The following is a 144,179-nucleotide window of genomic DNA, read 5'->3' on the forward strand; positions in this document are numbered from 1 at the left end:
TGTTATGTTATAAATAGGGTGTCTATTAGATCAAGTCTAGATAAAACAGTTTAAGAACTATGGAAAGGTAGAAGACCCAACATAGCTTACTTCCATGTATTTGGATGTAAATGCTTTGTTCTCAACAATAAAGATGATCTAGGTAAATTTGATGCAAAATCAGATGAAGGCATTTTCTTAGGATATTCAAAAAATAGTAAAGCCTATAGGGTTTATAATAAAAGAACACTTAATATCATTGAATCCATGCATATAACTTTTGATGAATCAAATCACTGTCAAGAAAATTAAGAATGATGAAAGAAAGGATATCTCACAAAAAGAAGAAAATCTTGAAATAAAAGAAGAAAACAATGATAAAACTTCAAATGAAAACCCTAAAGAACTAAATTAGTTTGAAAGAAGTCAAGTATGACAACTAGTACCTAAGCCCAAAGAACATTCAATCATAGGAACTAAATGGGTCTTTAGAAATAAGAAGGATGAAAATGGGGTAGTTGTTAGAAACAAAGTTAGGCTAATAGCACAAGGTTATAATCAAGAAGAAGGTATCGACTATGAAGAAACCTTTGCACCCCTAGCAAGAATGGAAGCAACAAGGATGCTCCTAGCCTATGTAGCTCATAAGGATTTTAAACTATATCAAATGGAGGTAAAAAGTGCATTCTTAAATGGATATATAAATGAAGAAGTTTATGTTAAACAACCTCTAGGTTTTGAAGACACGAAAAATCTCAATCATATATTCAAGTTAACAAAAGTTTTGTATGGACTGAAACAAGCTCCTAGAGCATGGTATGAAAGATGAAGCAAATTTTTACTCAAAGATAATTTTTTAAAAGGAAAAATAGATAGCACTCAATTCATAAAAACTAAAAAAAAAAAAAAAGATATGTTAATAGTGCAAATCTATGTTGACGATATCATATTCGGTGCAACACATGAAGAATTATGTAAAGAATTTGCAACATGTATGCAAAGGGAATTTGAAATGAGTATGATGGGAGAGTTAAATTACATACTAGGGTTACAAATTAAACAAGTTAAGAATGGAACATTCATAAATCAAACTAAATATATTAAAAATATGTTGAAAAAGTTTGATATGGAAGAAAGCAAACCCATAGGAACTCCCATGAGCACCTCAACAAGCCTTGACAAAGATGAAAAAGGAAAAAAAGTAGACACTAAACATTACCGAGGATTGATAGGAAGCCTATTACATCTAACAGTGAGTAGACCCGACATCATGTTTAGTGTATGCATGTGTGCTAGGTTTCAATCAACACTTAAGGAATCACATCAGATAGGAGTTAAACGAATTCTTAGGTACTTGCTAAGGACACTTGATCTGGGCTTATGGTATCCAAAGGGAACTGATTTTGAAATGATTAGCTATTCAAATGCGGATTATGTTGGGTGTAAAATAGATCGAAAGGGCACTAGTGGGACTTTTCACTTTCTAGGATACTCACTAGTCTCCTGGTTTTCAAAGAAACAAAATTTCGTGGCATTATCCACAGCTGAAGCAGAATACATTGCAGTTGGGAGTTGTTATGCCCAAATGTTATATATGAAACAACAATTAAGAGATTTCAAAATTCAACATCAAACAATTCCAATAAAGTGTGACAACACATGTGTCATAAATATTTCAAAAAAATCTAGTATCTCACTCAAGAACAAAACAAATTGACGTAAGACATCACTTCTTGAGAGATCACGTACAAAACGAGGAAATAACTCTAGAATTCATCAATACAAATGATCAATTAGCGGACATATTCACAAAACCACTCTCTGAGGATCAATTTACATTCATTAGAAGAAAATTAGGAATGATGCATGTTCTAGATGTTGTGTGAAGAAGTTTTTATTAAAAAATGTGCTTGGCAGGCGATTACCACCTGGGTGACAAGCGACTGCCATGTTACTAACTTGGTGCCTTTTAAGTTGACAAGCACCTGCCTCCTCGTGGCAGGCGACTGCCTCACGGCGGGTAAGGGTTTAAAACCCTATTATGTTTCATTTTAACCGCCCTCAAGTGCCTGCCACTTCTCTTCTCACTTTAAATCCTCTCATTCCTACTCTTATTCAAGCATATTTTTCCTCCAAATCCGTTCAAAAATCTGGATCCAAACCCAAAACCTACATCATTCCCACCAAATTCCTAGGGTTTCTCAAATTCAAATCTCAAAGCAAACATGCCATGAAAAAAATCGATTGCTAACAAGGGTGCCACCTCCTCCACGTGCATCAACAACAATGAAGTAGAAAAGGGGTTAGTAACTCCACAAGCCAAAAATCTCTATAGAAATCAAATCGCTTCATCGGAACCAATTCTAGGAGAAGTACTCGATGTTGCATTTTTCAATTCTAATTTTCCTAAAATTTGAGAGATTTTTAAAGAAATTGGATAGGAAAGATTTATCACATATCAAGTCAAAGGGTATTATCCAAACTTGGTAAGGATCTTTTATACTAACATGGAGAAACAAGACGATGGGTTAAAAACGAATCTTATAGGGCAGAGTATCCACCTCACTCCCATATCTTTAGGAAAAATCGTTCATGTTAAACTGAGAGATTTCGAAGTTCAAATTGTTGAAAAACAAGGGATAATGGCCCAAGAATTCACCCGAGAGGCATTATTACCTCTTGTAATGACTGATACACCCACTTATTTTGGAAATCCACCCATCAATAAACAGCTAAATCTCCAAACTATAATTTTGCATAAACTCATATGTATAATATCCTACCACGATCTGGTTCACATGATCATGTTTCCTATCTAGATTATTTCATCATGTGGTGTATTTTAAAAGGGAAAAAGTTGGATCTTCCTAGTCTTCTCATCAAATGGATTAATATGAAAGTTGACGCTTCTCGTATTGTTCTACAATATGTTGGGATATTGAATATGGTGTTTTCAAATTTTAACATCCTCACACCATCTTTCAAATTTATTCGAAAAACCCACTACGACATATTTTTTGACACAATTCTTAAGCACATGGGTTATAAGAAAACCACTCAAGGATGGTTTCACAAGGGTCATCAACACCCCACATCTACACCTCCACCTCAAACTTCTATGCCAGCTACTTTAGCACAGCCAGAACCAAATACACCCTCTTGGTTTCTACCATTTTACACTTACTATATGAACTTCAGCGATGAGATGCAATCTGGTCTTGGTACACTTCAGGAGAAGGTATCCACTGTGGAAACTCACTTCTCCACTCTTTCTTAGCAGGTTGATAAAACTGAAAAGCATTTAGCTAGCTCTTCTAAAGGTACAACACCGATGGACATCAGTTCAGTTCCATCTAGTGATGATGAATCTGCTAAAAATTCTGAGGAAGAAGAAGAAGAAGAAGATGGGAGTGGATCCAAGGAAAATTATGAATGATGTGCTTGATCATTATGATGTTTTTATTGCTTTATCTTATATATTAGTCCTTAATATTTCAATGTATTTCATCAAACAACATTTATGTTTGTATCATATTCTGGATGGCCTTAAGTACTTTGTAGTTCAAACTTAAATATGCTTTATGATTAATCACCCTCTTTTCTTTTTTGATTGATGACCAAAGGGGGAGAGTGTTTGAGGAAGAGCAAAACGAAATATGTTTGATGCTTGATACTTGATGATACTTGATGCATATGTTTGATGCTTAATACTTGATGATACTTGATGCATATGTTTGATGCTTGATACTTATAGAATATGATTGTACTTCATGCTTGAAAACATTTGTCATTCATGCTTATTGAAAAGGGGAGCCATGACTATTGTACAAAGGGAGTACTTTAAGGAGTATTTTCTCATTTTTTTTCTGTAGATTTGTCATTGACAAAAAGGGGGATATTGTTGGCATAACAAGGCTTATAATTCTTATTTTGATGATAACAAATCAAGATAAGTTTGATATGGTTTTCAAGTTAAACTGTTTCTGGAGGCAGACAAAGCTCAAGCATTTCATAGCCAACATAAAGCCTATGATGGACATACTTTGAAGAATGAAAGTTGATTGAAAGCTCAAAGATGATATATGATCATGAAAAAGCAAGGATTTACATGAAGATCAAAAGATTAGAGTTTTAAGAATGTCTCTATGTAAGTACTTCATGTAAGCCTCTATATAAATTGAATTGAAGCTCTTGCCAATAAAAAGAAATTAAGAAACACATTTTTTAAAGACCTTAAAATATGTTTTTAAATCAAAATGATAAAGGTCTCAAAGGAAGAAAGTTTTTAAAATAAAAAAGGGAGTTTCTGAGAGCTAGGCGACTGCCCAATATAGGCAATAGACTGCCAAAAATTAAAGAATTTAAACTTGGGAGGCAAAAGGGTCGTAGGCGACTGCCTGAACCCTGTCAGGCCTGTTAGCTTTACCATGATGCCAAGAGGAAGGTGAATCGGTATTTTTAAAATTTAAGCCCTAGGTTAATCTCCTAATATCAGTATAATCACAACCCTATGGACAATCTAATGCAAGTAATGTAAATGTTTACCACAAAGTAAATAAAACAATTTAATCAATCACACATGCACTAGAAGGCAGTAAAGTAAGAGTGACACATAGGAATGTTATCAAGGTTTGGCCAATTGCCTACGTCCCCGCCTTGGCTAACAAGCACAAGGATTACCACTATAACTTGCTCACTTAAATAGGTGAAGCGGCACCTATACAAACCAGGTCAATTAGCACAAGGCTGACCTCAACCTTTACAAAAATCCTTATCGGGCTGGATTATCGCTCCCTCAGGCCACGCCTAGAATCACTCAAATTTACAATCAAATGGTACAGATAAAAGTGCTTTCAAGTAAAGCAGATATGTACCCAAATGCGTTCAATCACATATACCACAAATGATTTAATATGTAAGCTCAGTGTGGTCTAATAGTTCAACTCTCAAATGTATTTTCTATCTATGTAATGAGTGCGTGAGAGTGTCAACAATCAATCTTTGTATTTCACAATATTCTCAATCAAGGTGCTCAAACAAAGATATCACTCAAGTTTCAAATATTCTGAAAAGTAGAATATATTAATCACGCAAATAGTGTATATGGTTGGTTTGCAAAGGATATGCAATCTTTGTATTCAGCAAATGATGTGTACTTGAATAAATATTGCAACAAATATTAATATCACAAACACAAATATCTTTTCACAAATATATCAATGTAAATCCCACAAGATACTTAAGTAAGTTTGAAAACGATTTTGCAACCCAAAAACAAATATAAGCTTCCTAAGATATTGCAATACGAATGCGATACTTAGAAGCTTAGACAAGTCTTCCTAGGATAGGCTTATGAGCAAATCCCCCTAAGAACACTTAAGTTTAGCTTTCAATGAAAATCAATTAAATCACAAGCAATAAGAGAGCAAACCTAATTACAAAAACACTCAAGACACTTACAAAAGATTTAGGAGCTTGAGAAGGTAAGTTTGAGAGATTTTGAGAAAGAGTATGAGTGGTAGAGAATATTTTGCTTGAGAGAAAATTTTGGATTTTGTTACCTAATCAAGTTACTAATTTTCCTAAATGAAGGGGTATTTATAGACACCCCAAGAATTATAACCGTTGGGGACAAGGTTGGGATTATTAGAAAAGATTAATGATGTTTTTATTATTTTAACCATGTTTTAAAGAATTAACCACAGTAAAAAATTTAGGGCAACACGAGAGACCCAGTCGACCAGAAACCTTTCAGTCGACCAAAGTTCATATGGCTCGATCAACCGGCCTATTTTTGAACTTGGGACTCGGTCGACCAGACATACATGTTCGAGATGATTTTTCAATTTTACCAAGGTTCGGTCGACCAGGCTTATTTGAACTGGATGATTCGGTCGACCAGACCATTGGGATTTCTCCCAAGGACCCTCGGTCGACCAGACAGTTGGTAATCTATACCTTCTTCTTTATTACAGCCTTGTGCTACTAACCTAGCTTTATTTCTTACAACTACCCCAGTTTCATCCTTTTTATTTCTAAACACCCATTTAGTTCCTATGATTGATTTATCTTTGGGTTTAGGTATGAGTTCCCATACTTGACTCCTTTTAAATTGATTTAGTTCCTCCTGCATAGCTATGATCCAAGAATCATCTTTTAAGACTTCTTCTATATTCTTCAGTTCATCTTGAGACAAGAAAGCATAATGATTACAAATATTTTTTAATGAGGTTCTAGTGGTTATTCCTTTTGATGGTTCACCAAGAATATGAACTTTTGGGTGACTCTTAGCATATCTCCATTCTTTAGCTAGTTCTAGATTTTCAATGGTGTTTTCATTTGAAGCTTCATTATTATTTTCTTCTTTTATTTCAATATCTTCTACTTTATGTGACATATCTTCTTTTTCATCTTTCTTAACTTTATTATCATAATTATTTGATTCATCAAACATTATATGTATTGATTCATAATAGTAAGAGTCCTTTTGTTGCAAACCCTATAAGCTTTACTATTTGTAGAGTAACCTAAGAAGATACCCTCATCAGATTTTGCATCGAACTTTCCTAAATTATCTTTAATATTAAGAATAAAGCATTTACACTCAAATACATGAAAGTAGGAAATGTTGGGTTTTCTATCTTTCCATAATTCATACGGTGTTTTGTCTATACTTGATCTTATGGATACTCTATTTATAATGTAACAAGCTGTATTTACAACTTCTACCCAAAAGTATTTAGGTAGATTATTTTCGTTTAATATGGTTCTTTCCATTTCTTGTAGGGTTCTATTTTTTATTTCTACAACTCCATTTTATTGTGGAGTCCTAGGTGCTGAAAAATTATAGTTTATTCCATGTTCATTACAGAATTTATCAACATCTTTGTTTTTAAATTCCCTACCTTGATCACTTCTAAAATTAGTTATATTATAGCCCTTTTCGTTTTGAAATTTCTTACATAAGGTGATTAGCATGTCACAAGCTTCATCTTCGTTTGTTAAGAATAATACCCAAGTAAATATTGAATAGTCATCTACTATTACAAATGCATACTGTTTACCTCTTAGGCTTAAGGTTCTAGTTGGACGGAATAAGTCTAGGTGCAAGAGTTCGAGGGGTCTTTTAGTAGATATGTATTTTTTTCTTTTTGAAGCTTGTTTTAACTTGCTTTCCTTTTTGGCATGCATCACACACCTTGTCTTTTATGAATTTAGTATTTGGTAATCCTTTTACAAGATTTTTCTTAGATAATTTGGATAAAAGATCCATTCTAGCATGGCCTAGTTTCCTATGCCACAACCAACTTATTTCATTCATTGCTGCCAAACAAGTTTCGTTTTGATTTACCAAGTTCTCAAGGTTTATACAATAAACATTATTTATTCTATGAGTTATAAACAAGGTTTCATTGTTCTTAGGATTTTGAATAATGCATTTTTCATTCTTAAAAGTTATTTCAAACCCTTTGTCACTTAATTGGCTTATGCTTAAAAGATTGTGTTTTAATCCTTCTACTAATAGCACATTATCAATGGTAAGGGAAGGTTCCTTACCTATTTTCCCAATGCCAATAATTTTACCTTTGGTATTGTCACCGAAGGTGACGTATCCCCCATCCTTTTGTTTCAATGTAGTGAACTTGGTCCTATCATCGGTCATGTGCCTTGAACATCTGCTGTCCAAGTACCACTTTTCCATTAACAAAGTAGTCCTAAAGCATACCTACAATGAGGGATTCATTGTGTTAGTCTTTGGAACCCGAATTCTTTAAACTTTCTTTGTATTGTTTTTAGTTCCATTATTGACTTTCCATTCTCCTTGAACTTTAACATACTTTCTTTCAAGTGGGCAATTATACATTACAAGACCCTTAGTCTTGCACAAGTAGCAAGTGGTGTGTTCATGTTTATTATTTGAAGAGGTGCTAGCATAGTGTTCGGCTTCTTTGACAAAATATCTCATGTATAATTTTTTATTCCTTTTGTTTGTTTTTCCATTATAACCTATCCCTTCTTTGTTTTAATTTAGTCTTTGTTGATCAATCATGTTTTCAAAGTTTTCTTTTCCTTTGGTAAAGTTATATATAATTTTATCCTTATCCTCTACTGATTTTTTAAGTTCATTTATCTCTGAATTCTTTTTATTCAAATCATCTTCATGAGTTTTGCCTAACTCTTGAGTTATTTCATTTACTTCATCTTCTAATTTTTTAATACAAGAGTCTTTTTTCTTTTTCAATGTTTTTGAAGGATTCAAGTTGCTTCAATAATTCTTTATTTTGATCTTTCAGAGTTATATTTCTCTTAGAGATTTTTATGAATTTTTTATGTAAATAAAACAACTTAGCTTGCAATTCCTTATAGGAAGGCATGTTGTCACAAGACTCATCACAAGACTCATTATAAGATTCTGTTGAAGAGTAGTATGAACTTACCCCTTCGCCATTCGCTATAAAGCATATATTTATCATCTCTTGTCTACTTGTTTCATTTTCTGTCTCGCTGGAGCTTGAATCATCCCATGTGGCCTTCATAACTTCCTTCTTTTTCTTATTGTCTTTCTTGAGCAACGGGCAGTCCGGCTTGATATGCCCTGGTTTCTTGCAGTGATAGCATATAGGAGTTTCATTCTTATCTTTATTTTCTTTTCTACTTATCTTTCCTTTTTTCATATTTCTTTTTGTTAAATTTTATAGGAAACCTCTTATTTTTCCTATAGAACTTGCCTAATCTCTTAGTGATGAATGCTAATTCATCTCGATCTAAGTCACTTGATTCACTTTCCTCTTCACTTGAGCTGTTACTAGAGGCTTTTAATGCAATGGATCTTTTATGTTTTCGTTCAGGATTCCTTTCCTTTAGATCCATCTCATAAGTGAGTAGTGAACCAATGAGTTCATCTAGAGAGGTGTTCTTAAGGTTTCTACCTTCTGTGATAGCTGTAGCCTTTGGTTCCCATATGGAGAGTAGGACTCTTAAAATTTTTCTAATCATTTCATAGGTAGTATAAGTTTTTCATAAGGCACTTAAGGAATTGATTATGTGGGTAAACTTAATGTACATGCTTGATATTGTTTCATCTGAATTCATCTTGAATGCTTCATATTCGTATGTCAACATATCTATCCTATTGTCCTTAACATCTATAGTTCCTTCATATGCCACTTCTAATTTGTCCCATATTTCTTTAGTCATCTTGCAAGACATGACCCTACTAAATTCATCAGCATCTAAAGCATAGTATAAAGCATTTATAGCGCTTGAATTGATTTGAAGCATTTTATAATCTGAATTGGTCATATCTTTTTTCTCTTTTGGAATCTGTTTTCCATCTACTATCTTAGTGGGAATAAGGTCTCCATCCATAACTACGTCCCATGCTTTCCAATCCATGTGTTGGAGATAGATTTGCATTCTCTTTTTACAAAACGTATAATTGTGTCAACAAAAGATTGGTGGATGGGTTGAGGATTGGCCTTCACCGAAGGGTGCTACTCCTATATTTTCCATTTGATCTTTTTATAGTTTCATGTTAGGAATTACTATAACTAGACTCTGATACCAATTGAAATTGGAATAGCTTCCCAAGAGGGGGGTGAATTGGGATTTAAAAATTTTATTCCCTTTTGTCTTAGTTTTTTTGAGTTATAAAAATAATCAAAACTTAAACACAATCACAAAGTTTATCAAAATCAAAACTATATATTCAATCACTCAATCCTTGTAACAAAAACCCTATATTAATATGAAAATTTGCTGAACTTGCTATAAGCCCTGCATCACAATTATTCTTCTTCCTAATGTTCAGCTTTTAAATAAACTTTCAGAATAATAAGTCAAGGATGATCAACCAACGTAGTCCCTTTCAATTTTCGCAATTAATGCTGATCAACCCAAAACAAATTACCTTCCAGTCTATTTAACAACCGAACATTTAAAATTGAATTTTAAAGCAACCACACAAATTATATCTTTCACTAAAAAATAAAGAGTAGGGAAGAAAAAGAAGAACACGGGGGTTTATGAGGTTCAGCTTCAACACAGCCTACGTCCTCGCCCTTGGCAAAACCACCAAAGGATTCACTATCACCATTCCTTTACCAGGTAGAACAATACCAGTTACAACACTCCTTGGGTAAGGCTAGAGCCTACCTTCTCCAAATAATAACCTTTCGTTTGGTCCAACGATTCAACACTCGAACCATCAATTAATCTGTAACAAAGATATAAAACAAGGCGTACAAGAACTTGCTCCTCAAAGAGCTGATTAGTACAAATTGAAACACTATGTACTTTAGTAAATTCATAATATGAATTTTAGAATGAAGCTCTAGAAATTTATCACCGTAAGTATCTTTCAATGAATGAAAGAATCAACAATCGATGCAAAAACTCAATGAGAAACTCAGAAAAACTTTAGAGATTTTCGTGAGTGATGAGAGCAATAGAGAGCTTTCAAAATTTCAGTAAGCTTTGAGAGAGCATGAGAGCGGAATTGATTTCTTGGTGTCAAAAACAATGATCCTTGAGGGTATTTATAGAGGTTGAAAGACTTCTTGATTGTTCCCCAAGTTTACTTGGAGTAGGGTCCAAGTTTTAAATTTATTTAAGCTTCAAATAACTTAAATTTTAAAAATATGGCCGTTGGAAATTTTGAAAAATGCCGCAAATCAGACGACTCTAAAGTCCTAGCAATCGTCTGTCCATGTATAACGTTCATATTTTTCCAGATAGAAAGGTGGCAGTCGGCTGTCCTCATGTTGGCAGTCGTTTGTCACTAGAATAATTCAATTTTAAAACAACTCAATAGGGTGGCAGTCGCCTGTCCTCAACTAGGCAGTCGTCTGTCACCAAAACAACTTAGGTTTAAACCAAACTCAGAAGGGTGGCAGTCATCTGGCATAACACACACAGATAACACAACTATTACTAGAAGTCATCTGTCCATTGCTTGAAAGTCGTCTGTCAGACTTCTACTTGTGTTTAAAATTCTTTGAAAACATGCCAGTCGTCTGTCTATTTACAGACAGTCATCTGTCAGCTGGTTGTAAGTCATTTTTTATTTCTCTCTCTTTTGTTTAATTAGCCTTGGAATTTTAACTTGTTTTAACTTTTGAAAAACTTGTTCCAAGACTTAAACTAAAGTCTCTAAGTCTGTCTTTGCCTAATGAGCTTCAATATGAAAATTCATATTTGAATAAACTTAGAAGTACTTACAAAGCTTGTTATATAAACACATTTGACACATATTTGCTTTGAGTCCTCTCAATGCTGCCTTCAATCTTTCAGACTTCTATGAGCTTTCATTATGGATCTCTGGTATTCATATGTGACTTTCTATGTTCCTTGATCCTTGTAAGCTATCATGTCAGGGTGTGTGAAATTTGAGCAAATTCATCTTTACCTGAAATAATATCATTTGAGAATTCATTAAATAACTTTACTTTATTATCATCAAAACCAAGAGTTTGTAAGCCTAACTAGGCCAACGGCTTCTAATGTGCTTGCAAAGCTTATGTCTTATACTAGTGCTAAGGAAGTGTTGGGAACCTCAAGAGGTATGAAGAAATTGAGTGAGAGGAGAACGTCACTCCAAGGATTTCGTCCTCAAATGACTAAGAAGAAGTAAATTGAAATGGTATATGTATTCCTCCTTCTACTTTATTGGTCGAAGTGATTTATATGATATATATTGTGTTGAGTTAAATCTTTTTTGGTGAATCATATAAATCTGATAATTATAACATGTTATCTTGTAAGGAGATTCAAAAAAATTTTATTAATACTCATAAGATGTTAGGATTTATTATGTGAAGGAAAGTGATGATAAAAGGCTTCAATAGTGTTCTATAATTAAAAGGTTAAATTTTAGTATTCACTATTGTTATTCTGAGAACCATAGTAAAATCAAGCCAATATGTGGGTTTTAGTAATCATATCCAATCTAAGCTTAATATATATACATATAAGTATGATTGGTTAATGTATGATAATATTGGCTAAAGCATGCTTATGTTAAAATTATCAATTCTTAAATAAAATCTGAGAAGCATGTTTAAATAAAACCCCTCTAAAATTAGGATAGCTTCCCAAGAAGGGGCTGAATTGGGAATTTAAAAAATTTCTTTTTAAATCCTTTTAAGAATACTTAACTTCTTTTATTATTTAACCAATTCTTTTACTTGTTTTTTTAATTTTTCAAACACACAATAACTTAGTTTCTTTTATACAATCAACAACACAAGCACTTAAACAACTAAATCACCAAACAACCTTTCAATCAACCACACTATCCAAACTAATCAAACACAATTTGAAAGCAAACAACCAAACCAAAATTAAGATATACAGTAGTAAGAAATTAGGACGGTTGTTTGTTTATGTATGCCTTATAAATACGAATCAAGCCCTGTAGTTGAATGATATGCTTGTTAAAATAAATTTGCTTCTTTTATATGATTTACAGCCACACATCCACACACTTCCCAAAATTCATTGGGTGTTTTAACCAAGTAACATACTCCCGTATGGTTTCCGCAAAGTATGGTTTAACCAATGTACTTCCTTTCGGTTTCCACAACCCAAATCAAAAATAAACTTTAAGTTTGTTTGATTTCCAAATATACGTAGTGTATATGATTTCAAATTTAAACCATCCACACAATATAAATATGCTGAAAATAAAAAGTAAGGGAAAGAGAGAGTGAGACACAGGATTTTATGAGGTTCAGCTTTAACACAGCCTACGTCCTCGCCTTTGGAAAAACCACCAAAGGATTCACTAAACCTATTCCTTTACTGGGCGGAACAATACCTTTACACACTCCTTCAGAAGGCTAGAGTTGCACCTCTCTAAGTGATAATCCCTCATTAAATTATTGAATTAACTATGAAATTCAAAATTTTTCCAAAGAACAATTTCCTCATTTAATTAAATTATTGAACTAATTTTGAAATTCAAAATTTTTCCAAAGAACAATTTCCTCATTTAATTAAATTGTTGAATTAAACTCTTCTTTGCTTAATTAATCTTGGAATATTAACTTGTTTAACCTTGAAAAATGTGTTCCAAGACTTAAACTAAAGTCTCTAAGTCTTTTTGCCTAATGAGCTTCAAAATGAAAAAAAAAAAAAAAAAAAAACATATTTTAAGCTTTTTTAACAAGGTGTTTCTTTGTTTCTTTTGACTTATGAGAGCTTCACATATCTAACTAGCATTTGACTTTGAAGTACTTACAACAGTTCTTCTAATTATGGTCTTCTTAAATTCTTCAGCCACCTTCAGCCTTTTGAGGTTCACTTTTGACTCTAGGTTTACTTGCCCTTAAACTTCTTCATTTGTCACTCATTGCCTTCAACATTCTAAGGAGCTTTCACTATATTAACATTGAGCTTCAACCTATCAACCTTGAGAGTTCTTTTACCTAAAACACATCACTTAATATCACATGTTAAAGCATCCTTCATTTTGTTATCATCAAAACAGGATTGAAAAACCTAGTTAGGTCAACACCCTCCAAATGGACAAATTTTGGTGGGGATCAACAACCATGTCCACTTTCGTTCGTCGCAATGGTAACACGTGAATGGCCTCTGGAAGTCCACCACCTTTAAATCTTAAATCTATTTTGCATGAACCTATGAGTTTATGTGCAAATTTATATATCGACCCTTCCCATATTCATATGGGTTGAACATAAAAGTTGTGGGAAATTTTGTTAGCTTTCTTTTGATACCAAGATCACTTTATTTAGAGCTCTGTAGCAAAGGTTATGGCCTAAATACTAAAGCATGTTCGCGACTGAAATTATCCATCAGCAGCTGTAGATTTTCCTAAGAATCTCGACCAAGTCGCGACCAAAACACCTTGAGGTGCGACCAAGTCGCCTGCACACTAATAAAATCCCAAGTGCTTCGACCAGGAGTGTGACCTGGAGCCTTTGGGGCGCAACCTAGCTAAAAATACCATCTTCTGAACACCAAAATACACGAGTTCGAGTCCCAAATGGTTCAATACGAATTAAGCTTCTCTTTACTTTTATTTAATATGTAATATTGCTATGTCTTTCTTTCCCCTATATATATTTTGCTACTGTAAGAGTTGAAATACAGCTAGGGTGTTGTTATTGAATGAAAAAAGGTTCTTCCTTTGTAAAGCTTTGAGCTTTGTTCCGATCCTTGAGATTGAGTGGCGAGAAGCTACAATGTTCTCCTCGAAGATCAGTTGGTGAGAGACCAACACATCTTCACCATCTCTTATCCTCCCACACCATTCATATACAACAACAATAGCAACACTTACACATGCCGCCGAAATCTTGAGAATTTCTTAGTTCGATTCAAGTTCGTTGATCATTGATAAGATATCCAACGATTCCACACGGTAATCTCTATCTTAATCCCTTCCTAACTTATTTTCAAATCCTTGTTTGAGATTCCATAAACCTCAGTTGTGTACAACTTTAAAAAATAACACCTTATGCTTCATCCCTGTCGCGAATCAGGCAGCTGACCCAACCCTGCTAGCCCAGAAAAAGGGATTAGACTTTCCCAGGTGATTGACCCTGAACCCTAGTCGACTCAAGATCCCTAAATTGAAAGTTTTCAATATTTATACACATACTTGTTTTTCAATTGTGGGAACATGATTGTGATAACATAGACTTATTTTCTTTAATGATTGAATAGCATCTTCATAGCATATCACTTGATTCTTTTATGAAAGAACCATTTGAGATTGGCTAATGAATCAAACTATCGACCTTTTCAAAATCTTTGGACTCGTGTGATAAAGCATGATTTTTTTTTATTAATGTTTGGTTGATTCAATTCTTATTCTAAAGTGTTGATCATGTGTGTGTTCATTGAGGGTTGAACACAAGTACGACTAGGTCACCCTACCCTACCCTACATCATCTAAGCATAAACAACTAGGGTGTACCATATTGTCCTGCACCATCTTGGTATCAGAGCATAAAATAGCTAGGGTGTACCATCTTGTCCCACATCATCTTGGTATCAGAGCCTAGGTTAGAGTCTAGGTTTTGTTAGGTTGAACCCTCAAACCTCATCCTCCTTTGGCTGAATTGACCTTCCCAAACTTCTATTGTGAGAGCCCTTGTGGTTATGCTTTGATGGCAACTAGAGTTGGTAACCGTTACCTAGGTCATAGGATTTGTGATGAAAGAGAACTTCCTACACCTCCTAGAGAAAGACCTCCCCTCCTTTCACAAAGGCGAGTGAATCATCAAGATGATCTTTCTAGGAGACCACTGTGTCATGAGCTTTATTTTCCTTTTTCTAAGGTATTCAGTCGTGTGCTTATCTTATTCATGGTATATCTCAGTTCATTGAAGGCTTGTTTACTCTGATTGTTGGTCGTGACGTGATTCTGTATGAATTGCTGAAACATGTTTGCCATCTATGCCATGTTGCCATCAGAAGATTTCTTTGATGGGATAAGATCTAAATTTGGTTGAAATTATGGAGGAGCATAGCTTTGAGAAATCTGTTGCGGCTAATACTGCTGTTGAGGAGCTGCAACTAGATGATATAGTGGTTGCGGAGGTGGTGTATAAGATTGAGGAACTTAATGATACTGTGAGGAAGATAAACCACACTAATCATTCCTCTATGAGAGGTTCAGGTGATTCCTCCATCCAGGATTATAAGTGTTCAAGAATGGCTGATTTTGGGATTTGTTGACCCAATTTGTTGATTGTACCCGATCAGATCTACTCTCCTACCAAACTGGTAGTAAATGACAATCCTGAATTTTGTGGTTTGAGGTCTCATAGATAAAGCAATCCTCAACTTTCACTTTTTTTGATTCCATAACCTCTAGTTTCTTAGACAAAGCAGCAACAAGAGCTTGTGGACTAGTTTCCTCTTTGACCTAGTATCTGCCTCCACCACTAATCGCTCTGAGAGGTTGTACTACCATTGGTGCCCGTTCATGATGTGTGTTCCATTGTTGGGCACTCTCAGCTAAATAATCGAAGAATGATAGAGCCTTACCCAGTTCCTAGTTGAAGAACTCTCCATTATACATAGTCTAGAAAAATTGTTTACATTCAGGGGTAAGTGCAGTATAAAAATAATTCACTAACCTCCATGATTCGAATCAGTGGTGTGGACATATATTCATTAGGTCCTTGAATCTCTCCTAGCAAGCTTGGAACATCTCGTCACCTCTCTGTATGAATTGACTGATCTGCTCCTGCAGGTACTGAGTTCACTAAAAAGGAAAGAACTTATGTAAGAACTCACACTGCATTTCAGTCGAGCTAGTAATAAAGTTAGGTCACAGAGAATTAAACCAAATTTTTGCCTTATCTTTCAAAGAAAAAGGAAATAGGTGAAGTTTGATATACTCATCGGTTCCAGCCCTATTAATGAAAATGGTACAAACCATCTCAAAATCTGTCAAATGCTGGTATGGACTCTCAGAATCCATCCCGTGAAACTAGGTTATCACAGAAAACATGCAATGCTTAATTGTGAAGTTCGGTGCACCTTGTGGTAACACAATGCAGGAAGGTGTAGAAGTGTGTGTGGGCTGTAGAAAATCCTGAAGTATACGTGGTGCAAGTACATCCATGACTTCCTCAAATAATTGTTCAAACAGATTGCTCAAATCAATTTCAGAATCACTTGTGAAAGTAATAGGAGAACAATCAGATTCTGTTCTCTATGTGTGACTACTGGTGTTAAGTGAAATTTTAGATACTCTATTCAAAAGATCTCGGACCCAAGGCATCAAACATCAATGCTAATAGTAGAAATTCACCAACACAGCAACAAACAAGCATGCTCAATTTTTTTCAATTTTTTCAATTTTTTTTCTTTTTTATTTTTTATTTTTTTATTTTTGTATATATTTTTTATTTTGAATGAAAAACTAAAAATAATTGGAAATATACAAAATTTTAAATTAAAACTGGCACTCCCCAACAACGGCGCCAAAAACTTGACTTACTCGAAAAATGAGCAGCTCGAAAGCTATCCCAAGTAAAATAATGTGTAATTTAAAGGGCACAAAAAACAGTTCAGATTCAGGTTTTCTAGTCTGTTTAAGATTTCTTTTATTAATTAAAATAACGTGTAATTTAAATTCTAAATCCTAACACACACTAAATTAACACTAAGAAATGGAAATCCTACATTAATAGTCGAACAAGAATTGAAACACACGTTTGAACTTCGAAATATAAACTAAAGACGATAACTTTCCTACATAATTAAAACACACAATTCTAAAAACTCAACCAATCACAAATTTAAATAAAAACTAATTTTAATGCAATCAAGAACTTTAACAAAAATTCAAAACTTTAAGAAATAAATAGTAAACGGAAACATGGTAAAAATTCAGACTTTAGTTAAATGAACTTAATTTAAATAGAACCCAACAAAATTTAATTTCTAAAGAAGAAAACAAAATTAAATCATAAAAAAATTTATTTTTTTATTTTTTTATTTTTTTTTTAAGAAACCAAATCAAACTTTAATCAATCAAAGAAAAAAGAAAAAAAAAATAACTCAAGTAGAAATTAACTTTTAACAATAATATTAAATAAGAAGAGAAAGCAAATAAGTTATCTTTAATAAAAATATCCCAACAAAATTCAAAAGTTAAACTTTAATTGAAATTCTATGAAAAAAAAATAACAATACTTAATCAAGTGTTTAAAAGAAAGAATAAAATGAAGGAAGGAGAGAGAGAGAGAGAGAGAGAGAGAGAGAGAGAGAGAGAGAGAGAGAGCAATTCACGACTGGCTGTGAATGAAGGAGCAGAAAAGTTGTTGTTGGCCTTGAGTGAAGAAGTAGCAAAGATACTATTGGCCATAAGTGAAGGAGCAGCAAAGCTGCTATTAGCCACAAGTAAACGAGCAGCAAAGCTACTGTTAGCCGTAAGCAGCCACATAGCAGCATCCCATCAGTAGGGAGGGGGCCTCTAGTTGGTCTTCCGGTAGCAACAAGGAGCAGTGGCAGTTGTGGGTGGCGAAAAAGTAGAAAAGAGGATAGGAACAACAGGGGCGTAGAGGAAAAGCAGCAGTGGAATAGCAGGCCGTGGAGCAGCAGCAGTAGGTGACGGCAACACATAGCATGAGGGGCTCAAGTAGTAACTAAGAGGAGCAATAGAAAGGGAGAAAGAAGAAGGAAAAGAACAAGGAAGAGAAGGGAGCTCGGGAAGAGAAGAGAAGAGAGGACCAAGAAAGAGAGGAGAGAGCAAGGGGAAGAGAGGGAAGAAAAGGAGAAGAGAGAGTTAGAGAGGGGGCTGAGGTCGGTTCTAGAGTGAGGAGAAAAGAAGAATATAAAGGGAGAGGGGGGAGCTGCCCTATGCCTAGCACCAAAGGGGAAGGACTCAGCTGTGCCTAGTCAAATCACCCAAATAATATATTTTTTCTTTTTTTTTTCTTCCTTTCTTCTTTTTGTTTCTTCTTTTTTCTTCCCAACAAATATGCCTGATTTTTACCATCATAGAGTTTATATCTTTCAAAGCTCGAAACATAAATGTCATAGATAACTTTTTCGGCTTTCCACAAAGTTTTGAATCATCTCAATTGGAGTTCGAACGAGAAAATTATGCGCATATTACAACATAGCATCAGTTTTAGCTTCCAATAGCCCTATGATAAAAAATACAAAAAATTCATAAATTACTCAATAAAATCCAAATATTATAAATAGGACAACGTGTTAAAATATTGAGAGTAATTAGATATTTAATTAAAAATATAAGCCTCAATGCATGAATTACACCACCTAATTATGCAATTTAAGCGCGTAATCAATACACTCATTCCTTTGATAAATCCTAGTATTGTGAGAGTGATTATTGTGCTATTGCTTTGTCATAGTTTGCTTAATACTCTCAATACTTTGGTTATTGATTGTTATTGATTTTTGGAGAGTTAAGCAAAGAGTTATCCCACAGATTTAATTTGATAAATCTAGTGTTTCAAAAAACTCATTAGCTTGAGGATCTTTGCATTGTTATTGCAAGATTCTTATAGCTATGTTTTTGGTGTGTAAAATATTTTACAAGCTATAATTTTTTCAAATAAATCTTGTGCTTATTTCATTGAGGAAAATATTTTAAGATTTTTTTAATATTGTTTGTAGTATCTTTGAAACCCTAATCCATTATTGAGATTTGTTATTTTGTATTTCAAAGAAATAGGTTGTTAGAACACTCTTGAGCATATTTGTGATTATACTTTGCTAAGTGTTTGCTTGCACAGAATCACATCACCAAGCTTACAATTGCTATACTGTTGATGTGTTACATATCTGCTTAATTGAGAAGCATAATCACTATACCCAGTTTGTATTAAGAAATACTGCTGTATTCCTGGCGTCGCCTAAAGGGGTGGTAATCCAACCCGGTAAGGATTGTATGTAAAAGTTGAGGTCAGCCCTTTGCTAATTGACCTGGTTGTTTAGGTGCCACTCTACCTGTTAAGTGAGCTTATAGTGTAATCATTGTGCGAGTGCGCCAAGGTGGGGATGTAGGCCGGATTGGCCGAACCCTTATATCATATTCGGTGTCAAGTTTACAATTCCTGCATTATATTCTGCTTTGTGCTTGATTTAAATTTCCTACTGAATATACTACATATCTAATTGGCACAAAATTACTTTTTGGTTGAGAAATACTAAAATTGTGGTGCATGTTCTAAAAATTGTTTAATATATCATATGTGCAATTTCACATACATTTAGAATGCCCCTAGGTTGCGTAATACTACTACTGGATTAGTTGAACCTAGGAGGAAATTTTTTAATCTCCAATTCATTCCTCCTTTTGGGATTGCACCAAAGCTAACAATTGGTATCAGAGCCTTGTTACTTAGACTTAAACGTTATTTTGTAAAAGATCATGATGGCTCGAGTTGGTGTATCCCAATCATGTGAGGGTAGATTTCCTGCAAGCCCCCCACTGTTTTCTAGTGAAAATTTTTCTGATTGGAAACTTAGAATGACTATATTTATAAAATCATTGAATTAGAGGACTTTGAGATTATTTCTCAAGGGGATATCGTGCCTATGAAAACTATCAATAATGTTGATATTCCTAAATCTAAAATTAAGATGAATGAGAATGACATGAATTTATTGCAAATAAATTTTGACGCCATGAATATTCTATTTTATGCCTTAGATACTAATATCTTTCGTGAAGTAAGGGCATGTAAAAACGTTAAAGAGATATAGGAGGAACTCGAAAAGAAATACAAAGTCACTAAGCAAGAAAAGGTGATCCCTCCTTGTGACTCAAGGAGGTAAACCGTGCTTCATAACTTTAACCAATGATAAGGTGATCTCGTCTCCTCCTACACCATTAGATAACCTTGGTAATGATTCATGTGATGATTTGAATGATGCATATGATACTGAATCATGTGATAGTTCTGATAGTGAAAGCATGCCCACTTATGAAGAGCTGCAAATTGAATATGTTAGAATTCATAAGTCACTTGTTAAAGCTAATAAAAGATATATTGACTTGAAAAACAAGTATGAGGCATCTGTGAAAGAATGTGAGTCAAAAATTCTTGTTGAAAGGGAAAATGATTTCAAAATCAAAAGGTTAGTAAACAAGAATGAAAAGTTGGAAGAAGAGTTGAATGTATTAAGGTCTCATACTTCAAGTGATAATAAGAAAGATCTTCTCATTTCAGAACTGGAACGTAAAACAAACAATATGACTAAAGAATTTATAAAACTTTAGAATGTTTATAAAGGTCTAGAGAACTTAAAAATTCAAGATCTTGAAAAGAAAATAGAAGATCAGTCTAAGATCAACCATACATTCACTAGAGGTAAACAAAACTTTGACAAACTCTTAGGTTCACAAAAGATGACCTTAAACAAAGAAGGTATAGGTTATAATGGGATTGAAAATAGGAAATGGAAGAACCTATACATGGGGTACTTTGCAAGAGAATCTAAACATTATAGTAGTACCTCCTCCAGTCCATACACTCACACCACTTGCATCTTATGCAAAAAGAATGGGCACATAAAATTCGATTGCCCATTTAAAAATAAAGGTGCGAAACCCAAACGGGTCTGGAGAGTCAAAGTACCACCCATTCCTAATCCATCAAGACTCAAAGATAGAAAAATGGTATGGGTTGGAGAGAAAGGAAACTCATTAGAACTTAAGGAGGAACGAATTCCAATTGGAGTTACATAAATGCTTTTCTTGGGTTTTAGGCCTTAAGGGAATGATGTCTATTGTCCTACGAAGTGGTTTGTCCCTAAAATGTCAAATCTTAGCATATTCATTCCACCTTTGGTAGTAACCTACAGAATTATGGTATTTAAATGATGGGAGAAGGAGAGAAAAGAATTAAAATTTGGAAATTAAATAGGGCCTCATCGACGAACACAGGGGATTCGTCGACTGTGTTCGTCGACGAGCACATATAAGGGGCTCGTCGATGGGGACATGTCTTGTTGACGAGAAAATACCGAGAGGCAATTTTTCCATCTCTGAATTTCATCGATGAGAAACAAACTGTTGACTTAATTGGACTTTTCAATCCTGTTTTGATGATAACAAAATGAAGAGCACTTTAACATATAATGTTAAGTGATGCGTTTTAGGTAAAAGAACTCTCAACGTTGATAAATTGAAGCTCAATGTTAATCTAGTGAAAGCGCCTCAGAATATTGAAGGCAATGAATAACAAATGAAGAAGCTTAAGGGCAAGCAAACTCAAAGTCAAAAGTGAACCTCAAAAGGCTGAAGGAGGCTGAAGGATTTAAGAAGACCATAATTAGAAGATCTGTTGTAAGTACTTCAAAACCAAATGTCATTTAGATATGTGAAGCTCTTATAAAAACAAAAGAAACTAAGAAACACTTTGTTTTAAAGAGCTTAAAACATGTTTTTGAAATTAAAGTAACAAAGGTCTTAAAGGAAGAAAAGTGTTCAAAATAAAAATTGAATTTCTGATAAGCAGTGCACCTGACAGATGACTGTCTGTCTATAGACAGACGACTGGCAAGTTGAAGGGTTTAATAAAAGTATTTTGGGTTTAAATTTTAACAATGACAGATGACTGCCATGTCATTGCAGACGACTGCCACGTGGAGCAAATTTTAAATCTCAAAGGGAAGCTTCTTTTAAAATTTTGAATTTCAAAATTTAATCAACAATTTAATGTTTTTTCAAAGTTTACCTAATTTGATATGGACAACATCTTTCAAAGTTTTGAATTTCAAAATTTAATCAACAATTTAATGTTTTTTCAAAGTTTTCCTAATTTGATATGGACAACATCTTTCAAAATTTTGAATTTCAAAATTTAGTCAACAATTTTAATGTTTTTTCAAAGTTTACCTAATTTGATGTGAATGTTGATCTTTCAAAATTTTGAAATTCAAAATTAAATGTTTTTTCAAAGTTTACCTAATTTGATGTGGAAGTTGATCTTTTAAATTGCCTATAAATACCTCTTTGGGTAATGAAAAAATACAATACTAGAAAACACAAGAAAAGAGAGAAATCAGACAAAATTTGAAATTCATCTTGTGCTGAAATTCTTCTGAAGCTCTTCTTTGCTCACATCTTTTGTTGGAGAGGAATTCTACAACTTTGGTAGATTGAAAAAATCAAAGTTCGGTTCCGGGTTGCAATTCCATTTCTCTTTTAAATGAACCATTGGTGACTTCTAAAAACTTTAGAGCTTCATATATTCTATTTTGCTTTGGTTTTTTGAAGTACAATTTACATTTCAATTTGTACAACCTACTCTAAATTTTGGAAGTATTTTTTGTACGCAGAATTTATATTATATTCTTGTAGATTGTGACGATTCTAGGTTTTCTGGATCGTTGGCTAGGCGAGGGATTATCGCTTAGAGAGGTGCTGCTCTATCCTTCTGAAGGAGTGTATAAAGGTATTGTTCCACCCGGTAAAGGAACAGGTTTAGTGAATCCTTTCGTGGTTTTGCCAAAGGCGAGGACGTAGGCTGTGTTAAAGCCGAACCTCATAAAATTATGTGTCTCACTCTCTCTTTCCCTTACTCTTTATTTTCAGCATATTTATATTGCGTGGATGGTTTAAATTTGAAATCATATACACTACATTTATTTGGAAATCAAACAAACTTAAAGTTTAATTTTGATTTGGGTTGCGGAAACCGAAAGGGAGTACGTTGGTTCAACCATACTTTGCAGAAACCATACGGGAGTACGTTACTTGGTTAAAACACCTAAAGAAAATTAACTAAGAGTTTGTTTGAATTTTGAATTTTGGGAAGAGTGTGAATGTGTGGTTGTAAATCATATGAAAGAAGCAAATTTATTTTAACAAGCATATCATTCAACTACAAGGCTTGATTCATATTTATAAGGCATACATAAACAAACAACCATCCTAATTTCTTACTACTGTATATCTTAATTTTGGTTTGGTTGTTTGCCTTCAAATTGTGTTTGGTTAGTTTGGATAATGTGATTAATTGAAAGGTTGATTGGTGATTTAGTTGTTTAAGTGCTTGTGTTGTTGAATGTATAAAAGAAACCAAGTTATTGTGTGTTTGACAAATTAAACAAACAAGTAAAAGAATTAGATAAATAATAAAAGAAGTTAAGTATTTTTAAAAGGGATTAAAAAGAAAGTTTTTAAATTCCCAATTCACCCCCCTCTTGGGAAGCTATCCTAATTTCACAAACGTTTGTCGATGAACTTCCATAATGACCTCATCGACGAGGTGACGTGGCTCGTCGATGAAGGTCAGTGTATGCCCTAAACGCGATTTTTAGCTAATTTTTTGCGCAGAAACCCTCTCTCTCTCTCTCTCTCTCTCTTTCTCTTTCTCTCTCTCTCTCTCTCTCTCTCTCTCTCTCTCTCCTCTTTGGTTCCCTACCCTTCTCTCTTAATTTCTGGGTCCGCTCTTCGCTAGATTGACAATCCGAAGCCACCACAACACTCTTGGAAAGGTCTCTACAAATTTGTTGGAGTGGATCATAGGTGGGGCTAGTTTAGATTTCATTCCAAATTTAGGGTAAAGGCTTTTATTCAATATTTGATTTTCTTGCAGTTATAGGAATTGTAGTAGTCAAGAAAATACTGAAGTTTTGTTCTGGGGGATATCATTTTTAGGCTGTTGAACGGGGAACCCAATAGGTGCAGGACTGATTATTTTAAGGGCTTTTTAGGAATCAGGTAAGGGGATAAACTAAACTAGTTGTTTTATGAAAATATATACATATTCTTATAGCATTTGATTTCAGAAAAAAAAAAAAATATATATATATATATATATATGCATTATGTTTGGGAAAAATACTGTTGTAACTGATTATATGTTTTAAATATACGTAATACCCATTCTGTGTGGCATGAGTAGAATTTATTATGAATTACTTTTTTTTGGGAACATGTTAAATGATACAAAGTTTCACAATGATAAACCAGCATACGGGCCGAGAGTTTTTATATGATATACCGGCGTATGAGTCGAGAGTTTTATATGATATACCAGCGTACGGGCCAAGGATAATCTCAGATGATATGCTGATGTACGGGCTGAGCTTCTTACATGATATGCCAGCATACGAGCTGAGCCATTTATATGATATGCCAGCATACAGGCCGAGCCTCTTATTTGATATGTGACACGACATAAGGGTCGTGATTGATAAAATATGAAATGTCGGCATTAGGGCCGATGATTTTCACATTATATATGAAATGTGATATGATGATATTTAATTGACAATTATTATCATGGAATAGTAATGTATCACAATTTGAAATATGTTATATGTTATCAGAACCTAGTTGGCTTGGTTTAGGCTTACACGTGCACGGTACCATAGCTATGTGTTCGTGATCATCATGATATTGTGTTATGGTTGTCATATAGGGCAGCGTGACGATGATAGTTGATGTGGTATATTGAAGTGTTGGCACCCCTAGTGTATAGACGAGGTCTGGCAGACCCATCGTACTTATAGACATTTACTTTGACTTGGCAGTGGTCGGCCAGCCATTGTCAAGTTCCGCCTTCAAGCCACACAACCAAGTCATGTGGGGGTAAGACATGACACCAGCCAACTAACCTTCTAGGGTTGTTTTTGTATTATTATTATTATTATATGAGATGAATTATTCTTATGGAAATCCAGTATGCTCTGCCATGCTATGATTATACATGTTTTCCCAGAAATGATACAGATAGTTTTACTAAATATGCTTATGTATGCTTTTATGTATAACACAGAAATACTCATGTTGCCACACACTAATATTAGTTTATTTCCCTTACTGAGAGGTGTCTCACCCCAAATTATATGAACATTTCAGGAGCCCTAGATAAGAGAACGGATAAAGCTCCACAGAGATAGTTACAACTGATCTACCCTTTCTGAAGGGTAAATATTTGCTAGGGTCGGGCAGATTTTGGGTGGAAACCCTATGACTATTTTGGATACTTTTGAGACGTGTGTATTTATATGATGATTGAAGTAAACTCTAGTATTGTGTTAAATGGTACTTTGAGATGTATATGATTTTGTGTTTCCTACTGCTTAGGCTTTCGTGTTGTGTTTCTTATGTATCTCTTGTACCCACGGGATCAAGTTGATTATGATATGCTAAATTTATTGTAGAGGTTTTATTATCACGGGTAAAAATGGTAAAATAAGCAGGTCATTATGGTTTGGTATTAGAGCCTAGGCTGCTAGGTTCTGTAGACTTTAGAGTGCAGCTAAAACGATACCAGAGTATGGGAAATTAATTTAAGGTTTTGTTTTATAGTCTAGAGGCATGACTTGTGTGGAGGTTTCTGTGTTTTTCCTAGGGTGACGATTTCAGGAAAACCATAGTAAACTATTGTCAGGTTAAGTTCTTAGAATGTAGGACTGGAGTTAGGAATGAGTTGAGGAAGTTAAGATAGGGAACTATGTTAGGTATGTAAGCTATAAGTATAGGGTACAAAAGTTAAGTTCATGGTTTTTCAGGATGGATCCAGGAGGAGGTAGTGCCCATGCGAGTGGCAGTGATGGAGTAGGGCCCTCGAGTGCAGACAGGACTGATTCTGACACAATACTATGCAGCGTGGCTCAGCAGGTTATGGCTGAGATTGCTTGGAGCTCTAGAGAGCAGGGAGGTTCGTCTGTAGGCCATGGGTGCACTATAGAGAAGTTTACTAAGATGAATCCTCCGGTGTTTTCAAGAGGGGTTGATCCTGCAGCTGTTGAAAATTGGATGCGGGAGATTGAGAAAGTTTTGGGGGTGCTACAGTGTACAGAGGAACAGAGGGTCCTCTTCGCCACCTATAAACTGATAAGAGAGGCCGAGAGGTGGTGGACTGCTATGAGACTTCTGGAGCAGCAGAGGATAGCGCCGATAGTGATGACATGGGACTAATTTAAAGAGTTATTCTTTGACAGGTATTTTCCAGCCATTGTCAAGGAGGCTAAAGTGGAGGAGTTTCTGAGTCTGAAGAAGGGACAGCTGTCGGTCCAGCAGTATGTGGCGCGGTTTATAGAGCTCTCTCACTTCACTTTGTATATTGTTCCTGATGAGGTGAAGAAGGCGAGAAAGTTTGAAAGAGGATTGATGAAAGGCATATACAAGCAAGTGGTGGTATTAAAGATTTAGGATTTCGCTGAGTCAGTCGATAGTGCAGCCTTGGCAGAGGTAGGTGAGTGAATGGATGTAGAGGAACGGGGACAAAAGAAGAGATCTACATCTTTAGGCTATCAGCAGGGTCATAGGGTGGGTCATTGGAGGAGAGGAAACTATGGCAGAGGATGGAGATAGGAAACTGGGGATCGTGAGGTTCAGATAGTGCAGAATCCTCCTATCTGTCAAACTTGTGGGAGGTGGCACTGGGGAGAGTGTCGATTAGGACAAGTTGTCTGCTATCGCTGCGGTAGATAGGGACATATGGTGCGAGACTTCCCTTTACCACCAAATATCACTCCTGCTCCTAGACCGTATCGAGGAGGCTATCAAGCGCCATATGGAGGCCAACAGAGAAATATGGCTCCAGCCAGAGTTTTTGTTTGATATCGGGTGATGCTGAGACAGCCGACGACGTGGTGATAGGTATGGTTAGCATGATTTCATTTAAAGTTATTGTATTATTTGATTCAAGAGCCACACACTCGTTTGTGTCTCTAGAGTGCACTAGACTATATGGGGCAGAAACACAGTTGTTAGACATTGAACTGTTAGTATCTACACCAACCGAGTCAGCGGCGAGGTGTAGTAGGGTGCTCCGGGGTTGTTCAGTTGATATTCAGGGGAAAATCTTGTCTGCTGATTTGATAGTACTAGATATGCATAGGTTCGATGTAATATTCGGTATGGACTAGTTGGCAGTCAATTACGCCATCATAGATTGTCATTTAAAGGAAGTGATATTCAGACCTCCAGGAAAAGTAGAATTCAAGTTTGTAGGGTCGCGAGTGCAATCCCCGCCTCAATTAGTTTCAGCTATTCAAGTAAGGAGACTACTGCTGAGTGATTGTTAGAGATTTATGGCCTTTGTGAAGGAAATGCCAGGGAATGAATTGAAACTCCTAGTACGCCAGTAGTAAAGGAGTTTACAGATGTTTTGTGATGACTTGCTTAATTTCCACATTTTTTTTAATAAAATCAATATCATAAATCCCAGCTTAGCATATCATAATCCACCTGGACTCGTGGGTACCAGGGATACATCAGAACACAAAATGAAAGCCTACGTAGCAGGAAACAAACAATCTCATTATATCATACATCACAATACCAGAGTTACTACAATCACTAAATACATATATACACAACACTCAACCCAAAAATATATCTTAGGGCCATTTCCACAAAATACATTCGACCCTATCAAAATAATTACCCTTCTGGAAGGGTAGATCTACCGTACTAGATCAGCGGGGCTTTACTCGCTCTCCTATCTGGGGCTCTTAAAAAGTTTATAAAATTTTGGGGTGAGACACCTCTCAATAAGGGAAATAAACTAATACTAGTGTGTGGCAACATGAGTATTTCGTGTTATACATATACTATACAAAATATATTCAATAACTATTATGTCAAATCTGGAAAAACATATATATCATCAAAACATAGCAGAACATACTGCATTTTCATAAATATATATCATCTCATATAATAATAATACCAAAAACATTCCTGGTGGGTTAGCTGGCTGTTGTCATGTATTACCCCCACATGACTGGGTTGTGTGGCCCGAAGGCGGGACCTGACAATGGTTGGCCGACCACTGCCAAGTCAAAAGTACAGTCTGCAAGTCTGATGGGTCTGCCAGACCTAGTCCATACACCAGGGGCGCTCACACACTTATTAAAAATAACATTGACCATCCAATCTCACACCACTCTGTACAGCGACGTTAACACAGATGTCATGATCATGAAGACCATGGACACATAGCAACGGTACCGTGCAAGTGCTAGCCTAAACCAAGCCAACCAGGTTTTGATATCATATAACATATACTGAAACTATGATACATGGATATCTCATATCATTAATTATCAAATCAATCATGTCATTTTGAATATATACATATATCATGAACATCATCGGCCCGTACGCCGGTATTACACATTTTATTATAGCTTAGCCCGTACGCTGGCAAATCATAGCACAGCCCGTACGCTAGCAAATCACATCCATAGCTCGGCCCGTATGTCCGCAAATCATATCATAGCACAACCCGTATGCTGGAAATTCACATTCATAACATGGCCTGTATGCCAGCAAAATATATCCATAGCTCAACCCGTACGCTGGCAAATCATACACATAGCACGGCCCGTACGCCAGCAAAATATATCCATAAAAATATCGGCCCATACGCCGGTTTTCCATTATAAAAATCTGTATCATAATCACATTTCCAGAAAACAGTATTTCATAAATACTCATGCCACACTAACAGATTTTTCGCATATTCAACATACGATCATTTTCAGCAGTATTTTCCCAAATATAAATCATATATAAATATATTTATTTTCCTGAAATCAAATGCGATATATATATATATATATATATATATATATATATATATATATACATACATTTTCTCAAAAAAGAACTAACTTAGTTTATACCCTTACCTGATTCCTAAAAAGCCCTTGAGAAAATCTGCCCCGCACCCGCAGGGTTCCCAACTCAACACCTTGAAAACAACATTCCCTAGAACTAAAGTTTAGTATTTCTACACGTATAACAATTCCTACAACTGTCAATTAACCAAATACTGAGTAGAAACCCTTACCTTGGATTTGAGATGGTTTCCCCTTCAGCCCCACTGACGATCTGCTCCGGCAGACCTACAGAAAACTTTCCCAGGAGTGTCGTAGTGGCTTCAGATCGTCGAACTAGCAAAAATCCAACCTGAAATGGAAGAGAGAAGGAGGAGGAACCGAAGAGTAGGAGAGAGAAAGGATCTGCACAGAAAATTTCGTCCAAAAATGAACTTTAGGCCTATTTAAACTGTGGCCTTCGTCGACGAGCCACGTCACCTCGTCGACAAGGTCAATACAAAATTCATCGATGAACTCTCTCCTTCGTCAAAAAAATTCAAAAACCCTAAAATCATCCCCTCTGTATTTCCTCATCGACGAGCCACATCACCTTGTTAACGAGAACAATCATATTTTCATCGACGAACTCCAACCCTTATCGATGAGCTCCTGTTATACCCTCGTCGACGAGTCCCCTATACTCATCGACAAGGTACTAAAAATCTCTCGGGATTTATCCTTTCCATAATGCAATGTCGTCGACTGCCTCCTTCTATTTCCCTTTCTTTTATTATTTCAATACCATTATTCTTCGGGTCGTTACATGTTTTTCCAGATGCGTTACCAGGCTTGCCACCTGATCGTGAGGTAGATTTCCCTATTGATCTGCTTCCAAGTACAGCGTCGATTTCTAAAGTTCCTTACCGAATGGCGCCAGCAAAGTTGGTAGAATTGAAGAATCAGTTGCAAGATTTGCTTGATAAGGGTTTCATACGACCTAGTGTATCTCCATGGGGAGCTCCAATGTTATTTTTGAAGAAGAAAGATAAGACTATGAGGATGTGTATAGATTATAGGGAGATTAACAAAGTGATAGTCAATAACAAGTATCCTCTACCATGTATAGATGATTTATTTGACCAGCTCTAGGGTACACGGGTGTATTCTAAGATTTATCTCAGATTAGCCTATCATCAGGTAAAAGTGAAAGCAGAGGATGTATCGAAGACAGTCTTCAGGACTAGATATAGGCATTATGAATTCCTCATTATGCCATTTAGTCTGACGAATGCTCTTGCGGTATTTATGAATCTGATGAATTGAGTATTTCACCAATATTCAAACCAGTTTGTTGTTATTTTTATTGATGATGTACTAGTCTATTCGAGGAGCTATGAGGAGCATGAGACGCATTTGAGACAGATTCTATAGACGCTTCGAAAAAAGAAGTTGTACGCTAAGTTCAGAAAATGTGAATTTTGGCTTGAGAATGTTGTGTTTTAGGGGCATATCATTTCAGGAGATGGTATTTCTGTGGATCCTAGTAATATCGATGTAGTAGTGATTTGGGCTAAACCGAAGAGATTAGGAGTTTCTTGGAGCTAGCTGGGTATTATCGTCATTTTTTTTAGGGATTCTCAGTATTATCAAGGCCTCAAACATGACTGACTAGGAAGAACATCAAGTTTGAGTGGGATGATAGTTGTGAGCAGAGTTTTTAGGAATTGAAGCAAAAACTTGTCATGGCACCAGTGTTGATCATCCCGTCAGGAGGTGAGAGTTATGTTATCTATAGTGATGCGTCCTTGAAAGGACTTGGTTGTGTAGAGGTATTAGTCAGAGTGCAGAATGGTTAGGGGGAAGAATTCTGTATTACAGATGATGGAGCTTTATGGTTCTGTTCTAAATTATGTGTTCCTGCCAATGCTGACATCAGGAAGACCATCTTAGAGAAGGCTCACAGATCTTTGAACACATTTCATCCCGAAAATACGAAGATGTATAGAGATCTACAAGATTCTTATTGGTGGAGTGGTATGAAAAGAGAAATTGCTGAGTATATAGCCCAATGTCTGACGTGTCAGCAGATAAAAGTTGAGCATCAGAGACCGACAGGCCAGTTGCAGCCACTTTTTATCCCAAAGTGGAAATGGGAACATATGTCTATGGATTTTATTTCAGGGCTGCCGTCGGCATTGCATGGTCAAAATGCAATTTGGGTGATTGTGTATCGTTTGACCAAGACCACCCATTTCCTTCCCATTGAGATAAACTATTCCATGGACAGACTAGCAGAGATATATATTTAGGAGATAGTCCGTTCTCACAACGTGCCAATGTCTAGAGTGTCAGATAGAGACCCACGTTTCACGTTACGGTTTTGGAGGAGCTTGTAGGAGGCTCTAGGGTCTCAATTATCTTTTAGCATGGCGTTCCATCCTCAGTCAGATGGGCAAACTAAAAGGACGATTCAGATATTAGAAGATATGCTTCGAGCGTGCATGCTAGATTTTGGGGGAAGTTGGACTCAATTTATGCAGCTGGTAGAATTTGCGTACAATAACAGTTATCAAGCCAACATTGGCATGGCACCGTTTGAGGTGCTTTGCGGTTGGAGATGTCGTTCTCCTTTATTTTTGGATGAAGTGGGTGAGCGGCGAGTTACGGGATCAGAGCTTGTTCAGCAAGCGCGTGATAAGGTTTGGCTTATCAAAGATAGAATCAGTGCAACCCAGAGCCGACAGAAGAGTTACGCTGATACCCACCGCAGGAAATTGGAGTTTGATGTTGGTAATCATGTATTTCTAAAAATAGCTCCGTTAAAAGGCGTTATGCGATTTGGGAAAAAAGGTAAACTTAGCCTTAGGTTTATTGGCCCATTCGAGATTCTAGAGAGAGTAAGGTTGGTTGCCTACAAGCTAACCTTGCCACCTGTGTTGTCCAGGATCCATGACGTATTCCATGTTTCCATGTTGAGGAAATACGTCCCAGACCCTTGTCACGTAATTAGTTTTGATGAATTGGAGCTCAATGATTCACTAGCTTATGAGGAGGTACTAGTACAGATTTTGGATAGGAAAGAACAAAAATTACGTAATAAGAAGATTCCTCTGGTGAAAGTCTTGTGGAGAAATCATGTAATAGAAGAGGCTACTTGGGAGATCGAGGAACAGATAAGGTAGAGATATCCACAAGATAAGGTAGAGATATCCACAATTATTCAGGAAAATGTAAGTAGTAGGCAATGTTTCTTTTGCAGGTACATGTAGTGATTTAGCTAGTGAGTAGTATTTTAGTTTTGGGAAAATTTTATTTTGTATTTGTAATCTCCCAAAGCTTGGAATGTAACCAAGGTATTCCTCCAGCATAATTGAGGGTAAGTAATAAAATAAGTAGACCATTTTTCTTAAGGGATGATGAATCATATAGATACCAAATTTCAAGCGCGAAATTTTTATAAGGAGGGGACAATGTAGTGACCTGAAGAATTATGGTATTTAAATGATGGGAGAAGGAGAGAAAAGAATTAAAATTTGGAAATTAAACAGGGCCTCTTTGACGAACGCAGGGGATTCGTCGATGAGCACATATGACGAGGACGTGTCTCGTCGACAAGAAAATACCGAGAGGCTATTTTTCCATCTATGAATTCCATCGACGAGAAACAAACGTTCGCCGATAAACTTCCTTCATGACGTCATCGACGAGGTGAGGTGGCTCGTCGATGAACGCTAGTGTATAAATAGCCCTAAACGCAATTTTCAGCTGATTTTTCGCACAGAAACCCTTTCTCTCTCTCTCTCTCTCTCTCTCTCTCTCTCTCTCTTTCTCTCTCTATCTCTCTCTCTCTTCTTCAGTTCCCTACCCTTCTCTCTTAATTTCTAGGTTCGCTCTTCATCGGATCGACAATCCAAAGCCACCACAACACTCTTAGGGAAGTTCTCTACAAATCTACTGGAATGGATCGTCGGTGGGGCTAGTTTAGATTTCATCCCAAATTTAGGGTAAGGGTTTTTATTCATTATTTGATTTTCCTGCAGTTATATAAATTGTAGTAGTCAAGAAAATACTAAAGTTTTGTTGTGGGGGATATCATTTTCAGGGTGTTGAACAAGGAACCGTACAGATGCAGGACTGATTATTTTAGAGGCTTTTCAAGAATCAGATAAGAGGATAAACTAAGTTAGTTGTTTTATGAAAATATATGTATAATCTTATAGCATTTGATTTTAGTAATATATATATATATATATATATATATATATATATATATATATAATCAATCCTGCACGTGTACGGTTCCTTGTTCAACACCCTAAAAACGATATCCCCCACAACAAAACTTCAGTATTTTCGTTTGGAAAAAATACTGTGGTAAATGATGATATGTTTTATATATAGGTAATACTCATTCTGTGTGGCATGAGTAGAATTTATTATGAATTACTGTTTTCTGGGAAAATGTTAAATGATATAGAGTTTTACAATGATAAACCGGTGTACGGGCTAAGAGTTTTTATATGATATACCAACGTACGGGTCAATAGTTTTATATGATATATAGGCTTACAGGTCGAGGATGTTCTCACATGATATGCCAGTGTAAGGGCTGAGCTTTTTACATGATATGTTGATGTACGGTTCTAGCCATTTATATGATATGCCGACATACGGGCCAAGCCTCTTATTTGATATGTGATACGGCGTACGGGTCATGATTGATAAAATATGAAATGCCGGCATAAGGGTCGATGATTTCCATGTTATATATGAAATGTGATATGATGATATTGAATTTTCAATTATTATCATAGAATAGTAATGTATCACAATTTGAAATATGTTATATGTTATCAGAACCTTATTGGCTTGGTTTAGGTTTGCACGTGCACGGTACTGTAGCTATGTGTTCATGATCATCACGATATTGTGTTATGGTTGTTGTATAGGGCAGTGTGAGGATGGATAGTCGATGTGGTTTATTGAAGTGTTGGCACCCCTGGTGTATAGACAAGGTCTGGCAGACCCATCGTACTTATAGACATTTACTTTGACTTGGAAGTGGTTGGCCAGCCATTGTTAGGTCCCGCCTTCGTGCCACACAATCCAGTCATGTGGGGGTAAGACATAACACCAGCCAGCTAACTTTCCAAGATTGTTTTTGTATTATTATTATTATATGAGATGAATTATGCTTATGGAAATCAAGTATGCTCTGTCATGCTATGATTATACATGTTTTCCCATAAATGATACAGACAGTTTTACTAAATATGCTTATATATGCTTTTATGTATAACACGGAAATACTCATGTTGCCACACACTAATATTAGTTTATTTCCCTTACTGAGAGGTGTCTCACCCCAAATTATATGAACATTTCAGGAGCCCAAAATAAGAGAGCAGATAAAGCTCCACAGAGGTAGTTACAACTGATCTACCCTTTCTGAAGGGTAAGTATTTTCTAGTGTCGGGAAGATTTTTGAGTGGAGACCCCAGGACTATTTTGGATACTTTTGAGACGTGTGAATCTATATAATGGTTGTAGTAAACTCTGGTATTGTGTTAAATGATACTTTGAGATGTATATGATTTTGTGTTTCCTGCTGCTTAGGCTTCTATGTTGTATTTCTAATGTATCCCTGGTACCCACGGGTTCAAGTTGATTATGATCTGCTAGATTTATTTGATTTATTATCATGGAAAAAAATTGTAAAATAAGCAGGTCGTTACACCTTTGGTATACTAAGATCATTTGATAATCAAGCCAATATGTGAATCCTAGAAAATAACCAATCTGAGCTTAATGCATATATTCATTGGTTAAAATATGAAATCATTGGCTATAGCTTAGTAAAAATCTACTTCCAAATGGACAAAAGTATCCCTGCTTGGTGTCAAATTTTTAATGCTTAATTCATGCTTGAATGTACAAATCTTAATTTAAGCATACATTGTCCATTACACAAGCTTGCGGTTTAGGGTATCCATCTCACACTGTATATCATGTAATCCTAAACTCATCTTGGAGCTTTAAAAGCATAATAAAATTCTTAGTCATCTCTCCAGGTTTATGCACTTTTAATCATAACTCCTTATTCATCAGGTGCTTATTAATAGACATCCTTTTAGTAATCAAAATTATAATCATTGACTAAGGGATTCATGTTTTACTTGTCTATAATATTTATATGCCCATAAATGCTCCTGGCCAAATTAGTTAGGACATAGTTAATCTTGCATAATGTCCTACTTCCTCATATACTCTTTTGAACATAGTAGAAGTTTATTCCTTAAGCGTATTCGATTTTTCCTCTAAGCTCTCAAACTTCAATCAAATCATTTAGAGCTTCACATAATCAAAATAAGTTTAAAGGCTAAAATGATTGCTATAGGTGCCGATCTAGATGATAGAACAAAATTCATAGAAACCTATGCATGAAACTTAAAATTCAAAGTCATTTGAACTTTTGCCTCTCACTCGTTAGGATTCATAAAGAAAAGAGGTAATGTATGCTTAGTTCTTTCAAAGAAATACTTATTGTGACTTTTTAGTCCTCTATGTCGAAGCATGATAAGCCAAGATTAAATCACAAAAATTCTAAAACACCTAGCTAAGTATTTAGAAAATAAGAAAAGGCATAAAATGATTAAGGGATTAACTCAGGGGGAGCATTACACTTTCATGACTACTATATTAAAATGCTCTCATAATCATAGTTTGCATGCCTTAATGAATAACAATACTGCATTGAACTCAATTCTATCCTCTGTTCTTTACAATTTATTTTTTTTTTTTTATGGATAGATTATATTTATGAATTTAAAATTGCTACTTGATTGCATGCTTAGTCTAGAATGTCTCCTATATGGCAGATGCAGGGGATGTGTATTGCGTGCTGGTAGTTGAAATAGGTTCTCGTATGCTCAAACTGAATTATTTTGAATTGATTACTTGAATCTATTATGTTTTGGTGCATGAAAATTTGAGAAATGTTCAATTTATAGACAGCTTGCTGCCAAAAATTGCAACAAAAAGTTTCCCAAACTAAAACCTTGTGTTAAAGATGATTATGATAAAATAAACGTTAAAATATTTTTGAAAGGATGAGTGAAAACTAACTGAAAATTAAATTTCATCCTTGCATAATCATCAAGTAGTTAGGGGAGCTAAGCTCCATCCTTATAGAATGAGCTTAAAGGACTTATATGCATTTTACGGATTTATTTCTTGTATATTGAGGCTCTTCTGTAACCCTAAACATAAGATTCGGCTTTTATGGCTTTATATTTAGATATGAATTGTTCTTGGTTATGTACTATATAGTACGCCTCAATATCTATTTATGATGCATTTGTTGCCTTTTGGGTTGACTATACTAATCAAGTGACAAATATATATATATATATATATATATATATATATATATATATATATATATATATATATACATACATTTAGTATAGTTGGTCCAAGCAATCTAAAAATAAATTCTTATACTGCTTAGTAAATTTATTCTTGGCTAGTATATGTAGTTCATCTCATTTTGGCCATATCTTCAAATTGTTAGGGGGAGCAACTTAACTTAAAATTCTTCGGCTTTAAAATTCCTTAACAATTCTAACACTTTCATTCATACTCTTAATGTATATATTGAGCTGTGTGCTTCATACTGATCATGAATCTTGGATGTATTTGAATCATAGCATGCACTATTTTAGCCTTTAAAGAATATCATGCATGAATTGATAATGAGCTATTCTTGTAATCATTCAAGTCTTTGATTTATTTGTGGGACTTGCTCTACTTTCAAACAGTATGTCGCCGAAATTTCAAAAAAAATTTCCCAAAATTGAATCTTATATTTAAATGTTTTGTGTTTACTTTCCTACCTTAGCCGCTTCTTGTTGATGTCAAAAAGGGGGAGAAGTGTCTAATATAAAATTGGGAAAGTTAAATGTATCTCAGTTCATATTATCACCTCATACTATTTGAGCTTTAATTGACAATTAAAACTAAATGCATAATTTGTATATGTTTGTCTTCATTTAAATGCCTGCACTTAAAATTCAAATTCTATGCATATACTTAGGGGGAGCCTGTTTGGCTTCGCCTACTTTTGCAAGTTGTTTTGTCGTCATCAAAAATGGGGAGAATGTTGACTCTATAAGTCTGATCCCATTTTGATTATGACAAAACCAATGTTTCTCACATGTGCACTAAGCTTCTTCAATAGGTTTATCCTTAGCATGCACTATTGGTAGGAACTTAAGCAAGCCATACGGACTATGAAGATCAAGCTTCATTTATAGCGTCTGAAGAATCGAAAGAATGAAGACCTATTTTTTTATTATATTTGCATTCATTTTTAATTGGTCTTTAATAGTAAATATAGGAAAAGGTCTATAATAATATTTGCATGTCATGCATGCAGGTAATTGTAAGCTCAAAACCTTAGAAAGACCTTAGGGAACCATTCGACCGATGCCAAATTTTTGGGACCATTTCAAAATGACCCTAAAAAGACCTTAGGTCCCTACACAAATGCATAAAATAGTCCCTATAATCACTTTCATTATTAGGGGAAAGAATTGAAATGAATTGAACGAAATAGGTAAATCTATAAGAGGTCGGGCGACCTAACCCATTGTGTTCAAAACACTTCGGGCGCCTGAATAGCTAAAAAGTCAGCGGGTTGACTTGGTTTCGGGCAACCAAACCAAATATTAGTGTACCATCCTCGGTCAACTGAACCAGTACTATGTACTTTTCAATCATCCTCGGGAGCCCAAACCTACAGTTCATTTTACCCTCTAGCGACTGAATACGTGAGTTTGGTAAATCGAACTTGAGACTAGGCGACCGAAATGCGGACAAGATGATTTTTGCCTTGGTTCAGCCAACCGAACATGCACTCGGGCACCTGAACGTCCAAAAGAGACTTTTCTACTAAGTTTATTCGGGCGATCGAACCATGGTTCAGTTACCCGAAAACTCTCGGGTTGTTTATTTTTTACCAGGGTTAAAACTCTTTAAATGTGGTTATTTTTTCTAATTGGCTTTTAAACAATTCTAATAATGCCCTATGAGTCCTTAGCAGTCATAATTTGGGCTACCTCTATATATAGGCCCTCATTTGTGCTAATTAGGAAAACATTAGTGAAATCAATTAGCAAAAATCCTCTCAAACTCAAAAATCTCATTTTGGCCAATCTTCTTCAAATCCTCTCATACACTCATTCCTTTGATAAATCCTACTATTGTAAGAGTAATTATTGTGCTATTGCTTTGTTATAGATTGCTTGATACTCTCAATACTTTGGTTATTGATTATTATTGATTTTTGGAGAGTTAAGCAAAGAGTTATCCCGCAGATTTAATTTGATAAATCTAGTGTTGGGAAAAACTCATTAGCTTGAGGATCTTTGCATTGTTATTGCAAGATTCCTATAGCTATATTTTTTGTGTGTAAAATATTTTACAAGCTATAACTTTTTCAAACAAATCTTGTGCTTATTTAATTGAGGAAAATATTTTGAGATTGTTTGAATATTGTTTGCAGCATCCTTGAAACCCTAATTCATTATTGAGATTTGTTAAACTATGTTTCAAAAAAGTAGCTTGTTAGAACACTCTTGAGCATATTTGTGATTATACTTTGCTGAGTATTTGCTTGCGCAGAATCACATCACTGAGCTTACAATTCATATACAATTGATGTGTGGTTGATTGGTTACATTTGGTACATATCTGCTTGATTGAGAAGTATAATCACTGTACCCAGTTTGTATTGAGAAATACTGTTGTATTCCTAGCGTGGCCTAAGGGAGTGGTAATCCAGACCGGTAAGGATTGTATGTAAAGGTTGAGGTCATCCGTGTGCTAATTAACCTGGTTGTTTAGGTGCCACTCCACTCGTTAAGTGAGCTTATAGTGTAATCCTTGTGCGGGTTTGCCAAGGCAGGGACGTAAGCAAGATTGGCCGAACCCCGATATCATATTCGGTGTCAAGTTTACATTTCCTGCATTATATTCTGCTTTGTGCTTGATTTAAATTTTCTACTGAATATACTACATATCTTATCAGAATTACTTTTTGGTTAAGAAATACTAAAATTTTGGTGCATGCTCTAAAATTTTTTTAATATATCATATGTTCAACTTCATATACATTTAGACTGCCCCTAGGTTGCGTAATACTGCTGCTGGATTAGTTGAACCTAGGAGGAAATTTTTTAATCTCCAATTCACCCCCCCCCCCCCACCCTCTTGGGATTGCACCGAAGCTAACAAGCATGCATATAAGAAACTTTTGAGGGAGTATATGATTTTGATTCCGTTACAAAATAACCAATATATAAATTTTTCTACTTCTTATTTTCTTTACCATTAAAGCAATTCCTTCCTTTTCTAAAAATTTTCTTTGAGCACCTAGGAGTTTTTGAAAATTACTTCTTCCTTCTGTAAATTTTTAAATGATTTTGGAGTCATCTTCCAGTTTTCCTTCTAAACTTGCAATTTTCAAATCCTTTTCTTTTATCAATGTGGAATGAGATTCCTTTAAGCTTTCTAAAAACTTTGATAATTATTTATTTTTATTTTTCAAACCAGTGTTCTTTTTAATTATTTTCTCAAGAACTTTATAAGCATGAAGATACTCCTTTTTCAACTCTTCATATGAAGGCATGCTATCATTTACAGAATCATCACTAGAATAATATGAGGTCAAGGAAGAACAAGATTGTACCTCATGATCGCTATGTGCCATTAGGCACAGATTTGCAACTTCATCCCCTCTTGAGTCACTGTCAAAACTACTGGAACTTGGTTTGTCCCAAGTGACCGCTTCCATTGCCTTCCTTTTCTTTTTGGAGTCCTTCTTAAACAATGGACACTCCAGCTTGATGTGGCCAACCTTTTTGCAGTTGTGGTACGTCGTAGGATCTGACTTTTTTTTCTCTCTTGTTTGATTCTCCATTTTTTTTTCTCGAGCCTTGATATTTTGTAGCAAATCTCCTATTCTTTTTAAAGAACTTTCTGAACTTTTTGGTTAGCAAGGCCATGTCTTCATCAATGTCCTGATCACTTTCCTCACTGGAGCTACTTGCAGAAGCTTTGAGAGTTGTAACCTTCATTGTTTTACTTTGCTCATTAGTCCTTTTGTTGATGGCTATTTCATAGGTGATAAGGGATCAAATGAGCTCATCTAGGGTCATTTCTTTCAAATTTCTCCCTTCAGCTATAGCTATTGTTTTTGGTTCCCAAATTGGAGGTAATCCTTTGAGTACCTTCACGATCATCTCATAAGTAGGATAAGTTTTTCTAATAGCATTTAGAGAATTTGTAATGTGTGTTAATCTAGTGTACATAGATTGTATAAATTCATTAGGAGTCATTTTAAAAGCTCCATATTCACTTGTGAGCATATCAATACAACTATCCTTAACATTCGTAGTTCCTTCATATATGATTTCTAATTTATATCAAATCTCTTTAGCATTTTTGCTTTGCATCTAAAGCACAATATAAAGCATTCATAGTACTAGCATTTACTTGCAATAACTTCATGTCATCTTCACTCAAATTATCCTCATTTTTAGGAATACATTTATTTTTAATAGTTTTCATAGATATATAGTCTCCCTTGGCAACAACTCTCCACACTCTCCAATCCATGTTTTGAAGAAAACATCTCATTCTTTGTTTCCAAAACATATAGTTAACACCACAGAAGATCAGAGGACATAAAGATGATTATCCCTCACCAAAAGGGGATACACCAAGTTGAGTCATGTGATCTTTATACAAATACGTTTAAACTTTTTGTAACAAGACTCTGATACCAATTGTTAGTTTTGGAGAAATCCCAAGAGTGAGGTGAATTGGATATTTCAAACTTAGGTCAAACAATTTAACAATTATTTAACTGATTCATAGTCTTTATCAAATTTGAATATAAAGCATGTGCAACAATCACAACAATAAAAATTATAACCATACACATGTGGAAATTTAAAGAGTGCAAGGTTAGAGAAGACAACACTGAAATTTACAAGGTTTGGCGATTCCCGCCTACGTCCTTGTGTCTCAAGACAACCTCTTGAGGATTTCCACTATCGACTTCTTCAACCAAGGTGGAGCTACCTTGTACAATACTCATTCACTCAGGTGGAAATAACCATTACAACCCTCCTTCTAGGTGGAGATACTTCTCCAAGCGATATACCCTCACTCGGCACAGTTCAAACTCGAAAGGCAAAATACCGAATGGAAATAAGGTTTGTGTATAAGGAATGCTTTTTTGCAAGGTAACAAGCACAATGAATAAACCTTTCTAATACACTCTCAAAAGATATGAATGAAGCTCAATAGAGTCGGAAATGATTTTCTCACAAATGGACTTTTACAAATAAAGAGAGTATGAGAACTTTTGAATTTGAGAGAAGAGTATAAAATATGCTCAAATGATTCAAGAGTATTCAATGATATGTCAAAAGTGTTCTCCAAGTGTTTAAGCTTGGTATGTATAAGCAAAAACAAGATATAGTCATTTTATAACCATTTGGCCTTTAAAATAATATTATATTTAAAAAATATGGTCATTTTTCTAGCATTTGTTGGCTTTACCTGAGAGTTCCGGTCGATTGAACCCAAGGTGATTTTCCATTTTAGCGTGATTCGGTCGATTGACCAATGATCCGGTCAACCAGATCATACAATGAAGAACTTTGGTCAACCGGGCTTTATATCCGATCGAATAAACCCCTTATGTGTTTTAGTCGTTTTCAATTTCAAACTTGTTTCAAACCTTTTGTATTTGTTTATCACTTTTAATAAAAATGTTTTCTTTGAAAACTTGAGATCCCTCAGTCTATGGTCATTAATGAGCTTCACATCAAATTAAAGAGTTATGCATTTACAATTGAAACCCTAAATGCATTACAATTGAGAAGTACATGTCTTCAAGCTTTTGCTCTTCAATATACCATGGAATGTGCCAAATGATGTTTACTTTGAGTGCTTCATGGCTTCTACTTTGCATCGACCATTTGTGCTTTCTAAAACATAAACCAGTTCATATATTTAACACACAAATGAGATGCTTGTGATTTATCATTATTAAAACGGTATATGACTCAAAAAGTTAACAAAAAGTATGTTGGCCTATTTAAAGAAAATTAGGTTTTGACATAACAATAAAATATGGGTCCAACTAGTTAAACATGTTTAGCCATCTCATGAGTTTATGTCTTACGTAAGGACACATGTCAAAAGATGAAGGCTTCTATAACCTAACCCCAACATATCCTATAAACAGTATTTTTTACCTTCTCCAGGGGTGCTCCCAACTATGAGCCACAACAACTTGTGCAGAATAACAACAATGTGGAGAGCAAGCACATATCAACATCTATCCTTTGCTCTTGGGAACCTTCTTCAATCAAGGGCACGGTGGTCAAAAAACATTAAATTCTCAATTGTTCTTGTTTAATCAATTCTTCACTTAGACATTAATATTTCGTGATCAAGCTCAAGCCCACAAATTGGAAATAAAACCCATATTTTGAGAAATCTTTAGGAACCACCATTGACTCATTGGAGAACGTGTTTTTTCAAGTTTTGAATTAGTAGATATCTTTAAAGAGATCAAAGATCAACACAAATCCATCTTCCCACATATTGTCAAATTTGTTATCTAGAAGATCCATCACCACCTTATTTGAGAATATGCCCTCTAAGCTCTCAATGTGATTAAAATGATTGATGATCAAACACAAATCTATCTTCCAGTAGATCATAAAATTAATTTGTCATTTGGAGCATCAATCACCAGGGAACTCGCTCTTCAAGCCTTTGAATCAGTAGATATCTTTAAAGAGATAAAAAAATCAACACAAATCCATCTTCCCTCATATTGTCAAATTTGTTATCTAGAAGATCCATCACTGCCTCATTTGTGAATAGGCTATTTGAGGTCTCAAAGCATCTAATCCTTTTAAAATGATTAAAGATCAAACGCAAATACTTTCAACTAGATCATCAAATTCGCCATTCAAAAGATCAAACACTCTTTGAACCCTCACATCGATAATTTTTTTTGAAGGAGATCCAAGGTCAAATACAAAATGCCTCATCAATAGATTATCAAATCTACATTTAAAATATACAACACTAAATTGTTCGGGAACATGCTATTTGAGCCCTTGAATCGGCAAATCTTTTGAAGGAGATCGAATCAAAGGAATCTTTAGTTTTCATTGTAACAAGTACACACAAAGATTTTACCATTCTTTTATGCAATATAAAAATTAAACATTTGTTTTAACTTTTATTGTCTTGCTTTCAAGATGGGCATGAAATTTGGGAGTTACAAATTTTTAGCACACCTGGTGAGACGAGAAAATCCATCCAATTTGAATTGCTGTGCATCAGTCCTCATTTTAATATGCATGCTCACTTTGCTATTTTTATATATAGGCATGCCTTCCACTTCCGTTTGATAAATATACACACATGCATACTTTTCATGTGCATGCCCTTATATCATGCATGCGATAAATATCTGTTTTTTTTTTATGAGAATTAAACTTGGACATTGTCTATGCAGAAATAATTTTTTGTTCAGGCCCAAGTAGTTTTGTATTAAGCTTTAACTTTACACACTCGATTCAGCATTATCATCACCAGAAATTAATCTCTCCCGGTGCTATTTTTTCATTCTGTTACTGTCCTCATGGTTGATGTGGCATATTCCATCAGCACGAAAAGATTCATTGGGAAACCAACCATCAATCAATTTGCATATAGCAGCATGAAGTCTTGAATTAGTAGATAGGGCTACGTGGCATATTTCATCTTTTCTTTTCTTTTTTTTTCTTTTTTTTTTTTAAATTACGCACCGGATATCCACGTGTCCGTTTTACGATCCACGTGATTAATCCTGCGCCCCTTGAAGTTAACCCCACAATTTCAAAGAAAGGATAAATTCAGAAATTTAGGAACGGAAACGAACTCAAAAGGGTTTGAACACATATTCCATCTTTAGTTTGTCTATTAAGGGGAGCACATCTCTCAGATTTCAAATTGTGCCTTTAAAAAGTGAAAACAGCCATCCCAATAAGTGGCAGGGTCAAACCAAGTGGCAATAATGCTAGCACTCCTACAGGATTTGCTAAGGTTTTTTTTATTTTACTGAAAAAAAAAAAAAAAGAGTCAAATAAAAACGAAGACGCCAAAATGAAATCCTAACTGTGATTTTTTAGACTGAACAGGTGCACATTACTGAATCCACGAACAGCATGGTGATAAGGTCAGTTCGTTTGTACAGAATAACATTCCGTAAAGAAGCTTTCAGATTCAAAATTAGTTTGGAATATTTAGTTGTGGAAAAGATGGAGTCTTTCATTTTCCATTTTCTGTTTTTCACCGCCTTTCTTTTGCAAATTCGTTATTTGTATATAAAAAGAGAAAATCAATAAGTTGTTTCTCCAAATGTTAAAAAGCTGAAAAATGAAATGAAATTTTTGTTTTGGAAGGAAAAAGCACTCCCATTCCCTCCTTTTTTTTGGGGTTCAAACTAAGTGCTCATTCATTGAAGCCTTGAAGGGTCCCTAGGCAAGGAAGAATTCATCTCGTGACCTGTTCTTCCTCCCAACCAACTCTTAATTGAGCAATTGTTCTGAAGACCTCAGTCATCCCCTCCCACAGCAATATTTGCAAGCCTGGAAGAATAAATAGTGGCCAAACAATTCATGAATCAATCAGAGAATTTTGAATATCTTCCAGTCACCTGAAAAGAAAATAAACAAATAAATGAGAACCAATTAAAGGGAAAAAAATCAGTATATGCAGTGAAAATAGTGTTCAGTCAATAATGTGCTTATTTGCACTCACTAGATGAGACCATGTCACTCCAATTCTTCCCATTCCAGCCCTGCCACTTGGTCCCCTGCCTCTCTAGCTTTATTTTTCTCCTCAACAGCTTGGAGCTGAAGGATATGCCTTTTACCTTCAAGGTGCAGCTTGAATGATTTTTCATCAATGCACCAGAGCCTACAGATTTCACACCAAAGCCGCTGGTTTACCCTCTCTTCACCATATTCTCTACCTAGTTGTACAGTTTCCAGTCTAGCTTTGTGCTTTTGGCCTGCTACATGTAGCTTGAATGCATTTTCATCCATGCACAGAATTCCACAGAGTTCACACCATGGTTTCTGGTTTGCTTTCTTCTCACCATCTTTCCTGCCAAGTTGTACAGCTTGCAGTCTAGCCTTGTGCTTTTGACCTGATAAATGTAGCTTAAATGCATTTTCATCCATGCCCGGAATTTCACACAATTTACACTCTCGTTGCTGGTTTCCTTTCTCTTCACCATTTTTTTTACCAGATTTCAACTTTAGTAACCTAGCACTGTGCTTTTGACCTCTTAAGTGCTGCTCAAGACAAATGTTAGAAGAGCACGGCACTTGGCAGATCTTACAGAAAAGGTTATCCATCTTTTTTACAGATGAGTGACAACTACCAATTGGTTTCTGCTGCTGAGGTGGCTGGAATTGCAGCCTGCTATCTGGTGCCTTTCGCTTTATTCCTAGCACACTCAGGCTTGGACTCACACTTGGTTCTTGTCTTGGACTCTCAATTGAAGATGGCACCTGACACAGAATTTGTAGCGCTTAAATTAGTAGTGAGGCGTAAGCAGAAAATTATGCGCCTGCAGTAAATAAATAATATATAAACCCGACCATATATGAAACTAATGCTAAAAGTTAAAAGAACACACAATTTTACAGTAATTTACATTGCATTAGAAATCCAATGTTTAAACAAAATTTTCACCCCTTTTCAGTAACCAACCGTAGTAGTAATCATGCAGACTAGTTAACTTTTCTAGCATACCATTTAGCAAGATTTAAAACCTGAAACCTAACAGAACTTAACTCCATAGGTGCTTCCTAGCTATTACCCATATGTAAGTCACCAGTTCAAATGATTTATGGTTTAAGATGAAAATGGGATTTATGCATCCTCTGATGACAAAGGGTTGAGCCCAATGAGTTCAAGCGAATACAGGTTGCTGGAAGGTGACCCAATAATGCAGACAAATTTAGTTCTTGAAGTAGTGCAGCAAAAGGTTTTGGCCCCAATTTTGACTCATTTTCAAAAGGTTCTAGATGTTGTAAATATGCATGTCACATGAGTTCATGAAGTGATCTTTTCAGTAGATTAAATTACATATTATTAATTGGAGTTTTCTTATAGAAGTTGTGGTCATTAGACTTTGTCTGAAGTCAGCCAATTAAAGATTTTTATGGGTATGTTTGTAATCACTTTGTAAGAAAACGTGCATTTTGAGTCTTTATTTTCATCGAAGTCAATTACTTTTAGAAGAAAAACGTGAAGTGCCATTTTCCTATCCTTTGAGGGTTGTTCCAACTTCCAAGTCTATAAAAGCAACTGAGGAAATGTATTAGCATATTAGAGAGTGATTTTGAATGAAAATTGGAGACTTTGGCCTTTGTGTTGTTTCTCTTTAGATCTATATCTCCTTTGTGAGTGGTGATAAAGTCTGTATCCCTAAAGTGATGAATTATTTATATCTTTAGAGTGGTCAGTTCTCTTGCTTCTGTATCTCTTTGGTGGATTCCATTGAATGGTGAACAAAGCTATCTGTTGTGTGTATTGGTCTGCTAGTTCCTCATTTATAGCAACCTAGTATTAGATGGTATCAGAACACACAATTCTCATAATTGTTCATGGTTGTTATATGCAAGAACAACATAATAAAGATATTCATGATCTTAAAATGGATGAGATGGGAAGGCAAATACAAGAACTTAAGCAACATGTTGAACGTTAGGAGAATCATGTTGGTGATGAAAATAGTTCTGAAAATAGTTCCAACAATGATGATGGTGAATTAGGAAAACAAACAAGAACAGTTTAAAAGATCAGCTTTCAGCATCATCATGTTCTTCTTCTTCTTCTTCTTCTTCTTCTTCTTCTTCTTCTGAACCATCCTATTCTTCCTCTTCAGAACCATTCTCTTCTTCCATATCGTCCTTATCTTCAGCATGACTTTCTTCCTTAGAGTCCTCATCATCACTCCCATTATTACTTGCTGGAGCAGAACTGATGTCCATGGGATCAGTAGTGGGTGAGGAGCTTGCTAAGTGTTTCTCAATACGACTTAGGCATTCATCAAGTGAAGTGTAATTTGCTTGAAGGAAAGAAAAGTTTGTTTGAAGAGATTGGAGTCCGGTTTGCATGGCGTTACTAAAGGTGGTAAATTGCTGATAGAAAGGATTAAACCACGCAGGAGATGTAACAACAGGAGATTGATGCACTTGACCTCCACTTCCTTTTAAAATCCATCCATCCTCATATTTTTCATAACCCATTAGTTTTAGAGTAGTGGAATTGAAAATATCGTAATAGGTTCGTTTCACAAAGAAATCAATAGGAGAGGATACTTGCAATTTTGCAAAGAGTTGATTCAGATCTCCTCCATAGGGAAGAATAACCCATCGTGCTTCAACACGAGATATAATCCATTTGAGCATTAAACTAGGTAGGTCTAGTTTCTTGCCCTTGAGTAAGCACCATAGTACAAAACAGTCTAAGTAGGAGATATATGCGTGTGAACCGGCTTGAGGAAGGATATTATAAGTGATGATCTTTTGAAGAATTTGTGCTTGAAGGTTCATGTGCTTGTACAAAGGTGGATTTTCAAAGGAAAAAGGCTCGGTGTCCATAATTAAGGGAAGAAATGCTTCTGGAGTAAAGTCTTGTTCCATTATCCAAGATGTGCCAAAAGGAGGGCATTCGAAATCTCCTTTGGGAATTTTGAAAATTTTGGCTATGGAATCGGGAGTAAGAGAAATGGATTTTCCCATTACTTCAGTAGAAAGCCCGGTTTCTTCCTTGACCAAATTTGCATAAAAAATTTTTAATAGTTTAGCGAAGTGTCCCTTGGCTTGCTACAAGATAAAATTCTTCCATCATAGTGCATCAAATAATGATAGGATGTGAGGGAAATTGGATGTGAAAAATAAGGTATCAAGAATTTTACCTAGTGTTGGATCCGCCGTACATAAGTGATTTCGGTAGAAACTCTTGGCATGAGGAGCAACAAGCCATTGTTCGATGGTTGAGTCCTCAATAGATTGAGAAGAGGTGGAGGGATTCTTGCGTCCAATGCTCTTAGTTCGTGGCATTTTTGGATTTTCTATGAAAACCGAAGGTGAAGAACCCTAGAGTTGCGTGAGGAATAGGAAATGGAGGATGAGATTTCATAGATTTGGAGGAGGAAGGACTGAGGGATAGAGGAGAGTGAGAGCTAGATGATGAAGAACTAGCATTCATTACTAAGAAGTTTGGAAAATTCTTTAGGAGAAATAAAAAATTTTCTAGAAAGTTTAAAGGGTTGAAAACTAAAAAAGTAGAAACAAGTAAAAAGGAAAACAAGAAAGAACCTCCCATTTGTTACAATTGCAAAAAGGTAGGAAATATTAAACCCGATTGTCCACAGCTCAAAAAGGATGCCAAAAAGAAGAAAAGGTAATGAAAGCTACTTGGGATGACGCCAGCTCAAGCGAATCGGAAAGCAAATCAAGTGAACAAGAAGCGGCCAACATATGCTTCATGGCGAATGATGATGAGGTAAACTTCTACTATTCATCAAATGAATCTAGTGATAGTTCATATAACGACTCTAGTGATAGTATGCCATCATACAAAGAAATGCAAGTTGAACTCTTTGCTTTACACAATAGATTTGTAAGAGTCACAAAAAGGAATATTGTCTTAAAAGAACAAAATGAATCATTCAAAAAACAACTTGACACACTAAAATCAGTTGAAAAAGAAAAGAACTCACATATTGATGAACTTATGAAAAAGATAAATGACTTATCTCAAGAGATAGTTGAATTACAAGTGAATGGTCAAAATAAGAAAGACTTAGAAATTAAGGATCTTAAAGACAAAATTGAAGATAAAGAGAAAATCATATACAATTTTATCAAAGGAAAAGAAAACTTTGAAAAGTTGCTTGGTAAACAAAAGATGTAATTAGACAAGGAAGGAATTGGATATAATGTAATAAAGAACAAAAGGAAAAAAGATCTTTATATGGGATATTTTTTCGAAGAGTCAAAATACTATGCAAGTACTTCCTCAAACAATATCCATCAACACACTACATGTTTCCTATGTAAGAAAAAGGGACACATTAAATTTAATTGTCCATTTAAAAAAAAAAAGTGTAAGAGTAAAGAAAGTATGGAAAATTAAAGAAAACAAAAATGAATCTAAGAAGTCTAAGACAGTTTGGAATCCTAAGAGTAACATGTTGAATCCTTCTTGTAAGTTTGCCTTAGGACAACGACATCAAAAGACAAATGGTACGTAGACAGCAGGTGTTCTAGGCACATGACTAGAAATAGATCCAAATTCACCTCACTCATGCAAAAAGATGTCACTTTTGGAGACAATGCTAAGGGTAAAATCATTGGGATTGGTAAGATAGGTAAAGAACCCTCCCTTACTATTGATGATGTGTTATTAGTAGAAGGGTTAAAACATAATCTATTAAGCATTAACCAATTAAGTGACAAAGGATTTGATGTAACCTATAAACAAGATAAATGTGTTGTTGAAAATAGAGAAAAACACAATGTTTTCTTCACTGCTCAAAGAATTGACAAAGTATATTGCATAAACTTTGAAAAGATAAACTCTCAAAATATTACATGCTTAGTATCTATGAATGAGGCTAGCTGGTTATGGCATAGAAGACTAGGACACGCTATTATGGACTTATTGTCAAGATTAGCTAAAAAGAATTAGTTAGAGGAATTCCTAGTACAAAGTTTGTTAAAGATAAAATATGTGATGCTTGTCAATTAGGAAAACAAAGTCCAGCTTTAAGAAAAAGAAACATATCTCCACTAGCAGGCCTTTAGAGCTTATTCACCTAGATTTGTTTGGACCAACCGGGACACAAAGTCTAGGAGGAAAGCAATATGCTTTCGTCATCGTTGATGACTACTCTAGGTTTACATAGGTACTCTTCTTAACCTCAAAGGATGAAGCATGCACTATGTTAGTAAACTAATGTAAAAGACTTCAAAATGAAAAGGGTTATGACATTTTGAACATTAGAAGTGATCAAGGAAGAGAATTCAATAATAAAGACGTAGAAAAATTCTGCAATGAACATAGAATTAGACATAACTTTTCAGCACCAAGAACTCCACAACAAAATGGAGTTATAGAAAGAAAGAATAGGACACTTCAAGAAATGGCTAGGACTATGTTGAATGAAAACAAATTACCTAAATACTTTTGGGCTGAAGCGATTAACACCGCATGTTATGTGATAAATAGAGTATCTATAAGATCAAGCTTAAATAAAACTCCATACGAATTATGGAAAGGAAGAAAACTCAATATACGTTACTTACATGTTTTGGATGTAAGTGCTTTGTGCTTAATGACAAAGATGACCCAGGAAAATTTGATGTTAAATCGGATAAGGACATTTTCCTAGGATATGCAGCAAATAGCAAAGCCTATAGAATCTACAATAAGACAACAATCCATGTAACTTTTGATGAAGCTAATCCTTACACTAAAACAATTGAAATTGAAAAGAAAGATGACTCCTTACAAAAACAAGAGAATTTAGATATTGAAGAAGTAAAAGAAGAAATCATTGAAGAGACTCCAAATGATAATCCTATAGAAAATTCTGAATTACCAAAGGAATGGAAATACACAAGAAATCATCCGAAAGACCAAATAATAGAAGAACCTTCTAAAGGAGTAACTACAAGATCATCTTTGAAAAACCTATGTAATCACTATGCATTCCTATCTCAAGAGGAACCTAAAAATGTTGAAGAAGCCTTAAAAGATGATTCATGGATAATTGCTATGCAAGAGGAATTAAATCAATTTGAAAGAAGTAAAGTATGACAAGTAGTACCCAAACCTAAAAATCATTCAATTATTGAAACTAAATAGGTTTTTAGAAATAAAAAGGATGAAAATGGTATAGTTGTCAGAAACAAAGCTAGACTTGTAGCTAAAGGGTATAACCAAGAAGAAGGAATAGATAATGACGAAACTTTTGCCCCCGTAGTTAGAATGGAAGCAATAAAAAATGCAATTAGCTTACGCATCCCACAAAAATTCAAATTATACCAAATGGATGTTAAAAGTACTTTCTTGAATGGATATATAAATGAAAAAGTATACGTAGAACAACCTCCAAAATTTGAAGATATAAAACAACCTAATCATGTATTTAGATTAACCAAAGCTTGTATGGACTAAAACAAACTCCTAGATCTTGGTATGAAAGATTAAGCAACCTCTTACTAGATAATGGTTTCTCAAGAGGAAACGTAGATAGTACCTTATTCATAAAATCCAAAAACAAAGACATGCTTATAATCCAAATCTATGTTGATGATATAATATTTGGTTCTACTAATGAAGAATTATGTAAAGAATTTGCAAAATGCATGCGAAATGATTTGAAATGAGTATGATGGGAGAATTAAATTACTTCCTAAGTTTACAAATAAAGCAAGCTAAGAATGGAACATTCATTAATCAATCAAAATACATAAGAGAAATGCTTAAAAAATTTGATATGGAAGGATGTAAACCAATAGGAACTCCTATGAGTACCTTAATAAGTCTTGACAAAGACGAAAAAGGAAAACCAGTAGATATAAAACACTATCAAGGTATGATAAGAAGTTTATTATACTTAACAGCTAGTAGACCGGATATAATGTTTAGTGTGTGCTTATGTCCTCGTTTTCAATCAGCTCCTAAAGAATCACATCAAGTAGCTGTAAAAAGAATTCTAAGATACTTATTAGGAACAATCGATCTAGGACTATGGAATCCAAAAGACACCGAATTTGAAATAACTAGCTATTCGGATGCAGACTATGCCAGATGCAAGATTGATAGAAAAAGCACAAGTGGCACATGTCACTTCCTAGGACGTTCCTTAGTATCGTAGTGTTCAAAGAAACAAAACTCAATAGCTTTATCAACTGCTGAAGCTGAGTATATGGCAGCCAGGAGTTGCTGTGCACAAAGTCTATATATGAAACAACAGTTAAAAGACTTTAATCTAGAATATCAAACAATTCCAATCAAGGGTAATAATACAAGTGCAATAAATATATCTAAAAATCCTATATCACACTCTAGAACAAAACATATTGATATTAGACATCATTGTTTGAGAGATCACGTTCAAAAAGAAGATATAATACTTGAATTTATCAATACAAATGATCAATGGGCTGATATTTTTACAAAACCTCTCTTGTTCTCTTCTTGTTGTACTTTGACAGTTCAAGGCTGATTTGGATCGTTGAACCAAGCGTGGGTTGATCGCTTGGAGAGATTTCTCTTCGTGAAAAAAAAGGGATTTATAAAAGGTTTGCTCCACCCAGAAATGAGCATTCATAGTGGAATCCTTTGGTGGTATTGGCCAAAGGCAAGGACGTAGGCTGGGAATAAGCCGAGCCTCATAAAAATCGTGGTGTTCTTCTTTCCCTACTCTTCTAAATTTCAGCACTTTATATATTCTTGTGTGTATGATAAGTGCAGGCTGCAGGGATCAAACACTAAAATAATAGAAGACTCTTAATAACTAAGAAAGTACGTTTCAATTAACCTTTAATAGAAGACCCTTATTACTTACAGGGCTGCTTACAAAGCAAAAGTTGAAATTCCACAAGAGCTCCAAAATTGTGGATAACTGAGTATTCTTGATTGATTATCTTGAAAGATAACTTAGTTGATTGTTAGTTTAAAGTTTTACTAACTTGTGGTGTGTTTAGTATTGGTTGTGAATTGTTTGAATCATTTAAGCTTTGCTGTGTGTATTGAACAAATAATTCAAGGAATCCTTAATGACTCTTGAATTTCTTGTTATATTAAACACACAACTTTATTAATTCAAACAATTTACAAACTACAACTAAAACACACCACAAGTTAACAAAAACTTAACCAAACAACAATTCAAAATAACCAAACACAATTTCCAATAAACCACAATATTGCATTACTTGGTGCAATTTCAACTTTTGTCAGCAACCCTGTAAATAGTATGCAAGCCTTGTTTTTGGAATGAATTTTGCAAATTAACCAACCTACTCCTTTGAGGTTTCCGCAAAAGGTTAATTGAAAAGTACTTTCTTAGTTATTAAGAGTCTTCTATTAATTTAGTGTTGATCCCTGCAGCCTGCACTTATCATACACACAAGAATATATAAAGTTCTGAAATTTGGTAGAGTAGGGAAAGAAGAACACCACGATTTTTACGTGGTTCAACTTATCCCCCATTACGAACGCACCTTTCCGAGCGGAGCAAACCTTTTACAAATCCCTCTTTTTCAGGAAGAGAAGCCTCTCCAAACGATCAACCCACGCTTGGTTCAACGATCCAAATCACTCTTGAATTGTCAAAGTACAATAAGAAAAGAACAAGAATCTGTGTACAAGAACACTCTCAAAATAGAGCAAGTTTGTACAAGTCAGAGCACTAAATATACTTCAATCGAATATTAAGATAGAAAGTATGAAGCTCAAGATTAGATATCACAGGAGGTTCTTTAGGAATTGAGAAAACTCAGTTGTAAATTAGAACTATGGGCTTATGAAACAGCAGCAATTCAGTAGAATTCTCCCAGCAAGAGTGTGAGCAAGAGTGAGCTTTGTGAGAGATTGAAAGTAGGATGCTTGATTGCTTGATTGTATGCTTGGTGATTTGATTCCTTGGGTTAAAGGAGTATTTATAGACTTTCTAGGGTGAGTTTCCTTGTTTCCCAAGTTACTTGGAGTGTCCACCAAGTTTTTATAACGTTTAGATTTGAACAACTAATTTTTAAAATTTTCCCGTTAAAGTACAAAATTTAACTTCTCGTAAGGTCTGTCAACGGAGTCACCCGACTGGGTCAGTGTTTGTATAGACCAATCGGCTGGACATGCGGCTGACACTATTCTGTCTATCCAAAAATTAATTCATTTAAATGTCAGTCGGCTGACTGAACATCGTTCAAAATAGTCAGTCAGCTGGACAGTCCCTGTGTCAGTCGGCTGACTAAACTTAGGTCAATTTTAAGATTTTGTTTGAACAAACTTAAATGTGACTTTTAAAAATCATTTTCCAGGGTTTTCAAAAACTGGTCTCTAAGTCTTTGTTGTATCCTAATGGGCCTCATATATCTATATAATATTGAATTGAAGTACTTACAAATGACTTTCTAAACATGAACTCATTTAGCACTAAGTCTTCAAGCTCTTTTCCATCTCCTGAGGTTCAGCTTCAAGTCCCAATAGGCTTTGAGCTTTCATTTGATTGGTTTTTATTGTTAAGCTTCTTCCCATGATATTCATGTGAGCACTCTAATGGTTCAAACCTGAAATATTATCACTTAACAACACATCTTAAGATATTCTTCATTCGTCATCATCAAAACAAGGTTGAAAAGTCATGTAGATCTCTCCCTTTTTTATGATGACAAACGAGGAGCAAAGATGAGAGTTCCTTTGAAAAGACTCTCCCTTATTATTAGCATTCTTTCATTATTGTAAGCATATGAAATCAAATACTATTAGCATTCTTTCAACATTTTAAGTATATGAAACCAAATACATATATCAAGCTCATGAAATTCAATTAGCATGTAGAGTGCTCCATATGCTTTAATATGTTCAATATGCTCTCAAAGTACTTTAATATTGGTGAATATGCTTCAAAAATATTCAATATATTCAAAAACAGTCATACAAGGTCAAAGTATTCAATATGCTAAAAGTATCATCTTTGCTTTCCATAATCTCTCTCCCTTTGGACATCAATCAAAACAAGGGGTAAGTTTAACAGGCCATTTAACAAGATAAGAGATCATACTAGTACAAGCAAAGCAAAGCAAACAAACTAAGTGTTTTACATACAAAATACTGAATACATTCAAAAAGTTCCAAGATTTAATTGTTGAGTACAAGAACAGTTTAAAGATCAGCTTTCAGCATCATCATGTTCTTCTTCTTCTTCTTCTTCTTCTTCTGAACCATCCTATTCTTCCTCTTCATACCCATTCTCTTCTTCCATATTGTCCTTATCTTCAACATCACTTTCTTCCTTAGAGTCCTCGTCATCACTCCCATTATTACTTGCTGGAGCAGAACTGATGTCCATGGAATCAGTAGTGCGTGAGGAGCTTGCTAAGTGTTTCTCAATACGACTTAGGCGTTCATCAAGTGAAGTGTGATTCGCTTGAAGGAAAGAAAAGTTTGTTTGAAGATATTGGAGTCCGGTTTGCATGGTGTTACTAAAGGTGGTAAACTACTAATAGAAAGGATTAAACTACGCAAGAGCAGTAACAACAGGAGGTTGATGCACTTGACCTCCACTTCCCTTTAAAATCCATCAATCCTCATATTTTTCATAACCCATTAGTTTTAGAGTAGTGGAATTGAAAATATCGTAATGGGTTCATTTCACAAAGAAATCAGTAGGTAACGAACCCTCCCTTACTATTGATGATGTGTTATTAGTAGAAGGGTTAAAACATTATCTATTAAGCATTAGCCAATTAAGTGACAAAGGATTTGATGTAACCTTTAAACAAGATAAATGGGTTGTTGAAAATAAAGAAAAACACAATGTTTGCTTCATTGCTCAAAGAATTGACAATGTATATTGCATAAACTTTGAAAAGATAAACTCTCAAAATATTACATGCTTTGTATCTATGAATGAGGCTAGTTGGTTATGGCATAGAAGACTAGGACATGCTAGTATGAACTTATTGTCAAGATTAGCCAAAAAGAATTTAGTTAGAGGACTTCCTAGTACAAAGTTTGTTAAAGATAAAATATGTGATGCTTGTCAATTAGGAAAACTAACAAAGTCCAGCTTTAAGAAAAAAAAACATATCTCCACTAGCAGGCCCTTACAGCTTATTCACCTAGATTTGTTTGGACCAACTAGGACAAGGTCTAGGAGGAAAGCAATATGCTTTCTTCATTGTTGATGACTACACTAGGTTTACATGGGTACTCTTCTTAACCTCAAAGGATGAAGCTTGCAATATGTTAATAAACATTAGAAGTGATCAAGGAAGACAATTCAATAATAAAGATGTAGAAAAATTCTGCAATGAACATGGAATTAGACACAATTTTTCAGCACCAAGAACTCCACAAGAAAATGGAGTTGTAGAAAGAAAGAATAGAACACTTCAAGAAAGGGCTAGGACTATGTTGAATGAAAACAAATTACCTAAAATACTTTTGGGCTGAAGCAGTTAACACCGCATGTTACATGATAAATAGAGTGTCTATAAGAACAAGCTTAAACAAAACTCCATATGAATTATGAAAAGGAAGAAGACCCAATATAGCCTACTTTCATGTATTTGGATGTAAGTGCTTTTTGCTTAATGACAAAGATAATTTAGGGAAATTCGATGCTAAGTCGGATGAGGGTATCTTCCTAAGATATGCAGCAAATAGCAAAGCATATAGAATCTACAATAAGACAACACTCACTATTATTGAATCAATCCATGTAACTTTTGATGAAACTAATCATTATACTAAAACAATTGAAATTGAAGAGAAAGATGACTCCTTACAAAAACTAGAGAATTTAGATATTGAAGAAGTAAAAGAAGAAATCATTGAAGAGACTCCAAATGATAATCCTATACAAAATTTTGAATTACCAAATGAATGGAAATACATAAGAAATCATCTCAAAGACCAAATAATAGGAGAACCTTCTAAAAGAATAACTACAAGATCATCTTTGAAAAACCTATGTAATCGCTATGCATTCCTATCTCAAGAGGAACCTAAAAATGTTGAAGAAGCCTTAAAAGATGATTCATGGATAATTGCTATGCAAGAGGAATTAAATCAATTTGAAAGAACTAAAGTATGACAATTAGTACCCAAAATTAAAAATCATTCAATTATACGAACTAAATGAGTTTTTAGAAATAAAAAGGATGAAAATGGTATAGTTGTCAGAAACAATGCTAGACTTGTAGCTAAAGGGTATAACCAAGAAGAAGGAATAGATTATGACGAAACTTTTGCCCCCATAGCTAGAATGGAAGCAAAAAGAATGTCATTAGCTTATGCATCTCACAAAGAATTAAAATTATACCAAATGGATGTTAAAAGTGCTTTCTTGAATGGATATATAAATGAAGAAGTATACGTAGAATAACCTCGAGGATTTGAAGATATAAAGCAACCTAATCATGTATTTAGATTAACCAAAGCTTTGTATGGACTAAAACAAGCTCCTAGAGCTTGGTATGAAAGATTAAGTAAATTCTTACTGGATAATGGTTTCTTAAGAGGAAAGGTAGATACATGGTCTTAAATTTCCACAAAATTGTCGAAATTTCCGTTGAAATTTCTGATTTTCATCACCCTCAAAATTGAAATGGCAATCAATTTCCGTATTGCATAATTTCCGTCGATATCTCAACGAATCATTCGGATGATTCGTCAAAATTTTAGCGAAACTTGTCGAAATTTTAACTATACGCTAAAATCTCGTCAAAATTCAAATGAGAAATTTAGGAGTGAATTGAAATTTCTATCTTAATTTATTTTATCAAAACAAAAAATAATTACAAGTTCTTTTAAAATTATATGAAAAAATAAACTTACAGTAACATTTTATTTAACCATTCATGCCTAAATTATCATTATTTGTATAATAAATAATATTAAAATGATTTATGAATTTCATTTGTATTAACTAAATATGTTTAATGTATATTATCTTACAAATATGTTTAATACACATACTATTTTACAACTTTTCCACCTCATACAAAACATAGATGTATTTAATTTGTCCTTAAACTTATATTATTATGTTTGTTAACCATATCTAAAGTTTCACAAAGAATTCCATGCTTTACTACTAATTTCTGTTATTTTTTCAAATCAAAATCGAAATTGACATCGAAATCGAAATTTCCATTGAAATTTCCGTACTTTTGGAGCTTCAAAATCGAAATTTAAGACCTTGGGTAGATAACACCTTATTCATAAAATCCAAAAACAAAGACATGCTTATAATCCAAATCTATGTTGATGATATAATATTTGGTTCTACAAATGAAGAATTATGTAAAGAATTTGCAAAATGCATGCAAAATGAGTTTGAAATGAGTATGATGGGAGAATTAAATTACTTCCTAGGTTTACGAATAAAGCAAGCTAAGAATGGAACATTCATTAATCAATCAAAAAACATAAAAGATATGCTTCAAAAATTTGATATGGAAGGATGTAAACCAATAGGACCTCCTATGAGTACCTCAATAAGTCTTAACAAATACGAAAAAGGAAAACCAGTAGATATAAAATACAATCGAGGTTTGATAGGAAGTTTATTATACTTTACAGCTAATAGATCGGATATAATGTTTAGTGTGCGCTTATGTGCTCGTTTTCAATCAGCTCCTAAAGAATCACATCAAGTAGCTGTAAAAAGAATTCTAAGATACTTATGAGGAACAATCGATCTAGGACTATGGTATCCAAAAGACACCAAATTTGAAATAACTAGTTATTCGGATGCCGACTATGCTAGATGCAAGATTGATAGAAAAAGCACAACTAGCACATGTCACTTCCTAGGATGTTCCTCAGTATCGTGGTTTTCAAAGAAACAAAACTCAGTAAATCAACTGCTGAAGCTGAGTATATTGTAGCCGGGAGTTGTTGTGCACAAAGTCTATATATGAAACAACAGTTAAAAGATTATAATCTAGAATATCAAACAATTCCAATCAAGTATGATCATAAGTGTGCAATAAATATATCTAAAAATCCTATATCACACTCTAGAACAAAACATATTGATATTAAACATCATTTTTTGAGAGATCACATTCAAAAACAAGATATTATACTTGAATTTATTAATACAAATGATCAAAGGGCTGATATTTTTACTAAACCTCTCTTAAAAGACAGATTCATAACCATTAGAAGAGAGCTTGGTCTATTACATAACAGAGAAATTGTGTAAAGAATCAAATTTTAAGAAAGATCAACAGTCAGCCGACTAACTGAACAAATCTGTGTAAAGAAGGCTACAGTCAGCCAGCTGAACAAAAGCCCAGCCGACTAACTAAAGGAACAAATATCTCTTAAATAGTAAATAGTCAGCCAAGTGACCACGGGGTCAACCGACTGACTGACGGAAATCTCAAAACTCGTTTATAAAAACCCTAGCCCTTCGAGTTGTTAGTCAACTGACCTAGGGTTTGTGCTTCACTCGTGCTATCACTCTCCTCTATCCCTCAGTCCTTCCTCCTCAAAATCTATTGAAATCTCATCATCCATTTCCTATTCCTCACGCAACTCTAGGGTTCTTCACCTTCAGTTTTCATAGAAAATCCAAAAATGCCGCGAACTAAGAGCATTGGACGCAAGAATCCCTCCACCTCTTCTTAATCTACTGAGGATTCAACCATCGAACAATGGCTTGTTGCTCCTCATGCCAAGAGTTTCTACCAAAATCACTTATGCACAGCAGATCCAATACTAGGTAAAATTCTTGATACCTCATTTTTCACATCTGATTTCCCTCACTTCCTATCATTATTCGATGCACAAGCATGCAAGAATTTTATCTTCTATCAAGCCAAGGGACACTTCAATATGGAGGAATTCTGAATCAACTCTTTGCAAAAATGCAAGTATCCTCTCCTACTGATTTCTTTGTGAAACGAACCCATCACGATATTTTCAATTCCCCTACTTTAAAACTAATGGGTTATGAAAAATATGAGGATGGATGGATTTTAAAGGGAAGTGGAGGTCAAGTGCATCAACCTCCTGTTGTTACTGCTCCTGCATGGTTTAATCCTTTCTATAAGCAGTTTACCACCTTTAGTAACACCATGCAAACCGGACTCCAATCTCTACAAACAAACTTTTCTTTCCTTCAAGCAAATTACACTTCACTTGATGAATGCCTAAGTCGTATTGAGAAACACTTAGCAAGCTCCTCACGCACTACTGATCCCATGGACATCAATTCTGCTCCAGCAAGTAGTAATGGGAGTGATGATGAGGACTCTGAGGAAGAAAGTGATGCGGAAGAAAGTGATGCTGAAGATAAGGATGATATGGAAGAAGAGAATGGTTCCAAAGAGGAAGAAGAGAATGGTTCTGAAGAAGAAGAGAATGGTTCTAATGATGTTGAAAGCTGATCTTTAAATTGTTCTTGTACTCAACAACTAAATCCTGGAATTTTTTTAATGTATTCAGTATTTTGTATATAAAACACTTAATTTGTTTGCTTTGCTTTGCTTGTACTAGAATGACCTCTTATCTTGTTAAATGGCCTGTTACTCTTACCCCTTGTTTTGATTGATGTCCAGAGGGGGAGAGATTATGGAAAGCAAAGACGATACTTTGAGCATTTTGAATACTTTGACCTTCTATGACTGTTTTTGAATATATTGAATTATAATGGATTATGTGTGTTCATGAGCTTGATATATGTATTTGATTTCATATACTTAAAATATTGAAAGAATGCTAATAGTAAGGGGGAGCCTTTTCAAAGGAACCCTCATCTTTGCTCCTCGTTTGTTATCATCAAAAAGGGGAAGATTGTTGGCCTACATGGCTTTTTAATCTTGTTTTGATGATAACAAATGAAGAATATCTTAACATGTGTTGTTAAGTGATAATGTTTCAGGATTGAACAATCAAAGTGCTCACATGGTTATCACGGGAGGAAGCTTAACAATAAAAACCAATCAAATGAAAGCTAAAAGCCTATTGAGACTTGAAGCTGAACCTCAGGAAATGGAAAAGAGCTTGAAGACTTGGTGCTAAATGAGTTCATGTTTAGAAAGTCATTTGTAAGTACTTCAATTCAATATTATATAGATATATGAAGCTCATTAGGATGCAACAAATACTTAGAGACCAGTTTTTGAAAACCTTGGAAAATGATTTTTAAAAGTCACATTTAAGTTTTTCAAACAAAATCTTAAAATTGACTTGAGTTCAGTCAGCCGACTGACACAAGGACTGTTCAGCCAACTGACCATTTTGAACGATGTTCAGTCATCCGACTGACATTTAAATGAACTAATTTTTAGACAGACAGAATGGTGTCAGCCGGCTGACCTATACAAAAACTAACCCAGTCGAGTGACTCGGTCGACTGACCCTACGGGAATTTAAATTTTGAACTTTAACGGGAAAAATCTAAAAATTAGTTGTTCAAATCTAAACGTTATAAAAACTTGGTGGACACTCCAAGAGTCCAAGTAACTTGGGAAACAAGGAAACTCACCCTAAAAAGTCTATAAATACTCCTTTAACCCAAGGAAACAAATCACCAAGCATACAATCAAGCAATCAAGCATCCTACTTTTAATCTCTCACAAAGCTCACTCTTGCTCACGCTCTTGCTGGGAGAATTCTACTGAATTATTGCTGATTCATAAGCCCACGGTCCTAATCTACAACTGAGTTTTCTCAATTCCTAAAGAACCTCCTATGATATCTAATCTTGAGCTTCATCTCATTTCACTTTGATATTTAAATTTTGAAGTGCATAGTGTTTGAATTTGTACTAATCTGCTTTGTGTGAAAGCATTATTGTACGCAGCTTTTGTGAGAGGTGATTACTCTAACTTATTGAAAGAGTGCTCAAGTGTGGGGTATCGCTTGGAGAGGTGAGTACTCTAGCCTATTGAAGGAGTGTATAAGGTTTTGTTCCGCCCGGAAAGGAACAGGTATAGTGGAATCCTTAGGTGTTTTCCCTAAGGTGAGGACGTAGACTGGAGATAAGCCGAACCTCGTAAAAAACGTGATGTCTCTCTTTTTCCCTTACTCTCTTTATTTTTTAGCATATATTAACTGCATGGATGAATTTTAAATTCTTCATCATATATGCTACGTAGTTTGGAAATTAAATAAACTGAAGTTTAATTTGATTTTGGGCTTGCAGAAACCCAAAGCGAGTAAGTTGGTTGATCAATAATTTGCGGAAACCATACGAGAGTACGTTGATTGGTCAACACTCCAAAACCTATTAACTGAAGGTTTATTTGAAATCTAAATTTTGAAAAGAGTGTGGATGTTATATTGATTATCAAATTAAAAGACCAATTACATTTACTACAAGGGATACATATATACACAGGGATGCATACAACCAAGCTGAGAATTGTCAAAAGAATTGCATAGCATACTTTGATTGAATATTTGGTTGATCGGTTTGATTGATTGTGTGGTTGTGGATTGAATAAAAGAACAATGAATTTTGTGTGATTGCTAAATCAATAAGAAGTCAAGAAATCTTTAAAAGAATTCATAAAAAGATTTTAAAAAAATTTTAATAACCCAATTCACCCCCCCTCTTGGGATTACACCTTTGTTTTCAATTGGTATCAGAGCAGGGTTGTAGCAAATCCTAACTAGTAGCTACATAAAGATCTAGATGGCACACATAGGAGTAACTCCCTTTGGAGAGAGTCAATCCTCAACAAGGCCTTCCATCTTTTGTGGTTTAAATTATACATTTTAAAAACAAAGGGTGAGAATCTACCTTCAAACTATGGATTGGAAAGCATGGAAGGTTGTCACACATGGTGACTTAATTCCTACCAAGTGTGTAGATGGAAAAGAAATACCCAAAGAAGAAAAAGAGATGACCGACAATGACCATAAGATGCTACAAGTAAATTTAAGTGCTATGAATGCATTATATTTTGCTCTTGACATAAACGAATTTTATAGAGTCATGGCGTGCAAATCAGCCAAAGAAATATGGGATAAATTAGAAGTCGCCTATGAAGGAACCATTGATGTTAGAGATAATAGAATAAACATGCTCACAAGCGAGTATGAAGCTTTCAAAATGAAACTTGATGAATCAATTACAAACATGTATACAAGGTTCACACATATAATAAACTCCCTTAATGCCTTAGGAAAAACATACTCAACTTATGAAATGATCCGTAAAATCCTTAGAGGACTTCCTCCAATATGGGAACCAAAAGCCACAACTATAACAGAAGGAAGAAATTTGAAAAACACCTCCTTAGATGAACTCATAGGACCCCTTCTTACATATGAAATGTCTATGAATGAAAAAAGTGGAAAACCTAAAACCCAAAATCAATTGCTTTTAAAACTTCAAACAAAAACTCTAGTGATGAAGATGAAGACGAAATGAATGAAGATGAACTAACATTCATATCCAAGAAACTTGCAAGAATACTAAGAAGGAAAAATAAATTCAAAATAAAAATTCAAAACTTAAGTTCAGATGAGGAAGAAGCTAAGAAAAACGAAACAAAGAAAGAACAACCTACATGCTATAATTGCAAGAAAGTTGGACACCTAAAATCGGATTGTCCAAAACATAAGAAAGATTCTGAAAAGAAAAAGAAAAAGACTATAAAGGCCACTACATGAGATAATCTAAGTAGTTCAAAAAGTGAATCAAGTGACCAAGAGGTTACTTATGCTTGCTATATGGCATGGGATGATGATGATGAAGAACAAAGCTCTTCATCCAAATCAGTTATGAATATAGTAGCGATTCATCTAATGAATCCAATGATGAGAGCATGCCATCTTAAGAAGAGTTACAAAATGAATTATTCAAAGTTCATAAGATCCTAGTCAAAGTAACTAAGCAGTACACTTCATTGAAAAATAAGAATGAAGGTACAATAAAGGAGTTGGAATCCCTTAAACTTGCTGAAAAAGAGAAAGGTTTGATTATCAAGAGATTAGAAAGCAAGAATGAGAGATAATGAAAGAAATAGAAGATCTAAGATTCCAAACTTCTATGGAAATTGAGAAAGCTCAGTTGCAAATTAGAACCGTAGGTTTTTGATCAACAGCAATTCAGTAGAATTCTCCGAACAAGAGTGTGAGCAAGAGTGAGCTTTGTGAGAGATTGAAAGAAGAATGCTTGATTGCTTGATTGTATCCTTGGTGATTTGATTCCTTGGGTTAAAAGAGTATTTATAGACTTTTTAGGGTGAGTTTCCTTGTGTCCCAAGTTACTTGAAGTGTCCACAAGGTTTTTATAACATTTAGATTTGAACGACTAATTTTTAGAATTTTCCCGTTAAAGTTCAAAATTTAAATTCCCGTAGGGTCTATCGACTGAGTCACTCGAATGGGTCAGTTTTTGTATAAGTCAATCGACTAGGCAGGCGCCTAACACCATTCCGTCTGTCCAAAAATTAATTCATTTAAATGTCAGTCGGCTGGCTGAACATCGTTCAAAATGGTCAGTCGACTAGACAGTCCCTGTGTCAGTCGGCCAATTGAACTCAGGTCAACTTTAAGATTTTGTTTGAAAAACTTAAATGTGACTTTTAAAAATCATTTTCCAAAGTTTTCAAAAACTGATCTCTAAGTCTTGCATCCTAATGAGCTTCATATATCTGTATAATATTGAATTGAAGTACTTACAAATGACTTTCTAAACATGAACTCATTTAGCACTAAGTCTTCAAGCTCTTTTCCATCTCCTAAGCTTCAGCTTCAAGTCCCAATAGGCTTTGAGCTTTCATTTGATTGGCTTTTATTGTCAAGCTTCCTTCCGTGATAACCATGTGAGCACTTTGATTGTTCAATCCTGAAACATTATCACTTAACAACGCATGTTAAGATATTATTCATTTGTTATCATCAAAAAAAAAATCAAAAGCCACGTAGGCCAATTCAATACACACAGCAAAGTGTGTATAACAGGTTAGTTCCTCATTTATAGCAACATAGTATTAGATGGTATCAGAATACACAATTCTCATAGTTGATCATGGTTGTTATATGCAAGAACATGATAAAGATATTCGTGGTCTTAAAATGGATGAGACGGGAAGGCAAATACAAGAACTTAAGCAACATGTTGAATGTTAGGAGAATCATATTGGCGATGAAAATAGTTTGGAAAATAGTTCCAACAATGATTATGGTTCCTTTTAATGATTCTTGAATTTCTTATTATATTGAACACCCAACTTTATAAATTCAAACAATTTACAAACTAAAACTAAAACACACCACAAGTTAACAAAAACTTAACCAAACAACAATTCAAAATAACCAATCACAATTTCCAATTAACCACAATATTGCATTACTTTGTGCAATTTCAGCTTTTGTCAACATCCCTGTAAATAGTATGCAAGCCCTGTTTTTGGAATGCATTATATTCCACTCTCTTAATTAAGATTTCCGCAAATTAACCAACGTACTCTCTTGAGGGTTTTTGCAAAAGGTTAATTGAAATGTACTTTCATAGTTATTAAGAGTCTTCTATTAATTTAGTGTTGATCCCTACAGCCTACACTTATCATACACACAAGAATATATAAAGTGCTGAAATTTAGAAGAGTAGGGAAAGAAGAACGCCACGATTTTTACGAGTTCGGCATATCCCCAGCCTACGTCCTCGCCCTTGGCCAATACAACCAAAGGATTCAACTATGAACGCTCATTTCTGGGCGGAGCAAACCTTTTACAAATCCCTTTTTTTCAGGAAGAGAAACCTCTCCAAGCAATCAACCCATGCTTGGTTTAACGATCCAAATCAGCCTTGAACCGTCAAAGTACAACAAGAAGAGAACAAGAATCTGTGTATAAGAACACTCTCAAAACAAAGCAAGTTTGTACAAGTCAGAGCACTAAATATACTTCAATCAAATATTAAGATAGAAAGTATGAAGCTCAATATTAGATATCACAGGAGGTTCTTTAGGAATTGAGAAAACTCAATTGTAGATTAGAACCGTGGGCTTATGAATCAACAGCAATTCAGTAGAATTCTCCCAGCAAGAGTGTGAGCAAGAGTGAGCTTTGTGAGAGATTGAAAGTAGGATGCTTGATTGCTTGATTGTATGCTTGGTGATTTGATTCCTTGGGTTAAAGGAGTATTTATAGACTTTTTAGGGTGAGTTTCCTTGTTTCCCAAGTTACTTGGAGTGTCCACCAAGTTTTTATAACGTTTAGATTTGAACAACTAATTTTTAGAATTTTCCTGTTAAAGTTCAAAATTTAAATTCCCGTAGGGTCAGTCGATTGAATCACTCGACTGGGTCAGTTTTTGTATAGATCAATCGGCTGGACAGACAGCTGACACCATTATGACTATCCAGAAATTAATTCATTTAAATGTTAGTCGCCTGACTGAACATCGTTCAAAATGGTCAGTCAGCTGGACAGTCCCTGTGTCAGTCGGCTGACTGAACTCGGGTCAATTTTGTTAGTTGACTAAGCAGTTTTTTTATTTTTTTTTTTTTAAACTCTTCAAAAACTTTCAATTTTAAGACTTTGTTTGAAAAACTTAAATGTGACTTTTAAAAATCATTTTCCAGTGTTTTCAAAAACTGGTCTCTAAGTCTTTGTTACATCCTAATGAGCTTCATATATCTATATAATATTGAATTGAAGTACTTACAAATGACTTTCTAAACATGAACTCATTTAGCACTAAGTCTTCAAGCTCTTTTCCATCTCCTAAGCTTCAACTTCAAGTCCCAATAGGCTTTGAGCTTTCATTTGATTGGCTTTTATTGTTAAGCTTCCTCCCGTGATAACCATGTGAGCACTTTGATTGTTCAATCCTGAAACATTATCACTTAACAACACATGTTAAAATATTCTTCATTTGTTATCATCAAAACAAGATTGAAAAGTCATGTAGGCCAACACTTTCCATCATTTTCCAAATCATGTCTCCAGTGATGACTCTTCTTCCCTTCTACACAAAAGAAACAATAGAAACTTTGCTAGAGGCACTAATGTGAAAGTTGATACTCATGAATTTGAAGGAAGAATGCAACATGATGATTTCATTGTTTGGCTTCAAACTATTGAAAGTGTCTTCAATTTCAAGAAGTACTCGGATGAATAAAAGTGAAGCTAGTTGTTGTAAAAATCAGAAAATATGCTTCTTTGTGGTGGGAAAATCTCAAGAAGTAAAGATTTCTTGAAGGAAGAAGCAAGATCAACTCAAGGGAGAAAATGAAAAGGGAGCTAAAGAGGAGATTTTTGGCAAAACACTATAAGCAAAAAAACTTTTATTTTCATGATATAAGGAAAAGTGAGCTATCTGTGGAGGAGCAAACGATGGAATTGAAATACAACATAATCAAATCAAAAGAACATACAATAACCAGCACTTTGGGTGGTTAAGGGAGATCAGTGAAAAATGGGTAATTTACATCCTTATTGGAGTAGTAATGATGCAAGGAAACTTGCCAAGAAAGTAGAAAAACAATAACCTAGAGTTCGAAGGGTGCTTTCAAATATGGAATCAAGGAGAACTCTTCGAACCAAGGGAGAGCATCCCTGAAGCTTAATACAACAACCAAACCCTCTTCTTTTAAAGCACCAAAAGGGGGTACTATTGGGGCTGTCCCTAAGCCCGCTTGCTAGCTCAAAAAAGTGCTTGAAGTCTCAGGGGTATGGATATATTGCTTTTGGTTGTCCAAATCACAAATTTTCTCTATTATAGAACAAGATGGAGATGGCTTGTCGATTTGCTCATATAAGGAAGAAGTAACTTCAATTGACCAAGGATATTTGATAGTCTTTCAAAGAAGTCTGCAGCCCACTAAGAAGATGAAGATTGGGTTTGCTGCAACATTTCCCACCCCAGATGTAGTTCTAATGCGAAGATTCGTGATTTTATTATAGGTAGTAGAGCTTGTGCTAATGTTGTGTCCCTAGAGATGGTAGGCAAGTTGTAGCTTGGCACGAGGCACATCCTCATCCTTGCAAATTTAGGTGGCTATGGCTAGATAAAGGGCATGAACTAAAGGAAAATAAAAGGTTTCTTTTTCTTCAACAGGTAAGAAGTACAATGATTAGATCGGGTGTGATGATATACCTATGGATGCATGCCATTTGTTGCTAAGTCGTCCATGGCAATATGATAAAAGAGTCTATAATGAAATAATTATTCTTTTGTAAAAGATGGTGTGAAGATTGTCTTGGGTCCTTGTAAACCAAAGATCATTTTGCAAACCTTTTAAAGCAGCAAAAATTAATTTAATTGTTCACAACTAGAAAATTTATTGGAAAATTTCAAGACAGCAAACACTTTTGTTGTTTTTGAATAAAATGCAAAATTAAGTGAGTTGCCACTTGAAGTGCTACCTTTATTTGATAAGTTCAATGATGTTGTTCCTAAAGATACACCTCCACGTCTTCCTCCAATGTGAGACATTCAAAATTGCATTGATATTATTCCTAGTTATATGCTTCCTAACAAGGCAGCCTATAGAATGAGTCCAAAAGGAGCATAAAGCATTGCAGGGGCAAGTAGATGAGCTTATGGAAAAAGGTTTGGTGAGAGAAAGTAAGAGTCCATGCGCTGTACTAGCTCTTCTTGTGCCCAAAAAGGAAGGATCATGGGAATGTGCATAGATAGCAGGGCAGTGAACAAGATTTCCATTAGATTATTGCTTTTTTAATCCTCGCCTTGGTGATTTAGTAGATCAACTACACGGTGCTACCACTTTTAGAAAGATTGATCTCAAAAGTCATTACCATCAAATCAAATTAAGACTGGGAGATGAAAGGAAGACAAAAATTTTAAAACAAGGGATGGTCTTTATGAATAGATGGTTAATGCCATTTGACCTCTCTAATGCTCCTAGTACTTTTTCATGCAATTGTGAATGACATATTAAAACCATTTATTACCACACCTTTTTTTATTTGTTTATTTTGATGACATTGGTTTGGCATTGATATTCAAATTGCTCGGCCTAATAATGCATTTGAATTTGTTCAAAATGAGCTTCAACTTTTTGCTTGGCCAAAGGGAGTATTCATCAAACACCATGTCTAGATAGAATGGAGTAGCTTGAGAGAACCATGAGAGATTTCTTGTCGTCTGGTGTAGGGAGTCAAAGGAACCATTTAGTGAGATGGGATGAGGTTTGTCGGTCAAAAAAAGAGGTCTTGGTAAGTTTATGTCGCTAAATGATTATGTTGTTTTCCCCAAAAGATTCTTACCTTCGGCATAGAGTTATAAGAAGTAAGTTTGGGTTGGATGATAATGGTTGGAATGCCAATGCTAATCTAAGATGTTCCTTGAGGAGTTTGTGGAGTTCTATTTCTCGAATTTATTCTTTATTCACTCCTCTTACTAAATTTGAAGTGGGGAGGGGTTCTCATATTCATTTTTAGAAGGACCCATGGCTTGGGAATGCTTTTTTTTTTTTCCACATTTTCCCTCATCTTCTTAGATTGAGATCAGAGCAAAATAGAGCCATTTCTTTCTTCGTTGGCAATTTGAGTAATCCTTTGGTTCTTAGGATCTCCACTTCATGAGAGCACGTAATGATAGGGAGATAGTAGAGTTGTCATCCTTATTGAACTTATTGAATAATAATAGCCTGTCCTCGGGGAAGGATGTTATCATTTATGGTCTTTGGATTAGTTGGGGGTGTTTTCTTGTAAATCATTCTTTCAATTCTTGACTGATTCCAACTCTTCATTTCCTCTCTATCTTATTATTTGGAAGACCAAAGTTCCCCCAAAAATTAGGGCTTTACATGGTTGGTTATGCTCAGTAAAATTAATACTATAAACTTGTTGCAAATTAGGAGACCATTAATAGCTCTCCCTCCACATGTTTGTGTGCTTTGTTATAGGAATTCCAAGACACAATATCATCTTCTTTTGCATTGCAAATTTGCTTGGAGGATTTGGATCAAGTTGTTTGGTATCAAGGATGAGATTCAGTTTGTCCCTTTTTTGGTCTCCTTTGCAGGTTTTTGGGAGAAGAAAGGATAGGGCAGCATTGTAGAACTGGGGCATATTTGTAGTTTTATAGGGTTTATGGTTGGACAGTAATGCACAAATCTTTTCTATGAAAAAAATAAACTGGGTGCTAGGTCAAAAATATTCAGTGTGTTGCTCCTTTGTGGGGCGTCAAGTTTCAAATTTTAAGGGGTGCTAGTTTTCTAGATTTACAAAGAGATTGGAGAAACTTGCTAGCTTAATGATTTTTTTCTCTTTGTTGTTCTCAGTTCTTTATTTCTGGTCTGTCTTAGATTTTTATCAGATGTCTTATTCTCCCTTCTATAAATTCTTTGCCTATTTATGAAATTATTTTACTATAAAAAAAAAATGGAGTAGCTAAATGAAAAAAAAATAGACATTTACTTGACATATCACGATCTTTACTCCTTCACATGCATATATCTCTACTCCTTCATATGCATATTTCTAGAACCTTTATTTGGATTGATGCTCTTCTTACATTTCCTACTCAAGGATGCCCTCAAGTGTTCTAGGGGGGATAAATTCCCTTCTCCATTGAGTATCCAAAACATCCATATTACCTATTGTACCTCGGTGTCTTTGATTGCACATGTTTTGATGTTCCACATACTAGTCAAGACAAGTAATATGTTCTTGTCAATGTCACCTTTTTTGAGAGGACTTCTTATTTCTCTAGTGTCGGGTCCTCCTTCGATGAATCTATTTTCATTCCATCGGCAATTTATGGTCCCCCCTCTTGTGTTGATTGTCGTGTTCCTACATCATCCCTTTTGAGAAATCTTCTGCTTTTATATTGGGAGATCCGTCCTAGTGTGATCTGGATTTGCCCATTTCTCACCAGAACACTCCTCAAACATGTGCACAACGGTCCCTAGTTGCTTATCCTATTTCTTATTATGTTTCAATTCTTCACCATCCTTGTCCTATGCATTCTTTTTCCCTATCTATTTCTTCAGTGTCTACCCCTAGCATACTAAAGCACATGAACCTTGGTGGAAGCATGCACTCAAAGGGCTTGGGACTTGGTGGTTCTTCCTCTAAGCAAGGGGTTGGTTAGGTGTCGTTGGGTCTACACCATCAAATATCTTCATGGCGCCTCTATCAGACGATTTAAGACTCAATTAGTTGCCAAGGGGTAGACCCAAACATACAATATTGATTATTTTCAACCTTGTCTCATGTTGCTCAACTAAATTTTGTCACGCATTGATTTTTGCTAGCAACTAATTTAGATTGGCCCTCATACCGGTTGCATATGAAGAATGCCTTTCTTGTACAATGATTTGCAGGAAGAGATAAACATGGACCAACCTCCAAGGTATGTTGCTTAGGGGAAGGATGGTAAAGTATGTATGTTGCATAAGGCCATTTATGGTCTTAAGAAGTCTCAAAGCTTGGTTTGACAAATTAAGTGATGTAGTCTCTACATTTGGCTTTACATTCGGTTTTTGTCCGCAAAAATGAGATACGTGTGGCACTTTTTGTTGTGCAAAGAGTATACACCAATGCGCAATGGAAACACAAATTGAATCGGAACGTGCAATGCAACAACCAACGATGAACAATACGTAAACAATCAATCTCAAAGAGAATAAAGGAAAACAATAAAAACACACGACACAAGAATTTACGTGGTTCGGCAATGTGCCTACGTCCACAGGAGCAAGTGGCTGCATTTTTACTATCGTCAAACAAGGGTTATAAAATAATGTTTATATGTTAACCCTATGCTTACAGAAGGCTTAGAAATTATCTAAAGTACTCCTGTAGTAATCCTCGAAGGAAAATCCTCTGAAATCCCCAATTTACTAATCTTCTTCATTCAAATCCTGTAATCAACGCCGAAAAATACCATCAACGATTTCAGCAAACCATTGACGGTTTAATGCAGAGACTGAAGTAAACAGACTGAAACCGTTGACGGTTATCACCTGAGAGCAAACCATCGACCAAACAGTCGACCCAACTGTCGACTATTTCTTCCTACAGTTCAGCTTCCTTATTCTGGCTTCACCTTGCTTTCCCTAAGGATGTTTTCCACTCAATGTAAGCCACATACTCCAACAATCTCCACCTTGGTGACTATTCACCCCTTAGGAGAAATACGAAATCATAACCCACAGCTCCACCTGGGACAGTAGATTAGGATGCCTCCCATCTAGCTCCTGGAGATGTTAATCGAGTCCAAGCAATGCTTGAACTTGTTCGTTGTAACGGGGTTTGTCAACATATCAGTTGCATTCTCAGACGCGTGGACTTTCTCAAGTAGTAGTTCTCCAGAAGCAACCAGTTCCCTGATCCTGTAAAACTGCACATCTATGTGCTTTGTCCTCATATGATACACCTGGTTCTTCGCCAAATAGATGGCACTCTGACTATTACAACGTAGTTGAACTCCACCTTGCTGAATACCCAGTTCCTTGACCAATCCTGTAAGCCACAATGCTTCCTTGACAGCCTCAGCCACTGCCATATACTCTGATTCAGTAGTAGATAAAGCAACGAGTGACTACACCATAGACCTCTAACAAATAGGTCCTCCCACAAGGGTGAATACGTACTCTGTCATAGATCTCCTGTCATTCAAGTTCCCTGCATAGTCAGCTTCCACATAACGTGCCACTGATGGATCACTCTATTGTCTGCTAAACATAATGTCATAACCTGTTGTACCCCTCAAGTATCTGAGAATCCACTTGACTGCATCCCAATGCTATCGACTCGGATTCGAAAAGAACTTGCTCACTACACTGACAGCTTGTACCATGTCTGGTCTTGTACATACTATAGTATACATCAGACACCCCACTGCACTGGCATAGGGGACCTTTGACATGTCACAAATGTCATCATTCGTCTTTGGGCACTAGGCGGTAGACAACCTAAAAATAAATTCGCTAACAGTGTATTCACCAGTTTAGCATTAGCCATGCAAAACCTCTCCAACACCTTCTCCACATAGCTGCCCTGAGATAACCACAATCTCCCTGCAGCTCTATTCTTGCGAATCTCCATCCCAAGAATCTTCTTGGCCGCACCCAAGTCTTTCATGTCAAACTCTTTACTCAACAGAGTCTTCAACTGATTTACCTCAGTCTTGATCCTTGCAGCAATCAGCACGTCATCAACATAAGCAACAAAAATATGAGTGAACCGTCCTCAAGACTCCTTACATAAACACAACAATCGTACTCACACCTCCTGTAGCCAATACGGATCATGTAAGAGTCCAACCATTCGTACCACTGCCTCGGAGACTGCTTCAACCCGTAAAGTGACTTCTTTAGTTTACAAACCAAGTGCTTCTGTCCAGGTTGGCAAAACCCTTCTGACTGTGACATGTAAATCAACTCCTCCAAATCACCATGGAAAAACGTTGTCTTTACATCCATCTGCTCCAAATGCATGTTGTAATGCACCACCAATCCCAATACTACCCTGATGGAAGTGTGTCTGACCACAAAGGAGAAGATTTTATCATAATCAACTCCTTTCCTCTGCGAGTAACCCTTTCCTACCAACCAAGCCTTGAACTTCTCTCTCTCTCTTTATGAAACCGCTTCTTTTTTCCTGGACACCCACTTGCATCTTATTGCCCTCTTCCCTGCTGGAAGCTCCACCAAATCCCACGTTTGGTTCTTATGCAGTGATTCCATATCCTCCACCATAGCGCCCATCCAACTACTTTTCTCCTGACTATGCTCTGCCTCCTGAATGGTAGTAGGATCCCCGCTACTAGTGATAAATGTATAAGACACCGGATCATCAAAACTGTACTTGGGCAGTGGTCGGATAGTGCGTCTGGGTCTATCTACGAATATACTGTGATGCTGCTACTGACCATTGTCATGTCCACCTTGAGTATCTAACTCCACCTGCACCATACGCTCATTGCTGCTGTAGTTTTCTTACACCTGTTTCTTTTCTTCTTTTAGAGTACACTGCAACATGGTTTTCTCATCGAAAATCATGTCTCTATTGATTACCACTTTGTTTGCCACTAGATCCCACAAGTTGAACTCTTTCACCCCTTTCTGATATCCCATAAAGATGCACCATCTAGACTTCGCCTCAAACTTTGATCTCTCCTCACTAGGAACGTGCATATAGCCTGGACACCCAAATACTCTCAAACCGGAGTAGTTTATCTCATTACCTGTCTATACCTCCACAACAACTTTCCCATCTTGTGATGCCCTTGGTAATCTGTTAACCAAGAAACACGCCATAGTCATCACCTCGGCCTAAAAATTCTTAACAAGCAACCTGAGACACCGAGCCCTTTCAGCTAGGGTTCGGTTCATCCTTTCCGCCGCACCATTTTGTTGTGGTGTCTTGCGTACTATAAAATGTCTCCTTATGTCATGTTGTTCGCACAACTCTCTGAAGCTCGAATTTGTGTACTTGGTGTCATTGTCTGACCTAACTCACTTAATCTTTCTCCCTATCTAGTTTTTCACCTCAGCTTTCCAAAATTTAAACTTGGCAAACGTCTCTGACTTGTGTCGCATGAAGTACACCCAGACCTTTCATGAGTAATCATCAATGAAACTCACGCAATAGATATGCCCTCCTCGTAATGCTACTCTCCTCGGCCCCAAAACATCTGAATGAATGTAATCGAGGATTCCCTCCTCCTTATGCGTGACTACCATGAACTAGACCCAATTTTGTTTCCCAAGTACAAAGTACCTACAAAAACCCAGCTTGCATGATTTGGACCCCTCAAAAGATTTCTCTTGTGAAGCTCCTTCATTCTATGCTCACCCATATGACCTAACCGCATAAGCCATAAGACAGTGTTATCCAACTTAGACTCTGCAGCTGCAGATCCACCTACAACTGTAGTACCTAGCAGTGTATAGATACTCCCTAGTACTTTCAGCTCCTTCATCACAATCAGAACACTCTTGCTCACCTTCATTACCCCACTTTCATACTTGTAACTAAATCTTACAATCTAAAGTGCCTAACAAAATTAAATTCTTCCTTAACTCTGGTATATGCCTGACATTGCATAATGTCCACACCACACCACCATACATTTTGATTTTGATGTTCCCCATTCCAACGACTTTGCATCAAGCATCGTTTCCCATCAGAACAGAACCAAAATTCACCAATCTGTAAGTGGTGAACCAGTTTTTGTTGGGCATCATGTGATAAAAGCACACCGAATCTAAGATCCAAGAATCCATGAAACTATCTGAACCATATGAAACCGAGAGCTTATCACCATCACCACTCCCAAAGTCTCCTTCCACTACATTCGCCGTGTTTGATGAACCTTCTTTATTTTCAGCATTCCCCTTCTTTCACTCTGGACAATCCGATTTTATGTGCCCCTTTTTCCCACACTCAAAACACCATATGTCCTTCCTCTTCCTGGAATTGGACCAAGCCTTACCGATACTCGGTCCACTCTGGAACTTGCTTCTCCCACGATCGTGATTACCTTTCACCACAAGCCCTTCACCTTGAGAATTCTCATCACTGGCCTTCTTCCTCTGATAGAAACTCAACAAGGCACTCGTGATATCCTCCAACTCCAGATTTTATAGAACTCAAATTTCCTGATTAGACAATCCAAATTCAGCAGGTATATGAGGGCCAAAGTGCTCCATCAAGGGACTAAGGAGGTGCTTTCTGTTATAGAATATGAACAGGGACTTACCATTCCCAGCAGTGTTTTATGTTTGAGTAAGCTGCAGATCTAGCTCTCAAAATCTTTTTTCGTGTCCAAGAACAAGCAAAGGTTGGCTTTGCAAATGGTGAATTTTTCCATTTTGAGTTTGTACGTGCACGTCCAAATTACCCAAAGGAAGCTTTTAGAAGAACATAAATGTCGTATAAACTTAATAGTTAAGGCATCTCTCCATTCAACAATAAGCTTAACTCCTTATCTCCTTTAATTTAAGGATTATAGTCATCTTGACATTTGACTTTACATGAGTGGCTATCTTAGTCACTGCCTTTCCAAAGAAAGGCTTTGAGTCTCCTTTATAGCTCCTTTATAACACAGCCAGAGGTGGAAATAATGCAATTCTCCAATACCCTTGGGTACTCAGAAGTAGAGATTTAATGAGTTTTAATCTTCAAGAATATGATATATTTAGATATTTATGGGTACATAAGTGAATCCTTGCTGAAATTTTCTTGATTAATGCTTCATAATCAACTTAGGAGATTCTTTTTGTAACCAGGGGAAGTCCCACGTAATCACATTTAGTTTGCCAATAAAGAAGCCAATGGCTTGGGAAATGGCTGTAATGGAGTCACAGGGCTACCAAGAAAAATATTTATGATTTTAGGGGATTGCATCTCAATCGTGACAATTAGAAGAATATGTGTAGAACATTCTTAATGCAGACAGAATACTATAGGCTTTGTTTTGCTAGGATTAGGAGGTCATCTACAAAACTGAGGGTGAGATTTATTTCTTACATTTTGGTTGTAATTCTTGTAGGCCTTAGAGCTACTAAGAGTTGGAGAAGCTTTGTAAGTGCCTCCACGATCATAACAAATTATGGAGAAATAGGATCCTTTGATACCCTTACCACCTTTTAAGAATCCTTCCTAGTATGCATTAACAAGGATAGAATATTGGGAGGTGGTGATGCATCTTGTTATCCATCTAATGACAGTATCAAGAGTTTCAAAGCATTCTAGCAGCTACATCAGGAATCCCCAATGAATAGGGTAAAAGGCTTTCATAAGATCCGCTTTAAGGGCAAGTTTTGCTTCTTTTTCTGGGCAAGGGGAGTTTGTACTATGTGATATCTTTGAAGAAGTTCCTGGGCCATCAGAATAGTGTCATGAATGTTTCTACCCTTGATAAAAGCAGACTGGTTTGAATTGATGAAAGAGGCCAGGCAATTCTGAAGTCTATTAGCCAATATCTTATATATGCATTTATATATCAAATTGCAACAAGAAATAGTTCTGAAATCTTTAGGGAGAGAGGGATTTTGATCTTTCGAACCAAAACTAGTAGGGTGGAGTTTATCTGCTTCAGAAGTTTGCAATCCTTGAAAAAAGAAAGTATGGCCGCTGAAACGAAACATCCTCACCAACAATACTACTTGTTTTAAAGAGCTGAGCATTGAAACCATCTAGTATGGGAATCTATCCTCATAAAAAGAAGAAATGGCTTCTTTAATTTCTTTTTGGTTAGTCTGCTTACTAGGTAGAGTTTTGTGCTCATCCAGCCAAGCAAACTTTTGCATTCTTTTCAAATGGTGGATGTTACGTGCTTGGTCTCCTCATCTGTGTTCCTGCTAGATTAGAAAAGAATCACTACAGTTCTTTTGAGATTCCCTGATGAGATTTTGGAACCTTCAATATTTTGAGGGATTTGATTTGGGATCTAATTCTTCTTCAATTTGCGTACAATGGAGAAGAATTTCTTATTCTTATCTCCCAGTGCCAGCCAGTTAACCTTGGACTTTGCCTGAATAGCACTTCTTTAGCTCTCAATAAGTCCTTCAATTTTTGCATCTGTAGATTGACCTCTACAGTGTTGTCCTTAAGGTAGATTTGCTTGGGCAAGGGAAAGCTCCTCTCTTGCTACCAGTATTCTAGAATTTATGTTTGAGAAGTAGTCTTTAGAGAAATTTTTCAAGTTTTTCTTGAGTAGCTTTTGACAAAGTGCAACCATGGGTGAGCCACTAAAATTATACTCCAATAGTGTTTAACCACCTTCAAGAACTTCTCATGTTTTTTCTAGAAATTCACAAATCTAAATGGGATGTTGAGATTCAATAGGTCAGATATTTGGCTGATCTTTGTCATAGCAAGACAGTGATCAGAAACACCAGGAATTAAGAATTCAACCTGCACAGTGTGGAAAGAAGTGTTGAAATTTAGAGAAGTTAGAACCCTGTCTGGTTTTTCTACAATGAAGGGCTTCAATTCTTTTATTTCCAATTGTCGGAGAATGGGTAGTCATCAAGCCAGTGACACTTTGGAAGTTTTTAAACTCCAGAACTCCACTCATGCTCCAAGAAGAATGGGGAAAGAAGTGTTGAAAGTTTAAGAAGTTAGAACCCTGTCTAGTTTTCTTGTAATGAAGGCTTCACTTCTTTTATTAGTCCAAGTGTATATGGCTTGAGAGTGGCTAGTGAGCCAGTGACACTTCAGAAGTTTATGAACTCTAGAACTCCAGACATGCTCCCAGAAGAAATGGAATTGCTACTTACACGTGCTTCTTTAATGACATTAAGTCTCCCAGAACGATCCAAGGCAAATCAACTATTTTCTTTGCTAAAGCTATAAGTTTGTTCCATAGCCTTTTGTCTTTCAAAAGGCTCATTTAAAGCATGTAGAGATGTAACCTAGCAAGCCTTACCCAAACGTTCACATTTGGAGTGAAATGGACTGTTTTTGCTTAATTATTTGAGAGAAATTATAGATTTGAGGGTCCTAGCCAACCCAAACTCTGCATGTACCATCAGACTTTGGATGATTATGTAGGAACATCTAGGATTACTGAATGGTTTGGTGATAGCGGCAAAATTCTTAGCTTTTACTTTTGATTCAAATAAACCCAACATACTTACCTTATTCACCTTTATGAACCTGCTGACTTTCTATATATTTTCAAGTGTCAGTTAGTCCCCTGGTGTTCTAGCTTGCTATGTGTTAGGGTTTTAGAGTTCTATGACCCTAACAAATGGTTTTGGCATATGATTATTGACTTGGAGGTATGGTCGGTTAACCTAAATGCCACTGTGTGGTTGTTACGGGGATGGTTTCGATGTCTCTGTGACGTTGTGGTTAGTTCGGATAGTTGTGATGGTGGTGTTCTCAAACTTAAGATGTATGGCCATTGCATCCTTGGTGGTGACCCATATGTGACTAAGAATACTTCAGCTGTTGGGGTAACACTAGGTGAGTGTCCTACCTCCCCTGGTATCCTAATGAGTACTAAGTGAGCAACCTTAAGGAGTGCTCAGGGGAAGAATCTAGACATCCTCAAGGGATGTCCTAGGCTTCCATGTGGGATTGGGAGCCCTACAGACAATCTATTTGGGAATGGGATTGTGTAGGTCTCTCGAATCCAAAGATTCGGGTGTACGTACTTCTTAGCCATCGGCTATCCAGTTGGGCAGTGTCATCTTGACACTAAAAACCCCAATTGTACTGTGGGGATGAGAGTTACACTCAGTATTCATGGACAGTGAGTTATTACCCTTACCATTTGAGTCCGAGTTCATCAATGATGACCTTAGTTGGATTAAGGGCTATTGAGTCATGAGACTTGACCACTACGTTGGACACTTGAGTGTTTATAAGGGTGAGTATGGATGAGTTGGACTTGGTGTAGTCTTGTGGCGCATGGGTGAGACTCCTAGATGCTTTAGGAGGATTTTCGCAAGGGTGATTCCTTTTGGCCATTGAGAACACACTCCTAACATTTGGTATCAGATTGGATCCCTCAATATTGATTGAGAATGAGATTGAAACTATTAACATTGACTCGATTTTGGGTATGCGGTTTGTGACATTGAGTGGAGGAAGGAGCAAGTTATCTTTGAGTGGGTTCCTCTCTCTCTCTCTCTCTCCCCCCTCTTGTCATGTAACCTGGTTGTGGGTAATGAAAGGAAAGTTGACGTTCAATGAATATCTTGCGAACTTCAGGTTACTTAATGGTGCCTTATACCCTTATTAAAGGATGAGGGTTGATGGAAGGGAATGAAGATGAGAAAACCTTGTGCTTGTAAGGCGGATATTGTTGCCACACTTTGAGAGTCTTCATATTGTGATTGGTATTGGAGCTTAGATGGTTCAAACGTTGAGACTTTGTGGTGTCCTTGTTCCACAGGCAAAGGTGATAGTCTTAGATATAGGGGAAGTGGACAGTTGAAGAAGTTTGTCCAACAGTGTCTTCACGGAACTTCAGAAGTCCATAACTCTATAGAGAGGTGACGTTCTTTGATCAATGAGGAAAAATGAGTAGTAAGCACCTTGAATAGATGCCCTCGAGTCACGAGTGTGGCTTTATGTTGGTTGTAGTGACATTTACCTAGTGGGGTGTGGAATTGAAGGGAACTACAAATGCTACTCACTAGACTTTGTTGGAACCCAGTTGCTCGCATGATATGTTCTGGTGGGAAGGAATGCGGTTGGTTACCGCTATTGTGGAATTGATGAAAGTGCATTTGCACAGTTTACATATGTTGCCTTATCAATGACCCATGCTAGAGGGCATTGGGATGAGTTTGTCAATGGGCATTGTGATGAGTTTTTCTAGAGGGGATTTGATCCATGTTGCTAGTGAGCACATGAGCCATCGTGGCCAAAGGGCCTCTCTTGTTTGTTGTTGTTGTGCAGATTTGTGCAACACAATTGAGCCAAAAGGCCATCTTTCAAATAAAAGTTTGAGTTAAAGGGCTTCCTTTTAGAGAAAAATTTGAGTTAATGCCAAAGGGTAGAGATATCAAAATGATAACCACGATGGGCTATGGTTGAGATGGGTATTTGACAAAGAACAAGAGATTGTGAATTGTTGAGCTTCAATTTGGGTTCTAAGATTTGGATGTCTAAGGGCTTGGAAGATTGGTCTTGACATTGAAGATTTTCAATTGTGTAGTGGCTTGAGTTTGAGACTTGAGGACTCGAGGAAGTTCTCATGTAGATCTTTTAGTTAGATTATGCCAATTAGTTAACTTCATAATTATGGTATTCTGGATAGTGTTGATTATCTCGTGAGGAATTGGAGGTTGTGTACCCTGGATATTGATATCGTTTGTGTTTTGGGAGTTTCCTTGTGGTGAACTCATCCTTGGGGTTGGTTGTGAGACTCCTTGGGTGGGAACTCGCCTTTGGATCAGTTAGTCAACTTTGAGCTCAATTGGCTTGTTGGACATGGTAACCCTATGGTTTTGAGATTGGTTGTTTGTGAAAATACTCCAAGGTAAAGATCCACCGTTGGAGTTGTGTCTCGTAAGACTCCTACGTGGAGACTCACTTTGGCATCGATTTGTTAGTTTTGAGCTTGGACATTACTTGGCTTGTTATCTACCAAGTGTTTTGATGGTCTAACTTGGAGAACCTCCAAGATGGGATCTATTCTTGGATGGTAAGGTTGGTATGGAACCTTGAGATTGTATTGATCGTCAGGGGATGGTTTAGTACAAAGTGTCAGAACTAGGTTGATTGAACCTTTGATTAGATGAGATCTTGGGTTGGTCATGCCATAGGCTGAATTAGGATGAGTTTCAGCTAGTTTCATATTGAGTTTGGCTTTTGGGAAGTGGCTTGCCTCCGTGAATTGAGGTGATGAATGCTTTTTGGAACTCCGGTAAGAGTTTAGCTTCAAGAGATAAAGTTGATCTTGAGTTTTGGGCATACGTTAATCTTCAAAACTATTGGTATGCTAGTTGGCAGTCGACTTATAGCTGAGTTGGGACCTTGGACATGAGAAGTCTTGAGTTGGATCAGAGACCTGAGTGTGGTTTAGAGGAAGTCACATGCAGTTTTTGGCTTCGAGTTTGGGTTGAAGATCTTGTGTGCAAAGATGTGTGCCATGAGCAACTTCAGATGAGAAAAGGACAAGTCTACTATGGGATTAGAGACAAGATTGGCTACTATGAAGAGTTTTAGTTTGTGATTGGTTGAAGCCTCTTGTGTTGGAGTTTAGCAAGTATTGCTGAAACTTTGTTCATATATGTTCATCAACAAAGACAATGATAGACTAAGAGGATGTTAGGGTCTTAGAGTTCAGTGACCCTAACACATGGTTTTGGCATATGATTATTGACTTGGAGGTATGGTCATTTAACCTAGATGCGATTGTGCAGTTGTCACGGGAATGGTTTCAATGTCTCTGTGACATTGTCGTTGGTTCAAATAGTTCTAATGGTGGTGTTCTCAAACTTAAGATATATGATCATTGGATCCTTGGTGATTACTTATACAACACTGAGAATATTTCAGAGACATGAATTTTGGGGGAACACCAGGTGTGCGTCCTATCTTCTTTGGTATCATAATGGGTACTAAGTGAGCAACACTGAAGAGTGTTCAAGGGTGGGCTGTTGATATCCTCAAGGAGTGTCCTGGGCTTTCGTGTGGGATTGGGAGCCTCACAAACGATCCATTTGGGAATGGGATCACGCGAGTCTCTCGAGCCCAAAGGTTTGGGTGTACCTCCTTCTTAGTCATTAGCTATACAGTTGGGCATTGTCATCTTAAACCCCAATTGTATTGTGAGGATGAGGGTTACCCTTAGAGTGGAGTGTGAGTTATTTCCCTAACCATTCGGGTTCGGGTTCATCAATGATCACCTTAGTTGGATCAAGGGTTGTTGAGCCGTGAGACTTGACCACTGGATTGGATACTTGAGTGTTTCCTTGGATAAGGATGAGTATGAATGGGCTGGACTTGGTGTAGTCATGCCTATGACTGGGCTGGACTTGGTGTAGTCTTGCCACCGCACGAGTATGACTCTTTGACACTTTAGGAGGATTTTGGCAAAGGTGATTCCTTTTGGCCATTGAGAACTCCACATCCATGACACTACGCAGATCATTTATGGGTCTAGGGCTTTTGGTTTTCCACAGGGTTAATCTGTTACCTTGTCCTTTTTCCTCCTTTTCTGCCTTTAGTCTGTACAATTTTGTTTCATTCTAGTCTTTCTTTGGGGTCAACCTATTATTAGCTTCAGGCTAATCGGGTTCTCTTAAGGATTCTTTGTTTTCAGGTCCCCAAGAGAAGATTATGGGGGATTTCCCTTGTCAAAATAAGAGGGCCCTTCCCCGTTGCTAGACATTGTGCGGGCAGAAGTTTCACTTAGCATAGTTTCATTTGCATGTGAAAGGCTATCAGTATAAGCCAAGCAGTCAGTCCTTCCCTTTCTAATCTTAGGGTTTCAGTTTCAATAGGCTACTCTTCCCCCTTTTCTTTTGCTTCATTACTCAGCACTGTGAAGGAGGTTTGTCTACTGTACTGCAGGATGAATTTCTCCCACTGTTGACTGCTGTAATACTGGTTCACTGTTCTTCACTGAGTAAGAATCTGCCAGATCAACTAAAGCCTTCTTTTCAGGTCCCTTCTCCTTAGCTTTTTCTATCCATTTCTTGTTTGCCTTGCAGGTTCTAGTAGGATGTCCAAAAGCAGAACAGTTTGAGCATTTCACTGGCTTCCAAGCATATTCAGAGTCAACAGTCAGAAGTTCCCTATTTGGCAGCCTTATATCCATGAGGTATAGTAGTTCATTATCATGTCTATTTCCATGCAGATTCTCGCAAAAGATAGGTTTCCTATTTCCTAGTAAATGAATGTAGGTAAAGAGGTCTGCCTACTGTGCTAGCAATGTGGCTCAGCCCTCCAGAGGTCCAAGAAACTGAAGGAATATTATGAAACTTAACCCAGAAGGGGATCCTATCCAGCTTAAGGTTGTTTTATTCAGTTTCAGGGTTCAGTTGCAAAGATAAGACTGCTACCTATGAAGCAGGGTCCATTATCCAGGATTTAGATCTTGTCTTCTTTCTTAGCAAACTTGAATATATAAGAACCAGAAGGAAGTGAATAAATGTCAACACCTTCTATTTCCTTTCAAATATTTCAATTATAGCTCAAATGCACAAGTGAGAAGGAGGTTTACAAAAAAATTGACCAATAAGAGCTTCTGGACACTATGCAGCACAGAGGACAAAGATATCTTATGGAGGTTCAATAACAATTTTTCCATCTTTGCATGTAGGTTCATGGTATGTTAGTTCTGCACTCTTATGTTTCTTGGATTTGATTAAATTCCTTCATGAAAGAAGAATTCTCTCTTAGGGTCTTATTGTTTGTTTGACCTTTCAGGGATTTCTCATTAGAAGCCACCAAATCCTTAAGATTGATACCAGCAGTTCCTTTTATTCCACCCAGTGAGATTTCCATTGTGAAAAACTATTCAAGATAGAGATTGACAGACAGTAAGAGCAGGAATCTTAAGATTTTTAGGGAAGAATCTGGTGGGAACTCATCTTGGCACACAAAGCTTCATACATGCTATCATGGGCTGAGAAGGAATTGCAAAAGTTTCCTCCTGCATCTCTTTTTCAGTGTAGTAAACCTTTAAAATATAAATTTTCTTACAGAGCGCTGAAATTAATATAAAATTTATTTTCTCAACTAAATATATTTTGTAGGTAGATAAAATGACCCAACATACATTAAAAATCGTACCTTAAAAAAGCATATGCTTAGTCTTTGTTAATGGTTATTTAGTCTTTTAGCATTATTATTATGTCTTAGGAGTTTTGTCAGTAATAAGTGTGAGTTAGTAAGGGTATTGTGGTCATTCCAATTGTACTTACATATATTACAAATAAAGGGAGAGACATATCACTGATTTTAGGCCTTCCATTTTACCCAATTACTCAACATGGTATCAAAGCATTATCCAGACTAAGCCCTAATCTCCTCAGCCGTCGCCGGAAAACACCATTCCCGTCGCTGTCCTTCTCAGATTCTCCTCCATCCCATATTATTTCACAAAACCAACCATACACCCAACACAACCCCCCCCCCCCCCCCCCCCCCGACGACTCACCCCACAAAACCCATCACCAGAGGAACCCCCACAGGAAGGCAAAATGCCAGCAGGGCCGACCCCACACGCCAGCGCGTGAGTGAATTTCTGGCCGTGTTTTTCTTTTTTTTCCCTCTTCCATGCTCTGATTCCTTCTCTAGACTATATTATCAAGCTGTTAGGTCAGTTTTTTGCTCAAAAATTAACCTTTTCCATCTATGCACTCACGGCATTCCGTTAATTTCTGTTCAAGTTTTGCGAAGGCTTCTTTGTGAGTTTTTTGGAGCCATGGCAGTATTCATATGTTCTGTTGTGAGGGTGGTGGCAGTGCTATATCTTTCGGTGAGTTTCTAACCTCGTCCGTGGCAGTGCAGCACCCAAGGAGTGGTTTGATGCTTCGTGAAGCTGTTTATCAATGGTTATTGAGTTTATTGGGTCTGAGACTGTGGGATTTGCTGTGTTTTTTATTCAATGTTCTAATTCCTTCCATATACCAAAATATCAAGCTGTTGGGCATGCGTTTTTTGCTCAGATATCAGGTCTTTGTTGTGACAATACACTCATGGTAATTCGTTAGTTGTTGTTAGTGTTAGTAATGGTCATTGGTGATCTTCTTGGAGCAGTGGCAGTGCTCATTAGTGTTCTTTTTGTGAGGCTGTGGCAGTGTTGCTTTCTTGGGGCTGCACCTGAGGTTCTTGGTGATTTGTTAATGGTAGTTTCAGTGGTTCACCTCTCCAATTGTTCCAGTGCAGTGTTGCTTTCTTGGGGCTGCACCTGAGATCCAGTCTTTGTTGTGACAATACACTCATTGTAATTCGTTAGTTGTTGTTAGTGTTAATAATGGTCATTGGTGATCTTCTTGGAGCAGTGGCAGTGCTCATAAGTGTTTTTTTTTTGTGAGGCTGTGGCAGTGTTGCTTTCTTGGGGCTGCATCTGAGTTTCTTGTGCTATGGCAGCCTTGTACTGATTTATCTGTGACCTGTTCATGGTGGGTCACCTCATTCGTGGTTGTTCCGATTGTTCCAGCAATAAATCTTATGATCTTTGGTCTGAGTTTGTGAATGTTGGGATGGCTTTGCAAATCCCAAAAATATGATTCCTTCGTTAGCCACTTGTTTGAGTGAACCGTGTGCTATGACTATATTAGAGGAGAAGTATTCAAGGTTTCTACAGTATCAATTATCTCAACAAGCATCTTATCATATTGCCTCTTTTGTCCAAAAAGGTAATCCTACAGTCTGCATGTCATCTGGTATCCTTCCTACTCGTCCTTGGATTATTTATTCTGCTGCCACTGACCATATAATAGGTGCAACCAACTTCTTTTCTGATCTCCAATATCCTAAAAATCTCCCTCAAGTTAACCTTGCTGATGGGTCCACTATTGCTGTTAATGGGATGGGAACAATAAATCCTACTCCTTCTCTCTACCTTCTACTTTATACATTCCTAAATCTACTTTCAATCTTATGTCAGTTAGTAAGCTTACAAAGTCACTAAATTGTTCTATCACATTCATTCCTGATTCTGTGGTCATTCGGGATCTGAAGACGAGAAAGACAATTGGCATAGGACGTGAGGCTCGTGGACTTCACTACTTTGAGATGCCTTCTCCACCCATTGCTTGCATAGTTGCTGCTACACCACTTCAAATCCATTGTCACCTTGGTCATCCGTCCTTGAACAACTTGAAACAGCTAGTTCCTACAACAAGTTCTGTGTCTAATCTTGAGTGTGTCTTGTCAATTGGGCAAGCATAATCGAGTTCCTTTTGCTCCCTAGGTCGACAAAAGGGTGGTTAGTCCTTTCATGCTCATCCATTATAATATTTGGAGTCCTAGTTGTGTCACATGACTCACATCAAAGTTGGGGTTTTGGTATTTTGTTACATTTGTTGATGACTACTCTAGGATGACTTAGTTATATTTAATGAAAGATTGTTCTGAGTTGTTTGATATCTTTTGTGCTTTCTGTTCCCAAATAAAGACTCAATTTGATATGTCAATCAGGATACTTCACGGTAATAATGCTAAGGAGTACTTCAATTCCCAATTCAGTACTTATATGACTAACTCCGGTAATGATACATCAGTCCGCTTGTGCCCACACTCCACAACAAAATAGAGTTGCAGAGTGGAAAAACAAACATATTCTTGAAGTCACTCGTACCCTATTGTATCAAATGAATGTCCCAGAAGTCTTTTGGAGTGATGTTGTGCTCATAGCTATCTCCCTCATCACTAAAATGCCATCCTCTATCCTTGGTGGTAAAAACCCATATTCAGTTGCCTTTTCTAAGGCTCCTTTGTTCTCCCTTCCTCCTAGTATATTTGGTTGTGTGCTTTGTCCATCAATTATCTCCAGGAAAGGATAAGTTGGATCCTCATGCTATCAAATGTATTTTTCTAGGCTAGTCCTTGAGTTCTGTTGACCTTGATCAGTCCCTTCCTCTGCCTTGCCTTCGAGATCGAAACTTAGTATTTGTGCCCAATCCTCCTACATCTTCATCCAGTTTGAGTCCTTCTCGTCGCTTGAATCATCCCAATTTGCAAGTATACGCACAGCGACTCAAAGGGGAAGCGCCTCCTCCAACTTCTACTACTATGCCTTTAGTTCCCTCGTCGGATGATCTTATTTCTCATGATGTTGATCCTCAAATAGTTGTTCGAAAAGGTAAATGCACTTGTACCGAACATCTAATATATAATTTTGTTTGTTATGATTTCTTGTCACCCTTTTATTAACATTTTGTTAGTACTCTATCGTCTATTGCTCTTCCAAGATCTATTTCTGAAGCCCTATCCCATTATGGGTGGAGGACAGCAATGATTGAAGAGATGCATGCACTAAATGATAATGATATTGGGGATTTGGAACCTCTTCCTCCTGATAAGTCTGTGGTTGGTTGTCGCTAGGTGTACAATGTGAAAGTCAATCCTAATGGTTCTATGGCTCATCTGAAGGCCCACCTTGTTGCTAAGGGGTATACTCAGGTGTATGGTTTGGATTGCTCATACACATTCTCCCCGATCGCTAAACTTGCCTCAGTACATTTTTTCCTTTCTTTAGCCACCTCTTGTCATTGGCCTCTACATCAATTAGATGTGAAGAATGCTTTCCTACATGGTGATCTTCATAAGGAGGTATATATGGAGCAACCCCCTGGGTTTGTGCTCAAGGGAGTCAGGCTTAGTACGTCGCCTTAAGAAATCATTGTATGGATTAACACAATCTCCAAGAGCATGGTTTGGCCGTTTTAGTGTTGTAGTACTTGAGTTTGGCCTTCATTGGTGTGTATTTGATCGTCATACTTCATCAGGCAAAATTTTGCTTCTTGTATATGTGGATGACATTGTGATCACTGGTGATGATGAACGTGGCATCCAGGACCTAAAGCTTTTTGTACAAAGTAACTTTCAGACCAAAGACTTGGGACCATTGAAGTACTTCTTGGGTATAGAAGTATCGAGATCTTAGTATCATGGCATCCAGGACCTAAAGCTTTTTGTACAAAGTAAGTTTAGACCAAAGACTTGGGACTATTTAAGTACTTCTTGGGTATAGAAGTATCGAGATCTCGTACAGAGGAAGTATATTCTTGATCTTTTAGACGAGACGGGGTTGTTGGGATCCAAACATGTTGATACACCCATGGATCCCAAGAGTAAGTTAATGTCAGATATGGGTGATTTGTTGCCTAACCCAAGTCGGTACCGGAGACTTGTTGGAAAGTTGAATTATCTTACAATCAATCAACCAGATATATCCTTTGCAACAAGTGCTGTGAGTCAATTTCTCAATTCCCCAAGAACAAATCACTAGGAAGCAGTAATTCACATTTTGAGACATCTCAAAGTTGCAATAGGGAGAGGTCTCTCATATCAGGATTGAGGTCACACTCATAGTTGGGGATATACAGACGTAGATTGGGTCAGATCACCTTCCAATCGATGATCCACAACCGAGTATTGTATCTTTGCGGTGGCAATTTTGTGTCTTCGAAAAGTAAGAAACAAACTGTGGTGGCCAGGTCGGGTGTTGAATCAAAGTATAGGGCTATGGCGCACACTACATGTGAACTTATTTGCCTCCAACCCTGTCTTCCATGAGTGGACAAAGACATTGAAGTTGATTGCCACTTATTCGAGAGAAACTTGTGTAGAAGCTCATTACGACCACTTTGGTGAAGTCTGAATTTCAACTTGCTGATTTTTTCACTAAAGACTTGTGAGGTGCTAGTGTGAAATTCATTTGTAACAAGCTAGGAGCATATGATATATATGCTCCACCTTGAGGGGGAGTGTTAATGGTTATTTAGTTTTTTTATCATTATTATTATGTATTAAGAGTTTGTTTAGTAATAAGTGTGAGTTAGTAAAAGTATTGTGGTCATTCCTATTGTACTTATATATATTATAAATAGAGGGAGGGACCCATCCTTGAGTTCAGGTCTTCCATTTTACCCAATTACTCTACAGTCTTCAATATAGGCATGGTTGTGCCTGCCTGAAAAAGAAATTCACAGCTGCTGTAGCCCCTTCCAATCATGTAACATCTGCTATTCCTGCTTACCTCTACAACAACAACCATTACGCAATGTTACTCATGACCTCTATTTAAAACCATGATTCCAAATGTCAACTATGGAATCTTATGATGCTTGTATGGATCCAATAAACCACTAGGCTCTAATGGTCTCCATGTAGAGCATCAGGTGCTATCATTTGCATGACTTCAACAACTGCCCAAATGAAATCAGCCTGGACTTGGTACTCTGGCCTTAGGATGACCTTGGCATGCTCTTTTTGCTAGTTTAGTATATTTTTTATTGATCAATTTACTAGCAGCCAGGGGATGCAGAGAACCTTTGCAAACCTCATAGAGCTTTGACATAGAGAAGGGGAGCCTATTATGAGTACCTCCATTTCAACATTGAAGCACTGGAGATAAGGAACTCAGACGGAGTAGTTGTGCTCACCCTAATATATGGTCTCCAGACATCTAGTTTTATATTCTTTGTCTTCTAGAGGTTCCGAAAAAAACTGCTTCTTGCTCTTGTAGAGAACGGAGAAGTATGCAGCATTGAGGAGATCAGCCAGCAAAGGCCTGATTTTGAACTGAGAAAGGACAAGAGGAGGAAGGAAAGAACTAGGGAGACTACCTTGCACCACTGAAAAGAGAACCCTGAAGAAGAAAAAAATAGGTGAAAAAAAACAAGAATTCATCCTGAGAGGCCATTTGAGCATTCTGTCCCACTTACACTTTTAACAGGTAGATATTGATGTAGATTCAGGAAGCACTGGTTGGTTTGAGCCCTTGTGCCTGCACTCAGAACAACAGCACTTCGACCAATATTGCCAGATCCATTAAGATTACAGTCATGACACCAGGGATCGCTGTTAACGAATGAATGTGTTAGTTCTCATTTGGGAGATTTGTTGGACATCCTGCATGGCAATAAGAGAGGAAGCTGGATTATGACAAAGTAAAACGTGATGGGGACCACCAATGTCACATCCTAAGGGCCTACGGAACAAGACAGCACATCCACCTAGAGATCCGCAACCCAGATATACAAACCAGAGAACAAATCAAGAAAATGAAAAAGGAACACCTTGTTGTACTCTTTAGGATTAGTTATCTTGTTCTCTGGTCAAGATCTTCGGGACTGTACTTCCCTCATGAAGATGCTCTAGCTGTAACTTTGCAGCAGCAAAATACATAGTCAGTGGGGTCCTTGTCGATAAAAGAAGATATAATACACCAGAATACCCTGAACAAGATGAATATTAGCTCAGACCGATTGAAGCTAGTCTGTGGCTTTGCAGGGGAGGTAGTCCAACCTTAGGGGAATGATCTGTTACTGCTGGCATTGGTCATTGTCCCAAGGAAGGGGAACATGGTGGACATTTTAGTGGTATATCCTCCTCTACATAAAATGCCATTTTAACTTGTCCACGCCTCAAGTCTTTGAGATGGTTAAATTCGCAAGAGGGCTTGGTACTGGAGAGAGGAGATCAAACGATGTCCAGGAAATGCTCTTAGCCACATCGAAGAAGATAGAGACTACACGAATCTAGAAAATTAAAAAGAAAGGCTCCCCGGTGGAAGAGCTTGAGCAAAGGCTCCCTCGTGGAAGAGCTTGAGCTAATCAAGCTCAATGAATAGGACCCTACTAGAGTTGTTCACATTGGTTCTGGTCTGCATCCATCCTTCAAGGAAGAGCTGATGGATTTCCTTAAAAAGAATGCTGATGCATTCACATGGACCTTATAGGACATGCTAATAATCTAAGAGTCATCTGCAATAACTGAATGCTGACCCACCGCAATCATCGTAAAGCAAGATGAAGTGAATGTTTGCTCAAAAGTGCAACAAGGCAATTGATGAGGAGGTTCAAAAGCTCTGAAAGGCTGGCGTTCATGTGCGAGGTAAGTTACCTAGAGTGGCTTTAATGTCGTGTTGGTTATAAAAGCAAATGGAGAATATGAATTTGCATAGATTTTGTGAATCTTAAAAAAGCTTCCTTGAAGGATGGTTCCCCCCTAGCTAAAATTGATCAATTAATAGATGCAGGGCAAGAGTTTTTGAATTTCATGGATCAATTTTCCAGTTAAGTCAAATCCTCATTCTCCACAAGGATGAGGAAACACCATTTTTCATCATAGAGAGTGGCACCTTACTGTGTTATGTCATGCGGGCTAAAAGGATAAGGGCTACTTATCAAAACCAAATCTTTAAATAATAGATGGACAAGAACATGACAAGCATATTTTGATGACATGCTGGTAAGGAGTCATCAGTCCCAAGGATACATCTTAAGCCTGGAGAAAACCTTGGAGTGCTGAAGAAGTACCAGATGGAACATAACAAGATCAAGTGTGCTTTCAAGGTTTAGTTGAGGAGTTTTTTGGGCTTTAGGGCAACTTAAAAGGGTAATCAAACTGAATCTACAAAAGTACAAGCCCTGTTAGATACATAATCACTTTGGAACATTTATTACCTCTAAAAGCTAATAAGAGAATTCCAGCTTTAAGCCAGCTCATATCCTGGGTGGCTTTTGTTTCTTCACTGTGCTCAGAGTGGTGCTACAAATCCACTGAATAAAGTCAATGTGCCATTGAGGAACTCAAAAAGATTTCTTAGATTTCTGCCTCTACTTACCAAGCCTGAGCTGGATTACAACCTTTATCTTTAAGTTTGCAGTTCCCTATTCTGCTGTTAGCTTGGTTTTAGTTAGAGAAGATAAGTGACAACACTAGCCAATGTACTATGCTTGCCACTTATTATGAGGACCATATCAGTGATATCAGTGCATGGAGAAGTTGGCCTACTTCCTCATAACTTTCGCAAGGATGCTGAGGCACTGCTTTTTGGCTCACACCATTGTAATATTGACCAGCCTTTCAAAAAAGTGCTGTAAAAGCAAGAAATGTTCAGCAAGCTGATCAGATTGTATTTGAATTGAGTGAGTTTGATGTATACTTCAAGTACAAGCCCATGCTCATTACAAAGTCTTTGGTCCTTGCTAGTGGTTTTAAATAGTGGTCACAGCTAATATCATGCAATGGTCGTGGGTGTAACAGGAAGCGGGAGTAGCAGACAAAGCAGGAAGCCGCTGCAGCAGCTGTGAATCTTTTTTTTCAAGCAAGCAGTCATGCCTATATTGAAGAATAAGCATATGATCTTTTAAAATATGAGTTTTAACAAACAATACTGAGTTGAGAAAATAAATTCTATATTAGTTTCAGAGCAGTGTTTGTAAGAAAATATATATATATATATATATATATATACATATATATATATATATTCAATTTTCACTATATATACCAACATGTCTTAAAATATAAAAATTGAAAAGTAATTAATTAGGGACATGATGCATGTAAAATAAAATATATTAAAATTTTAAATTACAAACATATTTTTTGCTTAAGTACAATAATAAAATTCAAATGTAAAAAAAAAAAAAATTAGTATATATCATGTACTACTTACAAAATATATTACTATTTTATTATTAACAGTAATAAATTATATTAGTATCATTTCTAAATGTATTATTATTTTATTATTTAAAGTACAGTACTATAGAAGTAAAGTTTCTTGAAAGTCTACAAGAGCCTCTTTTTTTTTTTCAGATAAAACTTTCTTGAAATCACAGCTGATGGCTGCATGAAGAGTCAAAGATCCACAAACTCTTCCAGCAAGCCTTCCACTTTGACACGCACACACACACATGCCTGTGCACTCTCTCCCCCCCCCCCCCCCCCCTCTCTCTCTCTCTCTCTCTCTCATGTGCAATTGGCAACAAGATTCAAGCCAAGACATAGGGATGATGTATCACTGTTTGGCTGCAGTGATGATTACGAGACTCATGACCAATCTCTATCTTCGTGCAGGCAAGGTCTTAAATTTCAATTTCGACTAAAATTTTGACGCTCCAAAAGTATGGAAATTTCAATTTCCATGTCAATTTAGGTTTCAATTTGAAAACATGATGGAAAGTAGTAGTAAAGCATGGATTTGTTTAATGAAACTATAGAAATGGTTAATAGACATAATAATGTATGTTTTTGAACTAACATATTAAAAATTAAATACATTTATGTTGTGTATGAGATACAATAGTTGTAATATAATATGTATATTAAACAAATTAGCTTGATATAAATGAAATTCATAAATCAATTAAATATGATTAATTATACAAATAAAAATAATTTAAATATGAATGATTGAATAAAATGTTGTTGAAAGTTTCATTTTTCACATAATTTCAAAATCCCTTGTAATACCTAATAATATTTTGTTTTAATAAAAATTAAACAAGATAAATCAAGAGATAAATTTCACTTTGTGTTTAAATCTCTCTCTCTGTCTCCCTCCCTCCCTCCCTCCCTCCCTCTCCCTCTATATCTCTCTCTCTCTCTCTCTCTGTGCTGTGGTCAATCTCTCCTTCTTTGAATTTTTGCAATCGAAAACAGAAGCTTGTCTTAGATAAAAAATCCTCTTGTTTGAAATTAAAATCCTCTTGTTTCAAATAAGAATTCCTCTTAAGAATTCCTCTTTTCAATTAAAAGTCACTTTACAGATAAAAAATCGTGGGGCTACTAACAAAGCGGCTTTTATGGCTCGTGATGGAACAGTGACATTTATGGCCCCTTATGGTGAAGAATTGGTTGTTATAGATGTGCTTTTACACTCACTGCTAAAGTGGTCTAAAACGGTATTGGAAGATGAATTTTCGTTATGTAAAGGCCACAATTTAAAACGATGTTTTTAATGCTAATTTCCTAGCAGGATGCACCATCCTAGATAAACATGAGGTTGGAAAAAGGCTACATGGACTCTCTACATAGATGGCTCTTCCAGATAGATAAGGGTAAAGTAGGGCTGATCCTAGTTTGAGCAGATCAATGTGTTACAAAATAAGCTTTGCACTTTTGACTTCAAGGTGGTATAATAATGAAGCTGAATAGGAAGCATTGTTGACCAGGCTTCAGTCCATGGGCATAGATTATTTAGAGGTCTAGAGTGACTCACATCTAGTTGTCAACCAGGTGCTGAGGAACCTTGAGGCTCGAGTTCCAGTGATGAAGCAATACCACAAAAAAGCAAACGTAAAACCACTTAAGTCTTAGTTCTTCAGGATCCATCATATTTTGAGGAGTGGGAACTCAGGCAATGCACTTTCTAGGTTTGAGACTTTCATAACCACAAGACACTGACAGATTGTCATTTTAATAGTAATACCACACAGAAGCATTGATAAAATGGTGATCTAAGTATGGGAACACATCATGTCCTACCTCAAAGATAGATCACTTTCTACATATCGAAACAAAGCAAGAGAATGTTATGTAGGGCAGCCTGGTACTAACTCTAGGGACAAGACATGATCATACACACTACCTCTCATGTGATGCTTATCCCCAAAAGATGCGCATTATGTTTCTCCAAAAAAAATACATGATGTATGTGCGATCATTTAGGGGGGCACATGACTTGCCTGTAAATTCCTCCAAATAATATTAGTCAACCCTTCAAAAGGATGTAATAGACGTTGCCAAAAAAATGTGACACTTCCAATCCCGCATCTCTAGGTTTCTAGCCACATTGTTAACAAATCACCATGGCCTTTTGTCCAAAATGGGGTGGATCTCCTTAGGCCCTTCAAAAAATCAGCTGGGCACTAAAAGTTCCTTCTGGCAGTAGTAGATTACTTTCAGAAAATGGATTGAAGCTGCTGAAGCCTTAGCTCACATAGTTGAGTGGTCTAGTCAGAATTTCTTTTTGGAAATTTGTAAGATGTTGATTTGGGACACTTGGAGCAATCTTGATGGACAATCGAATTCAGTTTGACAACACTAAATTCAAAGCTTTCTGCGCAGAATTGAACATCTGTACCTCCTACATTTTAGTTAACTACCCACAAAGGTATGGACTAGTAGGCGTGACGAATAAAATAATCCTCCATGCTATAAAGACTAAGGTGGAAATTAAATTATTGAAATAGGAAGGGGAGCTCTTAATGATCATGTGGGCATCATACCGAGCAACATGCAGAATAACCATCGGAAGACACCATTCAACTTAGCATTCAGAACAAAAGCATTTAGTTTGTTTGAATTAGGTCTGCCTTCTCACCTAGTCAGGCCTATAGTGCACTGAGCAATAGTGAGGACTTGGGAATTCAACTTAGATCTACTAAACCTGTGAACAAGCTACAATCTAGACGGTAGCTTATTGGCACAAAACCACCCAATTTCACAATAAGCAAGTTGAGGAAAGCTGCTATGGGATAATGACTTAGCCCCAAGGAAATTACCAGCAAGCTGACTTGAAGCTCAGAGCTAATCGGGAGGGTCCCTTTGGAATCAAGCTAGGAAACACTTTGACTAGGAACATACTCAGTGGGGTTTAGCCATACCTTGTACTTGGAATTCAGAAAATCTTTGCTATCATTATCAGTAACTAGTCTCTTTTACTTTATGGTTGTTTGTATTTGTGCGGTTCATATTTTTCCCTGTATCTTCCATGCAGTTATTCTACTTTCCTGACCTTAGCCCACAAAAATTCTAAATGTCTTATAAAATTCTCTAAGGGAATTGAGCTCTGATTGGATAAGGGGTTCAGAGTCTGGCCCAAGCCTAAATTTCTCAAGGGTAGTGAGCTTAGATAGGATAAAGGGCAGTAAGACCATCACAAATCTAAATGGCTAAAAACTTTCCTAAGGGTGTTGATCCCGGATAGGCTAAAGGGCATTGAGCCCAGCACATGGCTAAATGGTTAAAAATTTTTGCTAAAGGGACTAAACCCAGATAGGATAAGCGCATTGAGTTCAGCACAAGTCTAAGTGGTTAAGAAAATTACTTAAGGCCATTCACTCAGACAGGATAAAGGACAATGAGCCCAGCAATAAGTTTATTTGGCTAAGAAAATTTCAAAATGGCTGTGAGCCTGGATAGGATAAAGGGCATTGACCCATACCAGCCTAAATGGCCAAGAAAATTTCCCAAGGATGCTGCACCTAGATTGAATAAAGAGCATTAGCGGACACAAGCTTGAATGAATGGGAAAATTTCATAAGAGCATTGAGATAAAGGCTGGTGAGCCTCATACAAGCCTAAATTTCATAAGGGCAGTATGGGGATAGAATAAAGGGCATTTGAGCTTTGCACAAGCTGAAATGGCTTAAAATATTTTTAGGGGTATCAATCACCACATTAACCTACGATGGTTAGGAGAGATTCCTAAGGGTGCTAAGGGAAGTTTAAACCTAAATCCTCAAGAACAATGAGCCTAGTCAAAGACCAAAAGTAAACATAAGAGGAGACAAGTGAGAGGAAGCAAACGAATATTCATACTATTTTTACACAATTCAAGGGCTAAGGATCTAGACTCAATTTAAAAATAAAGGAAAACGAGGGAAAATTAAAGGAAAAAAGTGCCTCTTACAAGGCTGGTGATTTTTAGGTCAGGAAGGATTTTCCATGTCAGAAGGAGAGATGCACCCATGGTTTTAAAAGGTGGTCACAGTACGTGTTATGGTAACGGTCACACTGTATGGTTGTAGCCATTGCAGATGTTATATAATAGATAACAGACAGAGTGTCCTTCAATTTATTTTTTACGTTGGCAAACTTGTTTAAAACATATGGATTGGCATGTTTTGATCCCACATTCCTACATACTAATGTTTTAAATGATTTTTAGCGTATCTTAATCAAGTATACACAGAAGTATTGGATGACATCTTTGTTGCTTTAATTGCTATTGGCGAGAAGAAGCATGCTGCTAAGGCTTGACATACATTGTTGGCTCACAACATAACAGCATAAGCTTCTTCTTTTCTAGTCTTGTTTCACCAATTTTTTGTTTGTTTGTTAAGAATTATCTTATTCCTTGTAACGGCTGTTGTCTATCATGTGTTTATCTCTCCACATGCAATTGGGCTGCATGTTCAAGTTTGTTAAGGCTTGAAATACATGGTCGGCCCACATTTTAAAAGCTTAAGCTTTTAGGTAAAGTGGTAATTGTTTTCTTTGATTTAAAAAGTAATATATTAAGAAAGAGAATAAAAAAAGTTATAAAGGTAAGGGAGGACAAGAGATCCTCAAAATCCAAAAACTGAAAAATAAATAATACAAATAAAAACCTAGAAACATAAAATAAAAACAAATAAAAAATCCTAACTAAAAACCTTCTTAAACCCTTCCCTTCATAATTGATAGAGCTTCAAAGTTTCGCTAATCCCTCTGAATTTTATTAGATTTACTTTTAGCTCCATCCCATCAAACTTCATTCCCTCCATGATCAACCATCCACAATCCCATTCTATCCAAAAGATTTTAAACAGCAACATCCTGTTCACTGATCTTCTCCACAGCAGCAGGTAATTTCCCGTCTTTATGCTGATTACTCACAGCAACATTCTGCTCACTAATCTTCTCCACAGGAATAGGTAGTACCCCATCTGATGTAGGACGAGAAGCGAGTATTTGGATGGATCATTTCAACCCAATTTGAAGGCCTATGTCAAAAGATAGGTTCAATGATTTATTGGGTCCTAAACCCAAATGTGCTTAGTTAATTAGTTGTTTAATTATGTGTGTTTAGTTTGCATGTATTAGGATTATGTATGTTGGGGGCTTGTTTGTAATAGTTGTGTATTCTAGGGGTGTCTTTGTAACGTAATGTAATTTTAGGGATATATGTGTAATTTCATGTGAAGAGCTTTCTTATAAATAGTGTGTGAAAGCTATGTTGTAGGCAGTTGTTGAATTTGAATTTGAAGTGAACATGAGTTTACCCCTTATATCTCCTTTCTTCCCTCTTCTCCCTCCCTTCTCTCCTACATTTTTTCATGTCTGCAGATCCTTAATGCTGCCCCTGCATCATTTGGTATCAGAGCCAAACCATGATCTCATTCTTCCATTTCAATCACCCCATCTCTCTTTCACTCTTCTTCTTCTACCCCCTCTTCTTCTCTTCTTCCTTCTCACCACTTTATTGTAATTTCCCTCTCCCTCTCCGCTGCTGCTTCTTCTTCTTCCCCCTTTTCTCTCTGTTTCTCTTTTTTCATTCTCTCTCTGATTCTTCTCTGCCCTGAAATTCAGTGAAAAAAATAAAAAAAAAAAACAGAACTTTTCAAAAATTTCCATTCATATCCCATTTTTCCAAACACCTCTTCATTTTAAGTTTTTCTCATTACCTTCCACACCATCATAAATAGAACCTCCCAAAACCTCTTCCACTCAAATATCATTGCTGACTGACCACCAGAGGACCCCCCATGCACCAGCCAAAATTTCCAGCTGTCAGCCCCACTTGAATCCCTAACTTCCTGTGATGTTCTTATCACACCACCACCATCATTGCATTCATCAACCCCTGATCAATCTTTGCCTGGAGTTTTGTTGTCAGAGACTCACCGCAGGCGACTCATTTGCCTCACTACCAGCGATACTCAAGATTAAAGGTGACTTGAAGATTATTCTTAATAATTGAAATTGAAGTTTGCGCGAGTAATTGATGAGTGTGCAATTAGATAAGTTCTTTCAAGTTAATTTTTTTGTGTTTTTCTACACTTAATTTGGAGCAAAAAATTAGGTTCTATAGCAATGTATTTTTATTCTTGCTTAATGTATGAACATTCTATATTTTAAATTTTATTTTATATTTCTGATTCTTAGTTTAAACTTCACTCATCTTTTGATGAAGGCGAATGGAATACTCTCTCGAGAAACTTTCTTTGCTCTTTCACATTGTATTGCGCAATGGAATTGTTAGAAAATGACAGTAGATTTACGCAAGCATTTGATTCAGATCGAAGGAAAGACCTTCAATCTGTAGTTAGACAAAGTGAGGAAGAAGCTGTATATGTTCTTGCTCAAACACAATCAGAATCGCCACAGGAGATGCCGCGAAATGGGGTGGTTCGGGGTCTCCATCAAAAGGCTGGTGGTATAGTTGAAGATTTGCAGTGAGATCAACAATCGTGGAGTCAGGTTGTGGCAGTGATAAATAATGTCGAAAGTAAAGGACATAAAGTGCCGATTTGCCTTTGAGCAAGGGAATCATTGCAGAAAAAGGACAGATCAGCTTTCGTTGTGGAGTTGAGCTGCAATTGAAAGAATCAGCTCCAGAAGCCATTATTCCTCATTTGGAGATGGAAACTCCTAGTGCCAAAGGTGGCTACAGTTTCAGCTGGAGTGAGCAGGTTCTAGAGGCGACTAGGGTTTCTCTTGGGGATGATGAGACATTGCATACTGAGCCGGGGAGCTTTTATTGGTTGTCTTAGATTTGGGTCAACTACTTGAGAAAGGAGGAGCCACGTTATTATAGAAGATGGGCCAAGCTATTTGAGCAGGCACATTGCTTTAAAGAGACGGACATCGACAGCTTTTTGGAAAAAAAAGAGGGCTCTTATTTTTTAAGATGTGCCACTCTAATGACCAGGTCCATATTTTAAATGATGTCTTTAAATCCCAGGAGCCTGATCAGCAGTAATGAAGGTGAAGGGGTTTCTTTTAGAGGCAGTTTTAGTAAAGGAACCCAAGAAGATTTAAGGGATAAATGTAACGGTAGCGGTGCTGTTGGTTTGGGCGCGGAGAAATTTGCCAAAGATACTAAGGGGGCAATCTCTTGGGTGGAGCAAGAAATTCAATCAACTGGTGAACAGATTAAGGAGATTCTTATTAATGGTTTGGGACAAGAGGTAAGTATTTCTGGAAATTTACAGAATGCAAATGAAATGTAAGTCAGTTGTGGTTATGAAGGTTTACAAGCACCGAACAGCAAGGAAAGATTCCACCCATTTAAGGGTAGTTTAAGCAGTAAAGGATCCCAAGAAGATTTAAGGGATAAATGCGAGGACAGTGGGGTTGTTGGTTTGAGCAGGGAGAATTTTTCCTAGGGGAGAGTCTCTCAGGTGGAGCAGGAAATTCAATAAGCTGGAGAACAGATTAAGGAGATTCTTATTAATGGTTCGGGTCAAGAGGGAAGTATTTCGGGGAATTTACATCTTGAAAATGAATGTAAGTCGGGTGTGGTTACGGAGGTTTATAGGAGCCAATCAGCAAAGGAAAGAAGGGGAAGATGAGAAAAATCTGTCTGTAGACAAATCTATAAATTCAATCTTGTGGGGAGGATAATTTATAAAAATAGATGATGCTGGGAATTTTTATGTTGAGGAATCTCAAAATTGCTCCAAGGTTGTTAATGAGAAAATGTTAATCAAATTCAAAGGGAGAAAAAATGGGAAGATGTTTCGAAAAAGGATGGTGATTATGAAAGTGATTTTGCTCGTGATAGAAGTTTATTGTTGGATGAGATATTTAAAATCTGGATTATGGATCCGATTCTGCAGATGTTTGGGGGATATTTCTTATGCGCCCCCTTCTTTGCTTGAAGGTTTAGAGGATGTTTCATTTGAGGAGGGGGAGCTGGGTGAGAATTTGATTGTGACTTGTGAGTAATCAGCATAAGGATGGTGATGCAGAAGCAGCATCAAGAAACTGCAGCATGAAAGATGTAGGAGAAGAGAACGGACGAAGAAAAGGGAAGAGAGGAGAGAGGATATACAAGGGAAACTCACATTCACTTCAAATTCAAATTCAAATTCAGAAATGACTATCTACGACATGGCTTTGAGACACTATTTATACGAAAGCTGCTTCACATGAAATTACACATATCATCCCTAAAACGACATTACACTACAAACACGACCCTAGAATACACAAATATTACAAACAAACCCCCATCATACATAATCCTAATATAAACAAACTTAAACACGTAATTAAACAACTAACAAAGCACATTTGGGTTTAGGACCCAATAAACCATTGATCTTATTCTATAACACAGGCCTCCAAATAGGGTCATAATGATCCATCCAAATACCCGCTTCTCGTCCTACATCAGAAGAAATCGGCGGAGGAAAGTACCAAGGAGTCTATCACCATGAATAGAATCACCTTGTTTCATAAGAAAGGAACCGGCGATACACTTCAAATTGATGAGTGGGAGAGCTCAATGGTGAGGGAATAAGAATTCTAATATCCATCATGCCTAACCTTCCTATCAAATAACCATGGACTGCCAAAAAGGATATGACAATTTTTGTGAGGAATGATATCACATTGCACTGTCTCTACAATGGATCCAATCTTCAAGGTGAGTAAGCAACCATCATAAACCTTCAAGTTGGTTTTTATTCACCCAAGCAATTTTCTATGGTTTGGGATGAGGCTCAACTTTCAAATTTAACTTCTTCAAACTACATTTGTACAACTATCAGGATCAATAACCAAAGCACAAAGCTTCTTTCGGAAAATCGCCTGAGTTTGAAAGATGTTGGTCCACCTCCAATCCTCTATTTCTTTTACCTTGTGGGAAGAGAGCATATGTCAAAACACTAAACATATTTTCACATTGACATCATCATTGAAGTCACTTGGGATTTCTATTTCAACTTCAACTACTGAGTGCCATCATCATCATCATCATCTTTTTCCACAACAGTCATAACTTGGTTAGGTCATTGTGCAGCTCGATGTCCAAAACCTTGAGATGTAAAGCATTGAGTGACAGTTGGCTCTTAGAAGTTATTCCAAAAATCTCAGTAGTCTTCCAAGGGGTATTAGTCTGACTCCTTTACGCAATTGCTCAACTTTCTTCTCTCATACAACTCCACTAGTACTCTTCTCAAACCAAAATTTCGATGTAGCTCTAGGAGGATCATGTTGCATATCCTCCTCAATCTAAGTGGCAAACTGTATTGCATCCCAACCCTATTGAGACGACATGCAACAAGTTTGGAGGCAATAGCTGGCTTCAACCCTTTTCTGTACAAAGCTACATCACATCCTCCTTCCATTCTATATCAGCACGAGTAGCCAAATGATGGAATCTACTAGTGTACTCCATCCCTACTTTTCTTCCTGCTTTAAATCAAAGAGTTCAAGATGAACACACTGCATATAATTGGGAGGGACAAATTGCACCTGCATGCCTCACTTCATTTCATCCCACATTGTAATCTCACTAAATCTCCTCCTTCTAAAGATCTCCTGTTTCTTAATCCATTAAATTCGAGCAGTTCCCTTCAATTATGATGCAACCAAGTACAACCTTCTAGCCTCATTCATGTCATACCATTGGAAATAATACTCCAAAGAGTACCCCCAATCATCAAATTCATCAAGAGAACCATCACCACTAAAATTTGAGATTATAGTTTAATTCCCCTACTCAAATGATTATTTTGACCTTCACACAACTCAAAATTATGAGGGACGACAGCTATTCCACCATCTTGTTTGGTAGGAAATTCCATGGGCCTTTTACATAAGGTTGCAACTTCCGTTGTTAGCCTATTCAAAGCATTGGTAATAGTATCCGAGGCATTTTCCATGTTTTACTGAATGACAATTCCACCCTTGTGGACAATTCCAAATTGGTCACCCTGAAATATTAATGAAGAATTCTTGAATCCTCTCAAGAACTCAACCCTAAAATATTTTCCCTACTAAGTTTTTGCACTAAAATTTGGGATGACACATTCTGCACCCCCACAAAGCATTAATCCTGCTTCTGCTATTATTCAGAAACTATGCTTTATAACCTACTAGGTGTATATAACCCTAAATAGATGATAAAACTATATTTCCCCAAGTAGTTGGTACTCATGGTTTTTCTGTGCTCACATGAGTTGAGTATTTTTAGTTTGCCTGCCACGCAAGAATGTCTAAGCACATGTTTGTCATATCAGAATGTTAGATGAGATGCTGCTCTCATCAAATGTACTAACCCAATGTTCTATGCCACGCAAGAATGTCAAAGCACATGTTTGTCATATCAGAATGTTAGATGAGATGCTGCTCTCATCAAATGTACTAACCCAATGTTCTATGCTAAAGATTACAATCATCCAATCTTACCATTTCTGCCTTAAATAGAACTAATATCTAGAATTACAGAACTGCAAAAACATAGAATTAGACTATAACATTTTTGCTGTCATACACAAAAGACAAATCAAGATTGAGTTAGTATGAAAATATAGGACAAATAATTACTTGTAAAGGTGTAAGATCATGCCAAGATCCACCCAGTGGTTGCAGCCCCAGCACCCCCAACTTCCTCCGATATGCTAATTCTCTTTGAATTGCAAGCTGCACAGGCATAACAGCTACACTCCTTTCATCTTCCATTTTCCTTATCTAAGTGCTTGCCCCCACAATCGGTCGCACCCTGCGTCTCTAATTACCGCATTTGAGTCCAAATACCCTGAAAAGTATGGTGTGCGTAGGGGGGGAAAAAAAAAGTTAGACAAGATAAACATCATGTTGATGATAGATCATGCATGCAGGGAAAAGCAGCCTCAAAATAGCAATAAGATGGATCGTTGATCAAAGTTTTTAAAAGGCATACATAATGAAAAAGAAACAGTGATGGGGATCGGCAACCACTCCCCCTTTCCCTTTCGTTTGCCGACATGGTGACACGTGGATGACCCCCGGATGTCCACAATGCTTGATAATCATTTGACGATCTTATGGAGATACTTGAAGAATTTTCAGAATCAAGAAGCCCCAAGTTGTGATTTTACAATTCCGAGACTCAAGACCCTTGTGGGCCCCACCCGGATCTACTAGGTCCCACACGGCTACTCTAGGCCTCCCACAGCTTGGACCTCCCTTTTGACTTTGTTTCATTTAATTAATTGCATTGAGTTATGCTAGGTATTTAATTTGTGTTAAGTATTTAATTTGCAAGAGATTTGTGTGAGTTCCATGAGTGAGTCAACTCCCATGCCTGAATGGGACATTTAGCTCATTTATCACTAGGTCTTTCTTTTCCCCTATATTGCTATAGTAAATGCTGGAAGGAAGCCAAGTATCATTATTGATTGAATAAAGGTTCTTCCTTTGAAAGCTCAAAGCTTTGTTCCGATCCTTGCGGTTAAGTGGCGAGAGGCTAAGACGTTATCCCCGAAGATCAATAGGTGTGAGACCAACAATCTACCCATCAAGCTATCCAACATCTACCCATCACATCATTCCATCTCTGATCATCCCACGCCCTCCCCACAAGACGAACAACAAGCAGCAACCTTTATACCGGTTCACCGCAATCTTGATGGATTTCTTGGTTTGATTCACGTTCGTTGATCATTGGTAAGTTATCCCGAGGAGCCACACGGTAATACTCAACCTAACCCATCCATAACTTTGTTACCATCTTTGTTTAAGATCCCATAAGCCCCTGTTTCGCAAAAACCCCTAAAAATCCCATTTTTATTCAGTTCCTTCGCTGCCAGTCAACTGAATACCTCCAAAACTCGAAATTTCTCACTATTTATACACATACTTGCTTGTCAACTGTGGGATATGATTGTGATTACATTGATTTATTTTCTTGAATGATTGAATGGTATTTTCATGGCATGTAACTTGACTATCTTGTGAAAGAACCACCTGGGACTGAATTTGAATCTGATTATATACCTTTTTAAAATCCTTGGACCACATGATAAAGCATGATTCATTTTGCTTGTGTTTGGTTGGTTGAATTCTCATTTTAAAGTGTTTCTCATGTATGTGATTGAGGGTTGAAACCCGTAGGACTAAGTCACCCATCTCCCTCCTACATCATCTTGGTATCAGAGCCTAGGTCAGATTAGGCGAACCTTCTAAGTCTCAACATTTTCATTGTCCGTATTCCGAATTGATGTGCAATTTTCACTATCAAAACCTTCCCATCTTCAAAAGCCTTAAACACAAAAGTTGTGGGAAATTTTCTTAGCTTTCTTTTGACACCAAGATCACCTTATTTGGAGTTCTATAGCAAAAGTTATGCCCCAAATACCGAAGGGTGTCCGCGGCTGAAAATCCATTAGCAGCTCTCGGGTTTCTAGAAAAACGGGTGACGGTTTTGCCCAGGCCAGCCCACCTATATTCAAAATTTTGGATATTTGGAACATAGTTTGGTTAGGTTTACACTTGACCCTACTTTGTGTGACCAAACAACATTCCAAGGGCTTCCCTAGTGTGTCTGAATCCTTGTCCAACCCCTAGGATGGTCAGGAATCCTTACCGAGGTCGTAGGATTAGTGATGAAAGAGGACCACCTATGCCTCCTAGAGAGACCTCCTCTCCTTCCACAACGGCGATTGAATCATCAGGATGACTTTGCTAGGAGACCCCCACGTCATGAGACCTATGCCCTACATTGGGATGATGAGGACTATGACGTTGATGACCTTCATGTTAGGAGACCCTACCGTAGGGACCATCGTGATCCATACAAGGATGTAATGAGGATAGAAGCCCCCACCTATGATGGACAAAAGGATCCTAAAGTCTTCCAAGATTGGTTGACTAGGATGGATGATTATTTTGATTGGTGTAAGATGACTAACCCTCATCGGGTTATGTTTGCAAAAATGCGATTAACGGGGCAAGCCAATCTCCATTGGATAAATTTCGAGAGGCGGGAAGCGAAGTTAAATCATCGACCCATTGAGCATTGGGATCTAATGAAGGACAGGCTAAGAGAGAAGTATGAACCCCTTAGTTATAAAGAGCACATTATAGATCAACTGTACAGTTTGTGTCAAGGTAGCATGACTGTGTCAGAATACATAAGTGAATTCAATGAACTGTCTATAAGATGTGATGTCTATGAGATTGATAGTCAACAGACCTCCTGATTTTGCCTAGGATTAAAGCCTAAACTGAGGAGAAAACTGTTCCCATATCACATTGAGTCCCTTGAACATGCCTATAATTTAGCTTATGACTTTGAGCAAACAACTAAAGGGCCCATGGGAAAACAATTTTCAAATGAACCACACTCTCGAAGGGTACCGAACTACAACTAGTCCCAACCAGCACAATCAGGTCTAGTCACCTCCCGAAAGAGTAATTCCACAGTCCAGCAACCTATGGACAAAGGAAAAGCACCCATGAACTTGGCGCTTGATAGGGAAGATGATGATAAAAATAAGAAGGAAAAGAAAGAGACTTGTGGTGAAACCTTGAACACCATAAGTAAAAAGTTGTGTGAGCAGGAGAGTCAAGATACCAAGGTAGTGTCGGTGGATGTTCCTAAGGAGACTGAAATACCCTTTCATGAAAAAGAAACACCCTTAGAAGTATCATCTCTACCTTCTGAGTTTAAGGATATCCTATCTAAGCCACCTAGTGAGTCATCTCCCGCAACAAAGCTTTCACTTATCACAGATCTTGTTCTTGGTTCATCTTTGCCTCATTTATCACATCATAGAGTTAACCCGATAGAATATGAGGAGCTGACACCAATGCATGAATTGAAGGAACCTAACTTTGTTCAGAAGAGTTTAGGTACACTTAACTACCCTACTTTCCTTAATCCCAAGGAAGAAAATACTTTGAGCCAGTGCATCCATAATAGAACAAACAACAAGATTGTCATCAAGAATAGGTTTCCCAAAATCATTGTTTCCAATAGGGGATGTGAAGTTCATAGGTTACTTTTTGAAACCCTTGAGGACCATGTTAGGCACCAGGCTTAAATGTCCTAGTGCTTATCACCTACAAACCAATTGGCAAGTTGAGATAGTTAATAGGAGCCTTAGTAGCCTATTGAGATGTTTCATAGTTGAACACTTCATAGCTTGGGGTTTATGCCTTCCCGTGGCCAATGTTGCATTTAGTTGTTCAAAAAATAAAACCATATGCCTTAGCCCGTGTCAGGTTATCACAGGATATAGTCCTAGAAAGCATATAGATCTTGTCCCATTACATCTGCAAGTTAGATTGAGCAAACAAGCTAATGCATTTGCTAAAGACATACATGAGCTACACTCTGAAATTAGAATGAAGATCAACTTGAACAATGAAAATTATAAATCTATTGCTGATATTCATCGCGGGTTGCAAGAATTTTCAGGGGGTGATATGGTTATGATCCGTATTCATCCCGAACGGATTCTGATAGGAAAGGTAAGAAAGTTATATGCTAAGAAAATGGGTCCTTTCAAGATTTTAAAGAAAATCAGTTATAATGCTTATATGATTGATATTCCCACTGAATTTGGCATTAGTAATGTGTTTAATGTTGCGGAGTTAACCCCATTTCTTGAAACTTCTACTTTCCTGGAACCTCCTATTTCTAACCCTGCAAGTGATCCCATTCCGTTCTCCACTCATCATGAGCGCGAACCATCGAAATTGCCTTTGCCACCATCACTACCAATATCCAAGAACCGTGATGACATTGAGGAAATCTTGGATGACAAAACCATGATCACACGAGCTAGATCCTATCAGAAATTCTTAGTCAAGTGGAAAGGTAAACCAATTTCAGAGTGCAACTAGATTTTGAAGGAAGATTTACTACGTCTCAACTCGGAACTCTACTCCAAGTATTTTGCTTCTCATTCTTCGGAGAAGAATTCTTTTGAGCCCGGGAGAGATGATGGGGATCAACAACCACTCCCCCTTTCCCTTTCGTTCACCAACATGGTGACACATGGACGACCCCCGGATGTCCACAATACTTGATAACCATTTGAAGATCATATGGAGATACTTGAAAACTTTTCAGAATCAAGAAGCCCTGAGTTGTGATTTTACAATTCTCAGACTCAAGACCCTTATGGGCCCCACACGGATCTACTAGGTCCCACATGGCTACTCTAGGCCTCCCACAGCTTGGGCCTCCCTTTAGGCTTTGTTTCATTTAATTAATTGCATTGAGTTTTAGGTATTTAATTTGTGTTAAGTATTTAATTTGTGAGAGATTTGTGTGAGTTCCTTGAGTGAATCAACTCGCATGCCTGTATGGGACATTTAGGTCATTTATCTCTAAGTCTTTCTTTTCCCCTATATATATTGCTATTGTAAACACTGGAAGGAAGCCAAGTATTATTATTGATTGAATAAAGGTTCTTCCTTTGAAAGCTCAAAGCTTTGTTCCGATCTTTGCGGTTGAGTGGCGAGAGGCTATGACGTTTTCCCCGGAGATTAGTTGGTGTGAGACCAACAATTTATCCATCAAACTATCCAACATCTACCCATCACATCAATTCATCACACCGTTCCATCTCTGATCATCCCACGCCCTCCCCACACGACGAACAACAAGCAGCAACCTTTACACCGGTTCACCGCGATCTCGATGGATTTATTGGTTTGATTCACGTTCGTTGATCATTGGTAAGTTATCCAGAGGAGCCACACGGTAATACTCAACCTAACCCATCCATAACTTTGTTACCATCTTTGTTTAAGATCCCATAAGCACCCGTTTCGCAAAAACCCCTAAAAATCCCATTTTTATTCAGTTCTTTCGCCGCCAGTCGACTGAATACTTCCAAAACTTGAAATTTCTCACTATTTATACACATACTTGCTTGTCAATTGTGGAATATGATTGTGATAAATATTGATTTATTTTCTTGAATGATTGAATGGTATTTTCATGGCATGTAACTTGACTATCTTGTGAAAGAACCACCTGGGACTGAATTTGAATTTGATTATATATCTTTTTAAAATCCTTGGACTGTATGATAAAGCATGATTCATTTTATTTATGTTTGGCTGATTGAATTCTCATTTTAAAGTGTTTCTCATGTATGTGATTGAGTGTTGAAACCGTAGGATTAGATCACCTATCCCCGTCCTACATCAAACAGCCACCACCCCATCAATATCATTTTTTATTTTTGTATACTTTTAAGAAAGGACCTTGCTTTTACGGTTTCAGCTTTTAGGTTGAGTAGTTTGAAAAATAAAACATTCAACTACTTTCACTAGTTTATTTCGTTCTTAGTCACTTTTGAAATAGAACGGAGGATTAATTAAATAAGAACCATCATCAAAGCAAAAATTCAAGATGCACTCATTAAATTAGTCATCAACATGCAAATCAAGCTCAACCCAACAATGTCTCTGATTTATAAAGTTGTGTTCAGAGCATCCATTTCGGGTTTCTGAATTTGAATTGTATAGAGTTAGAAGAAATTTACCACAATTTTGCATTGCATTTTATCCAAATCCACGCAAATCCCAAACTAAAACCCAAAACCATACCTACCAAACATAGGGTAAGTGTGTGTAGTTGAAGTGAAGCTCATTTTTCCCGGAAAAAGAAGTTGGACAGGGAAAAGGAATTCTTGGATGCTTACCCACCCAATAATAATGAAGAAATCTTCTACCCTTGGGATTTTCGGTTCCCATGAAGCGCCATTTGTGTTTTCAACGGGAAAAAAATGATCTTTAAGGTCGGAGAAAACCCTACATGGGAAAATAAAAACATGAAGATTGTCGGAACATGGAAAGTTGCCGTGCACACCCACAAACAAACGAGAGAAAGAACAAGGAAAAGCTACTGAGTGAGGACAATTGAGAGGAGGAGGCTAGGCACAATCTGCTGTTGTTTTCGCGGGAGGGGAGCAGCCCGTGGTTATGGTCCCGTGGCCTCCTGCCTGCCGAATGCCTTACAACGGAAAAAGGAAATGACGCGGGTGAACGGTGCCCTGAACCTGAAAGTCCTCCGATCTTGGTCCGACACAGGAGCCTCATTGACGACCATTGCATATTTGCATTTGTAAACTGGCACTGACAGTGGTCTCCAAATCCCTACCCACAGAAAAATCTTTTGGTAATCTTTAGACTTCACGTCACACGTAATCCCTCCAATAAAAAGTTTTCACCTAACACTACTCATCATGATTTATAAAAATAAAATGTTAAAAAAAAAAATCTATCTTTTAACAACTTCTCTATGGCAAAAGATTATAAACTTTGAAAATTAGGTCATGTTGCTGAATAAAAATGTCGATAACTTCCGACGAACTTTCTGATCTCGATCACCTGAAAAGGATGAAGAGAAGATTGGCTTGGAGGACACGAGATGTACTCCGGGAGATCTCTCTGATACCTAAGTCAAGGATTAGCTTTGAGAGGTATGAAACAACAATAAAATATGGTTTAGAATGAGATATTTTAACCTCTCCGTAGTATCCCTTTTATACTGGCGAGATTTGACCCTAGTAGATCTGTCATTTATAGCGCTTGGCGTGGATCACTCTTATCATTATAGCACGGGCGTGGATCACTCCAGTCAATATATGGCTGGCGTCAATGACTCTAGTTGAGCGATTTGACTTGGTAGGTGATTTCCCTCATTAATGTTGGGCACATGCCTTCTCTTAAGGGTAGGTGATATGTTTGGGGTATATTAGTTGCCCCCTCTTAGTTTCGAAGTTTTGAACCATGTTCCCAAAATTCGAAAGTTGTTCTTGTTAGGCTTTTGTGGAGCCTAGTTGTGTTTGATCCGGGTAATGACCCGATCCAAAGTAATGATATGTGGTTTCTTAACGGGAGATTTCTTACTTAGGCTTAGTCCATGAGCAAAAAATTTTTTTAGTAACTGTCTTCTTATGCACGACTTGCTGAGCCGAACTCTAGGATGTTGGCTAATACGAGTTAAAGTTTAGGTGAGCACGGCTTTGCTCTGATCTTGTTACGCTCCTAGCTTTGCTGAGTTGAGGTTGAGGCGAGCACAGCTTTGTCGAGCCGAACTCAAGGGAGGTCAGCTGGGAGCCTTTTTACCGAGTTGTCCCTCATGGGCAATTCTTGTCGAACTGCTATTCTAAGGACATTCTTGCCGAGCTACTCTTCTGAGGGCATTCTTGCCGAGCTGTCCCTCGTGGGGAATTCTTCTGAGCTGCCGAGCTGCTCTTCTAATGGCATTTTTGCTAAGCTACCAAGTTGCTCCTCTGGTGACATTTTTTTCCGAGCTGACCCTCATGGGGAATTCTTCCGAGCTGCTCTTTTGGTGGCATTTTTTTCTTAGCTGTCCCTCATGGGGAATTCTTCCAAGCTGCCAAGCTGATCTTCTGGTGCCATTTTTGCCAAGCTGCTCTTATGGTGGCATTTTTGTCTAGCTACTATTCTAATGGCATTTTTGTCGAGCTACTCTTCATGGGCATTCTTGTTGAGCTGCTCTACATGGGCATTCTTACCGAACTGCTCTTCATGTGCATTCTTTCCGATCTACTCTTCATAGGCATTCTTGTGGAGCTGCCAAGCTATTGGGCATTTTGGCCTCATGAGCTTTGATCATCAGTTGGGCCCATTTTTCCTAATGAGCTGTGCTTATTTGTTGGGCAGCCTTCTGGCCTCACGAGCTTTGCTCCTTAGTTGGGTCAGTTTTGTCTAATGAGTTGTGCTCATTTTTTGGGCAGCCTTCTAGCCTTACGAGCTTTGCTCGTCAGTTGGGATGTTGTTGTAGAGTTTCAAGGTCCTCCCGTTATATATTGATTGCATTTGCATAGAATCAAAATTTCTTGTAACTTGTGTCATACCTGGGGAATTTGAGATTTCTTGGGACTCATGGTCACATCTATTGGGTGTTCCCTGTGGTTGGGATGCATGCTCATATGGGGCTTCATTGGCGTGTGTCTGGTCAGCTTTTGTGTCTGGTAGGATATGTATATTTCTTGAGCAGTGTGCTTGTACAAGAACTTGCATTTTTCCTTCAAAACGCTAACTAATTAATACTTTCCCGCCTTCTCTAGATGTGCATTTTCATGGGATTTGAGCGAGTTTTCCTCTATAAAAGGTGTTAGAATTGGTGTGATCCCAAGAGGGAGGGTGAATTGGGTTTTAAAAATATTTGGGTTAAATTAAACATTTACGCCGATTCACCACATATCATATCCCATTATAATTATGGTCGTGTATGTAAAATTGAATAAGTAATATGCGTAAACATACACGTCTATCTCATTTAATGTAAATGTATGCATGCAATTCGATATAACCATAAATTAATAAGCATACACATGCTTGTTGACTCTACGAGTCCAATCCGTTTTTGATAATGACAAATCACTTGGTATTTGATTTGTGCATGGAGTTTGTGAACAGGAACTATATTAAGCAGCATGAAAAGATGACGAGTCATGGAGCCTTCAAGTAAAGCTTACAAATCTTGGCAAGATCCGTGGAACTCAAAGAGTACGAGAATCAAGATGCAAGCGGCAAAGTTCAAGAACAGCTTGGGAATGGGTATTTACAACTTATGTACTTACATTGTCATATGATTTAATTTGAGGCTCATCATAACTTAGGATGATTTTAGGATTCATGCATTTCATGTACATCATTAGGGAACTTCCATGGACTTAGAAATGTTTTTAAAATCATGGAAAAGTTGTTTTATAAAAGACCCAAGAAAAGAAGCAAAGCAAAATTTTAAACTAGAAACGAAAAATTGAGAAAAAGGAGACTTCGGTTGCCTGAACTCAACCTCAGTCGCCTGAAGATTAAGTTCGGTAGCCTGAAGAATTAATGGGAAACACAAAACCTGACAGAGGCTCTTCAGTCGCCTGACCCTGGAACCTTAGGCGCCTAAACCCACTTTAGGAGCCTGAACTTACCTCCTTAGGTGCCTGACCCTATATTCCAACTTGATTTTTCAAAAGCTTAAGGAACTTCGGTCGCCTGGGCTTTTGATCTCAGGCACCTGAACTTGCGGGAAACTTAAAATTGTGATTTTTATTAAACGAACTCGAGCTATTTCTTTGATCCAACGGCTGAGATCAATTCTAAGGGTAAGATACTATATATACTAAATATCTAAATCCTAGAACACAGCTAAGACATACAACAAGAGAAGAACACATTGTATTGCAAGATTGTAGAGAAACTTGAGCTGATTGTCTGCACTTCATTCTACTTTCATTGTCTTTGGATAAATCCATTCCGAAAATCAAAGGGCACTCATTCACTCAACTGTACTTCAATCTAGTATTGAGGATTGATCTTTCAAGTTACTATTCTTAAGAACTTCTCATCTCATCCCATTACGTGCTCTTGACTATCTTTAGAAAAGTTTTGATCTTGAGTGAGCATATTCGTATAAAAATTGATTTTTGAAAAGATCATTACTTGAGAAAGTTTATTTAACTTGGTTGATTGATTTTTGATTCAAGAGTATATAAATATACATATATATATATCATTCATTGAGCTTATTATTGAAAAACCTATTTTGATTAAAAGGTTGATCTTGAAAGTGCCTATACATATACATAGTTGTTGGCTTCACCGTGATCCCAAGAGGGGGGGTGAATTGGTAGTTTTAAAATCTATCCCCTAGGTATTCCTCCTAACAAAAGTATGTTTGCAATCCTATGGTCAATCTAGTGTAAGTAATATCAGAAATTAAATAAAACAGTTTAATCAATTACACAAGTACCAGAAAGTAATAAAAAGAAGGGTGACACACAGATATGTTATCGAGGTTCGGCCAAACTGCCTGTGTCCCCGCCTTGGCTAACCGGCACAAGGATTATCACAATAACTTGCTCACTTAAATGGGTGGAGCAATACCTATACAAACCAGGTCAAATTAACATAGGGCTGACCTCAACCTTTACACTAATCCTTATTGGGCTGGATTACCGTCCCCTCAGGCCATGAATAGAATCTCTTAAATATACAATCAAACGGTACAATATAAGGGTACTTTCACGTAAAGCAGATTTGTACCCCAAATGCACACAATCACAAACACCACAGATGATTTAAAATGTAAGCTTTGTGTGGTCTAGATATTTCAACTCTTAAATATGTTTTCTATTAGTGTAGTGAGTACGTGAGAGTATCAATAACAATCTGTGTGTTTCAAAATGTTTCAATCAAATGTGTTCATACAGAATACCAAGCAAGCCTCAAGAATATCAATCAGTAGAATATCTCAATCACATGAATATCTATATGCTAGGATTGCAAAATAGATAATCTTTGTATTCAACAAATGATATATACTTGAATAAATATTTTCACAAAGATTAATGTAACAAACACAAATATCTTTTCACAAATAGTTCAATAAAGATTCCACAAGATATTTGAGTAAGTTTGAAAATGTTTTTGCAAACCAAAAACAAATACAAACTTCCAAAGATATTGCAATGAGAATGCAACACTTGGAAGTTCACCACAAACCTTCTTCGGGTAGGCTTATTAGAAAAGCCTCCTAAGAATGCTTAGGTTATGCTCTCATAAAAATCGATTCAAACACTCACGAAATGAGAGAGCAAACCTCTAAATGAACACACTCAATACACTTACAAATGATTCAAGGAAGTGAAGAAGGTAAGTTTGAGTGGATTTGGAAATAGTATAAGCAGTAGGGAGTATTTAGCTTGAGAGAGAAATATGATTTTTGTTTTTTTCTAATCGATGCTTAATTCACCCAAATGAAAGAGTATATATAGACATACCAGAATTTTTGACCATTGGGCACCTATTAGGGATTGTTAGAAAAATTTAATGACGTTTAAAACATTTTAACCCTGTTTAAAAAATATTTAACAACGATAAAAATCAAGGCAACCCGAGAGGTCCGGTCGACTAGGTCTCATATGGTTTGGTCAACTAAGGGGATTTTGAACTAAAGGCTCGGTCGACCAGAGGAAGGCGATCTCTCAAGTTTCTGAGGTTTGGTCGATCGGGCCAATTTGAACTGACTGGTTCGGTCGACCAGACCGTTGGGATTTTTCTCGAGGACCCTCGGTCAACCAGGTAGTTGGAGTACAAAAAGGCTCGATCGACCAGATGGTCAAAATGTTGACCAAAGAGGGTTTCGGTTGACTGGGGGGTTTTGAACTACATGGTTCGGTCGACCAGGACCATGGTCAACAATTAACCCAAGTCTGGTTCGGTCGACCAGGCCAAAATGAACTGAGTTGGCCGGTCGACCGAAAGTGCACCAAGTGTGCATTTCGGTCCTATTTCGAAACATATGAACCCTATTCAAGTGCCTAGCAAACATGTGTGCAAATGTGTGTGTCTTAGGGCCATTTATGTCCAAAATTAAGACACCAAAAAAGTCTGGTGTCGGTTGATCGAAGGTTAAACCCTAAGGTCTTTCTACGGTCAATTTTGGTTTGAGCTTACAAAATAAACCATGCATGTGTTGTGAGTGCTTATTAAAAACCAAATATCCTAATTACTATTACAGACCAATTTGACCACTAAAAATATATATTACAACTAAACAACACGAACTGGTCTTCAAGCTTAAAGCTTTCATATGTCATTAGTGTGTCTGCTAATATAGATCTCCACATGAACTAAATATTTATTAAATACAGGAGTATTTGTCATTACCAAAACCGGACGTGACCTATAAGGTCAACAATAGTTATTCTAAACAAGATCACTACTTGATTTAAGTTGTGTGATTGATTGAAAGGTTTGTTTTAAGTGTGTGTTTTCTAAAGGAACTATATTTTAGATATATTAATGGTTGATTAAATATCCTTGGTACTTATAACTATATATTCTATTGAGGGATATTTTCTGAAAAATAATATACTCAATTTGTGATTGAATACTTGATATAAAACTTTGTGATTTTGATTGATTTAATATTTCAAGACAAAGTTTTTGTTAACAAGTTCACTTCAAATATATTTGTGCATTTTTGCAAAGTGAACCAAGAACCCTAGTATACTCCAAAACATTTTAAATATATATTTACTTGAGAGTTTTGGTTAAATAGGGATTTGTGTGTTGAAGCATATCATACATAAAACGATTGTATCGTTTCATACATTTACGAGCTTCAAGTTATATCATATGTTAATGTATTAGGAAATTGAATTGTACTCACAAGCTTTTGTTAGAAGCATTGTTTTGAGTGTTGTTTTTCAGATCTTATTGTATACACGGTTCGGTGTGTGAACCGGTGTGTGAGGAGAGAGCTGTATCTCTTGTAAATAGCAGAGTATGAGGGAGTTGTGCCTCTTGTAAGCAGCGGATTGTAAGGGAAGTTCCGTACCAATTTAAGGAGCAGGGATTTAATGAATCCTTGAGTGGTTGCTAAAGGCGAGGACGTAGGCCAAGTCGGCTGAACCTCATAAAACTGTGTTTGTCTTTTCTCTTCCATTTACTCTTTATTTTCAGCACTGCATATAAATTGTGTATATTGTATGTATAGGTTGGATAGCCTTACACATTAGTAATTGAGTAACAAGAAGTCATTGGTAAATATATAAGAAGGGTTTAAGAGGTAAATAATTGTCACATAATTTTTTAAATACCCAATTCACCCCCCCTCTTGGGATTACACCTGATTCAACAAAGATGAATTTAAAGTGTATAAAATAAATGAGATAAGGAGACAGAGATACACGATATTTGTTATCGAGGTTTGGCCAAACTAGCCTACGTCCCCGCCTTGGGCATACCCCCCCAAGGATTCCACTAAACCTGCTCACTTAAACAGACGGAGTAGAAGTCGTTTACATCCTCTCCTTACAAGGCGAGGAAAACCCAAGTACAATTTTTGGGCTTAACCAAATCGGTCTCACTTACGGGGCTGAGACTCCCCAGTTCAATTCCGGGCTGAACCCAAATGATACATTAAAAATTATTTTTCGTACAAAATAATACTTCTAAAAATACAAGCAGAGATGTACACAATTAAACTCAAATACATGCACTCTTTAATGATAAGAAATGTGATCAGTAGTGATGGGGATTAACAATCCCCAAACATAACATTCGCTGAGATGGTGTCACGTGGATACATTCGTTGGGATAAAGGCAACTGCGCACCTTTACAAAAAAAAAAAATGCATAATTTCATCTACAAAGGCCCAAATAACCCGATTCCGATTAGGTTGGAAAGAAGACTCTCATACCTTTCTTTAGGTATAGGGAAACATATGAAGTTCAAATTGTACACGAGTTGGACACCCAATAACAGTAGTCATTCGTCCAAAAATTTTGCATCACATGGACAATTGTACTCCTTCACCAAATATGCCACAACATTCTCTAAAAGAGTCCAAATGAAGTGATTCAAAGTTTGTTGCAAAGAAGACTTCCATATGTTTAATTTTGGATATGGTAGTTGAGTTAATTCAAAGTATTGGACATCTGGAAGGCTGAAGAATGAGACTATTTGTTTTGAAATTTCTACATTTTTGACTTTTTGGCTTCACTTTATCATTTTCCATTCAAAACTTTGTTATATTTTATTTACCTATAGTTGGAGGGCTATTCCAACATCTTTATACATAGCTGGGCATGTAAGTTATTAGGGACATCAAGTATTTTGAATTGAATCAAGAGTTATTGCCTTGTGCTTAAGCTTTAAGTTTGTTCTCAAGCAAGGTTCGAGTGTGTTATGTTCATCATTCCGAATAATTTTAGTAAGCTCATTTCAAACACTTCCAAAATACACCCTAGATAGTCAATATAATATTCATCTTCCAGTAGCCTTTGCAAAAATAAAAATAAAAAATCCATTGCATGTATTTGAACAATCTCTGCAGACAAACTCTTTAAAGCCAAGAAGATTTTCAACACTTGAATGCTTGATTGTGTCTTATTCTAAGGATATATAATTTGCATGTTTAGGCTTAATTCTAAGGCTTGAATCTGCCATCTTTCAAGTTATTATCTTATCCTACTTGATTAGGTCCTTAAGGACAAGTCTACGTGAATCTTATAACTTTTGAATTTTCCAAAACCTGTAGTTTTCGCATATAATTTATATTGTTCATTGTGGTTAATTAAATTCTCATCTTAAAGTTTATCTAGTGTGTGCACATTTGTGAGAGGCTCTTTGGTAGGACTAGGGTTCCTAGAATTGTCCTACATCATATTGGTATTAGAGCCTAGGTTTGGCTACGTTGGCTAGTTTACATAGCTCGACTAGTGGATTGACCCTCCTTTTCACTTTGGCTGAATGCCCCATTGGGTGTTCCTTGTGTTGGCCTAATACCCATTAGTTGGCAACTAGGTCTGGAAATGCATACTGAGGTCGTAGATTTAATTATGAACGGGATAACATCCTTGATGACCTCCAAGAACAAGTCGTTAGATTGAATAGGGACCTAGAAGAGGCCGTAACTAGAATCGAGAGATTGGAAACTCAAAACCCACAAAACCCACAAAACCCACCTCAAGGTAGCATAGAGCAGCCCTTAAAACAAGAAAATGAAGGCCAAGAGAGGCCTCCATCTAGGGAATAACCTTTGTCCCTGAGAATTCAACCTTGCTCTCTAAGAGGACGACCTCCTCCCCGAGCTAATCGTGGGAGACTCCAACATCGTGATCCTTATGACTCATACTGAGATGATAAGGAATATGACTTGGATGAATTTCAAGGTCGGAGACCACACCGTAGGGACCGACATGATCCTTACGAGGACATGACTAGGAAGGTGAAGATAGAAGCCCCTACATTTGATGGTCAAATGAATCCCAAACTTTTTCAAGATTGGTTAGCTGAGATGGATACCTCCTTTGAGTGGTACATGATGATTAACCCTCATCGAGTCCAATTCGCTAAGATGAGATTGATTGGGCAAGCAAAACTCCATTGGATCAATGTGGAGAGGCAAGAGGCTCGCCTACGTCTTTAGTCCCATTGAGCATTAGGATTTGATGAAAGATAGGCTCACTAAGAAGTATGTGTCTATTAGTTACCAAGAGCGCCTTATGGTACAACTCTACAGCTTGCGCTAGGGTAATATGATTGTTTCTTAGTATATGACCCAATTAGATGAGTTGTCTATTAGGTGTGGAGTTGATGAGACAGAGAACCAACAAATTACTAGGTCCCGCACTAGGTTAAGGCTTGAACTAAGGAGAGAGATGTTTCCCCATCATATAACATCTCTTGAACAAGCATTTAATCTAGCTCATGACTTTGAGAAAATTAACAAAGGGCAAATGGGAAGGCGGTATGGTAACCCCTCAAATGAATCCTATCCTAGGAAAATCCAGGGCACTGACAAGTCTAAACAAGCATTTGCAGGACAAGTCACTTCTCGTGGGAGCAACCCCACAGTCCAATAACCATTGGACAAAGGGAAAGCCCCGATGACGAGATGCTCTCGCCAAAATTCTAGCACAGAAGTATGTTTCAAGTACCATAAAAAGGGACACTTTGCCAAGAAATGCCCTAATAGGAATTTAGCAATTGAGAGAGAAGAGGAAGAGGAAGAAGATGATGCACCATATGATGCTACAAATTAAGTAGGTGAAGATGTGCTAAGTAGTGAGGATGATGAGAATGTGCAGCTAAGTGTGATAAGACATATTATGGTAATGCCTAGGGGAGAGGAAGATTGGCGTCGTACTTCTATTTTCTACACTTATATCAAGTGTGGGAGTAAAAGCTGCAAGATGATCATAGATGGTGGGAGTTGCATGAATGTGATTTCAAAGTTAGCAACTAAAAAGTTGAGATTAAAAACGAAGCCTCACCCCAACCCATATAATGTTGCATGGGTCAATGCAACCACCATGCCAATAAGTTATAGGCGTTTAGTCCCCATTAAGATTGGAGAGTATGAGGACCAAATTTGGTGTGACGTGCTTCCCATGAACGTTGCTCATATTCTATTTGGGAGACCTTAGCTATTTGACATGTATATGCCAACACCTACTCTTTTAAGTGTAATGGCAAAAGAATCATTCTCAGTCCACTTGAGCCCAAAAGTGAGAAAAGTAAGAAGAAAAAGGAGATGAAAGGAAAAATAGTTGGTCGATCCTTACATATTCTGAACAAAAAGGACTTTGAGTTTGAGAGTCAAGAAACTCAGGTCATTTATGTGGTTGTTGCCAAGGAAGCCGAGTTGAAGAGTCTTGAGCAGGAGACACCTTCAGAAGTATTCCCCATACTTTTTGAGTTTGAGGATGTCATTTCTGAGCCACCAAGTGAATTACCTCCGATGAGAGATATTCAACATGCTATTGATCTTGTTCCTGGTTCATCTCTACCTTATAGAATGAACCCAAAGGAACATGACGAGCTAAAGAGGCAAGTAGATGAACTAAGGGAAAAAGGTTTTATTCAAGAGAGCATGAGTCCATGTGCATGTTCTGCCCTTCTCACTCCCAAAATGGATGACACCTGGAGGATGTGCATTGATAGTAGAGCTATCAACAAGATCATCATAAAGTATCGATTTCCCATACCTAAACGTGACGACATGCTTGATTAGATGGTGGGGTCCAAAATATTTTCCAAGATAGATCTTAAAAGTGGATACCATCAGATTAGAATCCGACTAGGGGATGAGTGGAAAACTACTTTCAAGACAAAGGATGGGTTATATGAGTGGTTAGTGAAACCTAAGATGTAGTCCCAAGAGGGGGGGGGGGGTGAATTGAGTTATTTAAAATTCCTTAGAGTTTTTATGAGTTCTTGCCTTTTTACAATCTTTTAAATACTTATTATATTCTTGTTGTTTAGGCAATCCACACAAACACTTACTTCCTCTATTCAATCCACAACCACAACATACACAACGAATTGATTATCTATTCAAGCTAAACAAACACCATACACATAATTAATAATAGCTTTGCAATATCCAGCAACCCTGTATATGAATGTGCAAGTCCTGTAGTTGGCTTTTGAATTGAAGATTAAAATAACATCAAAACACTTTTTCAATATCAGAATTTAAATAAACCTTCAGCTAATAGGTTCTGGATTGTTAACCAATCAACGTACTCCCTTATGGTTTCCGCAAAAAATTGATTTCCCTTTTGATTTTCACAAGCCCAAGAACAAATTAGGCTTTGGTTTATTTAATTTCCAATATGCATTGTTTTTATGATTGAAAGAATTACGACATCCACGCAATTTATATTTTTTCTAGAATTTAAAAAGAGTAAGGGAAAGAGAGTGACGCCGCTATTTTTACAAGGTTTGGCTTACCCCAGCCTATGTCCTCACCTTAGGTCAACAACCTAAGGATTTCACTATACCTTGTTCCTTCGAGGTGGAATAAAAACCTTTACAATAACCAACCTCTTTTTCAGGAAGAGAAACCTCTCTAAGCAACAACCTATGTTTGGTCCAACAATCTAACAATGCCTTGAACCATCAAAGATCTAGTAGAAAGGAATGGATATCTACGTACATAAACACACTCAAACACAGAGTAAGTTGTACAAGTTAAATCTCAAATCGTGCTTCAAAACCAAAACTAGATATAAAATGTGAAGCTCAAGGTTTAGAAGTCACCAAAGGTTCTGTCTTATCGATGTAATGATTTTATATGCAACTCAAAACCAAACCCCTTTTTAATCTAGCAATTTTGTAGAGTTTTCCCCCAGCAAGGGTGTGAGCAAGTATGACCATTTAGGAGAACTTTAGCATAGAAATTGTGTATTTCTTGAATGTTTTTCATTTAGCAAAGGAGGTATTTATAGACCTTTTTTAAAGAAAAGTTTCCTCATTTAACATGGAGCATTTAGGTAACTTTTCAAAAGATATTAAATCATATAATCAATTTTGAAAATCTTCCCGTAAGTTTGAAATTCAAAAATTTTTCGTAGAGTTAGTCGGCCGACTCACTCGATTGGCTCACTTTTTGTACTAGTCAGTCGGTTGGACAGGCGGCTGACACCATTTTGTATCTTAAAAAATAGTTATAATAAATTGTCAGTCGGCTGATTGAACCACGTTCAATATGGTCAGTCGACTGGGTTAGTCAGTCGATTGGGTGGTTTTAGCTCATCAACTTAGTCGGCTAGACATTTAACTTTGTTGTAGGTTTTCTGTTAGTCGGTTAACTAAACTAAGTTCAAAAATGGTCAGTCGGCTGGGTATTTTCAGTTCATCTAGTCAATCAAATGGGCAGTACTCTCTTTTCAAATATTTTTTTTTTATTTCTGATCTTTTAAAATCTAGTTTGCTTTGAAAAACTCAATTATAACTTTTTAAAAACATTTTCAAGGGTTTTTCAAGTACTGGTCTCTAAGTCTTTGTATCTTAAGAAGCTTCACATATCTAAATAGTAATGGCTTGAAGTACTTACAAATATCATTCTAAGCATGATCTCCTTAATCACTAAGTCTTGCAGCCTTTTGAGGTTCTGTCTTTACTTCAAGATCTGCTTAGCCTTTAGCTCTTCTTTTGTCGTTCGTTGCTTCAATATACCAAGAAGCTTTCACTTGATTGACTTTGATCTCCAACTTACTTCCATGATTACCCATGAGTGTCCTTTAACTTTGTCTTGAAATAAAACGACTTAACAACACATGTTAAAACATCATTCATTTTGTTATCATCAAAACAAGATTGAAAAGCCTAGTTAGGCCAAAATCTCTCCCTTTTTGATGATGACAAATGAGAAGCAAAAACTTGAGTAAGCCTTAAAAGGACTCCCCCTTACAATAAGCATTATCTTAACAATATTTGTAGTTTCAAGACCAATTTTAATATCATACAATATCATGCTCATTACATCATTCAAGTTCAAGATTATTCAATATCAAATGCTTCTCTCCCTTCCTTTTGATACCTATATCATGTTCGAATTTTGCAAATTTTTCAATATCCTGCTCAAATTTTGCTCAATACTTCTTCGCCTTTTGACATCAATCAAAAATTTTCAATATATGTGTTGTGACATCTTTAAATTTACAATCAGGCATATGTTGTACAACATTCATATTTGCTAAAATACTTCAAAAGGCATATTTGTCCTTCATAATTCATCATTCTTTTCCTCTTTTGACATTAATTCATGAAATTTAGGGAAAAATCATACCATAAGCAATGAGTCATAATACTCCCCCTGAATTTAATACATTCAGATTTGATACCAAATGTGCTTTTTATCATCCCACGCTTCAAATATTATCATGTATTTGCTTATGGATCAAATACTAATATCATGTCAATATTATCAATATCATTACATGCTCATAATTATGTTGTATTGCTCAAATACCAATTGATATTTTCATGGATACAAATATACTTCTTAGATACTAATGTTAATGTCATATCATGCACTGCTCATAGATGCCAATTTTTCATTTATCCATGTGATCCATCATAAGCATACATGATCAGGAATTAATCAAATAATTTCAAAATTCATGTTTCTAAATCAAGCTTAATAACTTTATGTTCAGATTTTCAAAATATAGTGAGCCATAAATCATTAATATTTTTATCGTCTTTAAAGATTTCAAGATACCAATTTCAAGACATACACATGTAGCATATTGCATATCACATAAGCATGAAGTCTATTAAAAAAAAAAACGAAGGGAAAGAAAGCAACCAAGCTGAGTGTTGTGTCATACAACATATCAAAGTACACGCCAAAACAAACTTGAAGCACACGAAGAGACAAACCCTAGGTCAGTTGGCTGACCACTCAAATGGCTTGAGTTTTATAAATAAGCCTAGGGTTTATCTGTCAGTTAGTCGGCTGACCTTAGAGTCAGTTGGCAGACTAGCTTCTATTTCCGGAAAAACTACTTCAGTCAGTCGGCTGACTTCAGAGTCAGTTGGTTGATTGTAGATTTTTCCTTAAGTTTTGTCCTTTTAGTCAGTTTCTCTACTATGTAGTAGACCAAACTCTCTTCTAGTGGTTATGAATCTATGTTCCGAGAGAGGTTTAGTGAGGATTTCAACCCATTGATCATTTGTATTGATGAATTCTAGAATGATGTCTTCTTTTTGAACATGATCTCTTAGGAAGTGACGTCTTATGTCAATATGCTTGGTTCTTGAGTGTGAAATAGGATTTTTAGATATGTTTATCGCACTCGTATTATCACACTTAATTGGCAGATTTGTGCATTTCAAATTGAAATATCTTAATTGTTGTTTCATGTATAGTGTTTGTGCACAACAACTCCTGGCTGCTACATATTCAGCCTCAGCAGTTGACAAAGCCATGAAGTTTTGTTTCTTAGAGAACCACGAAACTAAAGATCTTCCTTAGAAGTGGCATGTGCCACTTGTACTTTTTCTATCTATTTTACACCCTGCATAGTCTGCATCAGAATAACTAATCATTTCAAAACTAGTGTTCTTAGGGTATCATAGTCCTAAGTCCATAGTGCCTATTAAGTATCTTAGGATTCTCTTAACACCTATTAGATGTGATTTCTTAGGTGCTGATTGAAAATGTGCACATATACACACACTAAACATTATGTCAGTTCTACTAGTAGTTAGATATAGTAGACTTCCAATCATACCTCTATAATATTTTGTGTCTACGGATTTTCCCTTTTTATCTTTGTCTAGGCTGATGGAGGTACTCATAGGTGTTCCTATGAGTTTACTATTTTCCATATCAAATTTTTGCATCATTTCTTTTATGTATTTGGATTGACTTATAAAAGTCTCATTCTTTGCTTGTTTAATTTGCAATCCAAGAAAATAGTTAAACTCTCCCATTATGCTTATTTCAAATTCTCCTTGCATACATTTTGCAAATTCTTTATATAGATGTTCATTAGTGGCACCAAATATTATATCATCTATGTCGATTTGAATTAAAAGTATGTCATCTTTTTAAGTTTTAATGAACAAGGCACTATCAATTTTTCCTCTTAAAAATCCATTCTCAATTAAAAATCGACTAAGTATTTCATACCAAGCCCTAGGGGCCTATTTTAATCCATACAAAGCCTTATTTAGTTTAAATACATGATTAGGATTTTCTATATTTTCAAAACCAGGGGGTTGTTCAACATATACCTCTTCATTAATACACCCATATATGAATGCACTTTTGACATCCATTTGGTATAACTTAAATTCTTTGTAGGAAGCATAAGCTAACAACATTCTAATAGCCTCCATTCTAGCTACAGGGGCAAAGGATTCATCATAGTTTATCCCTTCTTCTTGGTTATACCCTTTTGCTACAAGTGTAACTTTGTTTCTAATGATTATACCATTCTCATCATTTTTATTTCTAAATACCCATTTAGTTCCTATGATCAAATGATTTTTAGGTTTGAGTACTAATTGTCATACTTTGCTTCTTTCAAATTGGTTTAATTCTTCTTGCATAACAATTATCCAAGGGTCATCTTTAAGGGCATCTTCAACATCTTTAGGTTCATTTTGAGATAGGAATGCATAGTGGTTGCATAGATTTTTTAGAGAAGATCTAGTAGTTACACCTCTAGATGGTTCACCTATAATTTGATCTTGAGGGTGATCTTTTACATCCATTCTCTTGGTAATTCAGGATTTTCTATAGGTTCATCTTTTGGGTTTTCTTCATTTATTTCCTTTTCTTCCTTGATTTCTATCTCATCCTCCTTTTTGAAAATATCATCATTTTCTTCATTTTTGACTTCTCTTGAAAAAGGATTTGATTCATCAAAGTTTACGTGAGTTGATTCAATTATGGTGAGTGTTCTTTTGTTATAGATCCTATAGGCCTTACTATATGTAGAGTATCCTAGGAAAATTCCTTCATCCGATTTAACATCAAATTTTCCTAAGTTATCTTTGTTATTGAGTACAAAACACTTACACCCAAAAACATGAAAGTAAGTTATGTTAGGCCTTCTTCCTTTCCATAATTCATAAGGTGTCTTGTTTAGACTTGATCTAATAGAAACCCTATTAATTACATAGCAAGCTTCGGCCCAAAAATACTTGGGTAAGTTATTTTCATTAAGATTAGTTCTTGCCATTTATTGAAGGGTTCTATTTTTTCTTTCCACAACTCCATTTTGTTGTGGGATTCTAGGTGCTGAAAAGTTTTAGGTTATGCCATGATCATTGCAAAATTTTTCAACGTCTTGATTCTTAAATTCTCTTCGTTGGTCACTTCTTAGATTTGAGACATTGTACCCTTTCTCATTTTGAAGCTTCTTGCATAGAGTTATTAACAAATTACAAGCTTCCTCTTCGTTAGCTAGAAACAATGCCCATGTATATCTAGAGTAATCATTAACAATTACGAAGGCGTATTGTTTTCCACCTAAGCTTTGAGTTCTAGTAGGACCAAAAAAGTCTAAGTGTATGAGTTCTAGGGGTCTACTCGTTGATATATGTTTCTTCTTTTTGAAACTTTTCTTGATTTGTTTTCTTAGTTGTCAGTCATCACACACTTTATCTTTGATAAACTTGGTGTTAGGCAAGCCTTTAACTAAATTCCTTTTGGAGAGTTTAGATATGAGGTCCATGCTGGCATGTCCTAATCTTCTATGCCAAATCCAATTATTTTCACTCATGGCAGCTAAGCAAGTTATATCTCAAGAGATCAAGCTCTCAAAGTTTATGTAGTATACATTTTTCATTCTATGTGCAGTGAATAATGTCTTATGATCCTTGAATTTTGAATTATGCATTTGTCTTTCATAAATATTATTTCAAATCTTTTGTCGTTAAGTTGACTAATGCTTAATAGATTATGCTTTAGACCATCTACTAACAAGATATCATCAATAGTGAGTGAAGAGTCTTTACCTATTCGACCAATTCCGATGATCTTGCCTTTTGCATTGTCACCGAATGTTACAAATCCTCCATCCTTTTGAGTGAGATAAGTGAACTTAGATATATTTCCCATCATATGTCTTGAACATCCACTGCCTAAGTACCATTTATCATTAGACGGAGTGGTCCTAAAGCAAACTTACAAGAAAGAATTTATGTTGTTACTTTAGGAATCCAAACTTTCTTGACTTTCTTTAAATCTTGTCTAGCTTTAGCATTTATCTTCCATTCATTTTTTACTTTGATGTACTTTTTCTTGAGTGGACAATTAAACATTATATGACCTTTATTTTTACACATATAGCAAGTAGTATGCTCATAAATGTTTGTCGATGAAGTACTAGCATAGTGTTTAGATTGATTTACAAAATATCCCATAAATAAGTTTTTCTTTGTTTTGTTTGGTGTTCCATTGTAACCAATTCCTTCTTTATTGTTTTCCATCCTTTGTTGTCCTATCATTCTTTCGAAGTATTCTTTGCCTTTGGTAAAGTTGTAAATGACCTTTTCCTTTTTCTTGAATTTGGTTTCTAAGATCAATTATTTCTTGCACTCTCTTGCTATCTCCATTCACTTGAGACTTAGCTAATTTTTGAGACAAGTTATCTACTTTCTTCTCAAGCTCTTTAATCTTTAAGTCTTTTTCTTTTTCAACAAGTTTTGAGGATTCAAGCTAATTTCTAAGTGTTTAGTTTTGTTGTTTCAAGCTTATGTTCCTCTTTGAGACTTTAATGAACTTAATAATTTAGCTTGAAGTTCTTTATAAGAAGGCATACTTTCATATGAATTACTACATGACTCATCACACGAATCTTTAGAGAGAGAGAGTAGTAAGAGTTTACCTCTTCGTTGTGTGCCATGAAGCACTTGTTTGCTACTTCTTGATCGCTTGACTCGCTCTCCGATTCACTCAAGCTTGTGTCATCCCAAGTTGCCTTCATTGCAGGCTTCTTTTTCCTCTTTTCTTTCTTGAGTTGTGGGCAGTTCGGCTTGATGTGTCCGACCTTTTTACAGTGATAGCAAGTGGGAGGTACATTTTTGCTTTTGTATTCCTTTTTATTTCTATCACCTTTTTTAGTTTTTGCTCCATTGAATTTTCTAGTGAATTTCTTGTTTCTTTTGAAGAATTATCCAAGTCTTTTAGTTATGAAGGCAAAATCTTCATCTTCTAGTTCACTAGATTCATTATCTTCTTCACTTGAATGTTCTTTCGAGGCTTTTAGAGTTATAGATTTCTTATTTTATTTTCAATGCTTCTTTCTTTCAAAACCATTTCATAGGTTAGAAGTGATCCTATGAGTTCATCTAATGAAGTTGTTTTAAGGTTTCTACCCTCCACTATGGCTGTGGCTTTCAGTTCCTAAATAGGTGGAAATGCTCTTAGAATTTTGCTAATCATCTCATGGGTGAAATATGTTTTTCCTATGGCATGAGTTTATGAAATGTGTGAACCTAGTGTACATGCTTGTTATAGTTTCATCAGAATTCATCCTAAAAGCTTCATATTCACAAGTTAACATATCAATTCTACTGTCCCTAACATCTATTATGCCTTCATAGGTTACTGCTAATTTATTCCGAATTTCTTTAGCTGTTTTACAGTTATTTTTCCTCTTTAGGTACTTCCTTTCCATCTACTAATTTAGTGGGAATCAGATTTCCATTTGTGACAACATTCCATGCCTTCTAGTCCATTATTTGAAGGTAGATTCTGTTAGCTTTACCGTGATCCCAAGAGGGGGGGGGGGGTGAAATGGTATTTTTAAAATTTTAAGCTCTAGGTCAATCACCTAATACCAGTATATTCACAACCCTATGGTCAATCTAGTGCAAGTAATGTATATGTATACCAGAAAGTAGATAAAGCAATTTAATCAAACATACATACATCAAAAAGCAGTAAAGTAAGGGTGACACACAGAAATGTTATCAAGGTTTAGCCAATTGCCTACGTCCCCGCCTTGGCTAACAAGCACAAGGATTACCACCATAACTTGCTCACTTAAACGGGTGGAGCGGCACCTATACAAAACAGGTCAAATTAGCACAGGGCTGACCTCAACCTTTACAACTAGGTCAATTATCACAAAACTGACCTCAACCTACACAATCCTTACCGGGCTGGATTATTGCCCCCTTAGGCCACGCCTGGAATGCTCAAAATTACAATCAAATGGTATAATCAGAATGCTTTCATGTAAAGCGGATATGTACCCAAATAAGCTCAATCAAATATACCACAATATGATTCAATATGTAAGCTCAATGTGATCTTATATTTTAACTCTCAAGTATGTTTACTATCAGTGCAATGAGTGCGTGAGAGTATCAACAAACAATATTTGTATCTCAAGATATTCAAGCAATCATGTTCACACAAAGATGTCAATCACACTTCATATATTTCAATCAGCAAGTTCTCTCAATATAAGTATACGAAGTTCTGTATAAATTTGGTTCGCAAAAAGGTTTTAATCTTTGTATCTAGTAAAAGATATAACTCAATGAATGTTTGTCACAAAGATTTTTATCACACAAACAAATATCTATTCAAAGATTTATCAAAACAATGCACACTAGATATTTGAAAGTATTTTGAAAATATTTTGCAACCAAAAACAAATACAATCTTCTTAAGATATCGCAATGAAAGTGCAATTCTCAGAATATCAAATAAAGTCTTCTTATGATGAACTTATTAGCAAATTTCCCTAAGAATCCTTTTTGGTTTGGCTCTCAAGAAAATCGTGTCAATCAAACAAACTAAGGAGAGCAAACCTTTCCCAGAAAAACACTAAATCGACTTACAGCATGTTTAGACAATAGTGGCGGGTAAGTATGAGTGGATGAATATTCGAAGTCGCAAGGTAAAAGCTTTGGAGAAATATTCTTAATCATATATTTTCAATTCGTATCTAATTTCTCTAAATAGCAGGTATACATAGGCATACCATAAATGATACTTGCAGGGGACACGATCAGAATTATTAGAAAAGAACAATACGGTTTTTAGTAATTAATATAGTTAAATAAGGAAACTTTTCAAAATATCCCGAGAGCACCAGTCGACCAGAAACATTTTTGGTTGACCCAAGTTCATATGGTTCGGTCGACCAGGCCCAAAGTGAACTTCAGAGTCGGTCAACCAGATCAGTATGTCCGAGACGATTTTTTCAAATTATCAAGATTCGGTCGACCGGGGTAAAAATGAACTAAAGTCTCGGTCAACTGGAAAGAGGCAATTTTTTGATTCCCCGAGGTTCGGTCGACTAGGACTAGAATGAACTAGACTGGTTGGTCGACTAGACCATTGGATCCCACACGTGGGGATTCGGTCGACCAGGTTGGTGTAGTATAAAAATCTCTCGGTCGATCGGGAGGTCAAAATGTTGATTCCCAGGTGGTTTGGTCAACCGGGGTCAAATGAGCTGTAGTGGCTCGGTCGACCGGACATTGGTCAACTTGTTGACCCGAATCAGTTTCGGTTGACCAGGAGAAAATGACCTGTGTAGGTCGGTCAACCGAAAGTACAAAACTTGTACATTTCGATCATTTTTCAAGCATGCAATCACCCAAATCAAATGATCAATTATATGTATGCATAAGTGAGTGTCCTAGGGTCATTTCAAGCCTTTTTGAAGACACCGAAAAAATCTGGTGTCAGTCGACTGAAGGGTAAACCCTAAGGTCATTCTAAGGTCATTTTCATTATAAGCTTACATATTTATCCCTACATGTAATGTGTGTGATTGTTACAAGTAAAAATCCTAATTACTATAACAGATCGATTACATGACTGAATTATATATATTACAACACAAAGTAATTTGGTCTTCAATAGAAATTTGATCTTCAAGCTTCACTCTCTCCATGTGCATTATGATGTGTCAATTTAAGTTCCTGCACAAGGTCTCAAACACTCATTAGTCACAATGAGTATTTGTCAAAATCAAAACCAGGCGTGATCTATAAGGTCAACATTCTCCCCCTTTTTGATGATGACAAATACGATCAACAAAAGTATGGTTTAAGCCTAAAAAGGCTCCCCCTATCAATGTGCATCCACTTTATTTTTAACTAAGTTATTTTACCCATTATTTTTGCCCCTTTTTCATCTCCCCCTTTTGGCAACAACAAAAAGAGCCATATGAGTTAACACTCTAGGCAAAGGGTAAGTGTTACATTTATACATGAAAAATTTTGGAAAGATTTTTTAAAAAAATTTGGCAGAGTGCCGTTTTAAATTGGACTTTCCAAAATAAATCCTATATAAGTGTAACCTGTTCGAGTTTAAATATATCCTAACAGTTTATCTACAATTACTCAAACAGTTCAGTATGGTCCAACAGCCAAACATAAACTTCAATATTAGCATAATCGTGAACAAAGGAATTGACCATCATAAGGCATAAGCAATATCCATTACATCCAAGATTATCATGCTGTAGATATATGACATGTGCACACAAGCAAGAATCAACATGCATAAAGTCGCAAGCAAGAAGACAAATCAACAATAATATTAGTTGCTAAGACTTACAAATTTCATGTGAGAGCTCCCCCTAAGTATATGCAGGCTATGGAATATCTAAGAGGCTTCTCTACTATGCATCAAACCTAATTCGCATCTAATTTGTATGAACCGATCCTCGAGTAGTGGTTTAGTAAATATATTTGCCCATTGTTCATTAGTGCATACAAACTCAAGAGCCACATCTCCTTTTTGTGCATGATCACAAAGAAAGTGGTGCCTAATCTCAATGTGTTTAGTTCGTGAATGTGAGATAGGATTCTTAGATATGTTGATTGCACTAGAATTATCACATTTAATCGGAATTGTTTCATAATGCAATCCAAAGTCACAAGCTATTGTTTTATATAAAGAGTTTGGGCACAACAACTTCCAGCCACAATGTATTCTGCTTCAGAAGTGGATAAGGTAACTGAGTTATGTTTCTTGGAGAACCAAGAGACAAGAGATTGTCCTAAATAGTGACAAGTGCCGCTGGTACTTTTTCTATCAATCTTACTACCGGCAAAGTCAGCATCGGAATAACTAACAATCTCAAAAGAAGTATGCTTAGGGTACCACAAGCCTAACTTTATAGTCCCAACAAGGTGCCTAAGGATATGTTTAACAGCTTTTAGATGAGATTCCTTAGGGGTAGCCTGAAACCTAGTGCACATACACACACTAAACATAGTGTCAGGCCTACTAGCAGTGAGATATAGGAGACTTCCAATCATGCCACGATACAATTTTACGTCAATAGGAATTCCTTACTCATATTTATCAAGCTTAATGGAAGAACTCATTGGTGTGCCAAGGATTTTACAACCTTTTATATTAAATTTCTTTAGCAAGTCCCTGTTATATTTAGATTGGGTATGAAAGTTCCACATTTTGCTTGCTTAATTTGCAACCCCAAAAAGAAACTAAGTTCACCCATCATGCTCATTTCAAATTCATTTTGCATGCATTTGGCAAACTTATCACACAACTTATCATTAGTGGCTCCAAAAATGATATCATCCACATAAACTTGAACAAGAAGCATATCATTATTTTTGGATTTGATGAAAAGTGTAGTGTCAATCTTACCATGTGTAAACCCATTTTCTAATAGAAAACCACTAAGTCTCTCATACCAAGCTCTAGGAGTTTGTTTTAATCCATACAAGGCCTTAGACAACCAGTAAACATGATTTGGATATTTATGATTTTCAAAATCGGGTGGTTGTTCTACGTACACTTTTTCATTAATATAGCCATTTAGAAAAGCGCTTTTAACATCCATTTGAAATAATTTAAAATTTTTAAAAGCGGCAAAATCAAGTAGCGTAAGAATAGCCTCTAACCTAGCAACAGGAGCATATGTTTCATCAAAATCAATTCCTTCCTGTTGGTTATACCCTTGGACAACTAGTCTAGCCTTATTCCTAGTTACTATCCCATTCTCATCTTTCTTATTTCTATATGCCCATTTGGTTCCAATTATGGTATGATCATTAGGCCTAGGAAAAAGAGTCCACACTTTACTTCTTTCAAATTGATTTAGTTCTTCTTGCATGGACATTACCCAAGACTCATCTTCTATGACTTCTTCAATGTTTTTAGGTTCTTCATGGGATAATAAAGTAGAATGACTCATTAGATTTTTCAAGGAGGATCTTGTGGCCACACCACGGGATGGTTCACCTATGATTTGGTCTAACTGATGGCTTTTTATATATTTCCAATCTCTAGGGAACTCCTGATTCTCACTTTCTTCAGAAAATTTTTCATTGGCTTCAGGGTTTTTACTTGCATTATTTTCAATAGAGAATTTATTTAAGCATTTTCTAATGTCAATATCATCTTCATCATCTTTCTTAGAAAATGGATTAGATTCATCAAATACAACATAAATGGATTCAATGACAGTTAATGTTCTTTTATTGAAAACTCTATATGCTTTACTATTAAGTGCATAACCTAGGAAAATACCTTCATTAGATTTAGAGTCAAATTTTCCTAAGTGTTCATTATCTCTAAGCACAAAGCACTTACAACCAAACACATGAAAATATGAAATATTAGGTCTATTTCCACAGTTCATAGGGAGTTTTATTGATAGATGGTCTAATTAGCACCCTATTCATAACATAACATGCGGTATTTATGGCTTCAGCCCAAAAATATTTAGGTAAGTTATGTTCATTCAGCATTGTTCTACCCATTTCTTGTAGTGACCTATTCTTTCTTTCTACCACACCGTTTTGTTGAGGTGTCCTAGGTGTAGAAAAGTTATGTGAAATGCCTTCTAAGTCACAATATTTTTCTATGCTCTCATTTTTGAACTTTGTGCCTTTATCACTTCTAATATGAGTTATCTTATAACTTTTTTCATTCTGAATTCTTCTACAAAGTTTGGTGAACTGTTCATAAGATTCATTTTTATGTGCGAGGAACAGTACCCATGTAAATCTAGAAAAGTCATCCACAATCACAAAAGCGTGTGATTTACCACCAAGGCTCTGTACAGGATTAGGACTAAACAAATCTAATGGAGCATTTCAAGTGGTCTAGTAGTAGATATGAGTTTTTTTTTCTTGAAACTAGACTTTGTTTGCTTACCCATTTGACATGCATTACAAATTTTATCTTTTACGAAAGACATTTTAGGCAAGCCTGTAACCAGTTCTTTTCTAACAAGTTTAGATAACAAATCCATGTTGGCATGTCCTAAGCGCCTATGCCATAACCAACTGGCTTCATTCACAGCTGAGAAGCAAGTGACTTGTTGTGATGCTAAATTATCAAGAGAAGTAGTATAAACATTTTCATGGCGATTTGCAGTAAAAAGGACTTTGTGATCTAATTTGTTTTCCACTATGCATTTATCATTTTTAAAAGATACTTTATATCCTATGTGACACAACTAACTTATGCTAAGTAGATTATGTTTCAACCCATCAACCAATAAGACATTATCAATAGTAAGAGAGGAATCCTTACCAACCTTGCCTACCCCAATGATGCGTCCTTTTGCATTATCCCCAAATGTCACATAGCCTCCCTCCTTGGGAATGATTGAAGTAAATTTTCCTTTGTCACCGGTCATGTGCCGTGAGCACCCGCTACCCAAGTACCACCGGTCCTTGGAGGAGGACGATCTTAGGCACACCTGCAAGATTAGCTAAATAACTAATGCTGGTCCCCATATTTTGTTGGGTCCATGGGGGTTAGTGGCCAGATCTCCCTTAACTATCCATACTTTCCTAATCTTAGTGTGCTTATTCCTAAGTAGACAATTAAATTGAATGTGACCAATTTGTTTACATTTAAAACATTTTATTCTACACTTAGGATCTTCAAGAGGAACATAAGACTTTGACTCACGTGCAAAATGTCCTAGGTAAAGATCAGATCGTCTCACATTTTCAACACCATTAAAACCAAGACCTTCTTTACTTAAGGAGTTTCTTTGAGCACCACGTAGTTTTTCAAAATTGTGTTTGCCCTCTGTGAATTTGAAAATGATTTTGGAGTTATCCTCTAGTTTTCTCTCAAGTTCAACAATAGTGGCATCTTTGTTGACCTTATAGGTCATGCCCGGTTTTGATAATGATAAATACTCATGTATTTAATGGATATCTAGTTTATGTGCAGATCTATATTAGCAGATATATTGATGTCATGTGAAAGCTTAAAGTTGGAAGACCCATTTATTGATTGTATTGTATTTAATTCATATGCAAAGGGTCTGTAATAGTAATTAGGGTCTTTGGTTTGTAATAAGCTCACACACATCACATGCATGATAATACGTAAGCTTAAACCAACCATAATGAAAAATGACCTTAGAAAGACCTTCGGTCAACTGACACCGGATTTTTTCGATTTCTTCAAAATTGGACCCAAAGTGACCTTAGGACACTCTCCTTTGCACTTGCATATATTATGAACTTGAATAAGGTGAATATGTATTGAAACGGGACTGAAATGCACACTTTGTGCACTTTCGGTCGACTGGCCAAGGCAGTTCATTCTGCCCTGGTCGACCGAAACAGGCCTGGGTCAACAGTTGACCAAGGCCCTAGTCGACTGAACTAGTATAGTTTAAATCCCCTAGTCGATCGAAACCCTCTCTAGTAAATAGTTTGACCACCTAGTCGATCGAGTCAATTTTGTACTCCAACTACCTGGTTGACCGAGGGTCCTCAGGAGAAATCCCAACTGTTTGGTCGACCAAACCATTCAGCTCAAAATGTCTTAGTCAATCAAACCATGGTAGAATGGAAAATTGCCCACTTTCGGTCGATCGACCATTCATTTCATTTCTGTTCTGGTCGATCGAACCATATGAACTCTGGTCGATCGGACCTCTCGGGTTGCCCTAATTTTTACCGCGGTTAAACATTTTTTAAACAGGGTTAAAATATTTGAAATGACATTAAACTTTTCTAATAATTCCTAATAGGTCCCCAATGGTAAAAAATCATGGGGTGTCTATATATACCCCTTCATTTGGGAAAATTAGTAACAAGATTAGAAAACAAAAGCAAAAATTTTCTCTCAAGCAAATATACTCTCTTCTATTCCTATTGCTCATATTCTCACTTATACAACTCAAACTTACCCTCTTCACTTCTCCATATTCTTTGTAAGTATATTGAGTGTTGATATTTAGAGGTTTGCTCTCTCATTTATTGAGTGTTTGAATCTATTTTTTACGAGAGCATAACCTAAGTATTCTAAGGCGGCTTTGCTAATAAGCCTACCCTAAGCAGACCTGTGTTGAACTTCCAAGTGTTGCATTCTTGTTGCAATATCTTAGGAAGTTTGTATTTGTTTTTGGCTTGCAAAAATATTTTCAAACTTACTCAAATATCTTGGGGTATTCATATTGACATATTAGTGAAAAGATATTTGTGTGTGCTATATTAATCTTTGTGGCAATATTTATTCAAGTATATATCTTTTGCTGAAATACAAAGATTGCATATCTTTTGCAAACCAAGTATATACACTATTTGCGTGATTAACATATTCTGCTATTTGGAATATTTGAAGTTTGAATGATATCTTTGTTTAAGCACCTTGATTGAGAACATCTTGAAATACAAAGATTGCTTGTTGACACTCTCACGTACACATTACATTGATAGAAAATACCTTTGAGAGTCAAACTATCAAGACCACATTGAGCTTACATATTAAATCATTGTGGTGTATGTGATTGAACGCATTTGGGTACATATTTGCTTTACTTGAAAGTGCTTTTATCTGTACCATTTGATTGTAATATTTGAGTGATTCCAGGTGTGGCCTGAGGGGGCGGTAATCCAGCCCGGTAAGGATTGTTGTAAAGGTTGAGGTCAGCCCTGTGCTAATTGACCTGGTTTGTATAGGTGCCGCTCCACCCGTTTAAGTGAGCAAGTTATTGCGGTAATCCTTGTGCTAGTTAGCCAAGGAGGGGATGTAGGCAGTTGGCTAAACCTCGATAACATATCTGCGTGTCACCCTCTCTTTACTGCTTTTTGGTGCTTGTGTGATTGATTAAACTGCTTTATTTACTTTTTGGTATACATTTACTTTACTTGCACTACATTGACCATAAGGTTGTGAATATATTGGTGTTAGGAGATTGACCTAGGGATTAAATTTTAAAAATACCAATTCACCCCCCCTCCTGGGATCACGGTAAAGTTAACAATATTTTTCTTTTAAAATAGCTGCATGAGAGGTTTTTTCAATGTCAAGCATTTTTGGCAAGTTTTCGCATTTCTTTTTCAAACCATCATTCTCTTTGGTCATTTTACTCAACAGGTTAGATATGTGAATATAATCAAATTGTAATTCTCTAAATGTAGGCATGCAATCAGAATCACAATCATCAGATGAATAATACGCAGATGATGAATTAGAAGACGATACCTCATGATCGTGTGCCATCAAGCACAGATTAGCAACCTCTGAGTCACTGTTGTCTGATTCTAATTCGCTGCCGCTATGTTCATCCCATGATTTACCAGCCTTCATGGCTTTCTTCTTTTTATTAGCTTCCTTTTTTAGTAGTGGGCAGTCTGGTTTGATGTGCCCAACCTTATTACAGTTATAACACGTAGGAGCATTTGATTTTTTTTTTCTTTTGCTAGACTCTCCCTTCTTAGTCGTAGACTCTCTGTACTTTTTGTGGGGCTTTCTATTTTTCCTGAAAAATCTGCTAAACTTTCTAGCTAGCATTGCCATGTCATCATCAGAATCAAGTTCACTGCAATCACTAGATGAGTTAGTGGAGATTTTCAATGTAGTCACTTTCTTAGCCTTATTATGCTCATTAAGTCTCTCATTTATAGCTAATTCATACGTGATAAGAGAACCTATTAATTCATCTAAAGACATGGCCTTAAGGTCTTTACTCTCAGCAATGGCCGTAGCCTTGACTTCCCAAATAGAAGGCAAGCCTCTAAGGATCTTCCTAACTATTTCATATATGGGATAGGTCTTACCTAATGCATGCAGTGAGTTAATAATGTGTGTAAATCTGGTGTACATGCTCTGAATGGACTCATCTACATTCATCCTAAAAGCCTTATACTCACTGGTCAACATATCTATTCAGCTGTCTTTCATATCTCTAGTACCCACATATGTGACCTCTAACTTATCCCATATTTCTTTTGTAGTAGAGCATGCCATAATTCTGTTAAATTCATTAACATCAAGGTTATAGTACAAAATATTCATGGCAGTGGCATTTAAACTGACCGCTTTTATGTCATCATAATTGTATTCTTCCTCGGTCTTAGGAACCTTATTTGTATCCTCAGTTTTCATAGCAACATAATTTCCCTTAGAAACAATCCTCCACACCTTCCAATCAAAATTTTGAATGTAGATGCGAATCCTCTTTTTCCAGAAGGTGTAATTGACACCACAAAAAACGGGAGGTTATGTGGAAGATGGTCCCTTAGGGAAAGGGGTCACGGTGCTATGAGCCATATGCGATCTTTTGCAAATTAACAGCTAGTCTATGCTACGTAACTCTGATACCAATTGTTAGCTTTACCGTGATCCCAAGAGGGGGGGTGAATTGGTATTTTTTAAATTTTGAGCTCTAGGTTAATCACCTAATACCAGTATATTCACTACCCTATGGTCAATCTAGTGCAAGTAATGTAAATGTATACCAGAAAGTAGATAAAACATTCTAATCAAACATACATGCACCAAAAAGCAGTAAAATAAGGGTGACACACAGAAATGTTATCGAGGTTCGGCCAATTGCCTACGTCCCCGCCTTGGCTAACAAGCACAAGGATTACCACTATAACTTGCTCACTTAAACGGGTGGAGCGACACCTATACAAAACAGGTCAAATTAGCACAGGGCTGATCTCAACCTTTACAACTAGGTCAATTATCACAGGGCTGACCTCAACCTACACAATCCTTACCGGGTTGGATTATCGCCCCCTCAGGCCACGCTTGGAATGCTTAAAATTACAATCAAATGGTACAATCAGAATGCTTTCATGTAAAGTGGATATGTACCCAAATAAGCTCAGTTAAATACACCACAATATGATTCAATATGTAAGCTCAATGTGATCTTATATTTTAACTCTCAAGTATGTTTACTGTCACTGTAATGAGTACGTGAGAGTATCAACAAACAATATTTATATCTCAAGATATTCAAGCAATCGTGTTCACACAAAGATGTCAATCACACTTTATATATTTCAAACAACAAGTTCTCTCAATATAAGTATACGAAGTTCTGTATAAATTTGGTTCGCAAAAAGGTTTTAATCTTTGTATCCAGTAAAAGATATAACTCAATGAATGTTTGTCACAAAGATTTTTATCACACAAACAAATATCTATTCAAAGATTTATCAAAACAAAGCACACTAGATATTTGAAAGTATTTTGAAAATATTTTGCAACAAAAAACAAATACAATCTTCTTAAGATGTTGCAATGAAAGTGCAATTCTCAGAAAATCAAATAAAGTCTTCTTAGGATGAACTTATTAGCAAAGTTCCCTAAGAATCCTTTTTGGTTTGGCTCTCAAGAAAATTGTGTCAATCAAACAAACCAAGGAGAGCAAACCTTTCCAAGAAAAACACTCAATCGACTTATAGCGTGTTTAGACAAAAGTGGCGGGTAAGTATGAGTGGATGGATATTCGAAGTCACAAGGTAAAAGCTCTAGAGAAATATTCTTAATCATATATTTTCAATCCGTATCTAATTTCTCTAAATAGCAGGTATATATAGGCGTACCATAAATGATGCTCGCAGGGTACACGATCGAAATTATTAGAAAAGAATAATGTCGTTTTTAGTAATTAATATAAATAAGGAAACTTTTCAAAATATCCCGAGAGCACCGGTCAACTAGAAACATTTTTGGTCGACCTAAGTTCATATGGTTCGGTCGACTAGGCCAAAAGTGAACTTCAGAGTCGGTCGGCCGGATTAGTATGTCCGAGGCAATTTTTCCAAATTATCGAGATTTGGTTGACCAGGGTAAAAATGAACTAAAGTCTCGGTTGAACGAAAAGAGGCAATTTTTTGATTCCCCGAGGTTTGGTCGACCAGGACTAGAATGAACTAGACTAGTCGATTGACCAGACTGTTGGATCCCACACGTGGGGATTCAGTTGACCAGGTTGGTGTAGTATAAAAATCTCTCAGTCGACTAGGATCAAATGAGCTGCAGTGGCTCGGTCGACTAGACATTAGTTAACTTGTTGACCCGGATCGGTTTCGGTCAACTAGGAGAAAATGACCTGTGTAGGTCGGTCGATCGAAAGTACAAAACTTGTACATTTCTATCATTTTTCAAGCATGCAATCACCCAAGTCAAATGATCAATCATATATATGCATGAGTGAGTGTCCTAAGGTCATTTCAAGCCTTTTTAAAGACATCGAAAAAATTTGGTGTCCGTCGACCGAAGGGTAAACCCTAAGCTCATTTTAAGGTCATTTTCATTATGAGCTTACATATTTGACCCTGCATGTGATGTGTGTGTTTGTTACAAGTAAAAATCCTAATTACTATTACAGATTGATTACAAGACTGAATTATATATATTACAACACAAAGTAATTTGGTCTTCAATAGAAATTTGATCTTCAAACTTTACTCTCTCCATGTGCGTTATGATCTATCAATTTAAGTTCCTGCACAAGGTCTCAAACACTCATTAATCACAATGAGTATTTGTCACAATTAAAACCGGGCGTGACCTATAAGGTCAACAGATTCTCATTCGTTGCTTCCAAAGGTGCGATTGAGTCCACAAAAAATGGGTGGTGTTGTTGAGGATTTACCCTCACCAAAGGGAGCTACTCCTATTTTTTTATATAGCTACTTATTAGGAATTGCTATAACCGATCTCTGATACCAATTGAAACCTAAGATGTAGTCCCAAGAGGGAGGGGGGTGAATTGGGTTATTTAAATATCTTAGAGTCTTTATAAGTTCTTGCCTTCTTACAATCTTTTAAAGACTTCTTATATTCTCGTTGTTTAGGAAATCCACATAAACACTTACTTCCTCTATTCAATCCGCAACCACAACATACACAACCAATTGATTAACTATTCAAACCAAACAAACACCATACACGTAATTAATAATAGCTTTGCAATATTCAGAAACGCTGTATATGAATGTGTAAGTCTTGTAGTTGGCTTTTGAACTGAAGATTAAAATAACATCCGAACACTTTTTCAAGATCAGAATTTAAACAAACCTTCAACTAATAGGTTTTGGGTTGTTAACCAATCAACGTACTCCTCTACGGTTTCCAAAAAAAAATGATTAACCAACGTACTCCCTTTTGGTTTCCGCAAGCCCAAGAACAAATTAGGCTTTAGTTTATTTAATTTCCAATATGCGTTGTTTTTATGATTGAAAGAATTATGACATCCACGTAGTTTATATTTTTGTTGGAATTTAAAAATAGTAAGGGAAATAGAGCGACACCACTGTTTTTACAAGGTTCAACTTACCTCAGCCTACGTCCTCGCCTTACGTCAATCACCTAAGGATTTCACTATACCTTGTTCCTTCCAGGTGGAACAAAAACCTTTACAATAACCAACCTATTTTTTAGGAAGAGAAACCTCTCCAAGCAATAACCTATGCTTGGTCCAACGATCCAACAATGCCTTGAACCGATAAAGATCTAGTAGAAAAGAATGGATATCTATGTACAAAAATACACTCAAACATAGAGCAAGTTGTACAAGTTAAATCTCAAATCATACTTTAAAACCAAAACTAGATAGAAAATGTAAAACTCAAGGTTTAGAAGTCACCAAAGGTTCTATCTTATTAATGTAATGATTTTAGATACAACTCATAACCAAACCCCTTTTTAATCCAGCAATTTCGTAGAGTTTTCCCCAGCAAGTGTATGAGCAAGTATGACATTTTTTAGGAGAACTTTAGCGTAGAAATTATGTATTGCTTGAATGTTTTTCATTTTGCAAGGGAGGTATTTATAGACTTTTTTTAAAGAAAAGTTTCCTCATTTAACATGGAACATTTAGGCAACTTTTCAAAAGATATTAAATTATAGAATCAATTTTGAAAATCTTCCCGTAAGTTTGAAATTCAAAAATTCTCTGTAGAGTCAGTCAGCTGACTCACTTGACTGGGTCACTTTTTGTACTAGTTAGTCGGCTGGATAGGCGACTGACACCATTCTGTCTCTCAAAAAATAGTTCTGATAAATTGTCAGTCGGCTGACTGAACCATGTTCAAATTGGTTAGTCGGCTGGGTACTGTTAGTCGGTTGGGTGGTTTTAGTTCATCGAGTCAGTTAGCTTGACAGTTAACTTTGCTGTAGGTTTCCTGTCAGTAGACTGACTGAACAACGTTAAAAAATGGTCAGTCGGCTGGCTATTTTCAATTCATCAAGTCAGTTGGCTGGGCAGTCCTATCTTTTCTAATATTTTTTATTTCTGATCTTTTAAAATCTAGTTTGCTGTGAAAAACTCAATTATAACTTTTCAAAAACATTTTCAGGGGTTTTTCAAGTGTTGATCTCTAAGTCTTTGTATCTTAAGAAGCTTCACATATCTAAATAGTAATGGCTTGAAGTACTTACAAATATCATTCTAAGCATGATCTCCTTAATCACTAAGTCTTGCAGCCTCTTGAGGTTCAGTCTTTACTTCAAGATCTGCTTAGCCTTTAGCTCTTCTTTTGTCGTTCGTTGCTTCAATATACCAAGAAGCTTTCACTTGATTGACTTTGATCTTCAACTTACTTCCATGATTACCCATGAGTGTACTTTGGCTTTGTCCTGAAATAAAACCACTCAACAACACATGTTAAAACATCTTTCATTTTGTTATCATCAAAACAAGTTTGAAAAGCCCAGTTAGGCTAACAGTCAGTGATGCCCTTCGGCTTAACTAACGCACCAAGCATTTTCATGAGAGTTATGACGCAACTTTTAAAACCTTTCATTGGGCACTTCCTAGTAGTCTACTTTGATGATATCTTGATCTATAGTCAGACTAAGGAGGATCACCTTCTCCACTTGAGGAGCATCTTTGAGGTCCTAAGAGAACATAAATTGTATGCAAACCTAAAGAAGCATGTCTTTATGACCACACAAGTCATCTTCTTAGGGTTTGTAGTCTTTGACAAGGGAGTTTCTGTTGACCTTGAAAAGGTTAAAGCCATTAGGGATTGGCTCAGTCCCAAAAACATTCATAAGTCAAGGAGTTTTCAAAGGTTAGCCATATTTTATAGAAGGTTCATCAGAAACTTCAGCACTATCATGGCTCCCATTACAAACTCTCTCAAGAAAGGTGAATTTTCATGGTCAAAATTTGCAACCAAAGCTTTTTTGGATATCAAGAATATGATGACTATAGCACTAGTGTTATGTCTCCCTGATTTTAAAAAAACTATTTGAGGTTGCATGTGATGCATCTGGAGTTGGCATAGGAGGAGTGCTTAGTCAAGAAGGTCACCTGATTGCCTTCTTCAGTAAGAAGTTGAATGAGGCAAAACAGAGATATTCCACTTATGACAAAGAGTTTTATGCTATAGTGCAGTCATTGTGACACTGGAGACATTACTTCCTTCCCCAAGAGTTTGTCTTATACTCTGGCCACTAGGCCTTTAGGTAGTTGCATACTCAAAATAAGTTGGGGCATAGACATATAAAATGGGTCGAGTACATTCAGTAGTTCACCTTTGTGCTTAAATATTGAGCTGGTGTCGAGAACAAAGCAGCTGATGCTTTGAGCTGAGTCGTAGCCACATTGCAGACACTTCATATTAAGGTTATTGGCTTCGAAAGCATCAAGCATGAATACCCTCAGTGTCATGGCTTTTCTGATATATTCTCTAATATGCTTTAGGATACTTCTATTACTCACCCCGATTTTGTCATTCATGATGGGTTCCTTTTCAAGGGAATGAGATTGTGCATCCCATCCACGTCTCTATGTGACCAGTTGATTGAAGAGTTACATACCGGGGGGGGGGGGTCACAGTTCATTTTGGTAGGGACAAAACAATTGCTATGGTAGAAGATATGTTTTATTGGCCTAGTATCAAGAGGGATGTTGCCAGAATTGTCTCCCACTGTTGCACATGTCAGACAGCTAAGGGTAGGAAACAAAACATTGGGTTATACGCTCCATTGCCAGTACCACACGTACCTTGGCAAGACATTAGCATGGATTTTGTGCTAGGACTCCCTAGGAATGTGAGGGGAATTGATTCAGTATTTTTTGTTGTGGATAGATTTTCCAAGATGTCACATTTTATTCCACAACAAAACACATTATGCATCTAAAATTGCCACCATATTTTTTTGTGAGGTAGTGAGACTTCATAGTCTTCCTAAGACTATTGTTTCTGATAGAGATGTTAAATTTGTTAGCTACTTCTAGAAAACTTTGTGGGCAATGCTAGGTACCAAGCTCAAGTTCTCAAATACATACCATCCCCAGACCGATGGACAACTGAAGTGGTAAATAGAAGCCTTGGTGACCTATTGCGCTGCTTGGTTAGAGAGCATACCACCACATGAGATTTATGTCTTCCTATGACAGAGTTTGCATTCAATAGCTCAGTGAATAGGACCACAAGACTTAGCCCTTTTCAGGTCATCATTGGTTATAGTCCTAGGAAGCCTATAGACCTCATTCTATTGCCACCAAAGTCTAGAGTTAGTGAGTCAACTGATACTTTTACAAAACACATACATGAATTACAATCAGAGATCAGAATGAAAATTAATTTGAGCAATGAGCATTATAAATCTATGGCTAACATATATCGCAGGTTGCGGGAATTTTCAAAAGGTGATATGGTTATGGTTCAGATTCGTCCCGAACGAATTCCTTCAGGAAGGGTAAGACAGCTTCATGCTAAAAAATGGGACTATTTAAAGTCCTAAAAAAAA

General features: G+C 36.5%; 1 protein-coding gene across 7 annotated transcripts; it reads right to left on the minus strand.

Moving 5' to 3' along the window:
• Positions 1 to 44,394: 44,394 nt before the first annotated feature.
• LOC131146235 (uncharacterized) lies at positions 44,395 to 109,612 on the minus strand. Of its 7 annotated transcripts, none has more exons than XM_058095671.1 (5): positions 109,308 to 109,588; positions 109,104 to 109,212; positions 103,006 to 103,216; positions 44,908 to 45,665; positions 44,395 to 44,803 (listed from the first exon to the last, which is right to left on the minus strand). In XM_058095671.1, exons 3-4 carry the CDS (start codon positions 103,138 to 103,140, stop codon positions 44,922 to 44,924), a joined length of 879 nt encoding a protein of 292 aa, XP_057951654.1. In that variant the 5' UTR covers positions 103,141 to 103,216; positions 109,104 to 109,212; positions 109,308 to 109,588; the 3' UTR covers positions 44,395 to 44,803; positions 44,908 to 44,921. The 7 variants fall into 7 exon arrangements, with proteins under 7 accessions (XP_057951654.1, XP_057951655.1, XP_057951650.1 ...); XM_058095672.1 differs by having other exon boundaries at positions 109,108 to 109,212; positions 109,308 to 109,577; XM_058095667.1 differs by having other exon boundaries at positions 109,108 to 109,212; positions 109,319 to 109,559.
• Between the last annotated feature and the right edge of the window lie 34,567 nt (positions 109,613 to 144,179).

The sequence above is a fragment of the Malania oleifera genome, chromosome 13, assembly GCF_029873635.1.
Source record: "Malania oleifera isolate guangnan ecotype guangnan chromosome 13, ASM2987363v1, whole genome shotgun sequence".
NCBI lineage: Eukaryota > Viridiplantae > Streptophyta > Magnoliopsida > Santalales > Ximeniaceae > Malania > Malania oleifera.

Excerpts from the sequence above, each read along its gene's own strand:
- LOC131146235 (XM_058095670.1), bottom strand. The coding sequence starts at position 103,140 with ATGGAAGATGAAAGGAGTGTAGCTGTTATGCCTGTGCAGCTTGCAATT. Across the intron at positions 45,666-103,005 it reads ATGATCTTACACCTTTACAA|GTGCCATCTTCAATTGAGAG; the intron begins GTAATTATTTGT and ends ATTCTGTGTCAG.